This window comes from Salvelinus namaycush, chromosome 35 (assembly GCF_016432855.1).
Source record: "Salvelinus namaycush isolate Seneca chromosome 35, SaNama_1.0, whole genome shotgun sequence".
Taxonomy (NCBI): domain Eukaryota; kingdom Metazoa; phylum Chordata; class Actinopteri; order Salmoniformes; family Salmonidae; genus Salvelinus; species Salvelinus namaycush.
The window spans coordinates 30,779,092-30,923,270 of NC_052341.1; the positions used below are offsets into that span (position 1 = coordinate 30,779,092).

At 43.2% G+C, this 144,179-nt stretch overlaps 5 protein-coding genes and 1 long non-coding RNA gene across 7 annotated transcripts; 4 read left to right on the forward strand and 2 right to left on the reverse strand.

Moving 5' to 3' along the window:
* The first annotated feature begins 4,734 nt into the window (after positions 1 to 4,734).
* Positions 4,735 to 7,603, forward strand: LOC120030016 (somatostatin receptor type 2-like). The gene has a single exon (XM_038975332.1). It carries the CDS (start codon positions 5,387 to 5,389, stop codon positions 6,437 to 6,439), a length of 1,053 nt encoding a protein of 350 aa, XP_038831260.1. The 5' UTR covers positions 4,735 to 5,386; the 3' UTR covers positions 6,440 to 7,603.
* Positions 7,604 to 15,355: 7,752 nt separating this feature from the next.
* LOC120029602 (somatostatin receptor type 2-like) lies at positions 15,356 to 19,403 on the forward strand. The gene is made up of 3 exons (XM_038974888.1): positions 15,356 to 15,889; positions 17,415 to 18,211; positions 18,536 to 19,403. Exons 2-3 carry the CDS (start codon positions 17,486 to 17,488, stop codon positions 18,950 to 18,952), a joined length of 1,143 nt encoding a protein of 380 aa, XP_038830816.1. The 5' UTR covers positions 15,356 to 15,889; positions 17,415 to 17,485; the 3' UTR covers positions 18,953 to 19,403.
* Positions 19,404 to 34,949: 15,546 nt separating this feature from the next.
* On the forward strand, positions 34,950 to 47,845 carry LOC120029855 (tumor necrosis factor receptor superfamily member 13B-like). The gene is made up of 4 exons (XM_038975161.1): positions 34,950 to 37,531; positions 37,866 to 37,982; positions 46,446 to 46,742; positions 46,970 to 47,845. The coding sequence occupies exons 1-4, from the start codon at positions 37,417 to 37,419 to the stop codon at positions 47,203 to 47,205; spliced, it is 765 nt and encodes a 254-aa protein (XP_038831089.1). The 5' UTR covers positions 34,950 to 37,416; the 3' UTR covers positions 47,206 to 47,845.
* Positions 47,846 to 48,739: 894 nt separating this feature from the next.
* LOC120029979 (ubiquitin carboxyl-terminal hydrolase 22-like) lies at positions 48,740 to 94,079 on the reverse strand. 2 transcript variants are annotated; one of them, XM_038975293.1, is made up of 13 exons: positions 93,639 to 94,079; positions 69,676 to 69,808; positions 66,414 to 66,527; positions 63,665 to 63,766; positions 59,303 to 59,469; positions 58,740 to 58,887; positions 55,562 to 55,664; positions 54,243 to 54,401; positions 53,922 to 54,048; positions 53,682 to 53,773; positions 52,632 to 52,691; positions 51,791 to 51,940; positions 48,740 to 50,225 (listed from the first exon to the last, which is right to left on the reverse strand). In XM_038975293.1, exons 1-13 carry the CDS (start codon positions 93,756 to 93,758, stop codon positions 50,183 to 50,185), a joined length of 1,518 nt encoding a protein of 505 aa, XP_038831221.1. In that variant the 5' UTR covers positions 93,759 to 94,079; the 3' UTR covers positions 48,740 to 50,182. The 2 variants fall into 2 exon arrangements, with proteins under 2 accessions (XP_038831221.1, XP_038831220.1); XM_038975292.1 differs by having other exon boundaries at positions 55,562 to 55,667.
* Positions 94,080 to 120,511: 26,432 nt separating this feature from the next.
* LOC120029953 (COP9 signalosome complex subunit 3-like) lies at positions 120,512 to 128,007 on the reverse strand. The gene is made up of 12 exons (XM_038975262.1): positions 127,848 to 128,007; positions 126,742 to 126,871; positions 126,337 to 126,449; positions 126,067 to 126,116; positions 123,006 to 123,098; positions 122,703 to 122,882; positions 122,177 to 122,317; positions 121,876 to 122,049; positions 121,483 to 121,569; positions 121,215 to 121,328; positions 121,017 to 121,097; positions 120,512 to 120,838 (listed from the first exon to the last, which is right to left on the reverse strand). Exons 1-12 carry the CDS (start codon positions 127,900 to 127,902, stop codon positions 120,785 to 120,787), a joined length of 1,272 nt encoding a protein of 423 aa, XP_038831190.1. The 5' UTR covers positions 127,903 to 128,007; the 3' UTR covers positions 120,512 to 120,784.
* A 5,573-nt stretch (positions 128,008 to 133,580) lies between these two features.
* LOC120030045 lies at positions 133,581 to 135,797 on the forward strand. Its single transcript, XR_005473617.1, has 3 exons — positions 133,581 to 133,671; positions 133,784 to 133,898; positions 134,101 to 135,797. It is a non-coding gene; the product is annotated as an uncharacterized LOC120030045 (long non-coding RNA).
* Positions 135,798 to 144,179: the final 8,382 nt, after the last annotated feature.

Consider the following 144,179-nt stretch of genomic DNA (forward strand, 5'->3'; position numbering starts at 1 on the left):
GACGTCAGTCCTATAGAACATTTGTGGGCTGACTGAAAAAGCGTGTGCGAGCAAGGAGGCCTACAAACCTGACTCAGTTACACCAGCTCTGTCAGGCGGAATGGGCCAAAATTCACCCAACTTATTGTGTGAAACTTGTGGAAGGCTATCCAAAATGTTTGACCCAAGTTAAACAAGTTAAAGGCAATGCTTCCGAATACTAATTGAGTGTATGAAACCGTCGAACCCACTGGGAATGTGATGAAAGAAATAAAAGCTGAAATAAATCATTCTCTCTACTAGTATTCTGACATTTCACATTCTTAAAATAAAGTGTCAATCCTAATTGACCTAAAACAGGGAATTTTTACTTGGATTAAATGTCAGGAATTGTGAAAAACTGAGTTTAAATGTATTTGGCAAAGGTGTATGTAAACTTTCAACTTCAACTGTAGGTAACAGTGACAAAAGGCAACACAAGCATTTTTTGGTTATTTAATATAGTAAAAATATTCAAATACATTAAGCTGTCATTTATGGTGATTTATATTGTTAAGAGGTTAATGATTATCTGACTAATATACACTGCTCAAAAAAATAAAGGGAACACTTAAACAACACAATGTAACTCCAAATCAAACTGTCCACTTAGGAAGCAACACTGATTGACAATACATTTCACATGCTGTTGTGCAAATGGAATAGACAACAGGTGGAAATTATAGGCAATTAGCAAGACACCCCCAATAAAGGAGTGGTTCTGCAGGTGGTGACCACAGACCACTTCTCAGTTCCTATGCTTCCTGGCTGATGTTTTGGTCACTTTTGAATGCTGGCGGTGCTTTCACTCTAGTGGTAGCATGAGACGGAGTCTACAACCCACACAAGTGGCTCAGGTAGTGCAGCTCATCCAGGATGGCACATCAATGCGAGCTGTGGCAAGAAGGTTTGCTGTGTCTGTCAGCGTAGTGTCCAGAGCATGGAGGCACTACCAGGAGACAGGCCAGTACATCAGGAGACGTGGAGGAGGCCATAGGAGGGCAACAACCCAGCAGCAGGACCGCTACCTCCGCCTTTGTGCAAGGAGGAGCAGGAGGAGCACTGCCAGAGCCATGCAAAATGACCTCCAGCAGGCCACAAATGTGCATGTGTCTGCTCAAACGGTCAGAAACAGACTCCATGAGGGTGGTATGAGGGCCCGACGTCCACAGGTGGGGGTTGTGCTTACAGCCCAACACCGTGCAGGACGTTTGGCATTTGCCAGAGAACACCAAGATTGGCAAATTCGCCACTGGCGCCCTGTGCTCTTCACAGATGAAAGCAGGTTCACACTGAGCACATGTGACAGACGTGACAGAGTCTGGAGACGCCGTGGAGAACGTTCTGCTGCCTGCAACATCCTCCAGCATGACCGGTTTGGCGGTGGGTCAGTCATGGTGTGGGGTGGCATTTCTTTGGGGGGCCGCACAGCCCTCCATGTGCTCGCCAGAGGTAGCCTGACTGCCATTAGGTACCGAGATGAGATCCTCAGACCCCTTGTGAGACCATATGCTGGTGCGGTTGGCCCTGGGTTCCTCCTAATGCAAGACAATGCTAGACCTCATGTGGCTGGAGTGTGTCAGCAGTTCCTGCAAGAGGAAGGCATTGATGCTATGGACTGGCCCGCCCGTTCCCCAGACCTGAATCCAATTGAGCACATCTGGGACATCATGTCTCGCTCCATCCACCAACGCCACGTTGCACCACAGACTGTCCAGGAGTTGGCGGATGCTTTAGTACAGGTCTGGGAGGAGATCCCTCAGGAGACCATCCGCCACCTCATCAGGAGCATGCCCAGGCGTTGTAGGGAGGTCATACAGGCACGTGGAGGCCACACACACTACTGAGCCTCATTTTGACTTGTTTTAAGGACATTACATCAAAGTTGGATCAGCCTGTAGTGTGGTTTTCCACTTTAATTTTGAGTGTGACTCCAAATCCAGACCTCCATGGGTTGATAAATTTGATTTCCATTGATAATTTTTGTGTGATTTTGTTGTCAGCACATTCAACTATGTAAAGAAAAAAGTATTTAATAAGAATATTTCATTCATTCAGATCTAGGATGTGTTATTTTAGTGTTCCCTTTATTTTTTTGATCAGTGTATATTAAATGACAATATAAAGGCAACATGCAACAATTTCAAAGATTTTACTGAGTTACAGTTCATATAAGGGAATCAGTCAACTAAAATAAATTCATTAGGCCCTAATCTATGGATTTCACATGACTGGGAATACAGATATGCATCTGTTGGTCACAGACTCCTTTTTTTTTTTTAAGTTAGGGGTGTGGATCAGAAAACCAGTCAGTATTAGGTGTGACCACCATTTGCCTCATGCAGTGTGACACATATCCTCCGCATAGAGTTGATCAGGCTGTTGATTGTGGCCTGTGGAATGTCCCACTCCTTTTCAATGGCTCTGCGAAGTTGCTGGATATTGGCGGGAACTGGAACACACTGTTGTACACGTCAATCCAGAGCATCCCAAACATGCTCAATGGGTGGCATGTCTGGTGAGTATGCAGGCCATGGAAGAACTGGGACATTTTCAACTTCCAGGAATTGTGTACAGATCCTTGCGACATATAGCCGTGCATTATCATGCTTAAACATGAGGTGATGGAGGGAGAATCACACGACAATGGGCCTCAGGATCTCATTACGGTATCTCTGTGCATTCAAATTGCCATCGATAAAATGCAATTGTGTTTGTTGTCCATAGCTTATGCCTGCCCCTACCATAACCCCACCGCCACCATGGGGCACTCTGTTCACAACGTAGACTTCATCAAACCGCTTGCCCACAGGATGCCAATTGAAACCGGGATTCATCTGTGAAGAGCTCACTTCTCCAGAGTGCCAGTGGCCGTGGAAGGTGAGCATTTGCCCACTGAAGTCGGTTACGACACCGAACTACAGTCAGGCCAAGACCCTGTTGAGGACGACGAGCATGCAGATGAGCTTCCCTGAGAATGGTTTCTTACAGTTTGTGCAGAAATTATTTGGTTGTGCAAACCCCACTCATCAGCTGTCCAGGTGGCTGGTCTCAGACGATCCCGCAGGTGAAGAAGCCGGATGTGGAGGTCCTGGGTTGGCGTGGTTACACGTGGTCTACGGTTGTGAGGCCAGTTGGACATACTGCAAAATTCTCAAAAACGACGTTGGAGGCGGCTTATGGTAGAGAAATGAACATTCCTGCAGTCAGCATGACAATTGCACGCTCCCTCAAAACTGTGACATTGTGTTGTGTGACAAAACTGCACATGTTAGAGTGGCCTTTTATTGTCCCCATCACAAAGTGCACCTGTGTGATGATCATGCTGTTTAATCAGCTTCTTGATATGCCACACCTGTCAGGTGGATGGATTATCTTGGCAAAGGAGTAATGCTCACTAACAGAGATGTGCACAAAATCTGAAAGAAATACGTTTGTTGTGTGTATGGAAAATTTCTGGGATCTTTTATTTCAGCTCATGAAACATGGAACCAACATTTTACATGTTGCGTTTATATTTTTGTTCAATATATATTTTTTAATTGTCTGGTCAAAAAACACAATTTTCGTAGAACGACCCATGTAACAGATGTAACGACCCATGTAACAAGGCACAGGTGATGTCCCTGGTGTTTTATCTTAAAGGCCACTTATTGTCATCTGGAAGAATCAAGGTGGCCTGTGGGTTCTGTGTTTGTGAACTTGACTGTATTTGATCACAAACAAACACCTCTGCACTTTAGTAAGGACATCTCACATACACTATGTGTCTTGTCCATCATAATAGAATGACAAAGTTATCTGTGAAATCCAATGCCTCTGAGAAATTCAGAACATTTAGCTTCATGAAACTGAGTGTCTCTAGAGTGGTTACTTCTTTGAAGTAGGCTACTCCTCCTCTGGGGAGGTACCTGATTAGGTATCTTGTACCAAGACTACAAAGGCATTTCTCACTTTACAGGGCCCTGTAAAATGCCAGTCACTAGGAGTTAATGGTTGTGGGGAATGGAAAGTGAGCATTTAGGAAAAGTCGAGAATTTTTATTATTCTCATATACAGGGGATAGTGGATCAGACCGGTAACTATGATGGTACTGAATGTTCCACTCGCCTGAACCACTTTGACACCTGGATGTGTTGATGATGTGCGGGACGTGTTGATGTGCTTGTTCTGTGCTATGCGGCTCCTGGGTCGGTGGGCTGACGGGGTATTCCAGCTATGCGTGTCTGAGGGGAAACAGGACAGAGGTAATCATTCATCCTGCCTTCTATCTACCCGCCTGCCATCCCCCCACCCACAATGGGCTACATCCTCTCTCTTTCTGTCTCTGTCACTCCTCTCTCTCTCCTCTCTCTCTCCTCTCTCTCGCTCTCTCTCTCGCTGTCTCCGTGATGAATGAACTGCCATGGAACAAAGCCAATCAGAGAGAAAAGTACAAGACCAAGACCAAAAAACAACAACCCTGAAAAACCGAGAGGGGCTTCATTCCTGTCAACAGTTCATCCATTAGAGCCAATCTTGAAGGTGGGTGGCCCTAGCTGGGAAGTGGTGGGGTATGTGTGTGGAAGTGCGGGGGTAGTTCAGCTCAGAGTGACCCCACACTGAACTGTAAGGGAAGTATAGGAGAGCAGAGGGGTGGTGTGGGTGAGAGAGAAGGATTGGGTGTGTGTGGGGGGGGGGGGGGGGGGGGGGGGGTGAAGAGAGGAGAGGAAGAAAAAAAGCTGGAGAGCACTTTCTGGAGAAGGTTCAGTTATGAAAACAAAAGTATTGTAACAGATGGGGCCAGCTGCACCTTGGAAACAGCATAAAAGCGGGGCCGGGAGAGCCAAGGGAGCTTATCAGCCTCACAGGAGAGCCAGAGGGACGCTGACTGACGGGGCTCGCGGCGGCAGACACACACTTTTGCACTGCGGGGGGAGATATAAAAGCACTCTCACACACAGCGTCCAGCCGTCTGGCACACTCCACACTTCACTGAAGGGCTCCATTTGACTTGGGTGTGAGTTTCTCATCACAGAGAATGCTTCCTCCAAAACACCACGGGACTCAACTTGAAAGGTTTTAAAGGAAAAAGAGACAGTTGATTTGGATAGCATATGACCACAAAAATTCCCTCTCTTTAAAGATTGGATGTTTTTTGGGCTAAGTAGCAGCCAGGTTTTGGGGGTACTTTTGTGATGTGGATATTAATGGTGGACGGGCACTGTCAAGCTGTTTGCAGAGGAAAAGATAGAAAGACAGGAACGTTTTTGAATTCTAACCCACTGTTATTGTGACTATTTTACCACTTTTTATCGTCTTTCATTTTTTTCACATTCTCCACAACTTATCCAAACCAAGTATTGAAAAACTGAGGTATTGAGCGAAGATGGACTCCTCATTCACCTCGGAGATGTTTTACAACGCGGGGTCGATCGCAGCCCCCACCGCCAGTTACCTGGATGAGGACATCTATATGCAGGAGGATCTGGATGTGTTCAGTGTGACCATGGCGGTTCTCTACCTGGTTGTGTGCATCGTAGGGCTGGCCGGGAACACCCTGGTCATTGTGGCCATCTTAAAGCTGGACAAGATGGCTTCCGCCACCACGGTCTACATCTTTAACCTGGCCTTGGCCGACGCCCTCTTCATGGTGGGCCTCCCCTTTATCGCCATCCAGAACTTCCAGAACCACTGGGCCTTCGGGGACCTGGCCTGCAAGCTGGTCATGGTCCTGGACGGCATCAACCAGTTCACCAGCGTCTTCTGCCTGACCGTGATGAGTATTGACCGCTACATGGCGCTGGTCGACCCACTGCGGTTCGCCCGCTGGCGCACGCCCAAGCGGGCCAAGATTGTCAGCGGCTTCCTGTGGCTGTTCTCTCTGCTGCCTGTCCTCCCCATGGCCATTCACTTCTCGGCCAGGGACGGCCTGTGTACGGTGGACCCCCACGTGGCCTCTGACTCCTGGTGGCTGGCCTTCCTCAGCTACACCTTTGTCCTGGGCTTCGCTCTGCCCTCCCTGGTCATGACTGTCTCCTACACTGCCCTGGTGGTCACCCTGAGGACTCACCGTTGCCAGGCCCGCTCCCCAGGCCAGGAGAGCCATTGCCTAGAGACCCAGGTCACCAAGATGGTGGTGGCGGTGGTGCTGGTGTTCGGCGTGTGCTGGCTGCCTTTCTACACCTTCAACTTCTGCTCGCTCTACCGTATGGACCTGGTGCTGACCTTCGCCAGGGGCTTTGAGTTCGTGGTGCTGCTGTCTTACTCCTGGAGCTGTGCCAACCCCATACTGTACGCCTGCCTCTCCGAATCCTTTGGACGCCACTTCCTCACCCTCCTCTGCCCCACCAAAAGGTCTCCCAGCGTGCACTGCAACCCTGACACGGAGCGCTATGACCTCAATGACACGAGCGGGAGGGACATCAGTGTGGTGGCGTAGAGAAGCCAGGAAAACATTTCACATCAGCCCCAAGGTGCAATTTGGAAATGTGAAAACTTTTTTTGTACGTATGTACCGTATGCAAAACTTCCCCTATCAATTATTACCTTAATTCTTGTGTATATAAGGAGGTCGGTAAAGATTATATTGCCAAGTGTTTTTCCATACAAGTGTTTCTGTACAGCTGTTGTTTTTCTACTGGATAATAGACTTTATATTTCTTCTCTGCTCTGACTTTTTCTGAAATTTGACTTCAAATACAACTGTGGTGCGTTGGCCCCGTTGCTCTATCACACCTCTGTCATTTGATTTTCCATAACTCATGAAATGAAGCATAAACGATGTGACAACAGAGAGGCGGTGAACGGTGGCATGTAAACAAGATAGCAGCTATGTGTTGCTGGCCAAGACAATGAGCTCCCAGAAGACCCACGGATGTTGACTCAATGACTTTTGGGTGATGTCATGGAAGTCAGCTCAGAGTTGATTTCTTTCGGGGAAATTCTTACTACAGAACTATTTGGGGTGAGATACGAAGGACAAGACGAAAAGGTGTTTGGTTCATCCCAAGATTAGTCCTATTGGATGTTCATAGAGTAAGAATGTTCACACTGTAACTATGGATGTTTTATACTTATTAATATGCGTGTTGTATGTGGCTTAATATTTTGAAGTTATTCAGTCTTAACAGGGTACATTTTGTATTAGTTATAATTTAGTCGCTTTTGCCTAAATTAAATATAGTGTGTTTTCCTGATGGAGGCAGATGAATGAAAAATGTATTACTTTTTGCAAACTTTATGATCAAGCAACTGAGTCTTTATCAAGACAATGGACCAAGAAAATACAAGCGAGAGATTGATGGTATAATCATCATCACAATTCAGATCATAACCACCACCGCCATCGTCATCGACACATTTTTTTGTCGTGTCTTTCATGTTGCAATTAAGCTCAACCAATTGTTATGTCAAATTAGTTTCACAGTTTACAAATATTGTTTATGGATACGTATTACACATTGCTGCTTGAATCTCACTCGCTCACTTACTCACCACTGTAGCATCACCTTCCTGTTTTAAATATAAAATCCCACATGAGAGAAAGCTAACTGAAGGAATTTTGCATTAAAACATACAAATCACAATGTTGGTTTTTTCTACTTCTACTTTTTCTACTTCGTTACAAAAATAAATCATATGTGAGGCTCAAGTTAGTGAACTACTTAGTTATACAGTATGTGTGTGTGACTATAGCCTACCTGGTTTACACTGAGCGTACCAAACATTAGGAACACCTGCTCTTTCCATGACATAGACCAACCAGGTGAATCCAGGTAAAAGCGATGATCCCTTACTGATGTCACTTGTTATATCCACTTCAATCAGTGTAGATGAAGAGGAGGAGACAGGTTAAAGAATGGTTTTCAAGCCTTGAGACAATTGAGATATGGATTGTGTATGTGTACCATTCAGAGGGTGAGTGGGCAAGACAAAATATTGAAGTGCCTTTGAACAGGGTATGGTAGTAGGTGCAGTGTCTCAAGAACTGCAACGCTGCTGGGTTTTTTACACTCAAAAGTTTCCAAGAATGGTCCACCACCCAAAGGACATCCAGCCAATTTGACACAATTGTGGGAAGCATTGGAATCAACATGGGCCAGCATCCCTGTGGAACGCTTTCGACACCTTGTAGAGTCCATGTCCCGACAAATTGAGGCTGTTTTGAGGGCAAAAGGGGGTGCAACTCAAAATTAGGAAGTGCAACAATATGTTTCTAATGTTTTGTACATTCAGTGTATAAACAGTTTACTTGTGGTGGATTGTGTGGTGAGTTTGCCCTATGAGATGTTCTGACCAACTTTCTGTTACAATTTGTGGTTCTCTGTGAAGCCTAGTCTAGAGCTGCTCTGAGTCTAAATATTTACGACCTGAGCCCTATACTACGAATCAGGTTTGAAGAGTTCGTTTAGTAACTTTGGTCAGCTCTGAGTTCAACTCGAGATAACCGAGACCATGAAAGTGGCTTACCTTTTAGCCAGGTGAATTTCTATGTCAACGAATCCTTCCATGGCCGTGAGAAGATTGGAGGTGCTGAGCCACGAGTTGAGGACCAATAAAATCAAATACCCTCCCTCTCACAAAGATTGTCGCCATCACCTTCATTTGATGAAGACGACTGATTAAATATTTTATTAATCAAATGTGTCGTGTGTAATGTTAGAATACATGTCACATTACACATTTAGTGATGACATCATTTGCTTCCAAGTGTACGTTTTTTTGCACGTTTGTATTTAGAAATGTGCGGAAGGCAAACTGACAGCCGCAACCAACCATAGAAATATAATCCATTAGATGGCAGTTCCCATTCAAGGGACTCCCTAAAAACACAGCACTTCGATACATCTGTACTGAAGTGGCGTGTTTTTATGGAATATCTCCCGTTCAAGTCAAGACTGTCACCTATCGTTAGCGTACCCATGGGTTTAACAGTCAAATTCCCAGGTTTAGAGGTTCCAAAATCCTTCTAGTAATTATATGTCTATGGCCACAACTCCACAGATGCCACAGACTCCACAGATGGAAGAAGGAGCGACAGGAGTGGGAAAAGGGTACTTGTGCATTGAGAAGCACACCAAATCACACCAATGACGGCATTAAAAATAAGTCATAAATTAAAGATGGCACTTCTAAAAGCCTATTTCACACCATAGCCTGCTGAATGTGCAAGATAACTTTTCATTCCTTTTGATTTCAGCACAACTGAAAATGTGGCGCTGACTTGCCCGTGGATTGATGTTTCAGAATTGTCTCAATGAAGAGTTCGCCGTTCGACTAGCTATGTGCGACATGCACGCGGCGATACAAGCCTGCTAGAGTTAGCGGCAAGTGGACAAGCTATATCCACCCTCGTAGGATGAAGCCTGACCTGGAATGTGAAGCTAACTGAAGCTGGCTAGCTATATAAAAGCCTAAGTAGATCTAGCTTGCTTCGTAGTATCCCACTCTGCTAACTAGGGACTTGGACTGACTTGTGTCTGGCATGTGGACTATGTTTAAGAAGCAATAAAATATCAAATGTGCAGCGTTTTAAAGTACGTTTTAAGAGGAGTTGGCGTTCCACTGGTTAAAATGTGCCCCTCTTTAAGGGTTCACTGACCGATTTCAAACGAGTGTGCTTCTGGTACATTGTCGCTTATTTTTTGTTCTTTTTTACGAGTTCATATTGCAAAGGGAAGACATTCCAAAAGATTCTGAAGTTTTAGTTTTTCTGAAGCACGCTTGATCAATGTCACGGGTCAATAGGGGCATGTTTGCTCATTCTGGGTTTGAACAACATAAAAGGAAGAGAGACTGTGACTAAGGTTGTATATGTGCAGCTCTACGATGTGCCAATCTGTAGGGATTATGGGATTCTGGGAATGGATCCATGAGGGTCAGTGCAAATAAAACATCGGAACGGTCATCCTCCAATAAGGTTTTGCTTTGATGTTGCAGACGATTAGTTTCCCTTGTTATTGTTGCTAGATGCGATCCAACCTTCCCCCTTCTTCAGTAATTAGAAGCAGCTGCTAACTGCCGGTGAGAGACAGCGGTAAAGAATAACAATGGCCATCATGGGAGTGTGGGTGGGAAATGAATCAATAAAGTTCAATCACACAATCTATGTCTAATAGCTGTCAGCTGTCATCAATGGCTCTCTCTCTCAAACGCACGCACACGCACACGCACACGCACACAGCACCTCCTTTTTCATCCTCAGACAGATATACATTGCATTCTGAAATGATTCAGACCCGTTGACTTTTTCCACATTTTGTTATGTTAAAGCCTTATTCTAAAATGGATTAAATTGTTTTTACCCTTCATCAATCTACAAACAATACACCATAATGGCTAAGATTTTTTTGGTTTGTTGATATTTTGGCAAATGTACTAAAAATTTAAAACTGAAATATTACATTTACATAAGTATTCAGACCCTTTACTCAGTACTTTTTTGAAGCACCTTTGGCAGCGACTACAGCCTCGAGTCTTCTTGGGTATGACGCTACAAGTCCAGTCTGAGGTCCTGAGTGCTCTGGAGCAGGGTTTTATCAAGGATCTCTCTATACTTTGCTCCATTCATCGTTCCCTCGATCCTGACTAGTCTCCCGGTCCCTGCCACTGAAAAACATCCCCACAGCATGATGCTGCCAGCACAATTCTTCACCGTAGAGATTGTGCCAGGTTTCCTCCAGACGTGACGCTTGGTTTCCATCTTGGTTTCATCTTGGTTTCATCAGACAAGATAGTCTTGTTTCTCATGGTCTGAGAGTTCTTTAGGTGCCTTTAAGCAAAGTCCAAGCAGCTGTCATGTGACTTTTACTGAGGAGTGGCTTACGTCTGGCCACTCTACCATAAAGGCCTGATTGGTAGAATGCTGCAGAGATGGTTGTCCTTCTGGAAAGTTCTCCAAACTCCACAGAGGAACTCTGGAGCTCTGTCAGAGTGACCATCGGGTTCTTGGTCACCTCCCTGACCAAGACCCTTTTCCCCCGATTACTCAGTTTGGCCGGGCGGCCAGCTTTAGGAAGGGTCTTGGAGGTTCCAAACTTCTTTCATTTACAATTGATGGAGGCCACTGTGTTCTTGGGGACCTTCAATGCTGCAAAAAATTGTTGATACCCTTCCCCAAATCTGTGCCTTGACACAATCCTGTCTCGGAGCTCTGTCGGACAATTCCTTCGACCTCATGGCTTGGTTTTTGCTCTGACATGCACTGTCAACTTTGGGACCTTATATAGACAGATGTGTGCCTTTCCAAATCATGTCCAACCAATTTACCACAGGTGTACGCCAATCAAGTTGTAGAAACATCTCAAGCATGACCAATGGAAACAGGATGCTGTCACACCCTGATCTGTTTCACCTGTCCTTGTGATTGTCTCCACCCCCCTCCAGGTGTCACCCATCTTCCCTATTACCCTCAGTGTATTTATACCTGTGTTCTCTGTTTGTCTGTTGCCAGTCTGTCTTGTCTTGCCAAGTCAACCAGCGTTTTTCCAAGCTCCTGTTTTTCCTAGTCTCTTTTCTCTAGTCCTGACCTTTTGCCTGCCCTGACACTGAGCCCGCCTGTCTGACCATTCTTCCTGACCCTGACCTCGAGCCTGCCTGCCGCCTGGTACCGTTTTGACTCTGACCTAGTTATGAACTCTTGCCTGTCCTCGACCTGCCTCTTGCCTTCCCCTCATTGTTCAATAAATATCAGAGACTCGAACCATCTGCCTCCTGTGTCTGCATCTGGGTCTCGCCTTGTGTCGTTATAGATGCACCTGAGCTCAATTTCGAGACTTTTAGCAAAGGGTCTGAATACTTATGTAAATAAGGTATTTTTTGTTTTTGTTTTTTATAAATTTGCAAACATTTCTAAAAAACTGTTTTCGCTTTGTCTTTATGGGGTATTGTGTGTAGATTGAGGAAATGTTTTTATATAATGATTTTAGAATAAGGCTGTAACGTAACATAGTATGGAAAAAGGAAAGGTTTCTGAATACTTTCCGAATGCACTGTAAAATGAAATTTAGCGAACAGGCTAAATTCCACTAGATATCACAGCCACAAAGTCAGAACGGTTTGACAACAGATGCCGCACCGGCGGGATAAATTAATAGCCAAATATTACAGCCAATCACAGCACTGATGGGTAAGTAAGTAATACTGTGAAACACTATCATTCCACTATTAGTGGCAGATATATTATGGACATGTTCTGTAATTACAATGCAAAAACATTTTTTGTAAATGTTTTCTGCCATACTTAGTCCCTCTTCTATGCCAGGGTTTCCCAAACTCTGCCCTGGGGTCCCCCCTTGGTGCACATTTTGGTTTTTGCCATAGCACTACACAGCTGATTCAATAATCAAAGCTTGACGATGAATGGTTATTTGAATCAGCTGTGTAGTGCTGGGGCAAATAACAAAATGTGCACCAAAAGGGGCCCCCAGGGCAGAGTTTGGGAAACCCTGCTCTATGCTACCATTTGGGTTTAACCCAAGAATACAACTCGAATTGAATATGAAGATATGGCATTGCAATTGCTGCTTTCTGAACCAAGAGATTTGTTTAGCACATTCCTGGAAAATATTGATCATAGAATTGCCCTGACTCTGCAAAGGGGCTGTACTATTTGGAGAGTCAGTGCATACCATGGTCGTGACGATATCGGAATCCTTGTGTGTCCCGGTCCTGTGGTGTCAAAGAATCACAACGCGTCCCCTTAACGCGCCACACTCTCTGCAACGTTTTGCGAGGGAAGACATAGAGAGCAAAGAGAGATTCAATGTTATGGACGTGTGGGAAATAAAAAAGCAGATGACCCGAGATGTGAAGATGACATGCCTCCAACTCAGCCCAGAGCGGGGTGTCCTTCAGATGCAAAGTAGTTCCCCACAGACTCTGGCCCTCGATCCTGGCGCAAGCCCCCACGCATCCACTCCAGCATCCTTACAGACAACTGACAGTGGTTATGAGATAGTATTTTGAAACTGAAATGAGCTTTCATTTGTAAAGTTGCTAAGGCCACCAATGGAGGATGGGAAGCTTCAGGGTGCAAAATGATTCATCACAAAACCTTGATGTTGTTAAAGAGCATGGGTTTTTAAATACCCACATTTTGTGGAATAGCCATGATTTATGCATCAGAGATTTGAAATGGTGGTCAACTGTTGGGGGGGGGGGGTAAGAGTGTGAGGGTACTTGGGTAACTGTGGGATCTTTAAGCAGTTCGGCTCATTGGATTGGTCAGAGTGTACGTTTGAATTTGTTACGTGATATGGAGGTTTTGGGCATTACAGCAGGCGTAACATAATGATGAAAATCCAGGACACTCAAATTAGTATGATATGGTTACATAAGACTGGTGATTACTTAAGGCAAAAATGAAAGGAGGGAGAGAGGTAAGGAAGGTGGATGTATAACGCTAACTTCTAGCAACCAAACTTCTAGCAACCGAAAGGTTTGAATCTCATCATGGACAACTTTTGTATTTAAGCTAATTAGCAACTATGCAACTACTTTGCAACAGCTTATCATGTTAGCTAACTCTTCCCCTAAGCCTAACCTTAACCATTTAACCAAACTCCTAACCTTAAACCTAATCTTAACCCCTAACTCTTAGCCTAGCTAACATTAGCCACCTAGCTAACGTTAGCATTAGCCAACTAGCCACTTATCTAACGTTAGCATTAGCCAACTAGCCACTTAGCTAACGTTAGCCACAACAACTTGGAATCCGTAACATATCATATGTATTGCAAATTCGTAACATATTGTATGAATTGTCATTTGTAACATATCATACAAAATAGATGATGAACAACCACAAATTAATACATGCCATACCAAACATAACATATCATACTAATTTGAGTGTCCCAGATTTTAGTTTAGTATGTCTACCCCTGAGTCCAGGTTGGTTCCAGAGTAGAGACCAATAGTCACTACTGGAATTTAAAACTAGCAGTGTCTGCTGTGGCAGGAGGGAAGGTGCCAGTTACCTGAATGTCCTGTATTATATTTATATTGTTTTGGCTTAAGAATAGAATTGACGAGTAGAATCTTATAGTATTTTATTTCAACATTCTTATAAGATGTAATCCCTCAACGTTCATCTCAAAGTGCATTTCTGTCACGCCCTGGCCTTAGTTATCTTTGTTCTCTTTATTATTTTGGTTAGGTCAGGGTGTGACGAGGGTGGTTTGTGTGTTTTTGTCTTCTGTCTTTGTGTACTGCACCAGATAGGACTGTCTCGGTTTTCACGTTTGTTATTTTGTATTTTGTATAGTGTTCACGTTATCGTCTCTTTGTTTATTAAACATGTTGAACACTAGCCGCGCTGCATTTTGGTCCTCTCCTTCACCAACGGAAGAAAACCGTTACAATTTCTCTCTGGAATAAGAACCAGACAAACTTTGCCTTTTGATGAAGCCGAAGGGCCCCCGGCCACTAGGGCTCTCAATCTACTGTTGAGAGTTAGAATAGTAGAATACACAAGGTGCAATTTCAACATTTGACTGTGCTTCAGCAGTTTTCCTCTTGTTATGTCAGTCATTGACAGTCACTCAATTAGCCATGTCAGCTAACAATGTTTAGATTGGTAAGTTAGTCTAGCCAGCTATCTAAACATGGCCGAATACCGACACGGCACGCAGGGCAAGAACCCAGGGGCCCTGACCTCCAGGGGGCCCCCATTGATTTTGTTAGTCACTCTCACTCATATATCAGTAACATGGTATAAGTATTGGCAAAATGTGTAGAATTGCAGGAAATTAGCTTTAAAACTGCAAAAAATGTCTCTCCATCCCATGGCAAAATTGGCAGAACTGCAGGAAATTAGCTGTAGAAGTGCAGATTTTTTCTCTCTGCCCCATGGCAAAATTAGTAGGATTGCATGCCTTTAAAAAATATATACATGTATATACCAAGGTCTGTGTGGCTTTCTCCATTGCTAACATTTAACACTTACTTTGATATCAGCTCTACGTTATCTCAAAAACTGTTGTCTTGGTGGGTGAAAGCTTACTGGAGAGTTTGTTACTTTGTTCAAAGCTTTTAACAGTGTTTAGGTCCAGAACGCTTGTGGCTACCAAATCTTTTCAGAATAATTTCTCCTTTTGTGGTTCAATATAACGTCTGTTTGCACACAATCTGTCGTATTGTAGCTCTCGTATAAATACAGAAAATGCTCCGGTCTGGGTGACTGAGGCAACCGTTACAGTTAAGGTCATTAGTATGAGCACATATCCCCCTACAAAATATCAGAGCGAGGAACTCTATGGCAGTTTCCTTCACGCAGGTCGATGTCCAGACACTGACGCACAACCCTAACCCTGTTGGGGGAGTTTGGTGAGGAGGGGAGGGAGGAGGGGGCGAGAGTATAGCGGTTCCGCAGCTCCATCTGCATGCAGAGAGAAACCTGAAGAAAACGCGCACTCATCCATCAACCAATTCCACTGATCGCAGAAGTGAATGCACCGCTCATCTGGCCGCTGAACCGCCTGCGCTCTTCTTTGTGCATCAGTCCTCCTACTAGAACAGATTTCGCATTAGCTTTGGCCACGGATTCAGCGCCAGTAAGCTACTTTTGGATACATCAGTTACTCAAAACTATCTACAAATGATTTACACAATTTTGTATTGCTGAGGTATTTAAAAGAAAAATGTAATATATACTATATTGCCTATTTGACATATTAGACATACCTGTTATGTGGCAATGACCGTCACCACTTTGGCGCACAAGATACCACTGTGCGCAATGGGAGAACAGGTGTATTATATGTTAAGTGGAAGCCACAGGGCAGAATGCTGCCTTCCGTTGGATTTTCAGTGATGGTCAGAATACTCTTGGCTGAAATTAAACCATTCCAAAATGGATCTAATGTGACGTTAAAGTTTACAAATAAAGGTAAGTTTAAAGCTGTACATACATTTTGAAATTGTACATGTGCTATTAACAAATAATAAGCCAATTAACTGTGATCTTGGTTTTGGCAAAATGCATGCTCAATAATAGTAATAGTCTACCATATGAATAACTAATGTATATATTTTTTTATCGGAAACTTCTTTAGTTTAATTGACACCTTCTGTTCAATGTTCTACAAGCGCATCTGTAATTTTATAGTCTACTCAAGGTTATTTCTCGTGCGCGTTTGTGTGCCATTGTGCGTGCCTTTGAATTTTAATGCCTGCAATGTACCATCATTTTTACTTGACATATACAATTAATTGAATGTTAGTGTCCACCTTTGGTAGCCAAACAGATCAAACAATAAATGAATATAAAATAAACTCTCCAGCAATATTGAACAAAAAACATTACAATGTGAAGTCTGTTTTGGCGTGAGAAACATTTTAGAATGATAGAAGACAGACTAATCATAACCACCTTGCATTTATGAGACCAATATTTCGGCATAAAATAAATAGAATCAATACTGAACAAGTGTAATCTAATTTCTGCAACAAAAAAATAATCTAGTCATTGTTCTCACAATTGCCTAGTGGGTACGTTTTAAAACGATCTATAAATATAAAAACAAAACCTGAACTCTTAAGAAAATGACTGCCACTGTCTGTGATTAGAGCGCAAAGGTTTCCCATGTAGTGCACCCGGCTCTCCTCACCTCCAGAACAATCCAATAGAGGGCCTGCACTTGCGCAATAAACCCGGATCCACAGATGCCAAACAATAACAACATCCTGACCCGTGCCCTGCAAATATATTGTATCCCAAAATGAAACATTTCCAATGGTTTTGTTTTTCTAAGTAAATCATCTCTCAGCAACCACAAACACATGGGCGATGAAAAGGTTCAACATTAGTTTGCCATTGTCTGGTCCTTATCAATAAATAAACACAGTTTAGTGCAAAACAAATGGATCATTTGCATCAGAGAGTAGTTTCATTACAACACCCAGAGGAATCCCGTCCTCTGGGAGTAGCATTGGAAAATGCACCATAGCCTAAAACTATAGCATAGCGCTGATCCTATCCACCATTTATTTCTGCTGAGGAATCAATGGCTGTTTTTCCAAAGGGTCTAACATCAACTTGAGGTTGTTTGTCCAATCCAGATCAATGAAATCAACATTTGTCATCAGTATGTACAGTACACATAGCTGCTGCTAGACACAGTGGAAGAGACACAGGGGTATGAAGTCCCAACCGTTCAACACATTAAAGTTTTAAAAAACTAGCCTATAAGTGATGGGCAGGCTTTATTAAGTAACTTCATGTTGCTTGAAAGACAGTCATAAACCCTTATATAGTATTGGCTAACAGTTGCCATGGTGCTTGGAAGGAATGTATTCTCCTTCATCATGGTGTTGCTCGGTTGTCACCCGCTCTGTTGTTATCTCTCTCTCCATTCTCTCTCTCTCTCTCTCTCTCTCCATTCTCTCTATCTCTCTATGTACTGTGCACTCAGGTGGGATGTGACACTAGTGTCCCCTATCTCAACCCTGAGACAGACTCAACCCAGCCCTCCTCCCTGTCAGTATGGATCTCTGGCCTCTCCTCCCATCATCCCCCAATCTCTCCCTCCCCGAGCCCCTGTACTACGACAGCTACTTCCCAGGGAACGAGTCCGACCTGGGGTCCCGGAATGACACTCCTGACGAGACCCAACAGGTCTTCGACAAGACCAGCTCCGTGGTCATTACCTTCATCTACTTCATGGTCTGCGCCGTGGGCCTGACGGGCAACACCTTGGTGATCTATGTCATCCTGCGCTACGCCAAGATGAAAACAGTCACTAACATTTACATCCTGAACCTGGCCGTGGCTGACGTCCTCTGTATGCTGAGTCTACCCTTTATCGCCATGCAGCTGGCCCTGGTCCACTGGCCCTTCGGCGCCGTGCTCTGCCGCCTGGTCATGACCGTGGACTGCCTCAACCAGTTCACCAGCATCTTCTGCCTCACGGTCATGAGCATCGACCGCTACCTGGCCGTGGTCCACCCCATAAAGTCCACCAAGTGGCGGAAGCCACGCGTGGCTAAGATCATCAACCTGACCGTGTGGGGAGTGTCCCTGCTGGTCAACCTGCCAATCATGATCTTCAGCGGTCTGATGCCCAATAAGAACCAGGCGTGGGTGTGTACCATTGTGTGGCCAGAGCCTCAGGAGAACTATCAGACGGCCTTCATGTTCTACACCTTCTTCCTGGGCTTCTTCCTGCCGCTCACCGTCATCTGCCTCTGTTACCTGCTCATCATCGTCAAGGTGAGCTCCTCCTCCCTATTAATGGTGTTTTATTCTCAAGTTCATTCGTCTTTTACTTCTTTGGTGAAGTTCTCCCACCTATTCTGATATAGTATTTATTGACCTGTAATCTAGCATTATAGAGATACGGTGTCTTCAGAAAGTATTCACACCACCCTTGACTTATGACTTATTCACATTTTGAATTCCGTCTGTAACGCAACAAAATGTGCAAAAAGTCAAGGGGTGTGAATACTTTCTGAAGGCACTGTAGGTACAGTTGCGGCATCGATGAAGGTAGTACCAATAACAAAGGATGTGTCCCCTCTCTCCCCGGGCCACTAGGTGAAGTCGTCAGGCGTGCGCGTGGGCTCAACTAAGCGTAAGCGCTCGGAGAGGAAGGTGACCAGAATGGTGTCAATCGTAGTTGCCATGTTCGTGCTCTGCTGGCTGCCCTTCTACGTGTTCAACGTCACCTCGGTGACGGGCACCATCAACACCACGCCCGTCCTCAAGAGCACCTTTGAGTTTGTGGTGGTGCTGGGCTACGCCAACAGCTGTGCCAACCCCATCCTGTACGCCTTCCTGTCGGACAACTTCAAGAAGAGCTTTCAGAACGTTCTGTGCTTGAAGAAGGTGGCGGGCCTGGATGAGGCGGAGCGCAGCGACAGCCGAATGGAGCGGACGCGCATGGTCAAAGACGCCACGGCAGAAACGCACAACGCAGCGCCGCCCAACGGCGAGCTGCAGACCAGTATATGACCTGTTTGCCAGAGTGTGTAAAGGGAGTGTGTGAGATAGTGTGTGTGTGCGTGCTTGCTTGCATGTGTACGTGCGTGTGTGCAGGTATGAAATCCGCATAGTACTCGGTCGATCTGAGGTGGCCGTGAGGCTGCTTGTAAGTATCGTCACCCTGAACAGATGGATGGTCCTCTGCCCACTACCAGAGTGTATGTGGACGAGTTAGATGGACTAGTCATATTAACATCACTCTTCTATAAACAGCTGGGCAGTGGCCCAGGCACCAAGTGGGTCCATACTGTCTTTTACAACATAACTGTCAAGATCCGTCTTGGAAAACAGAGAAAAAGATTGATTTGAAGAAGACGAAAAAGATCTATCATGTTTCATTGACATGGATTGATTCCTACTGTCTTGAGGGCAGGATATAAGAGAAAGAACACCTTTGATAAAGCATTTTATTTATTGATAAGGAAGATGTTACTCACCAAGTCAGATCCCCTTTGACTGAAGCTAGAGACTAGAATTTTGCATCCAGGAAGGTTGGAAATCCTATCTGACTGCCTCCGTGAAGCTTCTCTGGCTTCAGAAAAGACAATCTCGTCTTGATGTATCTACAGTGCCTTCGGAAAGTATTCACACCCCTTTACTTATCCACATTTTGTTGTGTTCCCGCCTGAATTTAAAATGGGTTCAATTGAGTGTGTGTCACCGGCCTACACACAATACCCCATCATGTCAAAGTTAAACAAGTATTCAACCCCTTTGTTATGGCAAGCATAAAAATGTGCTTAACAAGTCACATACAGTAATACGTTGCGTGGACTCACTCGGTGTGCAATAATAGTGTTTAACATTATTTTTGAATGACTACCTCATCTCTGTTCCCCACGCATACAATTATCAGTAAGGTCCCTCAGTCGAGCAGTGAATTTCAAACATAGATTCAACCACATTGACCAGTGAGGTTTTCCAATGCCTCGCAAAGAAGGCCACCTATTGAATGGTTAAAATAAAAACAAAGCAGACATTTAATATCCCTTTGAGCATGTTGAAGTTATTAATTACACTTTGGACGGTGTATCAATAAACCAAGTCACTACAAAGATACAGGCGCCCTGCCTAACTCAGTTGCCAGAGAGGAAGGAAACCGCTCAGAGATTTCACCATAAGGCCAATGGTAACATTAAAATAGTTACGGAGTTTAATGCATGTGATAGGAGAAAACTGAGGATCAACAGTTACGGAGTTTAATGCATGTGATAGGAGAAAACTGAGGATCAACAACATTGTACTGTAGTTACTCCACAATACTAAACTAATTGACAGACTGAAAAGAAGGAAGCTTGTACAGAATAAAAATATTCCAAAACATGCATCCTGTTTGCAAAAAGGCACTAATGTAAAACTGCAAAAAAATGTGGCAAAGAAATTAACTTAATGTCTTGAATACATAGCGTTATGTTTGGGGCAAATCCAATACTACACATCACTGAGTACCACTCTTCATATTTTCATGCATGGTGGTGGCTGCATCATGTTATGGGTATGCTTGTCATCAGCAAGGACTAGGGAGTTTTTTAGGATAAAAAGAAACAAGCTAGAGCTAAGCACGTGGAAAATCCTAGAGGAACACTTGGTTCAGTCTGCTTTCCAACCGACACTGGGAGACAAATTCACCTTTCAGAAGGACAATAACCTAAAATACAAGACCAAATACACACTGGAGTTGCTTACCAAGATGACATTGAATGTTCCTGAGTGGCCTAGTTACGGTTTTGACTTAAATTGGCTTGAAAATCTATGGCAAGACTTGAAAATGGCTGTCTAGCAATGATCAAGAACCAACTTGACAGAGCTTGAATAATTTTTAAAAGAATAATGTACAATCCAGGTGTGCAAAGCTCATAGAGACTGACCCAGAAAGACTCAAAGCTGTAATCCCTGCCAAAGGTGATTCTAACATGTCTTGACTCAGGGGTGTGAATACTTATGTAAATTGGATATTTCTGTATTTAACTTTCAATCCATTTGCAAACATTTCTAAAAAAAAATATCACTTTGTTATTACTCCGTTTTGTGTGTAGATGGGTGAGAAAAACATATATTTAATACATTTTGAATTGTAGCACAGGTTGTAACACAACAAAATGTGGAATAAGTCAAAGGGTATGAATACTTTCTGAAGGCACTGTAGACATGGTTTTCTGTGATGTGTGTTTGTTCTCCTTGTAAAACCCAGTTTAGTTTTGATCACACACTATGTTTACTGCCCCTTGTTGAATGGTAGTAACCATTCATCTGTAGGAAGTCATTACTCTCTGATTTATATTTGGCTCAGACCTTAGATGCTAGCACAGCCAATAACGGGCAGAATAAGAGAGGATGCATGCGAATGAGAGAGAGGAGTGGTAGCAGCAATGGAAATAATTGCTTATTATCAGTTTATTGCTCTTTTTGTCCCTTTGCTTCTTCCTTTATTTATAGAATTTCAGAATACGAGAACAGAAAAACAGTACAACATCCCCAACCCCTATCCACCCATACACCCACCCACCCATCCCTACCTCCCATCCATCCCACCCACCAAGGTATCATACAAGGTTATCACAGAAAAGTAAATTAAACAGGACCAAAACGTTAACAGTAATAGAAACAAAAACAATGGAAAAAGTTACATAAAATTCATAATTTATAGTTGAATCTTATCAGCACAATATATGGCCACTAGAACAGACATGACTGCTTACTAAAATATACAAGTTACACTGTGTAAAAGACAGGCTCTCCACGTATTGTATGAATGGGGACCAGGTTAAGTCTAACTTTTGTTGGGACCCATGCACAGTGTACCTAACCTTTTCCAGAGGCAGAGATGACATTAACTCCTTAACCCACTGCGTAAGGAAGGCGGCTTTGCAGACTTCCAGTGAAAGAGGACAAGGCGGCGAGCTAGCAGCGACTGATGCTTGGTAACATTCTGATCTAGGAGAAGTACGCCAAAAATAGCATTGAATGGGTTGGGCCATTGGGGTCCCAAAAATGGGGTCCCAGAAGCCTACACAAAGATTGGCATGACCAAACCATGTGTCCCACAGTCGCTGGACTCTGGTGGCATCTCAAACACTTGGGGTCAACATTTGGATATATGTTTGCCAATCTGTCATTTGAGTAATGGAGACGGTGCAAAACTTTGAACTGAATGAACCCGTGCCTCATGCAAAATGATGAGGTGTTACGCTCAATACTATGTTGCCCAGGAAGGCGAACTAACATTCTGTAGTATGTCGTATAATCTGGAGATTGTGCCCTTCAGATAGGGGTTAAGATCTAAGCACTTCTCGACTGGACACTTAGCGTGGTCGACTGGAAATGAAGGGACATGTTTTTTAGCAAAGCTGTGAGTTTGCAGGTACCTAAAAAAGTGGGTGTTGGGAATATTATTGGTCAACCCTCAGAGTTTTGAATGAGCCGATGTGTCAATCTGCGATGCCGGGAAGACATGATTAGATGTTAAAGGGGAGAAAGAAGCACTTTGGTTGTTTAAGGCAATTTTCGGGAATTGGGACCAGATTTTTTAAGTTCTTGACAATGGGATTCAAAACATGGGTGCCAAGGTTCATGGGCAGTGGGGAGCACAGGAACGAGACAGGAGATGTTGGAAGGCTTGACTGTAGCTCCATGAAAGCCCAAATTGGACCATCCTTGTTTTCAAATGTTGAAACCAAATAAACACATTTGGATATATTTGCTGACCAGTGGTCGTGTAAAAAATTGGAAAGGCCCAGCCCGCCTGCAGGTTTAGGTCTATCTAGATATATCTCTCTCATTTGTGGATTTTACTTATCCCCAAACAGTGTCAGATTGCATTACAACCTATCATTGTCAATATGATAGTGTTGGAATAAGGCAGACGGGACTGATCCCTTCTGTTAGTGAACCTTTCACCTCACACATGCAAACGCACACACACACACACACACACACACACACACACACACACACACACACACACACACACACACACACACACACACACACACACACACACACACACACACACACACACACACACACACACACACACACACTGTCTCCGACATGGGCGGTTCATATAGCTACTGTATACAGTTCATAATCTGGTATAACATTTTCCCTTCTGCTGTCAGCACAAGGTGGCTTAAAGGCAATATATGCTCCTAGCATAACCAAACTGTCATGGGGCCAATCTTGTTGATACTCAGCAGAATGAGTTGTGTGTCAGCGTCAATTCAATGCTTTCAGAGTGACACTGATGTTTTCTGAATGGACAGCATTGCATCATGGAGTGATGATACCTAGCCAAAGGAGCGGGGGAGCTATAGCTGCCGTGTTTTGGTTGGTAGAGAGATGGGTGGGCTTCAATACCACAGTCCAAGGGCAACGTTGTTATCTCTCCAATGTGTACGGATGGGGAATCCATGGTTATGTGTTTGTGTGTGCCCGTGTACTTGCCTGCCTTCCTGTGTGTGTGTTTAAGTGTGTGTGTATGTGTGTTTAAGTGTGTATCTCATGTATTTTCTCTGGAAGGCCTTAACGTGTAAGCGTGTGTGTGAGCCACAAATTTCACAGCCCATTAAAGTGGTGAAATCAGGCGTTGTAATTAGCATCATTATGCCAGAGGAGCGAGAACGCTCTCGCTCATGTACAGTAGGTTATGTAGGCCTGTAGATAGATTTCACCCAAGAGGAGGAGGGTTTAGTATAGCGCACGGGAGGATGGAACCTAAGCCTTCTCTCTATGTGTTGTTCATTTGTGAAGGGCTAGAACGTGCTAACCTTTGGGTGCACCGTTCAAAATGAACTGTCTATATATCGCTGAATCCCTACCTTGTCCCTGTACACACACACACACACACACACACACACACACACACACACACACACACACACACACACACACACACACACACACACACACACACACACACACACACACACACACACACACACACACAGAGTTCCAGACACATTGAGGAGAACAAGTGATGAGTACACAACCATTAGGATTCTCCGTCACCAATGCTTGCTCCTGTTACAGAGCAGCAGGGGGTCTTAAATGAGAACAAGGAGAGCAGATATAAGATATGAGGTCATATATTCGTCTACAGTAAGCACTATTGTCCTCTATGTGGGAGCAATCTTTCTCTCTTGGTCGCTTGCTTTCCTTCAGCTTGCAAACAGTAAGCGCCGTGTAAAATGTTGTTAATGATGTGTCATAATGTGTTTATTGTCACGTGTGAGTTCTCAGAGTAATTATACTGCACTTTCGTAATACAGAGCAATTTGTGTGTGTGTGTGTGTGTGTGTGTTTATGTGTGTGTGTGTGTGTGTGTGTGTGTGTGTGTGTGTGTGTGTGTGGGGGGGGGGGGGGGGGGGACTGCCGCTTGATGTCACTCATCCTTTCTGTTGCCATAGCTCATGATTATGGTATGTACAAAACACTGTGTCAATGTGCACATATTTATCTATCTAGTCTATTCATTACTACGTATCAGTTGTGCTAGTGTTCCATTAAAATCGACTTAATTAGTGAACGAAGCGCCCAGTGAACGCTCCTGAACCTTAAACAATCCGTATATTATAGATGGTCATCTGGAGAGATGACATGTATACACTACATTTGTATATGTAATGATTACTAACTGAACAAACTAGCCACAGCGAGTTAGAGGAAGGGGTCGAACACGGTCATACACTGTACTCAAACACAGTCTTTCCATTAAGTAAACAGGATGTTAATGTTTAAAAGAAACCACAAAATGCAGAGGTCAAACCATGCCATCCCCTCCATCATGTCAAGTGTCTGTCTCTCAGGTTCAAGTGTCACAAGTGGTTGAACTCGAAACGATACAGGGGTAATATACTATTGAATGTCAGTGAAATGAAGGAGCACAGTACTCATCATCAGACCAACAGTATTTTTCTCACAGTGTTTTTCTCCATATCAGCTGCTCTTCTTGCGCTCCGAGGTGCAATGCAGTAGCCCGGTCCAAGATCTGTTTGTGCTCTTGCCAACCACCGCTGTCATTGTCAAACAAAACACGTCTGGCCTGGCAACGAGTGACAAGGAGTTGGCATGATAGCATAAACAGACTGGCACTCAGGCTAACATATGCAGTTTAATACAGAGCATATCCCTGCTCAGCAAGTGAAATGACTATATATAGGCATTGTGATTGTTGTGATAAAGTCTTTTTTTATGTAGTTATAATAAATAATAATAATACATTTAATTTATAATGCGCTTATTGAAAAACATCCTCAAAGTGCTAAAATGTTATATGAGGTAGTCTACTGGGGCTGGAAATAGTTGGGGTATGGGTCGTAATTTACTGGGATCGTAATTTACTGACCAAAGACAGTTATCAGGTATAATGTACAGAACACTACAATGTGCAGGTAACTGCCAAAATAAAGGAAACACTTGAGTAAATGAGGGATACAAATTATATTGACAGCAAGTGCTTCCACACGGGTGTGGTTCCTGAGTTCATTAAGCCATTCAAATCAATGCTTAGTGTCATGTATAAAAATGCCCAGTTGCATTTTAGAGATCTCAGTCACTGGTCTAGAAATCTCAGTGACTTTGAAAGAGGGGTCTCAAAGGAGAAAATCAAATCACATTTTATTTGTCACATGTACCGAACACAACAGGTGTAGATCTTACCGTGAAACGCTTACTTACAAGCCCTTAATCAAGTTAAGAAAATATTTACTAAATAAACTAAAGTAAAACATTTTTAAAAAATGAACACAATAAAATAACAATAACAAGGTTATATAAGGGGGTACCGGTACCGAGTCAATGTGCGAGGGTACAGGTTAGTCGAGGTAATTTTTACCCGTAGGGTAGGTGTAAAGAGGCTATGCATAGATAATAAACAGTGAGTAGCAGCAGTGTAATTAGTCCGGGTGGCCATTTGATTAATTGTTCAGCAGTGGCTTGGGGGTAGAAGCTGTTAAGGAACCTTTTGGACATAGACTTGGTGCTCCGGTACCACTTGCCTTGCGGTAGCAGACAGAACAGTTCATGACTTGGGTGACTGGAGTCTTTGACAATTTTTTGGGCCTTCCTCTGACACAGCCTAGTATATAGGTCCTGGATGGCAGGGAGCTTGGCCCCAGTGATGCACTGGGCCGTACGCACTACCCTCTGTAGCGCCTTACGGTTGGCTGCCGAGCAGTTGCCATACCACTTGGGTGATGCAACCCATCAGGATGCTCTCGATGTAGCAGATGTATAACTTTTTGAGGATCTGGTGACCCATGCCAAATCTTTGCAGTCTTCTGAGAGGGAAAAGGTGTTGTTATGCCCCCTTCACGACTGTCTTGGTGTGTTTGGACCATGATTGTTTGTTGGTGATGTGGACACCAAGGAACTTGAAACTCTCAACCCGCTCCACTACAGCCCCGTTGATGTTAATGGGGGCCTGTTCGGCCCATCTTTTCCTGTAGTCCACGATCAGCTCCTTTGTCTTGCTCATGTTGAGGAAGAGGTTGTTGTCCTGGCACCACACTGCCAGGTCTTTGACCTCCTCCCTATAGGCTGTCTCATTGTTGTCGGTGATCTGTTGTGTCTACAGCAAACTTAATGATGGTGTTGGAGTCGTGCTTAGCCACGCAGTCGTGGGTGAACAGTGAGTACAGGAGGGGAATAAACACCCACCCCTGAGGGGCCCCCGTGTTGAGGATCCGCGTGGCTTATGTGTTGTTGCCTACCCTTACCACCTGGGGGCGGCCCGTCAGGAAGTCCAGGATCCAGTTGCAGAGGGAGGTGTTTAGTGCCAGGGTCCTTAGCTTAGTGATGAGCTTTGTGGGAACTATAGTGTTGATCGCTGAGCTGTAGTCAATGAACAGCATTCCAGCCACATCAATGTGTCGGAGGAAACACCGTACACCTGGTGACTGTGTCAGCGTGCATGCGCCCGGCCCCACAGGAGTCGGTAGAGCGCGATGAGACAAGGAGATCCCTGCCGGCCAAACCCTCCCCTAACCCGGATGACGCTGGGCCAATTGTGCGCTGCCCCATTGGCTCGTGGTGGCCCAATGCCCTATTTACACATCTTATGTTGGTGTTTCCGTTATTTTGGCAGTTACCTGCATCTCCTCTGTCACTTTTACAGGTTGTTGTCTTTGAAACCCTGTACCTGTGAAATGGTTGGTTAGTTTTATTTGAGAGGTTGAGTTAGCAGCAGTGGCACACAGTTAGCCTATTATTAGAAAGATGTTTAGAGGTTCTGTTTTACTGACAATGGCCATAGAAATGGAGGAATATGTATCTGAATGTGTTGAGGTCATGTTGAATGGCTAATACTAACTAGCTTTTCATCCAATTAGCGACAGATTTTCATGTGAATATTCAAAAATCTTCATAAAAAAATTCCAACAGATATGTTTCCATCAAATTGACTTGTGCGTAAAAGGCTGCATGATGACGTAATGCACATAAAAATAACTTTTGCGGTTAAATTCCCATGTACCGAATAAAAAATACAAGTTAAATGGGTTTCCATGGTATTTACTGATGTTTTTGTTGTTGCGTTATATAACAAATGAGTCCACTCTGGCCTTGGCACATGAGCTCTAGCCAACACCTCGCACTCGTAGATACAGTGCGGGTAGGCTACCTACTATACATAATGAGATTATTATGAAACAAAAGAACAAGATTATTTTTATTTGTTAAACAGCAACCAAGCATTGTTCATCATCTCACCAGAATAAAACCCTCAATATTTATTGGAAATGAGCATTAAACTCATCACCGTGCACTTTCACCACTCTGTGAAGTTCATAATAATTGATTGAATTTGTAGCCTAATAAACTGCATACCTTCCCAAGTCGTAGTGGGAGGACCACACAATATCATTGCGTGACTCCAATTTAATTTGAAATATTTGTTATTATATCAATATTTGCTCATATAAGCATTTCCACCACCATTTCTCACACAATACATTTTACCGACAACAAAGATTCCACCTTGTCTAGCGTATTTTGTTTAGTCATTTTTTGGAAAGTTTACCGACAAATTAGCAGTTTCCATCAGGTCCCTCATGAAAAGTTTTATCCGACATGTACTTTACTTGCATAAAAAGTTTGGACGGAAACCTGTCCACTGGGCACAGATATCAGTTCAACACCTAGTTTTGATTTACATTTGGTTGAGTTGTCATCTAATGTGAATTCAACATGAAATGAACAAAAAATGTCTCCATTTCATTGGATTTAGATGAAAAGTTTGGTGGGAAAAAAAAACTTTTTGCAAATCCAATCAGATTTCCACGTCGATTCAACATAGATTTTTGGGGTTGAAATGATGTGGAAACAATGTTGATTCAACCAGTATTGCCCAGTGGGTGGTTAATGTAACGCGTCAAATCTGGTTGAGATATCACCAAAAATGTTACTAAATGTCTCCCTCACATGGTTAGTTTTTGAAATGATGTAATGTGATTGCCCCAAGGGTAAATATAGATATACAAACTATTTTGCGATGGTCAGACAAACCACTGTGGATACACTGGATATACAGTCAGGTCCATAATTATGGGAACCCTTGATAATACAATTCCTCAGAGAAAGTGGATTTTGTTTAGTAATAAAAAATTATTTCAAAAATATACGGTTCTACATTTTTAGCACCCATGTTTTTTTTTATAATACTCTTGCACCCTCCCCTTGCGAGGATAACAAGGCTGAGCCTTTTTTTATATTTTTTTTATATGAAAAATAGATTGGAGAACATGTTAGGAAGGATCTTACAGAATCTTTCCAGATCCATGATATCCCTCGCCTGCTCTTATCGACTGCCCTCTTCAATTCAAACCACAGGTTTTCAATTGGGTTCAAGTCCGGAGACTGAGATAGCCATTGCAAAATGTTAATTTTGTGGTAAATGAAACATTCCTTTGTGGATTTTGATTAGTGCTTGGGGTTATTGTGTTGCTGGAAGATCCACTTGAGGCTAAACGTCAGAATCTTGGCAGAGGCAACCAGGTTTTTGGCAAAAATGTCTTGGTACTTGGTAAAGTTAATGATGCTGTTGACCCCAGGACTAGCGTCATAACACCATATTTTACCGTAAGTATGAGTTACTTTTCTGCATATGCTTCTGTTATTCAATGCCAAACCCACCACTGGTGAGTGTGGCCAAAGAGCTACAGTGCCTTCGGAAAGTATTCAGACCCCTTGACTTTTTCCATATTTTGATTTGTCACAGCCTTACTCTAAAATGGATTTTAAAATCTACACACAATACCCCATAATGACAGTGAAAACGGGTTTTAATTTTTTTTGCTAATTTATGAACATTTATTCAGACCCTATGCTATGGCACTCGAAACTGAGCTCAGCCTCATCCTGTTTCCATTGATAATCCTTGAGATGTTTCTACAACTTGATTGGAGTCCACCTGTGGTAAATTCAATTGATTGGACATGATTTGGAAAGGCACCATGACCCTCAGGTCAAAGGAATTGTCCATAGAGTGCCGAGACCACCAAGAGTCTTCCTAGAGCTGGCCGCCTGGCCATACTGAGCAATCGGGGGAGAAGGGCCTTGGTCAGGGAGGTGACCAAGAACCCGATGGTCACTCTGACAGAGCTCTAGAGTTCCTCTGTGGAGATGGGAGAACCTTCCAGAAGGACAAACTTCTGAGCCACTCCTCAATAAAAGGTACATCACAACCTGCTTGGAGTTTGCCAAAAGGCACCTAAAGACTCTCAGAACCATGAGAGCCAAGATTCTCGTCTGATGAAACCAAGATTGAACTCTTTGGCCTGAATGCCAAGCGTCACGTCTGGAGGAAACCTGGTACCATCCCTACGGTGAAGAATGGTGGTGGCAAAGTCATGCTGTGTGGGGGGGGGGGGTGTTTCAGCGGCAGGGACTGGGAGACTAGTCAGGATCGAGGCAAAGATGAATGGAGCAAAATACAGAGAGATCCTTGATGAAAACCTGCTCCAGAGCTCTCAGGACCTCAGACTGGGGTCGAAGGTTCACCTTCCAACAGAACAACGACCCTAAGCACACAGCCAAGACAACGCAGGAGTTGCTTCAGGACAAGTCTCTGAATGTCCTTGAGTGGCCCAGTCAGAGTCTGGACTTATTATTTATTTTTATTTATTTTTTATTTAACCTTTATTTAACCAGGCAAACCTGATCGAACATCTCTGGAGAAACCTGAAAATAGCTGTGCAGCAACGCTCCCCATCCAACCTGACAGAGCTTGAGAGGATCTGCAGAGAAGGAATGGGAGAAACTCCCCAAATGCAGTTATGGCAAGCTTTTAGCGTCATACCCAAGAAGACTCGAGGCTGTGATCGCTGCCAATGGTGCTTCACAAAGTACTGCTGATTAAAGGGTCTGAATACTTTTGTAAATCTCATTTTTATTTGTAATAAATTAGCAAAAACATTTTTTTTTAAACATTTTCGCTTTGTCATTATGGGATATCGTGTGTAGATTGATGTGGGGGGAAAAACGATTAGAATAAATCTGTGACGTAACAAAATGTGGAAAAGTCGAGGGGTCTGAATACTTTCTGAAGGCACTGCATATTTCATGTTATCTGCCCATAGCACTGGCTAAAGTTTGATAAATGGCATTGGCACTTGGATTGGAACCAGTGCTATGTTCAGATGACATAAAAACAGAGCTCCTTGGCCACGCACACCAGTGGTGGCTCAGTGACGTTATCCCCGCAAGGGTAGAGTGCCAGACCATTGAATACAGGGGTGCCAATCATTTTGACCCTTATGTTTTTAGTTGATTTTTTGTTGTATTACTTGTTCAATAACATCTCTTTATCTGAACAACTGTAATAGCATAACATTATGTTGTTTCCCATTTTTTTGGAGCATACAAATATAGCTCAGTATTTGTATAATTGATTTTACACAGTATTTTTGGGCTCATCTTTATCAGGGGTGCCCATAATTATGGACCTGACTGTACTTACTCTGTTAGGCTTGAAGAAGGCTCTCTGTCCGTACAGCCAAACAAACAGACATTGTGAGATCCTAAATGATTTATCTAAGAATACCTGGGTGGAGATCATTTGTTCGATTTCTCATTGTGTTCAAAGTCCACCGTAACATTTATGTTGGTTTCATATCAAATGTCTGTTTTTTGTAAATATGTCATATTGTTGCTACTGTTATTGTTACTACTACTACAACTACTACTACTACTATTACTACTAATATTACTATTACTACTACTACTTGCAATTAAAACAGTTCTATTTAAAAATGGCTGGCTTCACTCGTTTGGGTTGACAAATTTGTTAGCATTTCCAGTGCCGTTGAGGATTGAGTGTTTTGACTTGGTTTTCCTTCTTCCTCCTATTTGACTGAACATCTGTTTGTAGGTCTATTCTGAGGGTTAGTAGGTTTCTGTAGGTGAACTGTTCAAAAACAGGTTGCCTGTTTCTACACGATGTCTACTAGTTCACAGAGAACTAGTACACCAGGTGCAGAGGAGGGTACAACTATGTGTCGCCGGTTATAGTTTCACAGTGACTCAACACACAGATCTGTATAGCTGTGAAGTCATTGCAAATTCCCTTCCTTTGCAGTTGTGTTGTTTTTAAAGTAAGTAGGGGAGACCAGGGTTGGTTCCCAGCAAAAGCATACTGTACATACACTGAGTATACAAAATATTAAGGACACCTGCTCTTTCCATGGCATAGACTGACCAGTGGAATCCAGATGACAGCTATGATCCCTTATTGATGTCACTTGTTAAACCCACTTCAGTGTAAATTAAGGATGAGGAGACAGGTTAAAGAAATATTTTTGGACAATTGAGACACGGAATGTGTGTGTGTGCCATTGTCACGTTTGTATAAAGGGATCAGGAGTGTCACGCCCTGACCATAGAGAGCTTTTATTCTCTATGTTGGTTAGGTCGGGGTGTGATTTAGGGTGGGTCATCTAGGCGTTTATATGTCGATGTTGGCCTGATATGGTTCCTAATCAGAGGCAGCTGTTTATCGTTGTCTCTGTTTGGGGATCAGATTTAGGCAGCCATTTCCCATTTGTGATTTGTGGGATCTTGTGTTTGTGTAGCTGCCTGTGAGTAGTCCAGAACGTCACGTTTTGTTCTGGTTTGTTTGTTTTGTTTGGTGAGTTGCTATTTATTAAAATATGTGGAACTCTACGCACGCTGCGCCTTGGTCCATTCCTTATGACGAACGTGACACTGAGACAGGCGCAGGAATGCGTAATAGGGTTTTTTATTTACACAAATTACAGTGTGCCATGTAAAGGCATGGGGATGAAGACCAAACAAACACGTATACAAAACACAGGGTTGAGACCCAAACAAAAGAGCGAGGAGTACCTCGAATAAATACACAAGCGCACAATGATACCACACGGGACGAGACCCGTAATCATCTGCGCAATACAAGCGGCACGAAAGCCAAAACAACACAGCACAGGTACTCACACGACCAACGGACAATTGAACAATAATCGACACCCCAATGGAAACCAAAGTGCACGTTTAAACAATTATAATCAGTGGGAATAGGGTCCAGGTGTGCGTAATGACACAGTTCCAGAGGGATCTGTGTAAGCCATTCACAGGGTGAATGGGCAAGACAAAATATTAAGTGCCTTTGAACAGGGTATGGTAGTAGGTTTTATTTACCCTTTATTTAACTAGGCAAGTCAGTTAAGAAGAAATTCTTATTTACAATGACGGCCTAAATCTGGACGACGCTGGGCCAATTGTGCGCCGCCTTATGGGACTCCCAATCACAGCCGGATGTGATGCAGCCTGGATTTGAACCAGGGACTGCAGGGACTGCACTGCCCCTGGTTCAAATCCAGGCTGCATCACATCCGGCTGTGATTGGGAGTCCCATAAGGCGGCGGCACTTGCACTGAGATGCAGTGCCTTAGACCGCTGCGCCACTCGGGAGCCACTGCCAGGTGCAACAGTTTAAGTGGGTCAAGAACTGCAGCGCTGCTGGGTTTTTCACGCTCAACAGTTTCCTGTGTCTATCAAGAACGGTCCACCACCCAAAGGTCATCCAGCCAACTTGACACAACTGTGGGTAGCATTGGAGTCAACATTGCCCAGCATCCCTGTCGAACGCTTTCGACATCTTGTAGAGTCTATGGGCAAAAAAGGGGGATGGGGGGGTGCGACTCAATATTAGGATGGTGTTCCTACTGTTGGTATGCTCAGTGTAAGTCATCTATGTATCATGGGCTAGGCTCTGACAATGGGAATTCCAAACCACCAGTTTGTATGACTCATTTAAAAATGTATAGAAAGACCAAAGTCTTGGGGTAAAATGGGGACCCTTTTTATCCTCATATCTAATTCCAACATGTAGTTATTAGCCAGTCAACTTGTCAGAATGTTTGCTAGGAGCTTATTCCTTTTGTAACAGGAAATAAAGCAATATGGCATACAGTCTTAAAAATAGCTTTTCATTGATCAAACGATAGTCCTGAGAAAATGTTGTGTTTTATGCCTTGAGAACAACATATTTGTGTGTGTGTGTGTATGCACATGCATGTGTGTGGGTATGTGACAGAAAGAAATATGTTTGTGAGAGAGAAGCAACAAAGGGAGCTCTTTATAGCACAAGTACAAAGGAGCTTGGGATTTACTGTATGCTGGCAGGGGCAATGTACCCTGAACAATATGGCTAAAATGAGTTAGATTGCGACAACCAATCCCCATTTTTTTTCATGATGGAGTTGATAGTAACAACCCCAGATTCCATGTGACAACAATCCCCAAACCTAGCAAAAATGCTAACTATAATGCTAGTTACCACATTGCTCACATCTGTAGCCATGAAATGCTTTGAAAGGCTGGCCATGGCTCACATTAACACCATCATCCCAGACACCCTGGACCCACTCCAATTCGCACACCGCCCCAACAGATCCACAGATGCCCTTTCCCACCTGGACAAAAGGAACACCTACATGAAAATGTTGTTCATTGACTACAGCTCATCATTCAACACCATAGTGCCCTCCAAGATCACCAGGACCTCTATACCAAGTGTTGTCAGAGGAAGGCCATAAGAATTGTCAGAGACTCCAGCCACCCAAGTCATTGACTGTTCTCTGTGATTCTGCACGGCAAGCAGTACTGGAGTGCCAAGACAGGGACTGAGCACTTAATCAAATAGCTACCTGGGCTGTTGCATTGACCCATTTTTTCTTGCACTGACTCTATGCACACTCACTGGACTCTAACCACACACTCACACATACTACTACACAGACACCCCAACACACACACACACACACACACACACACACACACACACACACACACACACACACACACACACACACACACACACACACACACACACACACACACACACACACACACAGTTGAAAAATATATGGCAAATAGAAATCCAAAATGGATGATGTTGAGCGATATATGGGAAGGGTTGAATGGAGCTGAAGGGTGGGACTAATAACAAGAGACCCAATGTAAAACATACGAGGTCTGTAAAATATATATAGGTTCAGAAATGTTGTGAAATATCACAGTTACAAAAAGAAATCAAACTGGATGGACATCAGAAATAGAGGAAGGACTAAAAACAAACAAAATATAACTATTTTAAAATAGATTGTGTCTGTAAAATGTGTGTAAGATGTATAAACTAAGTGTTTATTAGTTTACTCCAATTGGGGGATCGGTGGTAGGGTTTGCGGGGAATAATAAAGGTATATTCTTAAAAAAGTATGTATATCTATATAGGTATGTGTATGTATATATGTGCATATGTATGCATACGTGTATGTATATGGATATATATATTTAACAAAAAATATATGGGGGATTGGAAATGATGCAGACAATTACATTGATGGAAGCAACAATCTTTCCACAATATTAAGCTGATCCACCCCTTAAATAAAATACATGCTCACACACACAAAACATACACAAACAAAACATACACACACATGCATATTGACGACGCACACACACACTCACACATAGACACACTTTCACACTCTTAACACCCGCTGCTGCTACTCTGTTTGTTATCCGTTTATCTATCCTGATTTCCTAGTCACTTTTACCCCTACCTACCTGTACATTACATATTACCTCAATCACCTCAACTACTTCGTACCCCAGCACATTGACTCGGTACTGGTAGTCCTTGTATATGACCTCATTATTGTTATTTTATTGTGTTACCATTTCCTATTTATTTTTGATAATTGTCTTACTATTTAACTCTGCATTGTTGGGAAAGGGCTTGCAAGACCACACCTGTTGTATTCGGCCCAAGTGATGAATATAATTTGATACTTCCATAGTTCAAGAAAATAGCAACACATATAAAAACACATACAGTACATTCCCGTCACCTAAATGTTTTGTCATGCCGATATTAATTGACCAGGTGGATGAGTTCTTTCCAAAAATTCACACATTTTAAGTTTAGAATTATTACACAGTGCCCTCTGGATTGGTAGTAATAAGCACCGGGACAACCAACCCCATGATACAATCAACCCTGGTCTCCCCTAAGTAGCCTTGCATGAGCGAGCCGGAACAGCTCATAGGAGCAGGAGCCTATCTCCTGTGTCTGTAGCGTGAGGCAGCTTGATGTACAAGTATATCCCCTGGAAAGTATGTGGCTAGTCTATAGCAGAGCCTTACCCCCCAATCATATCTCCTTAATGCTACCTGCCTTTCAGAGACACATCAGGTCCCATTTTCACAGTCTTTGGTATGAATCTGCCTGGGATCAAACTCTCAACCTTCCGATCTCAGGGCGGACACTCTAACCACAAGGCCACTGAGTTGATGCTGTTATTACAGCTTAATCTACAAACTACTTGCATGCATGTGAAAACATAAACATTGATTTGAAGTGAATCTGCTGTGTGTAAGTCGAGCAATATTTATGAGCAGTAGCTTATGAAACAGATATGCATGCATACCGTATGTAACCTCTCTGTCAAAGGGTTATTAATAACAGACAATTGTTATTCTGCAAAACACCTGTGCAAATGAACAGAATATGGTTATGCTCATCAGATGAGTGCGTGCTCATTCAAACAGCATGGTAAGATGGTCATGGAAGTCTATTGCAATATAAGAACCTCTCCGGTATATTGCTCTCCAAGTCTGCATTCTCCATGAACTTGACATGAAACTGACATTGTACCAATTGTACCATGTGTAAATGACACACCACTGAAAATGACTTACGGTCTCATTCAACATTTGGGGAAGGTAGGCAAATTCATATTTCTTAGTAATAGTATATACATAGATATGACAAAACTCCACATTTTAGTCACAATTCACACCTATCAAGCCTGACTCATCATAACTGGAGAAGAGCTTACCTTCAGTGCAAGGGGGAAGTCCCAGACAATGCATTGTGGTTGCATCCAAATCAGCCCCTAACTCAAATACATGTAGCCCAAGGTCACTGCAAGAGGGGCACATTTCAAGCTGAGATCCTTAGATGTCTTTCTTCTCTCTGTAGGTAAGTCATACGATATTGTGTTTTATTACATTGGGCATTGTTATTACATTCCATTACGAGATGTATTTTTAGTTACAAGTGAGCTGGTTAATGAGTAAGCAGTTAATGGTTTATAACTTTTTCAAAGATGGATGGATGTTGTCTTTGATTATTCATAGACCACCTGGGAATGGTATTGAGGGAAAACATAAATAATGTTTACTTATCGGATATCCAGACTTAAAGATCAACATCATGCCTTGAATACAGTACATGACTTAAGCAATGAGCCATTGCTTATGCTATAGAGTGTTACACCAACAAAGACACCATTGATCCCATCATGTGTGGTAAAAGGAATGAATAATCAGTAAAGGCGTTAAATGGTATTGTTGGAGAATGATTTAGGCAAATTCACAGATAAGAACAAATGTATAAGTCAATTTTATGAAGTTGAAGACCAAGGCGAGGCGTAGCTTTATTAGTCGAGCGTGTCATTTCTCCAGCTCAGTGATTTTGTGCCCAGTAGAGCACAGCGCAGTATGCCTCTGTCAAGAAACGTGCATTTAAATCTTTGAAGTTGTGTATAGAGGCTTGTCCTCTCTTCTGATACCTTCTAGAGTTTCTTGGACAGAATAATATACTGTACATGAGTAAATCATTATTTTTTGTGTCCAGTTTGTTTGAGCCTGCTTGTCTGCCTGTAGACGAACCTACACCATCTAAAAGTAAAGAAGAAAAATAGAACACAAAATCTAAGGAAGTCCATCATAAAGTAATGTAAAATCTGGAAGCCTATCACCCCCAAAATCAACTTGATTAGTGTCAGGTTTGAAACAATCCCAACCAAATGATACAAAGCTGATTACGCAAGGATTCCATGAACTGACAGTGATTTCCCTCTGCCTGTCATTCAGTGAGTCAGAGTGTGAGTTGACACCCGAGCTGAGCCATGGGGTTAGGCTGTCCTGAGGGTCACTTCTGGGATGGCCTGGTCAGGAAGTGTATGACCTGTCAGATGGTCTGCCAGCAGCCTCACCACCACCTCAGATGCATCGAGTTCTGTGGTAAGTTCACACACACAAGCGCTCACCGAAGGAAATAACACATACACTTAAGAAGTCAATGAGAGGCCATTGCACCACACGATTGTCCATATGACTCAGTCCTCAAAGTTATACACAGAGATACATACATGTTATATTTCATTCTATGGTGTTATATCAGTAGGAAAAGGCTCATACAAATATCAATGAATCTCAAGATCCTTTTTGTGGGGTTAAGTAACAAGTATAGTCTAGTGCAATTGTGATTGACACATAGTAGCCATTTTGTGTCAAAACACAGGCATGTTATAATACGTATACCATCCCTGTGCCATTGTGTGTATGTTTATGCAAGTGTCTCTAGGGTGTAAGGCAGTCCCAGGGCAGTACTACGACAGGCTGTTGAAGAAGTGTCTGACTTGTGCTGTGGTGTGTGGCAACCATCCCTCAGAGTGTTCCCACCAATGTCAGAGTGAGTGTGAACAGTATTATTTTTGTATCACATATGTTCTCTCTCTCTCTCTCTCTCTCTCTCTCTCTCTCTCTCTCTTTCTCTGTAAAACACTCACACACACACACACAGGCAGGTACACACATACACACACACAGCTCTCACAAACAGTCATAAGAGTTGTACACTACTAAATAATTAATTGAGCCAACAGCCATCTCCAAAATAGTTTCTGGCTGATGATCCAATATTTAGACATTTTTTATTTTGAAAATTGGTCCAGAAATCCATGACCCAGAAGTACTTTCTTAGTGTTGCTGATGACACGCTGATCATGTGATGAGTTCGCAAATCAAATGCCCCACCTGTGGTGCCACCGGACAGTGAAAAACAACAAAGTTAACCTTTATTTATTGTAATTTAAATTAGTTTGTAGTAGTTAAGTGTTGAGTTAGATTAATTAGTTAGTTAGTTAGATTAAAATAACCTTAATCGTTAATTTAAGTTATTTCAACGACTTCACAGCAATTTCTCGCTAACCGAAATGTAACTAGCTAGCAGGCTCAGCTAAATACAAATCCCTCTAGATACAGTGTGCAAAGCTGTCATCAAGGCAAAGGCTGGCTATTTGAAGAATCTCAAATATAAAATATATTTTTATTTGTTTAACACTTCTTTGGTTACTACATGATTCCGTATGTATTATTTCATCGTTTTGATGTCTTCACTATTATTCTACAATGTGGAAAATAGTAAAAAATTAAGAAAAACCTTTGAATGAGTAGGTGTCCTAAAACTTTCGACCGGTAGTGTACATACCCCATCAGACACGCCACTATGGGTTTCTTCACGGAACACAAACCAAAACAGATTGAATGAGTCGCTCAGTTATGTGTAGAGTCACGTCATCATGGAATGATCTCCCACTAGAGGTTTCTCAAGCAAAAAGCAAGTTTAGCTTTAAAAAACAGACAAAAAAAGAACCTGCACCTCTCCTCTTTCTAAAGATCTAATTTAACTCTACTGTATATATGAATATGTACTGTATATATGAATAGTGCAAATAGCATTTTGTGTTGTCTTCCCAATATACAGTGCCTTCAGAAAGTATTCACGCCCTTTGACTTTTTCCACATTTTGTTGTGTTACAGCCTGAATTTAAAATTGATGCAATTGAGATGTTTTTGTCACTGGCCTACACACAATCCACACATTGTCAAAGTGTAATTATATATATATTTTTTTTACTAATTAATAAAAAATGAAAAGCTTAAATGTTATGAGTCAATAAGTATTCAACCCCTTTGTTATGGCAAGACTAAATAAGTTCAGGAGTAAAAATTTGCTTAACAAGTCACACAATCAGTTGCATGGACTCATTCTGTGTGCAATAATAGTGTTTACCTTGACTTTTGAATGACTACCTCATCTTTGTACCCCACACATACAATTATCTGTAAGGTCCTTCAGTTGAGCAGTGTTCAAACACAGATTCAACCACAAAGACCGGGGACGTTTTCCAATGCCTTGCAAACAAATGCACCTATTGGTAGATGGGGGGAGGGGGCATACATTGAATATCCCTTTGAGCATGGTGACGTTATTAATGACACTTTGAATGCTGTATCAATACACCCAGTCACTACAAAGATACAGGCCTCTCTCCTAACTCAGTTGCCGGAGAGGAAGGAAACCACACAGTGATTTCACCATAAGGCCAATGTTGACTTTAAAACAGTTACAGAGTTTAACGGCTGTGATAATAGAACACTTTGAATGCTGTATCAATACACCCAGTCACTCCAAAGATACAATGTTTATCAACATTGTAGTTACTCCACAAAACTAACCTAATTGAAGGGTGAAACGAAGGAAGCCTGTACAGAATTTAAAAAAAATCCAAAACATGCATCATGTTTGAAACAAGGCACAAAAGTAATATTGCAAAACATTTGGCAAAGCAATTCACCTTTTGTCCTGAATACAAAGTGTTATGTTTGAAGTAAATCCAACACATTACTGAGTACCACTCTCCATATTTTCAATCTTAGTGATGGCTACATCATGTTATGGGTATGCTTGTAATCATTAAGGACGGGAGTTTTTCAGGGTAAAAATAAACAGAATGGAGCTAAGCACAGGCAAAATCCTTGAGTAAAACCTGGTTTAGTCTGCTTTCCACCAGACACTGGGAGATGAATCTTTCAGCAGGACAATAACCTAAAACACAAGGCCAAATCTACAGTACACTGGAGTTCCTTACCAAGAAGACAGTGAATGTTTCTGAGTGGCCGAGTTACAGTGTTGACTTAAATCTACTTGAAAACCTATAATCAAGATAAGACAAAACTAGAGCCTGCAGGACTTACTTAGTGGAGTGTGGTGTCAAAAAAGTAGAGCATCTCTTTATTACGGACAGACGTCTCCCCATCTTTACAACCATTGAATATATATGTATTGACCATGACGGTTTACAATCAATCAAATTTATGCCCTTTTTACATCAGCCGACGTCACAAAGTGCTATACAGAAACCCAGCCTAAAACCCCAAACAGCAAGAAATGCAGATGTAGAATCACAGTGGCTAAGAAAAACTCCCTAGAAAGGTAGGAACCTAGGAAGAAACCTAGAGAGGAACCAGGCTCTGAGGGGTGGCCAGTCCTCTTCTGGCTGTGCCGGGTGGAGATTATAACAGAACATGGCCAAGATGTTCAAACGTTCATAGATGACCAGCAGGGTCAAATAATAATAATCACAGTGATTGTAGAGGGTGCAACAGGTCAGGAGTAAATGTCAGTTGGATTTTCATAGCCGAGCATTCAGAGTTAGAGACAGCAGGTACGGTAGAGAGAGAGTCAAAAACAGTAGATCCGGGACAAGGTAGCAGGTCCGGTGAACAGGTCAGGGTTCCATAGCCACAAGCAGAACAGTTGAAACTGGAGCAGCAGCACGACCAGGTGGACTGGGGACAGCAAGGAGTCACCAGGCCAGGTAGTCTTGAGGCATGGTCCCAGGGCTCAGGTCCTCCGGGAGGGGAGGGAGAGGGGGAGAATTAGAGGGAGCATACTTAAATTCACACAGAACACCGGATAAGACAGGAGAAATACTCCAGATATAACAGACTGACCCTAGCCCCCCGACACATAAACTATTGCAGCATAAATACTGGAGGCTGAGACAGGAGGGGTCGGGAGACACTGTTTCCCCGTCCGACGATACCCCTGGACAGGGCCAACCCGGCAGGATATAACACCACCCACTTTGCCAAAGCACAACCTCCACACCACTAGAGGGATATCTTCAACCACCAACTTACTACCCTGGGACAAGGCTGAGTATAGCCCACGAAGATCTCCCCCTCGGGCACCAACCCGGACAGGAAGATCACGTCAGTGACTCAACCCCCTCCTAGGGATGGCATGGAAGCCAGTGACTCAGCCCCTGTAATAGAGTTAGAGGCAGAGAATACCACACTGTAAAAAATATTGTGCCCCTTTAACTTAAACTTTTTTGGTAACTATTTGCATCAGCTTTTTAAGTAAATCCAACAAGGGATCTTTAAAGTGTAATATACATTGCTTTTAGTGTATAACAAATATATTAAGTGCAAACAACTAACTGGATCTCAAAAATGAATTTCATTCAACTTCATTTTATCAGGTTCAGAACAGTTTTTTGTTGTTGTTGACCTGTTTAAGTCCTTCAAATCCCAGAACTAATGTTACAAGTTTGATATACATGTACATTTGATACATTTGATATACATGAAATCAGCTACAGAACTAATATTGTAAGTTTAATTTGCTGAATCTACTCAGTATCGTAATTGATATTCTATGTTTTATCTACAAATGTTTTTTGCTCAGTTACTTATGGTACTCAGGTTAGTAAAATGTATTTAAATTGGGTTCCTACTACTCAAATATATACTCACAACTATACTTAAAAAGCTGATGCAAATAGTTACCTCAATATACTTGGGATAATTTACTAAAATGATTATTTCTATACAAGTGAATATGCAAAAAGAAACAACAGTGTGCAACTTCAGACACCTTTGTTTTGAATAAATGTTATCATTTTATAATTTCTTAAAACTTCAATCTCAAATTGCCCCTTAAAGTTTCTCGAAAATCTACCAAGTTTCAATAATTCATATTTGTCCCGGGAAATACCTCAAAAATCAGAAGTGCGAATTTAAAGCTTTTAAAACCAAGATATCTTTACTCGGGTTTCTTCCAAAATAAGATTGTTGCTGTGCCACTTTGTAAATATTTTACAGCAAGTGAAACTGATATTAAAGAAACTATAGAGTAACTTTGATCAACAATGGCATTGTTGTGAATTGCTAAACAGGCCGGTTTTGAGGTTTATCATGTTCCACAATTAATTCAACGCACATCAGCTGTAGGCTACCTCAACACAGAGCAGTCCCCGAGTTGGCCATAGCGTGTGTCAAATCATACAAAATTTGTAACGGCAGTCAAACAAAAGAAAAATGACCAAAGTTGCTAAGCTTGCTAGATAACCTCCAACGAATGACATAATATGTCCTATTTGGTCAAATCGAATTGATGATTATACAGGTAGCAGATCAGCTTGAATAATGGGGAGATGAAGAGAGGAACATGCTTAAATATCAAGGTATAACGGGGACCAACTCTGTTTAAAAAAAATCCATATCTACTCTCAAACAATTGAATGATCCCATATTCTCTACCAACGCTCTCATATGGACAGCAATACGAGACAGTGCAGAGAAGCAGGGGAAATGTTCTAACAATGTTATAGCAATATTTTGACATGCATAGGCGAGACGTGCTTTGATAATGCCACCTATGGATTACAGAATAAAGTTAGGAATTTCCATGTGAGACAAGAGTCTGAATTCTGGGTTTCAGTGGGATTGGGACGATAGGAAAATATCATGGAATCTATTTAAGTCTATATAAGGCTTCTACGTTGGTCATTCTAATGATAAATAATACACTTGATGTAGGCTACATGATTTCATGAGCTACAACTTCCAGTTTTCCAGACAGAGATCAACTAACCGACTACTGTGTACAGACAGAGATTCAGTGAAAACAAATCACCTTGATTGATTATCAGACAAATCACAGGCTTTTGGTCGGGAGTATGACAGGCTACTACGCAAGTGAAGAGCAAATCCACTTGTATAAAATGCTAGCAAAATGTTCTGATCAGCTAATATATGAGAAAACTAGAATGAAGATGATCATTAGCACTCACCTCAATTTAGCTAACATTTTCCCCAGCCTAATTGTTTCTAAATATCCAAACGGAGATTCAGCGAAAACAAAGATCTGACATTGATTCATTTATCTAGACGAGTCCCCTACACTCCTTTCAAAAATGCGCGATAGCGCTGTCCCAATCAAAACAAGTAGGGGTGCTGAGGGTGCTGTCCCAATCAAAACAAGTAGGGGTGCTGAGGGTGCTGTCCCAATCAAAACAAGTAGGGGTGCTGTAGCATCCCATGAAAAATCTGAATACAAAAAAATATATATTTTTTTAAATATATATATTTTTTCACAAAGTATTAAGCTGGAGCTTTAATAGTCCTGTATTAGCGGAATGATATAGACGTCGGCAGCGCCAGCGTTTCAACCTACTTGTAGAGAAATGTCAATGCCATCCTCCTCTCTTTCATGTTGACTAAACGGTCTGTGACTCTGTCATACAATACACACTTTTATTTTTTGTTGTCCTAGGCTAACTCTCTAGCCTAACTTCCTTTCATGGGCAACGTTAGTTAGTTAACATTAGCCTTGTACATCTACTGTAGCTACATATTGAACTTCCATCCACTCAAGCCAGGGGCACAATGTATGCATTTATAATCACTGGCCAGTATGGATAATTAAGTAAAACCATGAGTCCAAATCCCTATCTCCATCCATGGCTAATTTAGGAAAGGGACAATTTTTGCTAGCTGGCCACCGAGGGACAACAACACAACAAGATGCAACATTTCAAGTTGTTTCTGTCAATGACATATTGCTCTCGATGTGATTGGAGTGAAGGCAAATCCAAATATTTTTTTGGGTGCGCCAGGACCATTCACAGTTGAGCTCACTCGGTGTAGTTTAATGCCAGTCGGCTGTGATTTTATTTTTAAAAATTCAAGGGAGGCCAAATGCTCGCTGGCTTCCCTTACATTCAATGCTACGGGTGGCAACAATGTCAAACTCTTTTTAACCACACAGCATCAGATAGATGGCCTACACATACAGAGACAAAGGAACGCTGTTTCACTTGCTCGGATGATTTCTCCGGTCGGATACATCCAGCCTCTTGCGAATTGAAGGAAAATAATGAATCATAGAGACAACATCAAAATAATTGTATATGTTTTTTTCTGAATACACGCCACTGAGTGTCAATTATGCCTGTGCTTTGAATTTATGGCAACTTTTTGTGAAATAAATACACTAGGCTAAAGGCTTCCACGTAACAACCTGTTAGGATAATGTGATATTTCATTTTTTGCTTATCTGTTGCTGTGTATTTTGTCGAATTGCGACATTGGTAGAAAATATTGAAATTTCCTGGGTCTTGTCATAACCTTTTTTGGGGGAAATGTGAAGAGTGGTCCCAGGACAGTCCCAGGTTCTCGGTTACCCATGTTAATCCCTAGAGGGGACTAAGCACGCTCCTCTGAGGGGCCCCCGTGTTGAGGGTCAGCGTGGGGGATGTTTTCTTGCCTGCCCTCACCACCTGGGGAAGTCAGGAAGTCCAGGATTCAGTTGTAGAAGGTGTTCAGTCCCAGGGGCCTTAGCTTGGGATGAGCTTTGAGGGCATTATGGTGTTGAACGCTGAGCTGTAGTCAATGAACAGCATTCTCACGTAGGTGTTCCTTTTGTACAAGTGGGAAAGGGGGGTGTGGAGTGCAATAGAGATTGCGTCATCTGTGGATCTGTTGGAGATGCATGCAAATTGGAGTGGGTCCAGAGTGTCTGGGATGATGGTGTTGCTTTGAGCCATGACCAGCTAGCCTTTCAAAGCATTTCATGGCTACAGGTGTGAGTGCTACGGGGCGATAGTCAGTTTACCTTGGCGTTCTTGGACACAGAGACTATGGTGGTCTGCTTGAAACATGTAGGTATTACAGACTCGGTCAGGGAGAGGTTGAAAATGTAAGTGAAAACACTTACCAACTTGTTAGCGCATAGAAGGCATTTAGCTCATCTGGTAGGCTTGTGTCACTGGGCAGTACATGGCTGGGTTTCCCTTTGTAATCCGTGTAGAGCCGGTGTAGTAGAATTTGATCTGTCCTGTATTGACGCTTTGACTGTTTGATGGTTCATCTGATTATTTACAAGAGTCCGGGTTTGTGTCCCGCTCCATGAAAGCGGGAGCTCTAGCCTTTAACTCAGTGTGGATGTTGCCTGTAATCCATGGCTTTGGGTTGGGATATGTATGCACTGTCACTTTGGGGACAACGTCATCGATGCACTTTTTCATGAAGCTGGTGACTGATGTGGTAAACTCCTCAATGGCATCTGATGAATCCCGGGAACATATTCCAGTCTGTGCTAGCGAAACAGTCCTGTAGCTTAGTTTTCGATTGAGCTTGTCACTGGTACTTCCTGTTTGAGTTTTTGCTTGTAAGCAGGAATCAGGAGGATAGAGTTATGGTCAGATTTGCAGAATTGAGGGCGAGGGACAGCTTTGTATGCAGCTCTGCTTCTGGAGTAAAGGTAATCTAGAGTATTTGTTCCCTTTAGCTGCAGAGGTGAATTGCTAGTGGAAATGAGGTCAAAACGGATTTCAGTTTTCCTGCATTGAAATCAGTGATTGTACATTCGCCAATAGAACAGAGGGTAGAGGCGGTTTATTTACTCACTGACGTAGTTTCATCAGGGTGCCCCCACGTCGGACTGTATATCGCCGTCTGTTGGGGATTAGGGCCTGGTCCCATGTAAGCATTATGTCCTGCCGGAGTCAGGGAAGTAGGGTTCTTCATCCAAATCGAGGTTAGTGATCACTGTTCTGATGTCCAGAAGCTCTTTTCGGGTCATAAGAAACAATGGTGCAAACATTATGTACAAAAATATTTAAGATCAGGGCAACAACAAAAAAAAAAAACACAAAATAGCATAATTGGTGAGGAGCCCGTAAAACTGCTGCCATACATCCCAGCGCCATTCAGCTGAAATGTATTGTCTACGTCCCAAACGGCGCCCTGTCAAAAGGCACTGGCCAAAGGTAGTGCACTATTTAGGGAATAGGGTGCCATTTCATGTCTTCTCTAATCCAGTCACATTTAAATAGGATAACCTCGGGATTAAATGCATTTGGTTTTGATCTTTTGAACTGAGAACCTCCTAGAAGTAGAGCTTTGACATTTGGAAATGGTGCATCATTATGTTTTAGACTCGCTTTGCATTACATGGATGTTATTGCAAGGTAAATAAGGATTTAAATTAAGTCATTTAAGTCATTTAATTCACCTTAAGCCCAACAGCCTGACTTGAACGCAACCTTAAGGCCTGTGGACGGGACAGTCTTCCAGAACCCTACCACCAAGGGGGGGTCCCTACTCAGTGGTCTGCCTAACTCAGTCATCCTGGTGTACTCTCTGCTGGGCTTGTGTCTGGCTCTGCTGCTGTTGACCGTGTCTTTGGCCCTGCTTGTGCTGCTGAGGAGGGCCAGCGCCAGAGGTCCCCGACCAGGGGCCACACAGAGCAGTCCCACCCAGGGCCGTGGAAGCCAGGAGGCCCAAGAGCCTAACCAGCACAGCAAGTCCTCCAAAGGTCAGTTTGGGCACAAATCTAGTCTAAAACATAGCTCAGGGCATGTCTTCATAAAGCCACTCAGAGTAGGAGTGTTGATCGGGGATCAGGTCCCCCCGTCCATTTATTCCTATTCATTAAGATCTAAAAGGCAAAAATGATCCTAGAACACAATCGAATAACTCAGCATGGCTTCTTTTAGCTTGTTTATCTCTCTCTGTGTGTGTATGCATTCGTATCATCTTTAGACAACCTGATGGATCCATCCCTGCCCAAGCTGAACAGTGTGACAGCGGGCCGTTCATCCAGCCCCATAGAGACCTGTGTGTGTGTCCACTGCTTCCCTGACCTCAGAGTGCCTGGCAGAGGAGAGAAGCAGCAGAGACCCCCTCTGACTCTCTACCAGCAGGCTGTCCCCCAGGACGTTCACACTTGTGGATCATCAGAGAAAATCATCTGCTCCCCCTCTCAGCCTAGCTTCTGACAGGAGCAGAACTGAAACCGACTGGACACTACGGCAATCATAGAGATCCTATTGAATTACTAGAGGGGCTATGTCATAAACCCTCAAAGTTCCATAATGGGGTGAAAATGGCAGCAATCTTGGTCAGGGAGAAATCCAAAACCAGTGTAATTGGAATGAATGGCAGAGGCATAGGTGACACATTTCCTGCTTTTACCTATGCAGGAAAATAAAAGTAAGGCAGGTGATGTATTAAAAATTGTGTAATGTAATTATAGTCAACCTAAAATAGTATTGTAATTATAAAAACTTTTGATACTGGTTTTATACCAATTTTCTGTACAAATACATGTAAACAGAATATGTCTGACTTCGTTTTCTAGGAAAACGGTGTGCTATTCTATGATACAATATCAGTACTTGTTGCATTTAGGTCTCGAAGTCATATCATCAACTGATTTGCGCCAGTGTATGGCTGTGTATTGACTGCCTTGTTTGAACGGAATGTTTGCTTGTTGGCAGTTAATTAGAAACATTTATGGTGTCATTCCTCAAAAACTGGTTGGCCAGCTAGCTAGCAAACACCCATACTGTCATGCCCTGATCTGTTTCACCTGTCCTTGTGATTGTTTCCACCCCCTCCAGGTGTCGCTTATTTTCCCCAGTGTATTTATCCCTGTGTTTCCTGTCTCTCTGTGCCAGTTCGCCTTGTATGTTTCCAAGTCAACCAGCGGTTTCCCCGTTCTCCTGCTTTTTGCATTCCCCTTTTTCTAGTCCTCCCGGTTTTGACCCTTGCCTGTTTCTACTCTTTGTACCCGCCTGTCTGACCACGAGCCTGTCTGCCACTCTGTACCTCCTGGACTTTGACCTTTTTGCCTGTCCCTTTGGATTAATTAACATTGTTAGACTCCAACCATCTGCCTCCTGTGTCTGCATTTGGGTCTCACCTTGTGCCTTGATACACACAGAGCAGATCGATTCTTCACATTCATTGTTTTACACAATATCTTATCACAGCACTGGCAAACCAAGGTTGACCAACTCCCTGACCATCATGAGGTTCATGGCCATTCTAGTATTATAATTCCTAATTATCGCAATGAACAACCCTAGACAGATTTGACACCGCCCACTCCAGGGTAGTTTCCCCTAGGTACAGATCTAGGATCAGCTTACCCTCCACAATCCTAACCTGAACCATTACGAGGGGAGGGGGGGTGGGGAGGACTCTAAACTGTCCCAAGATCAGCCACATCTATGGGTAACTTCACCTGGCCTACACCACGCAGACCAGAAACAACCCTCACTGTGACGTGAGAAGTCTGGAGAGCAGAAATTAATAGGTGGTGAAGGAAAAAGGATACACAAGAAACGGTATTGCGGGAGTGACACATAACAGAGAACATGATTTATGCCTGTATGTACTCACCCCAAATGACACCCGCTGCATCTCTCAGGAGACATTCACATGTGGGTGACACTCCCTGTGCCATGATTCAGCAAAGACCTCCAGTAAATCTTGTACAAGTTAATAAAACCCTGAAGCACACGAGAGTATAGATATAGATGTTTATTGTGTGTGTCTCACCATCAGTGTCCAGTTCTTGCAGCAGATAAAGTGTGGGGGATGTATTTTGACTAGCATAATAACCCTTGACCTTTTCCAGCAACATGGATAAAGGAACTCAGTTTCTACCTTGGTTTCCTTTTTTAAACATACATACATACTTTAACATACATAATTATCATGTGAAAAAGAAGTACTGATTCAGTACACAAACATGCGCACAACACATGTGCACACACACACACACACACACAATTAGAGAAACATGTGGCCAAAGTTTAACACTGTTGGATCGAGCCGCGGCAGGACACACACCGTGTCAGAATAATGCTCGTCTTTTTCTTATTCACAACAACGCATCACCTGAAACATCTTCACAACCATGTCAGCAACAAAATAATTATCCCATCACAAGAAACAGACAAACCAACCAACAAATGTGAAAAAGGGCTCCACAACAGCAGTCTCATGAGAAGAAGCATACATTTTTCAAAAATACACGATTGACTGCACAACATAACAAGCACAGGGGTTCGAGGGAGGGGGGGAAACATTGGACACCGTGAACAAGGACTCAAATGACTTATAAAAATATACTTCTATATTTTCCCTGCCCTCAAAGAAAAAAAAAAAAAGGACAAAAAAGAGGGGGGGGGCTTTTCACAGAACAACAACCTCCCTTTCTCTACCTCCATCTTTTTTGCAGTAAAAAAAAGAAGAAAAAAATGTGCGCTAGATTCATCATACAGTATTTTCAAAACTAAAAAGTTCAACCAACGATTATAGTCATCTCTTCTGGTGTTTGCAATGTTCTTAAATATAATTTGTCAGCTTGTTTTGCATTCAGAGCAATAACAATGCATATAATGAACTTAGACAACCAAATGTCTTCCCTCAGAAATGTTTGGTCACTTGGGAGATGGGTGTGTGTGTGTGTGTGTGTGTGTGTGTGTGTGTGTGTGTGTGTGTGTGTGTGTGTGTGTGTGTGTGTGTGTGTGTGTGTGTGTGTGGGGGGGGAGTGGAATTATGGATTTCAGAAAAATAATACAACGTGAAGTTGACTGTTTTTTATGAGATGTGGCCACTGTCGGACTGTTCCTTCATCTGCCCGAAACGATAGGAGAGGAGAGCGAGAGAGTGAAGCACCTCATCTTCCAACAAAGGCTTCTCGTTTCTCTCTCCATTCTGCAATCTTCCCCCTCCTCTTCCTCCTTTCCGTCCTATCAAGTAGATCCTACGTAGTAGCTTCCATGCAGATTGGTTTTGGAGTGTCCTTTAGTTAGAAAGGATGCGGGATTTGTTTTCCTTTGCCTCCATTCCCACGGCTTCAATCTTCACTGATGTAGAGTTTCAGGTGGGCTTGTGTCACGTTGCCATTTTGTTGTGGCGCAACTCTTGGCGGCTGTTGACATCAGTGCTGAAGGAAGCTGACTATTCATACTCCAGAAACTGTTTATGGTAGAACAAAAGGTACCTGACAACAGAAAAAAGAATCACTGATAAGATTTCACACTCAAAGATATTTTTCTCATTATCATGAGGAATTACTTATGAAAAACACGAGGGAGAGGCTACTGCATAATGATAAAATCGAAAGAATAGGGGAGATGGAGTTCTGGATGAAATAATATACACCGAATGTACAAAACATTAAACACACCTTCCTAAGAGCAGGGGTTCATAATGTGGCTTTGAAGTTCGTTAAAAATGTAAAATAATGTAGCTTTGAAGTCTACTGATTGACCATAAAATATAAACTGGACTACAAGCAAGTTCAATGGAGAATCTCCAAGTGCTTTTTAGTCCTGGACTAGGCTTAAATCGACGTCTGGGAAACCTCCCCCAAAAGACAGAGGAGGTAGAAGTTGCCCCTAACCCCTGACACCAGATCTGCTATATGTTTAACCCCGTAAAGGTAAGGATTGTATGAGCTTTTAACCCATAAGAGTCTAAGCCCTCTCTAAGCCGGGGGGTTCTACATTTGAGTCATTTAGCAGATGTTGTGATCCAGAGCGGAGCAATTAGGGTTAAGTGCCTTGCTCATGGGCACAGACAAGACTTTTCAACTAGTCGGCTCAGGGATTCAAACCAGCAACCTTTCGGTTACTGATCCAACGCTCTTAACCGCTAGGCTACCTGCAGCACAGTTCTACTAAGCTATATGGAATTGTTTTAAGAAGGTCATACCGAGGATCATTTAGCTATTTGATTTTGAATGTTAGGACCCCTTGAAGTACACCCCCAAAAAATATAATTTGATGAAAAAAATTATTAGCCCATAGAAAACGCATTGACTAACAGATTCACTACATGGACCAACAGATCGTCCCCCTAAAACAATCAAAAGGAAGTTTGTTCTGAAGTGGCTGACATATGAGAGATAAGAAAGATCAGGACACATTTGTATTATTTTTTATGTATCTAACCCCTTATTTTTTGGCACTAAACAGTGCCCATATATACTTGCATTCATGTTTTCTCCTGGTACCAGGGAACCTTCAGACGAGTCTTGTGAGGCCTGTGGGCATCCTAGAGCAATACAACATTACGTGTTCATGAGTGTCTCGCCTTTCTACAGAGGGGTCATATTAGTGTGTAGCCAGAACTGTTTGGACGCTACAGACAGAAGTTGGCAGATCAGCTGTACCGACTTCAGACCAGTCCCATGACGCGTGTGGGGTTCAAAGAGCAAAGCAGAGAACACCACCGTGTTCGTTAGACTCATCTTTCCATAGAGGGGTCAAAATACTTTGCAACCCATTCGGACGCTACAGACGATTTTGTGAGAAGACCCAATTTTCACCACGTCTCGTGGTCTGACAAACACCGCTCTAGCGCTGCCACCGCAGACGCGGAAGTGCGACATTGCCGGATACGGTGGATTGAGACGCATTCAATGCGACAAAACAAAAAAAATAAGACATATCTGTAGCGTAACCTGACAGATTTCTGTGGGGATTTTTTTATTATTACGCTCATTGAATTCTCCGCAGGGGGTTAGCACAGTAAAAGGTCGAGGTTGCAGCGGTCTGAGCTCACCCTTCACTGTCCAACACGTCCTTGTTGCTGGCCTTGGTGATGATGGCGTCGTCACACTTGAACCACTGGTCCATGTGCTGTCGGATGAACGTGGTGTAGTGACCGCTCTCCAGAGTACCTTGGTGGTTGACCACCGCAAACAGAGAATACCTAGAGGGAGGGATGAGAGGGGAAGGCATGGAGAGAGAGTGGAGGGAGGGAAAGAGAGAAGGGGAAGAGAGAGAGAGCGAGGGAGGCAGAAAATGGGTGAGAATTGGTTCAAATCAAAGCAAAAGAGAACAGAGAAAATTCACTGTCATTATATATTGTTCTTTACATGCAACATACACTGAGTACACCAAACATTAGGAACACTTCCTCAAATGTAGTTGCAACCCTTCATTTCGCCCTCAAAACAGCCTCAATTCGTCAAGGCAAGGACTCCACAAGGACGCTGGCCCATGTTGACTCCAATGCTTCCCACTGTTGTGTCAAGTTGGCTGGATGTCATTTGAGTGGTGGACCATTCTTGATACACACGGGAAACTGTTGAACGTGAAAAGAACTGCAACGCTGCTGGGTTTTGACGGAAACCAGTACGCCTGGCACCTACTAACATAGCCCGTTTTAAAGGGCACTTAAAAATGTTGTCTTGCCCATTCACCCACTTAATGGCACACATACACAATCCATGTCTCAATTGTCTCAAGACTGATTGAAGTGGATTTAACAAGTGCCATCAATAAGGGATCATAGCTTTAACCTGGAATCACCTGGTTAGTCTATGTCATGGAAAGAGCATGTTTTCGTAACGTTTTGTATACTCAGTGTAGTACCAGTGTTAGAGGGACAGTCCACTTACTTATTGTCATTGAAAACGTCTACTGACTGCTGGTACTGTCCGTTCATCCTGTTCTCTTTACTGAAAGACACACGATCAGACAATATGTCAGCAACGATGAACAAAGACCATCACACTAAGCCATCCTCTAGCGTAATACCACACGTATACATTACAATCATTCCTCAGAGCAGGCCTCCTGAGTGGCGCAGCGGTCTGAGGCACTGCATCTCAGTGCTAGAGGAGTCCCCACAGACCCTGGTTTGATCCCGGGCCGTATCACAACCGGCCGTGATCGGGGGACCCATAAGGCGACGCACAATTGGCCCAGCGTCGGCCAGGTTAGTGGAGGGTTTGGTCATTGTAAATAAGAATTTGCTTTTAACTGACTTGCCTAGTTAAATAAAGGTTAAATGAAGGTTAAATAAAAAATAACACCTTAACACCTCACGCTGTCTGGCACTGTTTCTAATGAGGCCCCTGACTGACTGCTTCGTCTGACACTAATCCTAGATCACAATTCCCACCTCCGCACCAATACGGCGCATCCCTTTCATACGTACACTCGTTCGTTCAACTCATGCAGTTCCAGTCATCCCTCTCTTTCTCTCTGGAGGAGAGAGATCTGAGTCCATTTGAGTCCCCTTCAGCAGCAGGTGCTGTGTTGACATGCTGCACATCAGGGGATACGCATGGGGAGTCACGGGTGTATGTGTGTGTGTGTGAGCGCACACCTGTGTTTGGCTAATTAAGTTAAAAACACCAATTACACACACACACGGCAAATGAACGTGGCTGGTCGGACAGCACATACACGCGCACACCTGTAGAAGTCTATGCCTCTCAATTGACTCAAGGGGCTTCCTTTCCCGGGCTCCTTCACTTCACTAGCACTGGTTTAAGAATCAGCAGGTGACGGCTACATAGCAAAGAGACCATCAGTGGACTGACTTTCACTTCTCTCGGATCAGCGCAGAGGAAGAGTAATATGAATAAAGGAAGAGTCTTCAGAGTATTGAGATGCAGCCCTGGTCTCCGCCACTGTGCGACTGGCTCATTGTTCAGACTGACCTGGAGGCCATGAAGGGAGTCATGTCCAGCTCTAAGGGGAACGAGACGTACGTAATGATCTTCCTCCGCAGCTTCGCAGAGTGTTCAAACCTCTGGGGGGGGGGGGGGGGGAGCGAGAGAGAGAACATGACAAAAAGAGAGGTTAGAGATATTACAGTGCGAAGGACGAACTAAAGTTGAGCTCTCACACTTGAATTTCTTTTACGCAAATACAGACAAAAAAAAAATGCGCGCGCTCACTTTGAGGTGGAAACACGCCACAATGGGGAGCTTCTTCATAGTCAGCTGTTTGGTGGACTCCTGGTAACTATGGCAACCGCTACACTTAATCTTGGCGCCGCTCCCTAAGTGCTCTGGTCGGGTAAACCTGCAGAAGACGGACCAGGGTCAGGACCCACACAGTGTGTGCGAGTGTGTGTGTCTGCGAGTGTGTGTGTGCGCGCACGTACACATGATAGAAAGATGGACAGCAGAAAAGAGAGATACAGAGAAGGTTAAAGCGATGCGTAGACAGTCAGTGAGTGTGGTGGCCCCTGAGAGAGGGGGAGAGTGATGAGATACCTGCGTAGACAGTCTGTGAGTGTGGTGGCCCCTGAGAGGTGGCTCTCTCCGTTGAGTGTGCTGCCGTCTCCCCCGGGGCTGAGGGGCCAGAAGGGCGTGGACGACCCCGGCAGGTCCAGACTGATGTCCCAGAACGGGTCTATCGTCGTGGAAACACCACTACAGGACGAGAGGGGAGGGGTCTGTTAGGGAATGGCTTTTGGGCTTTGACTGACCCAAAGCCTATGAATCCATCTTATGACCCCTACATTTGAGTCATTTAGCAGATGCTCTTATCCAGAGCGACTTACAGTAGCAATTAGGGTTAAATGCCTTGGCCAAGGGCACATGAGAGTTTTCACCTAGTTGGTTCAGGGATTCGAACCAGCAACCTTTCAGTTACTGGCCCCACGCTTTTAACCGCTAGAATACCTAAGTAGCCAGTTACAACACTTAAACAATGTTAGTTTGCATGCGAGTGTATATATAGACGAGTTAGCTGACAAAGTCACGAAAACGAAACGCACGCTTCAATGGGGTAGAAGTCGGAGTAGTTGTGATTCGGAATGGCTACCAACAATGACAAGAAACTGTGACGTGGGGAATCGTAAGTGGCTCGTTTCAGCTAGTTTCATCTTGTTCTTGATATGAGGTCTTGTTTTGAGGTATTTCGACTTCATGTCAATCCTAATATGGCTCAAGTTCGCTAGCTAGCTAACCAACCAACAAACATCTGTAACGATGAATTTGAGAGACAACAAGTGCTCATTGTGCAAACTAACTTATGTTTTCATTAAACATTGGAGACAAAAAAAATGTTTATTACATGTTGTCAAAAATCTAAGCCAACCCCGTCTGTTTTGCCCCATAGTTGCGCCCACGACGGTTTTGTTGCTAAACAACCAACACGTCCATACACATTTACAAAATGTTGCACAAATGCTTCTCAATCAGTCTTGCAAACTCAACACGAAATCACTGATTCTTTGTGAATGACTAAATATTGTGCAATACTCTATGTGTCCACCAGATGTAGGTAGAACACTATGTCAGAGTCTACACTGCCCAGTAGGGTGCCTGGCTGCTAAAACAGTGGGAGTGGAGCAACGGGTGATGCGTGTGTTAAAAAAAAAAATCTGTCCCACTCTCCTTGACTCACTGCAGAGAGGGGGTCTGACCAGGGCTGAGAGTGAGTGAGTGCTGGTTTGAAACCTGGTCAACATAATGCATCAATAGTACACACGCCCACACAAACAAACAGTAAGGGTGAAGCACAAAGACGCAGAGGAAATAACTTTCACACTGCTGACACACACACAGAGAAAGATGGAGGAGCATACTGGCAGACTTGACAGGTGACGTCAGACTGCAGACCCCCGGTGAAGATTTGGTCGATGATGCAGTTGCAGTTATTGGGGTTGTTGGCCTTCTTCCCGTTATCATCTCCTTGGTGAACATCGAGAGGACAGGGACAAAACACACACACGATTGAGAATTAAAGCTTGTCGACTGCTGCTGCCCCCCCTCAGTATCAGAGAAAGACAAATCGAGAGAGAAAGAGTGAGAGAATGAGGGATGTTGAAGGAGGACACAGAGCTAAGCAAACACAATCAGCACTTATGTAAAGAGGCTCTTAGTCTGTGTCAATTAGCAGCCCCTCAGCTCAGCTCATCCAGGCAGTCAGATAGCAGACCAGCCATTTTCTTCACTCTCCTCCTCTAGTTCATTCTCCCCCAATCGCTGCTCCCTTCCTTTCCCGTATTCCTGCTTTTCCTCCCACCATTTGACTGTGGCAGAAGTAGAGAGTGTGGGTGCCATTTGAGTAGAGCAGTCTGCTTTCTACAATCTGATTGTCTGTACAAGTTTGTATGTGTACATGTACAGTGCCTTCGGAAAGTATTCAGACCCTTTGAGTTTTTCCGATAGAGCCTAATTCTAAAATGTATTTTTTTTTTTAAATCTCAGCAATCTACACACAATACCCCATAATGACAAAGCGAAAACAGGTTTTTAGAAATTTTACAAAATGTATTAAAACGAGAAATACCTTATTTACATAAGTATTTAGACCCTTTGCTATGAGACTCGAAATTGAGTCCTGGTGCATCCTGTTTCCATTGATCATCCTTGAGATGTTTCTACAACCTGGAGTCCCCCTTCAGTAAATTAAATTGATTGGACATGATCTGGACAGGCACACTGTCTATAAGGTCACACAGTTGACAGTGCACGTCACAGCAAAATCCAAGCCATGAGGTCGAAGGAATTGTCCGTAGAGCTCCGAGACAGGATTGTGTCGAGGCACAGATCTGGGGAAGGGTACCCAAAAAAACTCTGCAGCATTGAAGGTCCCCAAGAACACAGTGCCCTCCAATATTCTTAAATGGAAGTTTGGAACCACAAAGAGCTGGCCGCCCAGCTCTCGGAGAAGAAAGGCCTTGCTCAGGGAGGTAACCAAGAACCCGATGGTCACTCTGACAGAGTTCCTCTGTGGAGATGGGAGAACCTTCCAGAAGGACAACCATCTCTGAAGCACTCCACCAAATCAGGACTTTATGGTAGAGTGGCCAGACGGAAGCCACTCTTCAGTAAAAGGCACATGACAGCCCACTTCGAGTTTGAAACAAAGATTGAATGCCAAGCATCACGTCTGGAGGAAACTTGACAACATCCCTACGGTGAAGCATGGTGGTGGCAGCATCATGCTGTGGGGATGTTTTTCAGCAGCATTGACTGTGAGACTAGTCAGGATTGAGCGAAAGATGAACGGAGAAAAGAACAGAGATCCTTGATGAAGTCCTGAACACTCTGGGCCAGGTTTTCAGACTGGGGCTTAGGTTCACCTTCCAACAAGACAACGACCCTAAGCACACTACCAAGACAACACAGGAGTGGCTTCAGGACACGTCTCTGAATGTCCTTGTGTGGCCCAGCCAGAACCTGGACTTGAACCTGATCTAACATTTCTGGAGAGACCTGACAATAGCTGTGCAGCAACGCTCCCCATCCAACCTGACAGAGCTTGAGAGGATCTGCAGAAAAGAATGGGAGAAACTCCCCAAATAGAGGTGTGCCAAGGTTATAGCGTCATACCCAAGAAGACTTGAGGCTGTAGTCACGACCAATGGTGCTTAAACAAAGTAACGAGTAACGGGTCTGAATACTTATGTAAATATGATATTTCAGTGTTTTGTTTTATTATAAATTAGCAACATTCCTAAAATCCTGTTTTTGCTTTGTCATTATGGGGTATTGTGTGTAGATTGAGGGGAAAAAATTTAATACATTTTAGAATAAGACTTAATAACCTCTTTGGGCTAGGGGGCAGTATTTTGACGTCCGGATGAAAAGCTTGCCCAAAGTAAACTGCCTGTTACTAAGGCCCAGAAGCTAGGATATGCATATAATTGGTAGAATTGGATAGAAAACACTCTAAAGTTTCTAAAACTGTTAAAATTATGTCTGTGAGTAAAACAGAACTGATATGGCAGGCAAAACCCTGAGGACAAACCATTCAAAAAATAAACATTTTCAGCCTACCACTGTTTCCAATGGCTGACATATTTATTATGAGGCGAAATCCTCCCAGATTGCAGTTCCTAGGGCTTCCACTAGATGTCAACAGTCTTTAGAAAGAGTTTCAGGCTTGTTTTTGGAAAAATTAGCTAATTTGGCTCCCATTTTGGCTTTAGTGTTTTCATGCGCGTGGATGAGAGTGCGTTCTTTGTTCTTTATCTCCGGTAAAGACAATAACGTTTCTCCGTCTTAAATTTTAGCGTTTATTTACGTATTAGGGTACCTGAGGTTTGATTATAAACGTTGTTTGACTTGTTTGGAGAAGTTTATTGGTAACGTTTGGGATTCATTTTGTATGCATTTTGAAGGAGGGAAACCGGTGGATTATTGAATGAAGCGTGCCAGCTAAACTGAGTTTTTGGGGTTAAAAAGGACTTTATCGAACAAAAGGACAATTTGTGATGTAGCTGGGACCTTTTGGAGTGCCAACAGAAGAAGATCTTCAAAGGCAAGGCATTTATTATATCGCTATTTCTGACTTTCGTGGCGCACCCGCCTGGCTGAATTTTTTTTTTCATGCTTTTGTATGCGGGGCGCTGTCCTCAGATAATCGCATGGTGCGCTTCGCCGTAAAGCCTTTTTGAAATCTGACACAGCGGCTGGATTAACAAGAAGTTAAGCTTTATTTTGATGTATGACACTTGTATTGTCATGAATGTTAAATATTTCTATTTCTGTCATTTGAATTTCGCGCTCTGCAATTTCACCGGATGTTGTCGAGGTGGGTCGCTAGCGGAACGCCTGCGCCAGAAAGGTGAAACGTAACAATGTGGAATAAGTCAAGGGGTCTGAATACTTTCCGAAGGCACTGTATGTGGGTGTAAGGCTGTGTAATGCATTCGTGTTTGCCACTGTATATATAAAAAGGTAGGTCTTATAATGTAGTGTGTGTGTGTGTTCCTGCGCGATTCTATGCGTACGCCCCTGTACTATGATGCAAACCTTTGCAGTGGCGGTGCAACACGTCCAGGGCAGCGATGAGGAACTCGTGGGCATCCTGCTGCTCGTAACCCGCTAGGTGGCGCGCGTGAGTCCACACCAGGTGCAGCAGTCGGAAGGGAATGTGGGGCGAACGGTGGCCTGAGTAGAACTGACAGAGAGAGCGAGAGGGAGGGATGAGAAAAAGAGGAGGAAGAAAGAACCAAAACGTTAAATGTGAGGGGAGAAGGAGAGGGGGAATGGAGAGAAAGTGAGGCGAGGGAAAATAAAAAGAGGTATAAGAGAGAATAAGGGTTGGAGAAGGGGCGGGATGAAACAGGAACTTAAACCATGCAAATCCCACCACGTACTGACTCAATGTGACAACGACTTCGCTAGCTAAGTACTTCCACTACAATGGTTTTAGAGGGGGGAGAGAAAATTAAAAAGAGAAGATAGTTTTGGGTTGAGAGAGATTTAGAACAAGAGCATTAGACAGCAGTAGAGGTGGGCTGGGAAAGAAAGAGGGAGGAGACTGGAGGAGGTGTGCGAGCCTGAAAGAGAGAGATATTTTGAACCCCCTTTACCTCCTGAAAGAGCTGGGACATCTCACACACCAGACAGGAGTTGGACTGCATTTCACACTTGTGTCTGTCGGACAGGAAGAAGTCCCGCAGCAGGGGTGTATGGGTGAGGGCCTGGACGATACAGTTCATAAAACACGTGTTGCCCAGGTTGATCAGACCTCGAAGACCTGAGGGAGAGAGGGGAGGGTTAGAGGTCGAGCAAGAGAGAGAGAGAAGCAGGAGGCAGAGGAAGATGGAGAGAGAAAGGAACAGACAGGTAAATGGGGGGGGGAAGAGCGCTTGAGAGAGAGAGAGAGAGAGAGAGACATGCAGAAACAGACATAATACCAATCTTGGAATATCAATTCCAGTGCCAAAACCACTACAGTAAATGAGAACCAGTGGAGACATGGCTGTAACAGATGGCCACAGTGGTCCCTAGACGGAGGCTGGAGTGAACACAGCAGCCTCACACTGGCAGGAGGACAACAGGGTAAGACCCACTGAGCTGGGATACCCTGATAGGAAGGGTTGCATGCAAAGCTACCGGTAATTTACCGAAGTTACTGGCATTTTCAGTCATTTGGGTAATAACAGGTCATCTACAGCAATCTATGGTAACTTTGGTAATGTATACTTGAATAATAGTCCCCAGTGCCCAAGAAAGCCAAGGTAACCTGCCTAAAGAACTATCGCCCCGTAGCGCTCACATCTATAGCCATGAAAAGCTTTGAAAGACTGCGTCATGGTTTTGATGTGAGCCATGACCAATCTCCATTGCACTCTACACTGCCCACCTGGACAAAAGCAATACCCAAGGTAAGAATGCTGTTCATTGACTACAGCTTATCATTCAACGCCATAGTCCACTCCAAGCTCAAGACAGTGACTGAACACCTCCCTCTGCAGCTGGATTCTGGACGTCCTGACAGGCCGCCCCCAGGCGGTGAGGGTAGGCAACAACACATCCGCCACGCAGACCATCAACACGGGAGCCCCTCAGGGGTGTGTGCTCAGTCCCCTCCTGTACACCCTGTTCACACGCGACTGCATGTAAGACGCCAACACCGTCAAGTTTGCTGACGACACGACGGTGGTAGGACTGATCACATACACGACAATGATGCAGTCTATAGGGATGTTGTCAGAGACCTAGCAGTGTGGTGCCAGGACAACCACACCCTCAACATCAGCAAGACAAAGGAGCTGATCGTGGACTACAGGAAACTACAGGAAACAGAGGGGCGAGAATGTGCAAAGCTGTCATCAAGGCAATGGGTGGCTACTTTGAAGAATCTCAAATACAGCATATATTTTGATTTGTTTAACCTGTTTGGGCTGCAGCCCGACACCGGTACACTTATGACAACATCCAGCTCAAGTGCAGGGCGCGAAATTCAAAAGATATTTTTTTTTAAATATTTAACTTTCACACATTAACAAGTCCAAGACACCAGATGAAAGGTACACATCTTGTGAATCAAGCCAACATGTCCGATTTTTAAAATGTTTTACAGGGAAGACACAATATGTAAATCTATTAGCTAACCACGTTAGCAAAAGACACCACTATTCTTACTCCATCAGTTTATTACTCCATCAGTAGCTATCACAAATTCGACCAAATAAAGATATAAATAGCCACTAACCAAGAAACAACTTCATCAGATGACAGTCTGATAACATATTTATTGTATAGCATATGTTTTGTTCGAAAAAGTTGCATATTTCAGGTATAAATCATAGTTTACATTTCAGCTACAATCAGAAATTGCACCGAAAGCAGCCATAATATTTACAGACACCAACGTCAAATACCTAATTACTCATCATAAAACATTTCTGAAAAATACATAGTGTAGAGCAATTGAAAGACAGGCATCTTGTGATTCCAGACAATATTTCCGATTTATTAAATGTTTTACAGCGAAAACAAAATGTAGCGCTATATTAGCGTAGCCACAATAGCCAGAAACACTTGGGCGCCCACGACCAGTTCACATGCACGACAGATATTAGAAATAGCATCATAAAATGTTTCTTACTTTTGGTGATCTTCCGTCAGAATGTTGGACAAGGTGTCCTTTGTCCAGAACAGTTGTTGTTTTGATCTGGAACGGCAAATATCCCTCTTCATTTAGCATGGGCACTTGCCAAGTGGTACGGATCTCTCCAACGTAAACAAAGTCAGAGAACGGAACACGGCAAAACTCCCGAAAAAATTTCAATAATCTGATTAAACTATATTGAAAAAACATACGTTACGATGATATGGTGACATGTATCAAATAAAATCTAAGACGGAGATGTTAGTCGTTCATAACGACAGCTAAACAGAAGGCATATCCATGTCCTCTTTCGCGCGCTCCAGAAACAGGAAGTGGACGGTCACGTCAAAGAAAGAGCTTTTATTCCACCTTAGACCAAGATAAACACAAAAAAAATTCTCTCACAACCTCTTGACCAACCAGGGGAAGGTGTATGAAGTGTACGTAGCCTCTTATGTCTTATGCCCATGTATAGGCAAGAAGTTGAACAGAGCATAGATTTCTGACATTCCACTTCCTGGTCAGGAAAAGTGCTGCAGAATGACTTCTGTTTCACTCAGAGAAATAATTCAAACGGTTTTAGAAACTAGAGAGTGTTTTCTATCCAATAGTAATAATAATATGCATATTGTACGAGCAAGAATTGAGTACGAGGCCGTTTGAAATGGGCATCTTTTATCTGGCTACTCAATACTTTCCCTTGCAGCCATAACAGGTTAATACTTTTTTGGTTACTACATGATTCCATATGTGTTATTTCATAGTTTTGATGTCTTCACGATTATGCAGAAAATAGTAAACAATGAAAAACCCTGGAATGAGTAGGTGTTTCCAAACTTTGGACTGGTACTGTAGCTACCTCAATTACCTGGTACCGCTGCACATCGACTTGGTACTGGTACTTCCTGTATATAGCCATGTTATTTTTAGACTCATTATTGTTATTCTTTATTCACTGTGCGTTTATTCCTCGTGTCTCTACGTCATTGAATGTTTTATCTTTAACGCTGCATTGTTGGAAAGGACCTGTAAGTAAGCATTTCACTAATAGCCTACACCTGTTGTTTACAAAGCATGTGACAAATAGAATTTTAATTTTAATCACTTTTTATAAAATTAATCATATATACAGTATAGATGTGTTATATCTCTGTCCATATTGTCCATGAGTTTCTAGTCGATAGACCATATGGTTCAAGAGAAAAATAGTCTAATTAATGAAAAAAAGCATCTAAATCAACAATGGCATTATTTTCAATTAGCCCTTCCAAAGTTTTTAAACAAATGCCACGAAAACATTTACGACAAAGACATAATGACATACACTACCGTTCAAAAGTTTGGGGCCAGTCAGAAATGTCCCGGTTTTTGAAAGAAAACACCTATGTAGATCATTTCATAAAAATAAAAAAAATGTATTTCAAAAACAAGGACATTTCTAAGTGACCCCAAACGTTTGTGTGTTAAAAAACATGTTGCCCCTGACCAGCTGCTCACCCTAGACCCCTGGGGTGAGTAGCATGTCCCCCCCCCCCTACAGGGCACCATTACACACAGTACAGGGCATCTTGACAAAAAGACTTGAGATTAGCAAGCGCCGAGAGGGAGAGTGCGAGCGAGCGTGAACGTTTAGCACCTAGCAGTAGCACTATGCCATGCTGTTTAACGCCACTCATCTCCAACTCTGTCTGAGCTGCTCCATAGCTGTGTGGAGGATCAGGGGTGAGAATTAAAGAGGGATGAGAGAGAGAGAGAAGGAGAGGAACGTCTTATTTCTCCACTGGACAGCACTTCCTAAATCCCTGATCAATAACATACTACTAGTGTGTGTATTTCTCTCTCTCTCTCTCGCACACACACTTTCCCAGATAAACACATTTTTCAGACACAGCCAAACAGAAGTCTCTGCAATGAGATTAAGGAGAGACTGGGGGTTCTATCCGCCCACAGACATCACAGTCTGTACTGCAGATGCTGTCATCACACTGAACCTCATAGGAAATGAACTACGCCCATATAGACAGAAGCAGACTAGAGCTGTTTGCACTAGTCCCTTCCACTAACCCTCCTGTGTTGGCAGGTCCGAATGGACCAATATGACGGGTTCAATATGGCAATGGCTCCACCAAGCCTTATAATTTCCTTCGGTCATATTGCTTATCCCATTATTGGGATTCTTCAGATTCGGGAAACACAGAAAGGGGAGAGGGTGTGGGCTAGGCAGGGGTAAGAAGCTAGGATAAGGGGACCAAGGAGTATGGTTTGTTTTCAGAGCAGGCACAAGACAACTCTTGCTGTAGCCAGACAGTGCAGCACTGGGAGGAGGAGCCCTTACCGATGGTGCAGTTTGTCGTCATCTTCCGACGCTTTGGATTGTGCCGCAGCAGCTCCAGCTCTCGTTTGGTGGGCTCCCACGTCGAATACTTCTCCCCTACACCTGACACACACACACACAAACAACAGGAAAGAAAATCGGTTAAAAAAAACAAGTGCAAGGCGGAGAGCTAGAGAGAGGATGTGAGGACTTAGATTTAACTAGATGGGTAGCTTTACCTTAAACCTAAAGGGAGGGGAATAGGAAATAGGGAAACCTACATGGCCAATGCAGTGGAATCTCTAGAGAAAATGCATTTTACATATACCAGAGGTGCAGTAATATACTGCACTAGGGCTGCACAATAAGGGCAACATTTATTTTTTGGTCCCAAATATTGTGATTTTACTTGCGATAGTCAAGTTCTTCCACACCGACCATTTCTGTATGGACCTCGCTTTATACACTGGGGCATTGTCATGCTGAAACAGGAAAGGGCCTTCCCAAACTGTTGCCACAAAGTTGGAAGCAGATAAATTGTCTACAATGTCATTGTACGCTGTAGCGGGCTATGTGCCTTTTACTGAGGAGTGGCTTCCGTCTGGCCACTCTACCATAAAGTCCTGATTGGTGGAGTGCTGCAGAAATGGTGGTCTTTCTGGAAGGTTCTCCCAACTCCACAGAGGAACTCTGGCGCTCTGTCAGAGTGACCATCGGGTGCTTGAGACCAAGGCCCTTCTCCCCCGATTGCTTAGTTTGGCCGGTAGGACAGCTCTAGGAAGAGTCTTGGTGGTTCCAAACTTCTTCCATTTATAATGATGGAGGCCACTGTGTTCTTGGGGACCTTCAATGCTGCAATCATTTTTTGGTTCCTTTCCCCAGATCTGTGCCTTGACACAATCCTGTCGTCTCGATGTATTTGAAAAATAGTTCCAGCTCTCTCCCTTTCGATAACCACTCAGCATGAAAGAGAAAAAGTTAATGAAATAGGCCTATTGATTACTTATTTTTCCTTGCCAAACTAGCCTATAAATCTGTGTCTTTCCTGAGTTTACTGGCTTAGGAAACTGAAGGCCCAGAATATCTTATACAATGTTGCAATTTTGCTAGCATGAGCTTCAGGCCAGACCCAAGTTAATAGTTGAACCAATGTTTCAAGTTAGTTGCAGACAGGCCATGCATAGCCAATGTGATTTTTTGGATATACATTTTCTTTAAGGATATTTTCTACTTGCAGGCTGCAATGTTTTTATTTGTTGTCTTTATAGGCAATTTTTTACATAATTGGCAATGACAATAGAAGTTACCTTTTAGGTTTGTTTCATTTTCATTTAGATAGAATTCTGATTAACCACATGACAATAATTTTGATATACGAAGACATTATTATAAATGAAATTAAACTGTTGCACAAAAATGTGCATATGAAAACCATAACTGCCACGGAGATCAGGTAGAAGTGGTCAGATAAATTGAAATTCCACATCAGAAAAGGTTGCCGACTCCTCGTGTAGCCAATTACCGGCAACTTCAGGAGAGTAACAGCAGCATCTGCCAAAGCCAGTAGAAGCGGTATGGGGATGGTCGGGTCAATTTTTCTTCTTCTAGTTATCTTGATATCTGGCTCCCCTCTTGTTTGTGTCTTATTTCAAACAGTACGCTTAAAGCATCAGACAAGCTCGATGCATATAGGGTGTGTCTATATGGAAAAATACACCTTTAAAAAAAAGCTGAGACACTTCACACCACTTAGAGAAAAAGGGATTTTCGTAGCAGATTAGGAGTGCATTTTCGCTAACCCTTTTCCTAACCTTAACGTCAATCTCCTAACCTGCTATCGAAGGTGTGAAAAGAGTGTTTCCCAGATTTAGCTAGCAAGCGCTTAGCATTAGGGGCAATTTTGTAGCTTGCTAAAAACCAACTTACTAGCAAATTACACAAAAGAATAGTATACTACAGAAAGCATGTGGATATATATTAAGAAGCTAAATGAAAAGGTGTGTCGTTGTTTTTAGGAAAAACCTGTTGACTGCATGCTGTTGTTTGGTCAATGCATGCATTGCAGAGTGAATCTTGAGCATGACAAACTGCCTGCTTGAGTAATGGGGCAGGGCTTGGTGAATGGGATTGGGAACAAGAGAGAGAGCGAGGGGCCTCCCGGGTGGCGCAGTGGTCTAGGGCACTGCATCGCAGTGCTAACTGCGCCACCAGAGTCTCTGGGTTCGCGCCCAGGCTCTGTCGCAGCCGGCCGCGACCGGGAGGTCCGTGGGGCGACGCACAATTGGGCTAGCGTCGTCCGGGTTAGGGAGGGTTTGGCCGGTAGGGATATCCTTGTCTCATCGCGCTCCAGCGACTCCTGTGGCGGGCCGGGCGCAGTGCGCGCTAACCAAGGGGGCCAGGTGCACGGTGTTTCCTCCGACACATTGGTGCGGCTGGCTTCTGGGTTGGAGGCGCGCTATGTTAAAGAAGCAGTGCGGCTTGGTTGGGTTGTGCTTCGGAGGACGCATGGCTTTCGACCTTCGTCTCTCCCGAGCCCGTACGGGAGTTGTAGCGATGAGACAAGATAGTAATTACTAGCGATTGGATACCACGAAAATTGGGGAGAAAAGGGGATAAAATTTAAAATTAAAAGAGAGAGAGCGAGAGAGAACGCTAAACTCGAGCAATAAATCAAAAATTTAAAAAACAAAAAGCTGTGATTATAACCGAGGTGTCACTGTATAAGTCAGAGGGCAATACTGGGGGGGATTGAATCGGGGAAAGAACTTACCTTGCAATTTCCACGCTTTCCTTTGTTCCTCTTTGGCAATCTGTTCCATATCTTTGTCGTATATGTAGTCTTGGCACACAAAGCAATATATACCTCCGTACAATAGATCTATAGCTGGAAGAAAAACAGAGACAGAAAGAGAATGATGAAGTGACAAATGATAAATGGGGAGGAGGAGGAGGTATGAAACAGCTCAAGGCTATGTCGGAACATTCCGTTCAGTTGTAGCTCTAGGGTGCATCCTAAATGGCACTCCACTCCCTATATAGTGCACTACTTCTGACCAGGGCCCAGTGCACTATAGAGGGAAAAGGGTGCCATTTGGGTCACATATCCAAGATTAGTCCTGGAGAAAGGAGTAAGCAGCTAGCTAGCTCTCTACCGCCGCAAGGCCAGCTTAAGCGCTGACAACTTGACTTTCTGATAACATCCTTGGCGTAGGAAAAGATCCGGGGTGAGCGGGAGGGATTATAGTCAATGTGAACACATCCGCACTTGATAATGTTTTGATAAATGTCTATTTATGAATGTAGTGTAAAGTGCCCGTTTTCTAATACCATTCGTCAGCCATAGTTGATATCTTTAACACCACTTCATCTGAAAATCCGACTTTTCACAGTCAACTAGTCAGCTACCGTGCATGCAGGTACCCACACAGACAGAGGGATAGAAAGAGGATAGAGCCAGGTAAAAGCTTCACCTCTCCCCATCCCTCTCTCCCTCCCTCTCCCATATCCTCCTCACCTTCTCAGCAACTGCAGCTCCAATACCTGTTTGCAGTTCCCATGACAACCTGCCTATGCAATTGGCTGCTCGAGGCAGACATAACAATCATTAGGTGTACGTGGAGAAAGCACGGGACATGCAGGTTGTGTGTGTCTAAATGATCGCCCCGAATGATTCATTACGGTATTAAAATGTGGATAGATGTGGTGTTGACTGGTGTCCCAGCTGTGACTGAAAGTATTGAAATGTCAGACTGGGCCCTGCAGGTGTTGAGGAGTACCAAGCTGCAGCTAAGAGCAAAGAGTGGAACAACTTTGTCTGCCTGTGGATTCAATTCACACGCCAAACCAAATACAACCAGTTTTACAGCTGTAATGTGTATATTATATATATATATATATATATATATATATATATATATATATATATATATATATATATATATATACATATATATATATATATATTATACACAATATATTATATTATATTGGACATAAGTTTATAATGCTGTCATTGCAGTGGAAATATAACTTTCCTTGCAGATTGCCACATCGAAGAGGGAGGCAATTTACCGAAGAATCGGGCACAAAAATTAGGATAGAGAGACTGAAAAAGTAAAACACTAGCCTTAGGACTCAGATTGAATAACAGCCACACTGTTAATGGCACAATAAGAGCTGGAGAGAGAGAGAGAGAGAGAGTGAGAACAAAGTTGCGTAACAAGGTGAGACTTGCTGAGAGAAGACAAAATGAAAATAAACCCACAGACCTTCATGTAACCATGGGAACCGAGAAAAAGCAGGGAGAGAAAGAGAAATAACCCGTTACAGGGAGAAACGTAACATGAAGAGCCAAAATAGAGGAAGAACAGACCAAATATCTGAAAGGAAGAAAGAAACCAAAAAAATATATACTGCAAAATGAAGGAAGTGGTTTAATTGAATTGTGTTGGGTTTTATTAAGACATGTTAATTACTCTGCGCACTCATCTAGTGAGATCGGCCGTTCCTTTCTTCTCCTCCCGCTGTAGCGTAAATCTATCTATGGCCTATAGGCTAACAGACCCGGGCTGCGATGCACTGAGCTGCTCAGGCACATTTGTGCAACAGAGAATCAGCAGCCCCACTGGTACCTAGTGCCTATGTGGCCAACTACACAGGCGACGTACAATAGCCCCTGGGGCATCAGTCCTGGCGTGTTGCATTGTGTTGCAATTATGTTGCGTGAGGTTGCATAACGAGTTGGTGATTTACGTCGCCGTCAGCTCCATCTCTGATGTGGTAGAGCGGCCGATAACCCAACAAGGTTTGTTGACGCGTTCATCTCGACATCATAAAAACCCTAGAGCAGAACAAAAGGACACACATTTTTATTTACTGGGTGCTTATTACCCTCCTCAACAGTATAATTAGCTACTTAGCAGCCTTTGTTTGGGCCCCGTGTGCGATTGGTGGCTGAATGGGGGCAGAGAGGTGGCCGAGGCCTGCCTAGTTAAGGGAAGGGGGTAATTAGGTGTCTTTAATGTTTCAGGGGTGTGGGTGAGGGACCTGGCAGGGTGGCAGAGTGTTGTGGTGGTGCTGTACAGGTCTGACGTGTCAAATACGAATGAAGTAAGACAGAGGAGCAGAGCACATGTTCTATGTTTGAGGTGTGTCCCGAGTAGTCGGACAAAACGAGTATCGCAACAATTTTGTGGATACAATTATGATCCGAGAATATTTTGTAATTATCCGTGATAATTTTTTATATATATATATTATTTTTTTAATCGGGTGCTAGCACACTTCTTTCTCATGTCAAGCAGTCATGTGCGAGGTTCTACGTGGTCTAAATAACTCAACTGGCTGTCTGTAAAGAGAAGGGTGGGCTTTATATGTTGATCCTGCAGCTCTGATTGGAACCTGATTGGAAACTGTATTTCTCCGTCCACTCGGGTCATAATTTCACCCAATCACTTTTCCTCGCAAGCTTTTCGGTTTAGATCGCTGTTGCCTGCTACTATGATAATTTACACGGCGAGGACGTTTGCTATGAAGCTGTCAATGTGAATAATATCAAACAAGCGGGGAAAGGGGGGGGAAAAAGACAAAACACTGATCCGCATTCTAACTGGTTGACAGCAAACTTGGCTTCCCGCTGCAAGTTCAGACACCCCTCTGTGCGCTGCTTCTAATCTGCAGCTTTTTTACAGTGAGAATGTGCAGTGAGGTATCTTGCCAATATCTACTTAGTCATATTAAAAAAAAAAACGTTTTTTCTCCAATCACGAGTATCATCCGATCCGACTATCAACTGTCGATTTGAGTATAGGATGACCAGTACGGCCATGTCGGCACAACACTATCCCGATGGCTTCCCCTCTCTGAGGGCAGTGTAGAGCTGGTGTGGACTCAAGCTGTGGTCCATATGAGAGGAGGAGAGCTATACTACAGCACCACCCAACCTGATAGGACAGTGAGCAGTTTGCTGTGATGTTCTCAAGCGTTTGTTGCGCTCGTGTGTGTGTGTGTGTGTGCGCGCGCGCCTGTCTTACCTAGATTGTGTCGTTTGTTTTTGGCGTGCTCGTGGATGTGTTTCTTGGTGAAGCAGCCGAAGAAGACGCAGTAGAGGCAGGAGTGGAGCCGGTTCAGGTGGGCGCCGCACATGTGACAGACACACGACTTGGCCTGCGGGGGACGAGAGAGGGCCACAGGTTGAGGATCACCATAGAAACCAACAGCGTCCTCATCACCATCCTAAACTCACAAAGACTCAGGTCGGTCAATCAGACCGGATTTATCCGGTTTATAGTGAAAGTCGGCAGCCGTGTTCCAGCTTAATGGAGAGAAAGTCTGCAACGAAAAGAGGAGCAAATTTACATGGTTGTTTCTTTTCACAAAAGACAAACAGGCTGAAGAGAACACCTGGCATCTCTGGGAAACAAAGGGATGGAAGGCAGATGATAAAACACCACATCCATTTTGTCATGGAGAGAGAAAGCCAGTGTGTCATTTTCAGCTGGCGTGTGGGTGTTTGCTTACACTGTCCTTGCCTCATCTCTGCACTTTTGGCAAGGTGAAAAAGATCGCTAGCTTCCACACCTGCCAAACCCCTCCCCTGACATCATCAGCCTGGCGATCACAAGTCCACTACACACAATGTATTCTCAATAAAGAGAACCCATTTGGCATCATATCGATAATACAACCAAATCTTGAAATAGACCTAGATTTTTGGTTCCCTTTTCTTTAGGCTGCCTTTGGGGTAGCCATCCTGTTACAGTTTCTTTGCTGTAACATTTTGCACCGAGCCCATTTCGGCGTGGCAAGCTGTCCTGCCACAGTGTCCCTGGTGACATGCCACCGGAGTGAGCTGAGAGATCATAGTGACACATGTTCACACCATGACTATTGCCTCGGCCAAAATCCGTTGTTGAGGTGGAAGCACAAATCACACACACAGAGACAGAAATGGAGAGGAGAGAGAGAGAGTGCACGCATGACAAAGAAAACACCGACAAGACAAAAACTCCATAAAACCCTGGGGCCATACTTGCGAATATTAGAAAAAGTTAAAAGCATCAGCCAATTAAAATCATTGACGTAGTAGTACGTGATCAAAGGCTACATGTTAGCCTTTCCCATTACATAACCTGGCCCATTTAGCCCCATGCCATCCTCACCAGGTGGCCGTGATTACATCCGGTTCTAATTCCGTATCAGCCAATTAAAACTGTCGACGTAGTTGGACGCGATAGAACACTTCTCCGTGACAGCCTCTTTAACAGCAATCAAACGGCACGGTCTGCTAATCAAAGTTAGCGAAAATACGCACCAATTTTCAAAATTGGACGATTAGGCTAGCTCGCAGTGTTGCGAGCCTGGCACCTGGTTATTTTATCAATTTGCGGGCAGGTTCAAATCCCAGCTGAGTTTTTTTTAAATTTTTAAATGTAGAATTACATTTATTGTGCTAGCATGTTGTGAAGAGAAGGCCAGCCAAAACCTTTCAAATGAAGATTGAATACATTTAAAGAAGAGCTTCTTGGAGTCCCTCTTGCAGACTGACACATATGCTACTGGAAATGATACATAAATAATTGCTGTTACTATAAGCGATATCATAAAGATGTTCAGGCCTACACTTACATGTACTTGGGATGCAAATTTCAGTCCATTTTGCTGCCAACTAACCGACCCTGATTAACTGGTCAACAAACAGTAAGTTTTTCCCTAAACAGTAAAATGTGACTAACAGAAAATGCATACAAGGAACGGACATTTTTCGTTAAGAGCTAAATAAAAACATCCAACAATAGCAAGCCTATCGTCTTGCAGTCAAAAGTATAGCCCATTATCGAACATGCAACATCAAAGTAGCCACCCTTTGCCTTGATGACAGCTTTGCACACTCTTGGCATTCTCTCAACCAGCTTCATGAGGTAGTCACCTGGAATGCATTTCAATGAACAGGTGTGCCTTGTTCAAAGTTAATTTGTGGAATTTCTTTCCTTCTAATTGCGTTCAAGCCAATCAGTCGTGTTGTGACAAGGTAGGGTGGTATACAGAAGATAGCTCTATTTGGTAAAACACCAAGTCCATATTATGACAAGTGCAGCTCAAATAAGCAAAGAGAAACGACAGTCCTTTACTTTAAGACATGAAGGTCAGTCAATCTGGAAAATTTCAAGAACGTTTCTTGAAGTGCAGTCGCAAAAACCATCAAGCGCTATGATGAAACTAGCTCTCACGAGGACCGCCACAGGAAAGGAAGACCCAGAGTTACCTCTGCTGCAGAGGATAAGTTTATTAGAGTTACCAGCCTCAGATTGCATCCCAAATAAATGCTTCACAGAGTTCAAGTAACAGACACATCTCAACATCAACTGTTCAGAGGAGACTGCATGAAATCAGGCCTTTTTGGTTGAATTTCTGCAAAGAAATCCCAACTGAAGGACACCAATAAGAAGAACAGACTTGCTTGGGCCAAGAAACATGAGCAATGGACATTAGACCAGTGGAAATCTGTTCTTTCGTCAGAGGAGTCCAAATGTGAGATTTTTGGTTCCATCCGCCATGTCTTTGTGAGACGCAGAGTAAGTGAACGGATGATCTCTGTCATTGTGCTTTGCTGGTGACACTGTTGGTGATTTATTTATAATTCAAGGCACACTTATCCAGCATGGCTACCACAACATTCTGCAGCGAAACGCCATCCCATCTGGTTTGCACTTAGTGGGACTATCATTTGTTTTTCAACAGGACAATGACTCAACACACCTCCAGGCTGTTTAAGGGCTATTTTACCAAGAAGGAGAGTGATGGGAGTGCTGCATCAGATGACCTGGCCTCCAGAATCACCCAACCTCAACCAAATTGAGATGGTTTGGTATGAGTCGGACCGCAAAGTGAAGGAACAGCAGTATGTGGGAACTCCTTCAAGACTGTTGGAGAAGCATTCCAGATTAAGCTGGTTGAGAATTTAACACTTTTTTGGTTACTACATGATTGCATGTGTGTTATTTCATACTGTTGATGTCTTCACTATTATTCTACAATGTAGAAAATAGTAAAGATAAAGAAAAACCCTTAAAATGGAGTAGGTGTCCAAACTTGACTGGTGCTGTAGATTCAACGGTTGTAAAGATGGGGCTGACGTCTGTCCGTAATAAAGAGATGCTCTACTTTTTTGACACCACATTCCAAAAACCAAATCCCGCAGGCTCTAGTTTTGTCTAATCTCGATTATTGTCCAGTCGTGTGGTCGAGTGCTGCAAGGAAAGACCTAGTTAAGCTGCAGCTGAACAAGAACAGAGGCACGTCTTGCTCTTCATTGTAATCAGAGGGTTGATATAAATACTATGGCATGCCAGTCTCGCTTGGCTAAGAGTTGAGGAGAGACTGACTGCATCACATTCTTTTTATAAGTGACATCAATGTGTTGAAAATCCCAAATTGGTTGCAGTCAACTTACACAGCTGACACACATTTACCCCACCAGACATGCCACCAGGGGTCTTTTCACAGTACCCAAATCCAGAACAAATTCAAGCGTACAGTATTATAGAGAGACATTATTGCATGGAACTCCGTTCCATCTCATATTCCTCAAGTGAACAGAAAACCTTTTTTTTTTTTTTTTAAACAGATAAAGCAACACCTCACGGCACAACACCTTTCCCCAATTTGACCTAGATAGTTTGTGTGTATGTACAGTTGTGGACAAAAATATTGGCACCCTTGCACTTTTTTCAAATAATGCACCATTTCTTCCAGAAAACTGTTGAAATTCAAAAATAGTTTGGTATCCACATATGTATGGTCTTCGGTGTGCAGTTGAACGAAACAAAACCCCAAAACATTTAGGGAATTATTTACTAAAATAATAAAATTTACTAAGGCACATTTGTGGCCTGCTGGAGGTCATTTTGCAGGGCTCTGGCAGTGCTACTCCTTGCACAAAGGCGGAGGTAGCGGTCTTGCTGCTGGGTTGTTGCCCTCCTACGGCCTCCTCCACATCTCCTGATGTACTGGCCTGTCTCCTGGTAGCGCCTCCATGCTCTGGACACTACGCTGACAGACACAGCAAACCTTCTTGCCACAGCTCGCATTGATGTGCCATCCTGGATGAGCTGCACTACCTGAGCCACTTGTGTGGGTTGTAGACTCCGTCTCATGCTACCACTAGAGTGAAAGCACCGCCAGCATTCAAAAGTGACCAAAACATCAGCCAGGAAGCATAGGAACTGAGAAGTGGTCTGTGGTCACCACCTGCAGAATCACTCCTTTATTGGGGGTGTCTTGCTAATTGCCTATAATTTCCACCTTTTGTCTATTCCATTTGCAAAACAGCATGTGAAATTTATTGTCAATCAGTGTTGCTTCCTAAGTGGACAGTTTGATTTCACAGAAGTGTGATTGACTTGGAGTTACATTGTGTTGTTTAAGTGTTCCCTTTATTTTTTTGAGCAGTGTATTTTGGAGTGCAATGTTGGACCCAGTGTCAGAAAGCTGGGTCTCTGTCGAAGGTCATGGGTCTTCCAGCAGGACAATGACCCCAAACACACTTCAAAAAGAACCCAGGAATGGTTCAAGACAAAACACTGGACTGTTCTGAAGTGGCCAGCATTGAGTCCAGATCTAAATCCCATTGAAAACTTGTGGAGAGATCTGAAAACAGCAGTTAAGAGAAGGCACCCTTCTAATCTGGGAGAACTAGGGCAGTTTGCACAAGAGGAGTGGGACAAAACTGCCAGTACAGAGGTGCAGGAAGCTTATTGATGGTTATAAGAAGCGCTTAATTGCAGTTATTTTGACCGAAGGCTGTGCTACCAAATATTAAGTCTAGGGTGTCAATTTTGTCAATGCCATTTCTGTTTATTTTCTGATTTAAATGGATATATTAAGTTCTGAATCAAAAACAAAGGTTCTGTAATATTAAAAGTGAAATAAAGAATTGTGGGGACCAAATATTGAATTTCAACTTATTTGGGGGAAAATTGTGAGTTACTTGAAAAAACTGCAAGGGTGCCAATATGTTTGGCTACGTGTGCCTTTTTTAATTGATGTAGTTCTGTCCTTGAGCTGTTCTTGTCTAATGATGTTTTGTATTATGTTTCATGTTTTGTGTGGACCCCAGGAAGAGTAGCTGCTGCTTTTGCAACAGCTAAATACCAACTGCTTAAAATGTCATTTTCAAACATTTGCCAAAATGCAATTTGGGTCCATATGTGACAGATGAAAATCTTAGTTAAAAACTTAGAGGGGGAATCTAATAGCAACAACTAGGATGTGTTGCTAATATGACTAGGATTGTGCCTTTGGCTTCTGGACAACGAAATAAAGTTTATATGAAAACCAATAGAACAGGAAAGAAATTCTGGTTAATGGCATGAGGAAAGGCTTTATAAAAGAATTTCCTCCACATTTCTATGGTTAGGTTTTGGCTAGGCTACTTTGAAGCAAGGTAAGACGTGCCTCATTATTTGAAGTAAAATAAAACATTCAGGTTTCAAAGAATTATACTGCCTCAAGTTCAGATTGTAAAGTGGTGGGTGACGCGCTGATACCTGCCTACCGTTGTCTATAGCGAATGGGAGGCGCACTTTAATTATGAGTTGAGAAATAAAAAGCGAAGGGGGCTTGAACCGAAGATAAATAAGCATTGTCGTTTTCGAGTCAACCGTTTTAGCAGTGTGTGCCACCAGGAAAGCAATGATGGTTACTGTCCATGACCGCTATTTGACAAGTCCATACGGCTCTTCGACAAAGAAAATAAACAGTACAATAAACTTTAATGTTGTATAGACCTCCTTTATGTACAGTGGTTCTTCCTTTAAAAGTTTTGAGCTTTGCCGCGACCGTTAGTGGTAGATTGTGGCATTCTGTCATTGCACCACACTATCACAAGGGGGAGTTAGAACGCTGATCTATCGGTGGCACAAATTGACTATCTTTTGTAAATTAAGGGAGGTGTGCTCAGTCCGAGAGTCTCCTCTGGCACTAGAGTCCTGCATCAGGCAACAACAAAAATAACTGTCGGTGGCCTGGAGTTAACCTTTTCTCAATAGGGGGTGCTGTTTTCACTTTGTAAAAATTTTGTTCCCAAATTAAACTGCCTCGTACTCAATTCTTGCTCGTACAATATGCATATTATTATTACTATTGGATAGAAAACACTCTCTAGTTTCTAAAACCGTTTGAATTATATCTGTGAGTAAAACAGAACTCGAGTTGGAGCAAACTTCCTGTGAGGAAGTGAGAAATCTGAAATAAGGCAGGCTGTTCTAGGGTCAGTTTATTAATTTGCATGTCTTCTATTGGTCGAGATGCACTGCATACGCCTTCCCCTAGATGTCAGCAAATAGTGAGAATTGGAATGGAGTTGCTAGGCAGATCTGAGGCCATATAAGGGCTCTTGGAACCGGGGGTGCACTCTTTTCAACATTCGCCATGACGCAAGACAGACCTCAGGATGGCGTTCTGGAAAGCTCCCGTTATAGGCCTTAGATATATCCGGCTCTGATTTTATTCGATATAGGTGTTAAGAACGTCATAATGTAGTTATTTTAAACCGAGTTATCATTTTATATCAGTATATTGGGATTTTCGGAATTTTCTTTGTGCTGCGTTATAGTGAGTTGGGCACGTCTTCGCCACATGGCTAATGTTTACTGCTAATTCCAAAGTTGAAGGCGACAATCTACAACCGAGCAACGATTCTTCTGGACAAAGGACAACTTGCCCAAGATTCTGATGAAAGCTCATCAAAAAGTAAGAACTATTTATGATGTTAATTCGTTGTTCTGTTGAAAAATGTAAAACTCCTATTCCGCCATTAATTTCGGTGCGGTCTCGCTTTAACGCACGCTGTATGTCGTAGTAACGTTAATTTTACAAATCTAACACAGCGGTTGCATTAAGAACTAATGTATCTTTCATTTGCTGTCCAACCTGTATTTTTTTGTCAAGTTTATGATTAGTTACTGATTAGATTAGGTGCCTCTCCCAAGATTTCTCCCGACATTTTGTTTGCATTTTGGCTACTATTCATATTGTATAACCACGATTTGTGCCGCTAAATATGCACATTTTCGAACAAACTCTATATGTATTGTGTAATATGATGTTATAGGACTGTCATCTGAAGAAGTTTGAGAAGGTTAGTGAAAAAATTAATATCTTTTGCTGGTTTATTCGTTATCGCTATTGTTGGCTTGAATCAATGCTGTTGTGTGGTTGGCTATTGTAGTAAGCTAATATAATGCTATATTGTGTTTTCGCTGTAAAACACTTAAAAAATCTGAAATATTGGCTGGATTCACAAGATCTTTGTCTTTCATTTGCTGTACGCTGTGTATTTTTCATAAATGTTTTATGATGAGTATTTAGGTAATTCACGTTGGTCTCTGTAGTTATTCTAGTTGCTTTGGTGAGAGTTGTGATGGTGGCTGCAATGTAAAACTATGATTTATACCTGAAATATGCACATTTTTCTAACAAAACATATGCTATACAATAAATATGTTATCAGACTGTCATCTGATGAAGTTGTTTCTTGGTTAGTGACTATTTATATCTTTATTTGGTCGAAATTGTGATAGCTACCTATGAAGGAAAAAAATGGTGGGGAAAAAAAGTTGTGCATTTTGCTATCGTGGTTAGCTAATAGAAATACATAGTGTCTTCCCTGTAAAACATTTTAAAATGTGAGCTAACTGTGAGCTTTGGAACGCCACCTCCTGTTTGTGAACTCTGCAAACAACGTGTCCTTGATGGGCTAGAAGCCATCCACGGTGGGCTATCAGCAGGACAATAGACTCTTGCCCGAGTTTAGGGACTTTAAATATACAGTATTAATGGATGCTTGCGAGACATGTCACTTCTCCCATACATCTTTTGCATAGCCCACCAAATGCACTGTTTTCTAGCCACATCTGGATGGATCCATAACGAATTACTATGGGAATAAATATCACTGAACGATAGAGCATGGGGACTGGTCTCTATAAATCAATCAGATTTTTATGTGGAAATGTAAGGATTATTTTTCTCTTCACTCGCAATCACTAGGCCTACTCCCGACTGGTCATGTTGTACAGCGCCATATTTTCCTAACTGAAACCCTTAACTAAAATCGCTTTAACCATGATTGTGATGACATGTACAAATGAATGAGTGATTGATTGATGTACTGTATATTTAAGTAGGCATTTATGCCAATAAGTAAGTTAGGCATAAACAGCTACAGTAACAAATTCATTTGTTTTCTTGGAATAGAAACACGTTGTACCGTGCCATATTACCCCAAAGGAAACCCTTAGGCATACAGTACATTGGCTACAATAAGAAATGCATTTTCGTTTTTCTTGTAATAGAAAAACCATAATATTCATCAAATTAATTAAGCTACATTTCTAAAAATCAATCCCATATAGTCTGTTCTATTCAAGGCTCCCTTAGACTTTTAGGCCTACAGCTCCATGTCATTTCAAAAGCGTAGCTTCTCAAAAATGCCCTCTGGTGGGAAAACTAGCACTAACTACCAATAATAGCAACAATGGCTGACACTTAAATAACGTGCCATAGAATTTTGCGGAAGCCCGCAAGCTGTTCTGCAGTACGACGCAAATTTTAAAGGAAGAACCACTGTATAGACCTCCATCATTTCTCCGTAAAAGCACATGGTGTATGTGAACTGGATAAGCCAAAACGTGGGATTTAGTCATATGCGAAATAACCCTCATGAACTTTGTCTAAGGTAATGTTAGCGTAGTCAAGGATGCGATGATCATGCAATATTGGCACTCTACACTTGACAGACCAAGTGAAGGGGAACAAAAGTAAACCTTGAATTTGGAGGTTTAAATATATCCCTCTTGTGGCCAAGTTGACCTATTTTTAGAAATACTATTGGTTTGTGGAGAAAAAGTTTGAGATCTTTGATAGGCTGATGCAGAATTTGTTACAGGACATAATTACGTCCACCTGGTGAGGTTAGAATAGCGCTGAATGTGCCATGTTATATAATGGGAACAGCCAACATGTAGCCTTTGATCATGTGCAACTACGTCTACGATTTTAATTGGCTGATGCTTAAAAACCTCTTAACGTTCACAAGTATGGCCACCCTGAGTCTGACACACACTCTAGGTGTGTGAACGTTTAAACCTTAAAACAAAGTTGGGACCCTTAATGTTAAGAAAAATCCTGTTTAAACGTTAAGAAAACATTTCCATTTGTCACATCCCTAACACAACACTGCTGAATGTTCTGCACTCATGTTGCCGAAACTTCTGTACTTTTTCGATACTAGAATTTGTGTTACTTCTATCAAATGTGTCTCCCGTAGTAGTTTACTGATTGAAAGAGGATGAAATTGGCCAATCAGCACAGCCAATGTCCCCTTATAGCACGAGCGCACCGTGCCTGCTCCACTTACTCAATGCCAGCTGTAGCCTGTCCTGAACCACTGCACTCACTGAGTCTGGGCTGCATCATGTTAGCTCCCCCACTCATGCTGCACAGAAGTTAACACACTTGAATAATGCAACACGGAATGTAGAACTGCTGCAAATTGTTAAAAGGGAAACAATTTTTTACAACTTCATATTCAGAATCTCCACCCCAACATCAACATGTGAAATGCACCATTTTCACGTTGGGGTGGTGGTACTGGAGATTATGAATTTGAAGTTGAAAAAAATTGTGAAATATCCCTTTAATTGCTGTTTGCAAAACAACGTCCATTACATTCTTGAACACTTTACAATGCAAGATGCCGGTAGCTTCCCACTTTATAGGCGAACCTTCCTTGCTAGCTTACAGCGAGAGATAACAATCAGTTCACTACCCTAGTACTTCGTTTGTGATAATATGCAAACCGTAACGAAAAAAACAGATTGTCACCAAACATCAGTCATTGACAAAAACTTTACTCATTCACCTTGTCTCCCTCGCCTCAGTCTGTCACAACTCTCCAGTCTTTCTCACTGTGTGTGAATGACGTCATTCGGTCTTGAGACAGTGCACACTTTTATAAAAGATATCCCTTGTTCTATGCAAATGTTGTTGATCAGTACAATATGTCCCAAATGGAAAGGAAACATTGTTTTTCATCTGCAGCCCCAATAAATCAGACAAAACAAGCACACACTCCTATTGAATATTAATTTACCTCACAGGAGGCTGGTGAGGGGAGGACGGTTCCATAACAATGGCTGGAATGGAATCAAACACATGCAAACCATGTGTGTGGTGTTTGATTTCATTCCATTCCAGCCATAAGTATAAACCCGTCCTCCCCAATTAAGTTGCCACCAGACACCTGTGATTCACCTGTATTGTGAATAGACCTAGGCTATATCTTGATTAAACCAGTTTATTAATAGAGATTTATCATTCAAATCAATTATTACTATTATGTTGTTTTGGAGGTAGATTGGTAAAAACTAAGTCAAATCGATTGTATCACTATATAATTGATTCTTTAATACATGGCTATCTCTTGAACTCAATAGAGCTGTCTGGATCAAGTGCCATTCTGTGACTGGCAAATACGGCAGAAAATGTGGGTATCGTGACAACAGGATTCTGCACTGCAGTACAGCTGCTCTCAGCCTCCCTCTCTCCTTGGTCTGTCCCAGACTCACAGCCTGCCCTCTCACACCCCCGTCGTCATACATCTCTCCTCCACTGCTCACTCTCCCTCTTCCTTTCCATCTATTCCTCTCATCGTTCTCTTCACTTTCTCCATCTGTATTTTAACCAGGATGGATGCATTCTCTATCCTCTCTCCCATTCTCTTTTTTCCACAGTCCCCCATCCTTTCCCGCTATCCCTCCTTCCCTCCTCTGTAGCAGGCAGGCAAGGCAATATTATCAGCAGTCTTTCCAGTTGGTGTTGATGTGCTATTAGGGGGTGCATAAATCACAGCCTCGCCCGTGACCAGACCATCTGATAAAGACCAAGGCCCATCTTAAGGCTAAGTTCATCTTTACAACCTTTGTAGGACCTAGGCTTGGGCGGTATCCAGATTTTCATTATTGTCATACCATCCTACTTTCATACTGGGATTTACGGCATAGCACACAAGGGGGTGCTAAAATGCAAGAAAAGCCCATTGGGCCTCTAACCAGACTACAAAATTAGCACAAACGAATAGCGAAATCGCGTAGCTAAATGTTAACGCTAAAACTAACCTAAACGAATTGCAAAAACAGGCAAATTCATCTTATAAAAAGTTAGACAAGCATAGTTAGCAGCTACCAAATGTTTTTATTTTTCAACTGGTAATTAAAGTGTGCCTCCCATTCACCATTCAAGTGCAGGCAACAGGCTATATAAGCACGTCATCCACCACTTTACAACGTGAGCTGGAGGCAGTATGTATTTTGAAAACCTACCAATTTTTTTGAATCCTGATTGTTTTAATTCATATTATTAGGCATGTCTTACCTTATTTCAAAGTAGCTTACAGGCAAAATCCGACCATGGAAATGTGGAGACAATTATTTTATTTAGGTTTCATAGGCGGCGCGTGAGTTTCAAGTTTAGGGAAGCTTGAAACATTTCTACTGTTCTGCGTGCGAGTTATGATTTCCATATGTGCATTTTTGTGGAACCCGTTTCATTTCAATAATAATGTTGTTTTCGTTTCATGTGGTTAATCATAAAAATCTGAATGAAAAAAATCAAAAAGTTTAAAGTGAACTAATGCAAGATCACCAGCCATGTGGACACATTGATACACTGATCCATTCTGCCCTACCAGGCAAAAAGGCAGTAACTGCTAATTTGGTTGAAAATTAGTTAGCCATTTTTGCTAGATTAAATACATGCTTAATCATGTTGACAAGTATCCTGCCTCTATTGTATTGTGTTTTGTAGGGGTCATGTTAGCAGTAACTGCATAAATTTACTGTGAAACCAAGGTAAATAAAAACAATTTCTCAGTTCCACACTATGAGCAGTTACTGAATTTTTGTTTGGTAGGGCAGCATTCCACACGCTAAAGAAATTAGCGCGTGGAACTCATAGCCTATAGGCCAATGTAGCAGTAGGACAATAACTTCCATTGGGCTTTCACACTGAGGATTGGTGATTATCGAATGGGAGATTGAGACATCACAAATATTTTGGGGGGGTATTCTCACTTAACTTCTTATGGATGAAGGGCAGTATTGAGTAGCTTGGATGAATAAGGTGCCCAGAGTAAACTGCCTGCTACTTAGGCCCAGAAGCTAAGATATGCATATTATTAGTAGATTTGGATAGAAAACACTCTGAAGTTTCTAAAACTGTTTGAATGATGTCTGTGAGTTAAGATCAAATTCATGTTTTCAATGACAGCCTAGGAACAGTGGGTTAATAACTGCCTTGTTCGGGGGCAAAACGACAGATTTTTACCTTGTCAGCTCGGCGATTCAATCTTGCAACCTTTTGGTTACTAGTCCAACGCTCTAACCACTAGGCTATCTGCCGCCCCATTAATAATGGCATATCCAGAAACTATCATTTCGAAAACAAAAACCGTTCCGTATTTTATCGAACAGGTGGCAATCCTAAGTCTAAATATTGCTCTTACATTGCACTACCTTCAATGTTATTCTAGAAAATTAATTACGGTCTTTGTTAGGAAGAAATGGTCTTCACAACAGTTCGCAATGAGCCAGGTGGCCCAAACTGCTGCATATACCCTGACTCTGCTTGCACTGAACGCAAGAGAAGTTACACAATTCCGCTAGTTAATATTGCCTACTAACATGCATTTATTTGAACTAAATGTGCAGGTTTAAAAAAATATATTTCTGTATTGATTTTAAGAAAGGCATTGATGTTCATGGTTAGGTACATTTGTGCAGCGATTGTGCTTTTTTCACGAATATGCTTTTCAAAGTTGAAGTAGGCTGTGATTTGATGGTAAATTAACAGGCACCGCTTTGATTATATGCAACGCAGGACAAGCTAGTTAACCTAGTAATATCATCAGCCATTACTAACCGTGCTTCTACACCTGCATTGCTTGCTGGTTGGGGTTTTAGGCTGGGTTTCTGTACAGCACTTTGAGATATCAGCTGATGTAAGAAGGGCTATATAAATAAATTTGATTTGAACCATGTGTAGTTAACTAGTGCTTATGTGAAGATTGATTGTTTTTTATAAGCAAAGTTTAATGCTAGCTAGCAACTTACCGTGGCTCCTTGCAGCCACAAGGTCCTTTAGATTGCTGCACTCGCGTAACAGGTGGTCAGCCTGCCACGCAGTCTCCTTGTGGATTGCAATGTAATCGGTGCCCACCGATTGATATGAAAACTTGAAATCGGCTATAATTAAAATCGGTCAACCTCTAATACATAGGCATGGATTCACTGGTCACTTTAATAAATGGAACACTAGCCACTTTAAATAATGTTTACATACTGCTTTACTCATCTCATGTATATACTGTATTCTATTCTACTGTATTTTAGTCAATGCCACTCGGACATTGCTCGTCCTAATATTTATATTTCTTAATTTCATTCTTTTACTTTTAGATGTGTATTGTTGTGAATTCGTAGATACTACTGCACTGTTGGAGCTAGGAACACAAGCATTTCGCTACACGCGCAATAACATCTGCTAAATATATGTGTATGTGACCAATAAAATGTGATGTGATTTGATTAGATTATACTCTGATGCGCTCTGCAGAGACTGGCAGGACAGTGTGCAAAACATTGCATCCGGAGGACACTGATCAATTCTGATCGGAGTAGCCTAATTTTTTTAAGTGATTTTTGTTTACTTGTCTATTCGGACAACTTAAATCTGTATTTTTTTTTTACTTGCAAGCGGACAAGCATTAATGTCGAGCCCTGAAGCAATTCTAGCTGTTATATCTTTAGATTCCCCCTTTAAGATTCTAACAAAGATTTTCATCTCTGTCACATATGGAACTGCTATCAGGATCGCTGTTTAGAATGGTGTTGTCCCGCAAATTGTACTTTGTCAAATGTTTCAAAATGACGTTTTATTGGCTGCTTCATTACATGTGTTGCATGTTCTATTAAAGACGCATTAGCACAATCTAAATGTGATTTATTACCCTAATCTAAAATGTGATTTCTGTCATTGTGAGCACCGTGGGTGGACAACCTAATGGGTTATGCACCAAATGCATATGGGTACGATAAATTTCACAAATGACCGGTAAATTAAAATCTTCCCGTCACGTTGTCTGGCTCCATTTTCTTAACGGAAACCCTGACACACACGCACAAATGACAAGCACAAACCCATTCATGCTGATGCGTTTTAGCTCACACACTAGAGTTCAATGTGGAAGTGGAATTGGACAAGAGTGAGCGAGGCCTAAGCATGTTGATTGGTCTTCTTCCGGGATGACATCAGTGCTTGGCTGGGCCAGAGTGAGAGAAGGGCTGCTCTGTGTTGGCGAGGGGGCATGGTGCAGTGAGGGTGAAAGGGGGCTAGGCAGCAGAAGTGCAACAGTGGCGACTAAATCAGACAAACGTCAAAAGGAGTGGCGAGCAGCAGGCTGATGGAAAGATCCCCTGTGAACTGACCAACAAGACTCACTGTAATGCTCGGACTGAAAAACAGAGAGACGGAGGGCGTGACTGTGAAATGCAAGACATGATGGGATAGAAAGCAAAAGAGCTCAGAAGTGCCAGATAGATCAAATGTCATATGCTTCATAAACATGTGTAGACTAAGAGTGAAATGCTTACTTTACAGGCCCTTCACGACAATGCAGAGAAAAAAGGAGATATAATAGAAAAACAACTCAAAGAATAAATACACAATGAGAAACTTGGCTATATACACACACACACACACGAGGTACCAGTACCTACCTAGTCATGTGCAGGGGTACAAGGTAATTTAGATAGATATATACATAGGCAGGGATAAAGTGACTAGGCAACAGGATAGATAATAAACAGTAACAGGAGCGCATGTGATGAGTCAAAAGAGTGAGTGCAAAAGCTGGTCAGTGTCCTGTTGGTTCCAAACTTCTTGCATCGGTACCGCTTGCCGTGCGGTAGCAGAGAGAACAGTCTGACTTGGTGGCTTGAGTATGTTACAATTTTTAGGGCCTTCCTCTGACACTACCTGGTATAGAGGTGCTGGATGGTAGCGAGCATAGCCCCAGTTATGTACTGGGCCGTACGCACTACCTTCTGTAGCGTCTTGCTGGTCGGAAGCCAAGCAGTTACCATACCAAGAGGTGATGCAGCCAGCCAAGATGCTCTCAATGGTGACGCTGTGGAACCTTTTGCGAATCTGAGGGCCCAATCTTTTCAGCCTCCTGAGTGGGAAGAGGCTTTGTCATGCCCTCTTCATGACTGTGTTTGTGTGTGGACCATGATAATTCCTTAGTGATGTGGACACCGAGGAACTTGAAGCTCTCGACCTGCTCCACTACAGCCTCGTCGATGTGGATGGGGGTGTGCTCGGCCCTGTTTCCTGTAGTCCACGATCAGCTCCTTTCTCCTACTTACATTGAGAGAGGTTGTTGTCCTGGCACCACACTGCCAGGTCTCTGACCTCCTCCCTGTAGGCTGTCTCATCGTTGTTGGTGATCAGCCCTACCACCTTTGTGTCATAGGCAAACTTAACGATGGTATTGGAATCGTGCACGGCCACGCAGTCATGGGTGAACAGGAAGTAAGGGTGGGGAGTAAGCATGCACCCCAGAGGGGCCCTGTGTTGAGGGTCAGCATGGCGGATGGGTTGTTGCCTACCATCACCACCTGGGGGTGGCCCGCCAGGAAGTGCAGAAGCCAGTTGCAGAGAGCAATGCTTAATTCCAGAGTCCTTAGCTTAGTGATGAGCTTGGAGGGCACTATGGTTTTGAATGCTGAGCTGTAGAAAATATTATGGATATACTGACAAGATACAGGTGTCTCTCCCCTAACAATGGGAGTCATTGTCCACAAAAAGACAACTTGCTCTCGCCTATCCTTTCTTCGGATTGGTGTATACAACTCATTATTATAATCCTTTTTGTAATCCTTTTTGAATATTCGATGAGGATTGTTGACGTCAACCGTCAATATTCAATGGAAAGAGATGCTATGCTACTAATCTCATGCCACGAATATGCATAACCAGCGAGACAACTCCAATATAGAGTTTTTTTCTCAAAGTTGACAGATTTTCCGCCAAGTTGGGCCTTGCTCTTCCTCGTCAGCTATAGTCAATGAACAGCATTCTCACCTAGATGTTCCTTTTGTCCAGATGGGAAAGGGCAGTGTGGAGTGCAATAGAGATTGCGTCATCTGTAGATCTGTTGAGGTGGTATGCGAATTGGAGTGGTTCTAGGGTGTCTGGGATGATGGTGTTGATATGAGCCATGACCAGCATTTCAAAGCATTTCATGGCTACATGTGTGAGTGCTACGGGACGATAGTCTGGTTACCTGGGCGTTCTTGAACACAGGGACTATGGTGGTCTGCTTGAAACATGTAGGTATTACAGACGGTCAGGGAGAGGTTGAATATGTCAGTGAAGACACTTTCCAGCTGGTCAGCACATTTCTGTGTACCCGTCCTGGTAATCTGTGTATATTAATCTGTTTAAAAGGTTTTACTAACATCGGCTACGAAGAGTGTGATCACAGTCGTCCAGAACAGCTGATGCTCTCATGCATGGTACAGTGTTGATAGACTCGAAGCGAGCATAGAAGGTATTTAGCTCATCTGATAGGCTTGCTTCACTGGACAGCTCGCAGCTGGGTTTCCCTTTATAAATCGGAGATAGTATGCAAGCCCTCCCACATGCGACGAGAGTCAGAGCTGGTGTAGTAGGATTGGATCTTGGTCCTGTATTGACGCTTTGCCTGTTTGATGGTTCGTCTGAGGGCGTAGCGTGATTTCTTATAAGAGTCCGGATGTGTGTCCAGCTCCTTGAAAGCGGCAGCTCTAGCCTTTAACTCAGTGTGGCTGTTGCCTGTAATCTATGGCTTCTGGTTGGGAAATGGAGCCATTAACAAAAACGTTATCCTTAGGCTATATTTCAGAGCTAGTATATCAAATGACAGACGCCCTTTGATATAAACATTACATTTTTATTCCAGTCAGAACGCTGCAGCATGTTTAAAAGGGATACTGTGATATTTTGAGATTCAGGAAGTTTAATTACCCAGAGTCAGAGAAACTCATGGATACAATTTTTATGTCTCTGGGTGCAATTTTGAGATTATTTAAGTTAGCATATCGTGAGCTTAGCACAATTGCTGAAAGTCTCCCAGTACAGTAGCCAGCAGCCTTTCAAAAGTAAGGAAATAGACCTAACTACTCCAAAGCTGGGTGGTTGGTCATTTATAGTCTTAAAAAGCTAGTAATCCATTTTATAAATGTTAATTTTACTGATAATCATGAGAAACGAGATCTATCCACTTCCTCATTGTGTCCATGAATTATGAAGAAGCATAAATATGCAACAGTGTGTGTGTGAGGCTGTGTGTGCAAGCCACTCCTCCTACCATTGCGCTAGGACACACACACTAAAACCCAGCAGGGACTGGGCATGTGGAAAATGACCTGCAGTCTCCAGAACTAGTCTCTCTCAAGAGGTAACATAAATTAGAAAATAACCTTGAGCCCCTCATCTCAACCAGCAGCCTGGAGATCATATGTATTCTGAACACACTCGCTGTAGCCTATATATGAGCATGAAAAATGGCTGCTGGTTACAATGTGCATGAATTATTGATGTACTGCTGCTATACAGCTTGTTAGGCGCTACGATTTCCTCAACAATCAGATAACTCAGACCCATCTGCAAAGAGGAGTGGCTTGTCCAAGGTGGTGAGGGGACTTCACACGGTGTGCTCGAAACAACTGCTTCTTCTTCAAATGGAGTTTAAGAGGTAGGCACAGTATCAAAGGAGAAAACAGACTAGGTTGAGACATGGAACAGGTTTGAAATAGAACGATACGGGGAGGTAATACCTGCATTTTCATGATTAGAAACTCTCCTTTTTATTTTGTGTTTCAAAACGATTTGCTACAGTGTGCTATACTGTACAGCACAACCTGGATGGTTGCCAACGGTATGTCACCTCATCTCTCTGGGTCTGTTCATCTTAGGGCAGAAACGAGGTGTTTATAAAGCAGACCGATGAGCAATTCAACTGCTCATTAGGAGGTCCTCCCCAGATGATTGACCTGTTAGTTCTCCTCCTCCATCCATGCAACATTCACTCCATTTATCCTAATTGAGGTATCCAGGGAGCAGGGGCAACTGCATGTGGGGGGGTGAGAAAGGAGTCAGAGTAAGAAAGGAAGGCATAAAGAGAAAGAGGGCGAGAAAGAAATTGACAGAAAGAGGGGGCGAAGAAAGGAGCAAAAGACGCTAGTGTTTGAACTGCTGATAAATCTTTGTGTAGTCCCCCCCCAGACAGTCCGCCAGCCCTGATTAAATACAAGCCTGGTCTGTGACAGCTCTGAACACTGGTGTCACCGTCCCTCCCCATAACTCACCACTAGCCAGTTGAATAGGTAGGTTTACATTACCAATCCATGCAATACATCTAAGATTGCCGGGCCTAACGCACGATGACAGTACTTTCAACGTCTTATATGATTGGGTGGCGTGGAGTCAAACAAATATAGAGGCTCCAGCAGAAATGGAGAGCTGGTGGGTGGGGGTGGGGTTATGAATTGTCTTATGAACTGTCTGTTTCATGCAGCGTCAATGACTTTATGATCCATGGGCCCCTTTTCAAGAGCCATGGCAGATTTCTATGTGGCCTTACTGATACAAACCAGCAGTCTTATGGGGACTCAGTCAGTACTGCTCATAATGTTTTTAGATAGTGAGGTGGTTACCTTTTACCTTACCATTACTGGATACACTGTGTGTGTGTTGCTGTTAAGAAAGCTGAGCCCCCCCCCGAGAAGAAACTGTTACATTTCTTCAATGTTGAAACCATTAAGAAGGAAGCTAAACTGTACATTGAAACCTTCACTGCAGCCTCTCAGTGTAACTTGACAGATGAACTCAGAAAAAACGCAAGGGTGGGATAAGTTGGTTTAAGTCGGCCTAACCTTTGAAAATATATGCGAATGGAAATTTCACTGCCCACCCACACTAACTCCAACAGGCATAGTCTCTAATCGAGCTAAATTTACAGCAGTTACACAATATATTTTTAAAAGTATGTGGACTCCCATTCAAATTAGTGGATTCGGGTAATTTAGCCACACCCGTTGCTGACAGGTGTATAAAAATCGAGCACACAGCCACGCAATCTCCATAGACAAACATTGGCAGTAGAATTGCCTTACTAAGAGCTCAGTGACGTTCAACCTGCCACCGTCATAGGATGCCACCTTTCCAACAAGTCAGTTCGTCAAATTTCTGCCATGCTAGAGCTGTCCCCGTCAACTGTAAGTGCTGTTATTGTGAAGCGGAAACATCTAGAACAGACATGGGCAAACTACGGCCCGCGGGCCACATACGGCCCGTTAGGCTTTTTAATCCGGCCCGCCGAACTTGTCCAAATTATAGTAAAAACCTCCTTTTTTTCCCCTTTCCCTGCAATGCCCACGTTTCCCCAATAGATGGCGCACTCAAAACACATTGACCGTTGTTGGAGTGGCGCGTATTTCTCTTTATTTCACTTTAATTTTCACTTCGTTTCACGTCACCATTAAGCCCTTCTGTGAAAATGAGCGGACCAAAGAGAAGGAAAGTGGACAGCGAATGCCGAGTGTTTAATAAGGAGTGGACAACAAAATACTTCTTCACTGAAGTCCGATCAACGGCTGTATGTCTGATATGCCAAGAAGCTGTTGCGGTTTTCAAAGAGTACAATATCAGCCGTCACTTTGCCACGAAGCATGCAAACTATGCTAGCAAGCAGTCAACACAAGAACGGGCGGCGAAATAGTATGTAAATGCCATATCTTGCATATTCCTTGAGACAAATTTATTAACTGATAAGGGCTATTTTTCACATTTGAAAGACAGTTAATAAATTGGGTTGTAGTGTTCTTACTGTGCTATGAGGTTTGCACACACTACATTTAATGCTTTAGTATATCCGGCCCAAACACTCCCTCCAAATGCTCCTGGCCCGGCCCCTCTGTCAAATTTTAGAACCCATTGTGGCCCGCGAGTCAAAAAGTTTGCCCACCCCTGATCTAGAAGCAACAATGGCTCAGCTGCGAAGTGGAAGGCCACACAAGCTCACAGAACGGGACCGCAGAGTGCTGAAGCGTGTAAAAAAAATAATCTATCCTCGGTTGCAACACTCACTACCGAGTTCAAAACTGCCTCTGGAAGCAACGTCAGCACAAGAACTGTTTGTCAGGAGCTTCATGAAATGGGTTCCCATGGCCGAGCAGCCGCACACAAGCCTAATATCACCATGCACAATGCCAAGCATTGGCTGGAGTGTACAGCTCGCCGCCATTGGACTCTGGAGCAGTGGAAATGCCTTCTCTGGAGTGATGAATCACGCTTCACCATCTGACAGTCCGACGGACTAATCTGGGATTGGCAGGTGCCAGGAAAACGCTACTTGCCCCAACGCATAGTGCCAACTGTAAAGTTTAGAAGAGGAATAATGATCAAGGGCTGTTTTTCATGGTTCAGGCTAGTCCCCTTAGTTCCAGTGAAGGGAAATCTTAATGTTACAGCATACAATGACATTCTAGACGATTCTGTGCTTCCAACTTTGTGGCAACAGTTTGGGGATGGCCCTTTCCTGTTTCGACATGACAATGCCCCCGTGCACAAAGCGAGGTCCATACAGAAATGGTTTGTTGAGATTGGTGTGGAAGAACTTGACTGACCTGCATAGAGCGCTGACCCCAACAAACACTTTTGGGATGAATTAATACGTTAATGAGCACTACCTGTATCCAATGGGAGCATGGGTTACATTAACATGCTATGGAAATACATGTAATGTTGATTTTACAACAGCTAGTTAGTAATATCCCCAGACTGTACTCGGGTCAAAACGGACATAAGATTATCAGTCGTATGTGGTGTCTGTCTATACCATTGCGGTACTTATGCACCAACAGGACCCTACCCACAAGCCATAAGACTGCTAAATAATTAACCAAATAGCTACCCGGACTATCTACATTGATCCCTTTTGCACCAACTCTTTTGACTCATCACATACGCTGCTGCTACTGCTTATTATCTATCCTATTGCCTTGTCACTTTACCCTTACCTATATGTTCATATCTACCCAAATGAATTTGTACCCCTGCACATTAACTCGGTACTGGTACCCCGTGTACAAAACATTTCCTACACCTGCTCTTTCCATGACAAACCGACTAGGCGAATCAAGGTGAAAGCTATGATCCCTTATTGGATGTCCCTTGTTAAATCCACTTAAATATCAGTGTAGATGAAAAGGAGGAGACACGTTAAAGAAGGATGTTTAAGCCTTGAGACATGGATTGTGTATGTGTGCCATTCAGATGGTGAATGGGGAAGACAAAAGTGCCTTTGAACAGGGTATGGTAGTAGTTGCCAGGCACGCAGGTTTGAGTGTGCACTGCAACGTGGAACTGCAATGCAGCTGGGTTTTTAACGCTCAATAGTTTCCTGTGTGTATCAACAATAGTCTAACACCCAAAGGACATCCAGCCAACTTGACAACTGTGGGAAGCATTGGAGTCAACATGGGCCAGCATCCATGGGGATCGCTTTCGACACCTTGTAGAGTTTATGCACCAATGAATTGAGGCTGTTCTAAGGGCAAAATGGAGTGCAACTCAATATTAGGATCATTACTCATATATTTATTCCTCGTGTTACAATTTTTCTATGTTTCTCGGCATTTGTCAAAAAAAGCCCAGTAAGTAAGCATTTCATAGTTAGTTTACACCTGTTTACAAAACATGTGACAAATACAATTTTATTTGATGAGCGCTGACGGCGTACCACAAAAGTAGATATAGAGGTATTGCACATTTTGTTGAGACAACCAAAGTACTGTGTTCATGTTCTTCAGGAAGCATGGCATGATTTACTTATTTTCAATGTAACCACAAGATACTTTCCAGAGAGACCAGCAATGTAGCTAGCTGGGAATGCAATGACGTTACTCTTAAAAATGTAAACCCCATTTTTAAATTCAATTCAGTCTGGTATTAGAACGGTAGCCCCTATGTGCAAAAGCGGTGAGTCTGCGGAAAGCTGAGTATCTTGGCTATTGATCGGTGCCTTCAAATCTTTGGTGTGACTTACTACCATATATGGGCATACAAATTTATAAGGGAAGGCCAAGCCGATGACCTCATTTCAAGGTGGCTGCTACCTTCATTCCGGTGAGCGTTGCGAAGCATAAACAAAATAAACACGCAATACGTTGATACACAACGATTGCAGGGACTCCACAGACCATGAGAATATCTTATGTGTCTGCCTGTGATCTACCGTTATTGATCACCAGCCCGGAGAGTTAAAATATTTATTTTACACAACATTTTCACCAAACATCTTACAAGGTACGCTTAGATTTGGTCTGTGTTTGAGCTATAGATACATGGTGGGTATGAAGTTAATCTTTAAGTTGGTAGGAACAAATCTAGCCTATTTCCATGATGTATGACTTAATGGCAAAATCAAAATGTCCAATGAGTGACTAGGTTGGGAGAAAAAAACACAAAAAAAAATATATATATATATATATCCCCTGTATGTTCCCTGACACCACCACAATGTTTGTGAGAGGTTGATGTGGTAGAAATGTTGTTTTTATAGTGAACAATAACTTTTAGGCACATCCTGTGCAATTAGCACATTTGGACCCTTTGGAGCGTTTAAAAGGACACTTGAATGTACCCTGGATACCCCATTTGGGGCGGCAGCGTAGCCTAGTGGTTAGAGCGTTGGACTAGTAAATGAAAGGTTGCAAGATCGAATCCCCGAGCTGACAAGGTACAAAATCTGTCATTCTACCCCTGAACAAGGCAGTTAACCCACTGATCCTAGGCCGTCATTGAAAATAAGAATTTGTTCTTAACTGACTTGCCTAGTTAAATAAAGCTAAAAAAAAAAATTACATTTCTAGTTGTTGGCTCTATCAATCCCATCAATCCCATGTAGATTTCCGTCTAAATAGACATACCCAAAAGTAACTGATATTCATGTGTAACTACATGATTCTGACATGTAATAACTTGGTATATTTGGAAAGAGAACATCTGGGAGATAGGAGTTACATAGTTCAGAATACACAAAATCAAGCACACAAGTTTTTATTTTGAGTCATTGACAAGCTATACGTGAGCTATTGTTCACATGCTGTGGAAGCCATCCGATGAATTTCCAGCTCTAGTCATCAATAACTCACGTATAGCTTGTCAATGACTCAAAATAAAAACTTGTGTGCTTGATTTTGTGTATTCTGAACTATGTAACTCCTATCTCCCAGATGTTCTCTTTCCAAATATACCAAGTTATTACATGTCAGAATCATGTAGTTACACATGAATAACAGTTACTTTTGGGTATGTCTAGTTAGACGGAAATCTACATTTTGCCATTACATTTAAGTTTTGAGCTGGGACTGCTTAAACAGGATTGCGCACACATGGGCAGAGTTGACACTCTTTTTTGTGACGCAAGAGACGCAGCGGGTTTAGGTAGTGAGCTGAGCTAACTAACAGTCTCTCACACACACCCCTCAGTCAGTGTCAATTCTGTCTGCTTACGCGGACTGCTGCAGTTTTAAACTTACAAGTGCCGAGAAAAAGACATGCATGAAAATGTGTGCCTAGCTAACGTTGAACAAGGTCTATCCGTGCAAGGGAAACAGTAGCATATATCACCAGTTAATCGGAAGAAACAAAACAGGGTCTTTCACACACTGTACGAGTTGCCTCTTCGTGTGTGGCTTGGTAACAATGACGATGTACGACAGCTAGCCAGAGAGACGTTGTAGGCACTGTTCTCTCGAGAAGCGGTCTGCATACATGTTCTGAGCTAGTTAGTAGTAGCTAACGTTAGCTAACTAACGTTTAAAATGTTTACCTTGCGTTTCCTGGTTTCGGCAGACCCACTCCACACAAAGCATTGGTAAATGACCCGTAGATTCTGTTTCCAGTTATCCACTTTGAACCCGTTCACATGGGGGCACCCGGCTGGACTCATGACAGTAACAACATTCGTTTTGTGTATTTTTAGCGATGAAACGTGCTCCGTCCTAGTACTGACGTTAAAGAATTAGCTAGCTAGTTACGTTTAACGTTAGTTAGCCAGTTATCCGCCGATTGTTCCGATTCGGCTAGCTTGAGAGGTAGCCACAGCTAAATCGGAGGTAAATGCAGTACACATCAAAGAAATCCTTGAGTAATCCCATTCCAGAATTTTGACATTTTTCACCAATTAAATCCACATTTGGGTGGTATTGGTCGTTGGCCACACTTCGGAAGCTATATCCTTAGTTCCAGTTATTTTAGCTAGCTAATGTTCGGCAATGGAATTTCAACAGAACACCGCGAGCGTTGCTGCAAGCCCCACCTCATTCATTTCTCGATCGGCCAATGGAAAGGAGTGCCTGGTTTTGATTGGCGTGTATCGTTTCCGTATTATGTCCCACCCCTATTTGTAACCTGATATTGTGATTGGCTCAATTATTTTTACGAGCCTTATCCGCTCGTAAAACGAATCCCATTGGCTACATGAAGCGCTGGTACTGTACATTAGACTCAAATATTGTTATAACTAACCACATTTTTCTATCTGTGTCACACTGTTCGAAACATATACAGAGGTTTTGTCGTTTGGGCGAAAGACCACCATGCTTCCTCTCAAGTGGTCCGCTTTCCTTGGTGGACACACTCTTTTCACGACATTTCGCACAGTGGGCGGCGCTATACATCAAGGTGGGCGTACAGTTCTGCACGCATATGGGTGGACACAGGGCGAGAACTGAACCAAGCACTTGCTTAAATCCGGATCTAATCCGGATCGTGGAATCTATTTAACCCACTGCCTAACTACAGTATGGATGTTACTGTTTTATCAGGGAGTAACAAAGATAAAGTAATGTCATTGTTGAATTCACATTATGTTTGCTATTTCATGCAGCCACAGAATAGAAAGAAGCTAAACAAAGATTTTGTATTAGAATTTGTTTAAAGTTCAGAGATATCATTCACACAAAGTAATGAGACAGGATGTGTAAGTATGCCCCCAGGATAATATGGTAAAGTTGGCCTCATCTATTCACCTTATTTAAGAACCTGGAAAACAAAACAATGTCTGAACTGTCTGTTTTGTGGAGGACACCCGTTGTGGTATTCTTGCCGTTTTTGCGAAAATTAGCTAGCTCAAAATGTCGTAAGATCTTTGTGTGGGAGCATCTCTTCTCCATGTCCCATGGGAACTCGGCAACCACATTTGGCAAGGAGAACGAGCAGGTGGCTTACACACTTCTAGAAATCAAATGTCCTGTTCTGAGTAAGAAGTGTGAGTCTCTGACTGAACTGTTCTCTGGCAAACTCACTGATGTGAAACTGGTGGATGGGGTTCCTCAGCTGCAACCTACTGGAGCCCATGGGTACTACTTGCAGTTGCAAATGGGCATGTTCTACACAGGACTGGAGCGATGCAAACTACTTTTCTGGGCTCCATCCAAACAAGTTGTTATTGATGTGCCATTTGATGTGAAGTCCTGTGCTGATGTTATTCCTAAACTGAAGGCATTCTATTTCACACATATGCTGCCTGTCACGGACGTGTGGAGAGACGGACCAAGGCGCAGCGTGCTCTGAGTTCCACATATTTTATTAAGTGAAACTTTAAACAAAACAAATAAAGAAACAACGAAACGTAACATAAGTGGTGCAACTAGCACACACACACACAATATCCCACAAAACACAGGTGGGAAAAAGGCTACCTAAATATGATCCCCAATTAGAGGCAACGATTACCAGCTGCCTCTAATTGGGAACCATACCAGGCACACCAACATAGAAATATGAAAACTAGAACACCCCCCTAGTCACACTCTGACCTCAACACCATAGAGAACCAAGGGCTCTCTATGGTCAGGGTGTGACAGTACCCCCCCCCTCCAAAGGTGCGGACTCCGGCCGCAAAACCTGAAACCAGATGGGGAGGGTAGGGGGGGTGACTAGTGTCGGTGGCGGCTCCGGTGTGGGTCGTAGCCAAGGCTCCCGCCATGGAGCGGGACTGGACGCCGTGCCTGGACTGGGCACCGTCGCAGAAGAAGGCTCCGGCCATGGAGCAGGACTGGACGCCGTGCCTGGACTGGGAATTGGCGCAGAGAAAGGCTCCGGCCCTGGAGCTGGATTGGACGCCGTGCCTGGACTGGACGCCGTGCCTGGACTGGCCACCAGTGCAGAGGAAGGCTCCTGCCCTGGAGCAGAACTGGACGCCTTGCCTGGAAGCTCCGGACCGTTGACCGTCGCTGGAGGTTCTGGACCGTTGACTGTTGCTCGAAGTTCCTGACCGTTTAATGTCTCAGGATGTTCCGGACCGTGGACTGTCTCAGGAGGTTCCGGACCGTGGACCGTCTCAGGAGGTTCCGGACCGGGAACCGTCGCCGGAAGCTCCGGACCGGGGACCGTCGCCGGAAGCTCCGGACTGGGAACCGTCCCCGGAAGCTCTGGACTGTGAATGCACACTGGAGGCCTAGTGCGTGGGGCCGGTACAGGTGGCACCAGACTAGTGACACGCACTTCAGGGCGAGTGCGGGGAGAAGGCACAGGACGTACCGGACTGGGGAGGCGCACTGGAGGCCAGATGCGTGGGGCTGGTACAGGTGGCACCAGCCTGCTAACCGGATCCTCTGGTCGGATGTTGAGCAGAACACACTTGCACAACATCTCTCTCATCTCTTTCTCTCCCAACTTCTCCATTGCCTCCTTAACAGTCTCTGGCTCTTCCCGCGGCTCAGCCGCCAGCTTCATCTGCCCCCCCCCCAAAAAAAATCTTGGGGTTTCTGTGGCCGTGGTCTGACAACACGCTCCTCCAGAGTTTGGCATTCGGGCTCTGGCACTCTCCTCGGCTCGACCGGTCCCCCCCAAAAAAAAATCTTGGGGTTGTCCTTGGGCTTTCTGTGGCCGCGAACCCCGGCGTCGTCGCTGTCCTTCCTTAATTTCCGTCTGCCGCCAAGGAAGGGTTTCGCATCCTCCCATGACTTCTTCCCATGTCCACAACTCCACCTGTTGAACACGCTGCTTGGTCCTGGTTTGGTGGGATATTCTGTCACGGACGTGTGGAGAGACGGACCAAGGCGCAGCGTGCTCTGAGTTCCACATATTTTATTAAGTGAAACTTTGAACAAAACAAATAAAGAAACAACGATTACCAGCTGCCTCTAATTGGGAACCATACCAGGCACACCAACATAGAAATATGAAAACTAGAACACCCCCCTAGTCACACTGCCAAGGATAGTAGATGAGTTCCAGTCATTCAGACTAACTCTGTGGTCCAAATATGTTAATCTATGTGGTATCTAGGCTCGGGGCCTAATACTTTGTGTTTTTAAATAGGTCTTATATTTTGTGCCTTGTAAAGCTCTCTCTGTCAGCTCTACCTTATTATCTAAGCAAAACTCTTGATTTGTGTTTTTTTTTTTTTTTTGTCTTGTACAGCTCTCTTCATACATGTTTATCTAATGGCTAAAGATAACTCCTTGTGATTTATTATTATTTGAATTGTACCTTGTATAGCTCTTTATTTTCATATGGCACTTAATGAACTCATCTAAGCATACCATAACACATCTTGTACTTAGCAAATAATGGTGTTAAATAAAACACTATGAAATTCCACTTTGTTGACATTTTCTTTGATACTTAACATTCTGAAAGGAAGGACGAGGAGGCACGTCTAAGGGTTTCAAATGTCTTTTCAGTTTGATTCTGGGTTTGGTTTTCAAGGGCAAAAATGTAAAAAACAGTGTGGCACTTGATAAACAGTTGTCTTCCCTTTTGGTCTGTTAGAGACATTTTGGTGTTGAAGAAAATGTATTTTAAATAGATGTAAGAATGCATGATAGAAGCACCTAGTGGATGCCTGTAATTATCAGGAACAGGCAAAGTTACAGTACATTTAAAATGTCGGAACATTAAAATAATTCAGATTAAATAGTAAACTATAAATACAGTGCATTCGGAAAGTATTCAGACCCCTCGACTTTTTCCACATTTTGTTACTTCACAGCCTTATTCTAAAATTAATTAAATCGTTTTTTTCCCCTCTCATCAATCTGCACACAAAACCCAATAATGACAAAGCAAAAACTTGTTTTTGAAAATGTTAGCAAATTTTTAAAATAGAAAAAAAGAATATCAAGTTTCCGTAAGTTTTCAGACCCGTTACTCAGTACTTTGTTGAAGCAGCTTTGGTAGCGATTACAGCCTTGAGTCTTCTTGGGTATGGCGCTACAAGCTTGGCACACCTGTATCTCTGCAGATCCTCTCAAGCACTGTCAGGTTGGATGGGGAGCGTTGCTGCACAGCTATTTTCAGGGCTCTCCAGAGATGTTAGATGGGGTTCATGTCAGAGATCTGGCTGGGCCATTCAAGGACATTCAGAGACTTGTCCCGAAGCCACTCCTGCGTTGTTTTGGCTGTGTGCTTAGGGTTGTTGACCTTTTCCTCGATCCTGACTAGTCTCCCAGTTCCTGCCGCTGAAAAACATCCCCACAGGATGATGCTGCCACCATCATGCTTCACCGTAGGGATGGTGCCATGTTTCCTCCAGATTCAGATTGGCATTCAGGCCAAAGAGTTAAATCTTTGTTTCCTCAGACCAGAGAATGTTGTTTCTCATGGTCTGAGAGTCCTTTAGGCAAACTTCAAGTGGGCTGTCATGTGCCTTTTACTGAGGAGTGGCTGCCATCTGGCCACTCTACCAGAAAGGCCTGATTGGTGCAGTGCTGCAAAGATGGTTGTCCTTCTGAAAGGTTCTCCCATCTCCACAGAGGAACTATGGAGCTCTGTCAGAGTGACCATCGGGTTCTTGGTCACCTCCCTTACGAAGGCCCTTCTCCCCCAATTGCTCAATTTGGCCGGGCGGCCAGCTCTAGGAAGAGTCTTGGTGGTTCCAAACTTATTCCAGTTAAGAATGATGGAGGCCACGGTGTTCTTGGGGACATTCAATGCTGCAGAATTTGTTTGGTACCCTTCTCCAGATCTGTTTCTCGACACAATCCTGTCTCTGTGCTCTACGGACAATTCCTTCGACCTCATGGCTTGGTTTTTACTCTGACATGCACTGTCAACTGTGGAACCTTATATAGACAGGTGTGTACATTTCCAAATCATGTCCAGTCAATTGAATTTACCACATGTGGTAAATCAAGTTGTAGAAACATCTCAAGGATGATCAATGGAAACAGGATGCACCTGATCTCAATTTCGAGTCTCATAGCAAAGGGTCTGAATACTTACAGTATGTAAATAAGGTATCAGTTTTTTATATTTTATAAGTTTGCTAAAATGTCTAAAGACCTGTTTTCATTTTGTCATTATGGGGTATAGTTTGTAGATTTAATCAATTTCAGAATAAGGCTGTAACGTAACAAAATGTGGAAAAGGGGAAGGGGTCTGTATACTTTCCGAATGCACTGGTATATGTACTGTATGTATGTACACTACTGTTCAAAAGTCACTTAGAAATGTTCTTGTTTTTGAAAGAACAGCCATATTTTTGTCCTTTAAAATAACATAAAATTGATCAGAAATACAGTGTAGATATTGTTAATGTTGTAAATTACTATTGTACTATTACTAAATGGCTGATTTTTAATGGAATATCTACATAGGTGTAGAGGCCCATTATCAGCAACCATCACTCTTGTGTTCCAATGGCACATTGTGTAAGCTAATCCAAGTTCATAATTTTAAAAGGCTAATTGATCATTAGAAAACCCTTTTGCAATTATGTTAGCACAGCTGAAAACTGTCGTCCTGAATAAAGAAGCAATAAAACTGGCCTTCTTTAGACTAGTTGACTATCTGGAGCATCAGCATTTGTGGGTTCGATTACAGGCTCAAAATGGCTAGAAACAAATAACTTTCTTCTGAAACTTGTCAGTCTATTCTTGTTCTGAGAAATGAAGGCTATTCCATGCGAGAAATTGCCAAGAAACTGAAGATCTCGTACAAGGCTGTGTACTACTCCCTTCACAGAACAGCGCAAACTGCCTCTAACCAGAATAGAAAGTGGAGTGGGAGGCCCCGGTGCACAACTGAGCAAGAGGACAAGAACATTAGAGTGTCTAGTTTGAGAAACAGATGCCTCACAAGTCCTCAACTGGCAGCTTCATTAAATAGTACCTGCAAAACATCAGTCTCAAGGTCAACAGTGAAGAGGCAACTCCGGGATGCTGGCCTTTTAGGCAGAGTTCCTTTGTCCAGTGTCTGTGTTCTTTTGCCCATTTTTATTGGTCAGTCTGAAATATGTATTTTTCTTTGCAACTCTGCCTAGAAGGCCAGCATCCCGGAGTCGCCTCTTCACTGTTGACTGTAGTAAACCGTGGGGTGTTGGGTTGAGCGTGCAGAGATTAACACAGAGACAGGGAAGTTTTAGTCCGCAAACAACTTTACTAGGGCATAAAATAAACATAACAAAGAAAATCACGTAGATTTGGCTCGGTCCTTCTTCTCAGCTTTGGCTCTGTGTTGGTCCCTCCCCGTCCTGCCTGGCGGTGTGCCACAGTGCTCCTTTTATTTGACCTCCACGGCTGGCTGGCACTTTCCCCTAATTACCTCAAATTGGAGCTATCCGTGTTGGGGTGCCCAGCTCATGTACTCCCAGCAGAGAGAGCCAACGTCGCATCACGTACCTCCCTTCTAAATCAAATCAAATCAAATGTATTTATATAGCCCTTCTTACATCAGCTGATATATCAGTGCTGTACAGAAACCCAGCTTATAACCCCAAACAGCAAGCAATGCAGGTGTAGAAGCACGGTGATAGGGAAAAACTCTAGAAAGGCCAAAACCTAGGAAGAAACCTAGAGAGGAACCAGGCTATGAGGGGTGGCCATTCCTCTTCTGGCTGTGCCAGGTGGAAATTATAACAGAACATGGCCAAGATGTTCAAATGTTCATAAATGACCAGCATGGTCAAATAATAATAATCACAGTAGTTGTCGAGGGTGCAACAAGTCAGCACCTCAGGAGTAAATGTCAGTTGGCTTTTCATAGCCGATCATTGAGAGTATCTCTACCGCTCCTGCTGTCTCTGTTATGCAGATGAATGAGGACCCAAAAGCGACTTAACAAAAACAGAGTCTTTATTCCAAACTTAAACAAAACGGTACTCCTGGATATATCTTAGATGACACCTGCTCACACGCAGCATCTGATGAAGGCAAAAACACGACAGGGCGGAACCAGGACACGGAACAGCAAACATCAAACAAAGATCCGACAAGGACAGAAGCGGAAAACAGAGGGAGAAATAGGAACTCTAATCAGAGGGCAAAATAGGGGACAGGTGTGAAAGATTAAATGAGGTAGTTAGGAGAATGAGGAACAGCTGGGAGCAGGAACGGAACGATAGAGAGAGAGCGAGAGAGGAAGAGAGGGAGGGGAAGAGAGAGGGAAAGAACCTACTAAGACCAGCAGAGGGAGACAAATGGAAGGGAAGCACAGGGACAAGACATGATAATCAAAAGACAAAACATGACAGTACCCCCCCACTCACCGAGCGCCTCCTGGCGCACTCGAGGAGGAACCCTGGCGGCAACGGAGGAAATCATTAATCAACGAACGGTCCAGCACGTCCCGAGATGGAACCCAACTCCTCTCCTCAGGACCGTAACCCTCCCAATCCACTAAGTACTGGTGACCACGTCCCCGAGAACGCATGTCCATGATCTTCCGTACCTTGTAAATAGGTGCGCCCTCGACAAGGACGGGAGGGGGGGAGGGAAGACGAACGGGAGCGCGAAGAAAAGGCTTGACACAAGAGACATGGAAGACAGGGTGGACGCGACGAAGATGTCGCGGAAGAAGCAGTCGCACAGCGACAGGATTGACGACCTGAGAGACACGGAACGGACCAATGAACCGCGGAGTCAACTTGCGAGAAGCTGTCGTAAGGGGAAGGTTACGAGTGGAAAGCCACACTCTCTGACCGCGACAATACCTAGGACTCTTAATCCTACGTTTATTGGCGGCTCTCACAGTCTGCGCCCTGTAACGGCAAAGTGCAGACCTGACCCTCCTCCAAGTGCGCTCACAACGTTGAACAAAAGCCTGAGCGGAGGGAACGCTGGACTCGGCGAGCTGGGACGAGAACAGAGGAGGCTGGTAACCAAGACTACTCTGAAACGGAGATAGCCCTGTAGCAGACGAAGGAAGCGAGTTGTGAGCGTACTCAGCCCAGGGGAGCTGTTCTGCCCAAGACGCAGGGTTTCGAAACGAAAGGCTGCGTAAAATGCGACCAATCGACTGATTGGCCCTTTCTGCTTGACCGTTAGACTGGGGATGAAACCCGGAAGAGAGACTGACGGAAGCACCGATCAAACGACAGAACTCCCTCCAAAACTGTGACGTGAATTGCGGACCTCTGTCTGAAACGGCGTCTAACGGGAGGCCATGAATTCTGAACACATTCTCAATGATGATTTGTGCCGTCTCCTTAGCGGAAGGAAGCTTAGCGAGGGGAATGAAATGTGCCGCCTTAGAGAACCTATCGATAACCGTAAGAATCACAGTCTTCCCCGCAGACGAAGGCAGACCGGTAATAAAGTCTAAGGCGATGTGAGACCATGGTCGAGAAGGAATGGGAAGCGGTCTGAGACGACCGGCAGGAGGAGAGTTACCTGACTTAGTCTGCGCGCAGTCCGAACAAGCAGCCACGAAACGGCGCGTGTCCCGCTCCTGAGTAGGCCACCAAAACCGCTGGCGAATAGAAGCAAGCGTACCCCGAACACCGGGGTGGCCAGCTAACTTGGCAGAATGAGCCCACTGAAGAACAGCCAGACGAGTAGGGACAGGAACAAACAGAAGGTTACTAGGACAAGCGCGCGGCGACGCAGTGTGAGTGAGCGCTTGCTTTACCTGTCTCTCAATTCCCCAGACAGTCAACCCGACAACACGCCCTTCAGGGAGAATCCCCTCGGGGTCGGTAGAAACCACAGAAGAACTAAAGAGACGGGATAAGGCATCAGGCTTGGTGTTCTTATTCCCCGGGCGATAGGAAATCACGAACTCGAAACGAGCGAAAAACAACGCCCAACGAGCTTGACGTGCATTAAGTCGTTTGGCAGAACGGATGTACTCAAGGTTCTTATGGTCAGTCCAAACGACAAAAGGAACGGTCGCCCCCTCCAACCACTGTCGCCATTCGCCTATGGCTAAGCGGATAGCGAGCAGTTCGCGGTTACCCACATCATAGTTGCGTTCCGATGGCGACAGGCGATGAGAAAAGTAAGCGCAAGGATGAACCTTATCGTCAGACTGGAAGCGCTGGGACAGAATGGCTCCCACGCCCACCTCTGAAGCGTCAACCTCGACAATAAATTGTTTAGTGACGTCAGGAGTAACAAGGATAGGAGCGGATGTAAAACGCTTCTTGAGGAGATCAAAAGCTCCCTGGGCGGAACCGGACCACTTAAAGCAAGTCTTGACAGAAGTCAGAGCTGTGAGAGGGGCAGCCACTTGACCGAAATTACGAATGAAACGCCGATAGAAATTAGCGAAACCGAGAAAGCGCTGCAACTCGACACGTGACTTAGGGACGGGCCAATCGCTGACAGCCTGGACCTTAGCGGGATCCATCTGAATGCCTTCAGCGGAAATAACAGAACCAAGAAAAGTGACAGAGGAGACATGAAAGGCGCACTTCTCAGCCTTCACGTAGAGACAATTCTCTAAAAGGCGCTGGAGTACACGTCGAACGTGCTGAACATGAATCTCGAGTGACGGTGAAAAAATCAGGATATCGTCAAGGTAAACGAAAACAAAGATGTTCAGCATGTCTCTCAGTACATCATTGACTAATGCCTGAAAGACCGCTGGAGCATTAGAGAGACCGAACGGCAGAACCCGGTATTCAAAATGCCCTAACGGAGTGTTAAACGCCGTTTTCCACTCGTCCCCCTCTCTGATGCGTACGAGATGGTAAGCGTTACGAAGTTCCAACTTAGTAAAGAACCTGGCTCCCTGCAGCATCTCGAAGGCTGACGACATAAGGGGAAGCGGATAACGATTCTTAACCGTTATGTCATTCAGCCCTCGATAATCCACACAGGGGCGCAGAGTACCGTCCTTCTTCTTAACAAAGAAAAACCCCGCTCCGGCGGGAGAGGAAGAAGGCACCACGGTACCGGCGTTGAGAGAAACAGACAGATAATCCTCGAGAGCCTTACGTTCGGGAGCCGACAGAGAGTAAAGTCTACCCCGAGGGGGAGTGGTCCCCGGAAGGAGATCAATACAACAATCATACGACCGGTGAGGAGGAAGGGAGCTGGCTCTGGACCGACTGAAGACCGTGCGCAGATCATGATATTCCTCCGGCACTCCTGTCAAGTCACCAGGTTCCTCCTGAGTAGAGGGGACAGAAGACACAGGAGGGATAGCAGACATTAAACACTTCACATGACAAGAAACGTTCCAGGATAGGATAGAATTACTAGACCAATTAATAGAAGGATTATGACATACTAGCCAGGGATGACCCAAAACAACAGGTGTAAAAGGTGAACGAAAAATCAAAAAGGAAATGGTCTCACTGTGGTTACCAGATACTGTGAGGGTTAAAGGTAGTGTCTCACATCTGATACTGGGGAGAAGACTACCATCTAAGGCGAACATGGGCGTGGGCTTCCCTAACTGTCTGAGAGGAATGTCATGTTTCCGAGCCCATGCTTCGTCCATAAAACAACCCTCAGCCCCAGAGTCTATCAAGGCACTGCAGGAAGCAGCCGAACCGGTCCAGCGTAGATGGACCGACAAGGTAGTACAGGATCTTGATGGAGAGACCTGAGTAGTAGCGCTCACCAGTAGCCCTCCGCTTACTGATGAGCTCTGGCCTTTTACTGGACATGACATGACAAAATGTCCAGCAGAACCGCAATAGAGACAAAGGCGGTTGGTGATTCTCCGTTCCCTCTCCTTAGTCGAGATGCGAATACCTCCCAGCTGCATGGGCTCAGTCTCTGAGCTGATGGGAGAAGATGGTTGAGATGCGGAGAGGGGAAACACCGTTAACGCGAGCTCTCTTCCACGAGCTCGGTGACGAAGATCTACCCGTCGTTCTATGCGGATGGCGAGTGCAATCAAAGAGTCCACGCTGGAAGGAACCTCCCGGGAGAGAATCTCATCCTTAACCTCAGCGTGAAGTCCCTCCAGAAAACGAGCGAGCAACGCCGGCTCGTTCCAGTCACTGGATGCAGCAAGAGTGCGAAACTCTATAGAGTAATCCGTTATGGATCGATCACCTTGACATAGGGAAGCCAGGACCCTGGAAGCCTCCTTCCCAAAAACTGAACGATCAAAAACCCGTATCATCTCCTCTTTAAAGCTCTGATAATCGTTAGTACACTCAGCCCTTGCCTCCCAGATAGCTGTGCCCCACTCCCGAGCCCGACCAGTAAGGAGTGATATGACGTAGGCGATCCGAGCTCTCTCTCGTGAGTATGTGTTGGGCTGGAGAGAAAACACAATATCACACTGGGTCAGAAAGGAGCGGCACTCAGTGGGTTGCCCAGAGTAACATGGTGGGTTATTAACCCTAGGTTCCGAAGACTCGGAAGACCAGGAAGTAACAGGTGGCACGAGACGAAGACTCTGAAACTGTCCTGAGAGGTTGGAAACCTGAGCGGCCAGGGTCTCAACGGCATGACGAGCAGCAGACAATTCCTGCTCGTGTCTGCCGAGCATTGCTCCCTGGATCTCGATGGCAGTGTTGCGAGAATCCGTAGTCGCTGGGTCCATACTGGTCGGATCTTTCTGTTATGCAGATGAATGAGGACCCAAAAGCGACTTAACAAAAACAGAGTCTTTATTCCAAACTTAAACAAAACGGTACTCCTGGATATATCTTAGATGACACCTGCTCACACGCAGCATCTGATGAAGGCAAAAACACGACAGGGCGGAACCAGGACACGGAACAGCAAACATCAAACAAAGATCCGACAAGGACAGAAGCGGAAAACAGAGGGAGAAATAGGAACTCTAATCAGAGGGCAAAATAGGGGACAGGTGTGAAAGATTAAATGAGGTAGTTAGGAGAATGAGGAACAGCTGGGAGCAGGAACGGAACGATAGAGAGAGAGCGAGAGAGGAAGAGAGGGAGGGGAAGAGAGAGGGAAAGAACCTACTAAGACCAGCAGAGGGAGACAAATGGAAGGGAAGCACAGGGACAAGACATGATAATCAAAAGACAAAACATGACAGTCTCTTCTAGAGAGTTCCATAGCCGCAGGCAGAACAGTTGAAACTGGGGCAGCAGCACGGCCAGGTGGACTGGGGACAGCAAGAAGTCATCATGCCAGGTAGTCCTGAGGCATGGTCCTAGGGCTCAGGTCCTCCGAGAGAGAGAAAGAAAGAAAGAGAGAATTAGAGAGAGCATACTTTAATTCACACAGGACACCGGATAAGACAGGAGAAGTACTCCAGATATGACAGACTGACACTAGCCCCCCGACACATAAACTACTGCAGCATAAATACTGGAGGCTGAGACAGGAGGGGTCAGGAGACACTGTGGCCCCATCCGATGATACCCCCGGACAGGGCCAAACAGACAGGATATAACCCCACCCACTTTGCCAAAGCACAGCCCCCACACCACTAGAGGGATATCTTCAACCACCAACTTACCATCCTGAGACAAGGCCGAGTATAGCCCACGAAGATCTCCGCCACGGCACAACCCAGACACGAAGACCACGTCAGGGACTCAACGTACTCAAGTGACGCACCCCTCCTAGGGACGGCATGGAAGAGCACCAGTAAGCCAGTGACTCAGCCCCTGTAATATGGTTAGAGGCAGAGAATCCCAGTGGAGAGAGGGGAACCAGCCAGGCAGAGACAGCAAGGGCGGTTCGGTGATCCAGAGAATTTCCGTTCACCTTCACACTCCTGGACCAGACTACACTCAATCATATGACCTACTGAAGAGATGAGTCTTCAGTAAAGACTTAAAGGTTGAGACCGAGTATGCGTCTCTCACATGGGTAGGCAGACAAATTCCATAAAAATGGAGCTCTATAGGAGAAAGCCCTGCCTCCAGCTGTTTGCTTAGAAATTCTAGGGACAATTAGGAGGCCTGCGTCTTGTGACCGTAGCGTACGTGTGGGTATGTACGGCAGGACCAAATCGGAAAGATAGGTAGGAGCAAGCCCATGTAATGCTTTGTAGGTTAGCAGTAAAACCTTGAAATCAGCCCTTGCCTTAACAGGAAGCCAGTGTAGGGAGGCTAGCACTGGAGTAATATGATACACTTTTTTGGTTCTAGTCAGGATTCTAGCAGCCGTATTTAGCACTAACTGAAGTTTATTTAGTGCTTTATCCGGGTAGCCGGAAAGTAGAGCATTGCAGTAGTCTAACCTAGAAGTAACAAAAGCATGGATTCATTTTTCTGCATCATTTTTGGACAGAAAGTTTCTGATTTTTGCAATGTTACGTAGATGGAAAAAAGCTGTCTGTGAAACAGTCTTGATATGTTCGTCAAACGAGAGATCAGGGTCCAGAGTAACGCCGAGGTCCTTCACAGTTTTATTTGAGACGACTGTGCAACCATTAAGATTAATTGTCAGATTCAACAGAAGATCTCTTTGTTTCTTGGGACCTAGAACAAGCATCTCTGTTTTGTCCGAGTTTAAAAGTAAAAAGTTTGCAGCCATCCACTTCCTTATGTCTGAAACACAGGCTTCTAGCGAGGGCAATTTTGGGGCTTCACCATGTTTCATTGAAATGTACAGCTGTGTGTCATCCGCATAGCAATGAAAGTTAACATTATGTTTTCGAATGACATCCCCAAGAGGAATTGTTTGTCTTCAGGAAGGCAGTGAGTTGCTGCGCAACAGCTTTTTTTAAATTTTTGAGAGGAATGGAAGATTCGATATAGGCCGATAGTTTTTTATATTTTCTGGGTCAAGGTTTGGCTTTTTCAAGAGAGGCTTTATTACTGCCACTTTTAGTGAGTTTGGTACACATCCGGTGGATAGAGAGCCGTTTATTATGTTCAACATAGGAGGGCCAAGCACAGGAAGCAGCTCTTTCAGTAGTTTAGTTGGAATAGGATCCAGTATGCAGCTTGAAGGTTTAGAGGCCATGATTATTTTCATCATTGTGTCAAGAGATATAGTACTAAAACACTTGAGTGTCTCTCTTGATCCTAGGTCCTGGCAGAGTTGTGCAGACTCAGGACAACTGAGCTTTGGAGGAATACGCCGATTTAAAGAGGAGTCCGTAATTTGCTTTCTAATGATCATGATCTTTTCCTCAACGAAGTTCATGAATTTATTACTGCTGAAGTGAAAGCCATCCTCTCTTGGAGAATGCTGCTTTTTAGTTAGCTTTGCGACAGTATCAAAAATTTATTTCGGATTGTTCTTATTTTCCTCAATTAAGTTGGAAAAATAGGATGATCAAGCAGGAGTGAGGGCTCTTCGATACTGCACGGTACTGTCTTTCCAAGCTAGTCGGAAGACTTCCAGGTTGGTGTGGCGCCATTTCCGTTCCAATTTTCTGGAAGTTTGCTTCAGAGCTCAGGTATTTTCTGTATACCAGGGAGCTAGTTTCTCATGACAAATGTTTTTAGGGGTGCAACTGCATCTAGGGTATTGCGCAAGGTTAAATTGAGTTCCTCAGTTAGGCGGTTAACTGATTTTTGTCCTCTGACGTCCTTGGGTAGGCAGAGGGAGTCTGGAAGGGCATCAAGGAATCATTGGGTTGTCTGAGAATTAATAGCACGACTTTTGATGCTCCTTGGTTGGGGTCTGAGCAGATTATTTGTTGCGATTACAAACATAATAAAATGGTGGTCCGATAGTCCAGGATTATGAGGAAAAACAACATTTATTCCACAGGACAAAACTAGGTCCAGAGTATGACTGTGACAGTAAGTAGGTCCAGAGACATGTTGGACAAAACCCACTGAGTCGATGATGGCTCCGAAAGCCTTTTGGAGTGGGTCTGTGGACTTTTCCATGTGAATATTAAAATCACCAAAGATTTGAATATTATCTACTATGACTACAAGGTCCGATAGGAATTCAGGGAACTCAGTGAGGAACACTGTATATGGCCCAGGAGGCCTGTAAACAGTAGCTATAAAAAGTGATTGAGTAGGCTGCATAGATTTCATGACTAGAAGCTTAAAAGACGAACACGTAAGTTTTTTTTTGTAAATTGAAATTTGCTATCGTAAATGTTAGCAACACCTCCGCCTTTGCGGGATGCATGGGGGATATGGTCACTAGTGTAACCAGGAGGTGAGGCCTCATTTAACACAGTAAATTCATCAGGCTTAAGCCATGTTTCAGTCAGGCCAATCACATTTAGATTATGATCAGTGATTAGTTCATTGACTATAACTGCCTTTGAAGTGAGGGATCTAACATTAAGTAGCCCTATTTTGAGATGTGAGGTATCACGATCTCTTTCAATAATGGCAGGAATGGAGGAGGTCTTTGTTCTAGTGAGATTGCTAAGGCGAACACCGCCATGTTTAGTTTTGCCCAACCTAGGTTGAGGCACAGACACGGTCTCAATGGGGATAGCTGAGCTGACTACACTGACTATGCTAGTGGCAGACTCCACTAAGCTGGCAGGCTGGCTAACAGCCTGCTGCCTGGCCTGCACCCTATTTCATTGTGGAGCCAGGGGAGTTAGAGCCCTGTCTATGTTGGTAGATAAGATGAGAGCACCCTGTTGGGGATGAATCAGAATGAGTTGGGTAACATAGATAAGCATATTTATTTTCATCATATGCTTGTGAGATACTTGTCATTAAAATCTTTCCCTTTGTCTATAGGGTTGGTAGTTGCAGTTATCACTTCTCAGCTAGGGCTTAGTCACTCGGGGCCCAGAGAGGGGAGAGGTCAGGCTTGTCTTCATATGTCAATGTATCTGTTAAACCATGTGGTGCTATGTAGAATATCAGAAGGGGAGGAGGACAGAATGGAACCATTGTATGTCCCCTCTGAGGTTGCCCTTATCTTGACCTAGTATTTGACCTAAGAGGCTCACTGTCTGATTTTGAGTTTGTCCAGGTTTGGGAGTATCTAGGATTGACAATTGATATATGCCATTGGATGAGGTAATGTTTTGGTAGACAGTGAAGTACCAAGGATGAGATTAGAACCTTGTTTAGGAGACCAAACTGAACGATAATTTATAGCGAATGCTGTCTAGCTATGGGATACTCCTCTCTCAAGTAAAAGTCTTTCTTTGTGAAGCAGTTCCTATTATCTGTGGTTTGTCATGTCGACTAGGGGGTGGATCTTTGCTATAAAAGATCTCAGTTGCCATTATGTTGGGGACTCTCAACTATTTCATTAGAGATACTGAAATGTTGAAAGTCAAATGCTATTGCAAAAGCTTAATGATTATTAAAGGTGAAGTTTAAGTATAACTCTGACTGGTGTGTGGTTTGCTCTCTCATCATTTGGTAATACAGGAAATTGCCACGACAACCCCTCCAGCTAGGATGGAGTCCGTCACTCCTCAACAGGCCAGGCTTGGTCCTGTTTGTGGGTGAGTCCCAGAAAGAGGGCCAATTATCTACAAATTCTATCTTTTGGGAGGGGCAGAAAACAGTTTTCAACCAGCGATTGAGTTGTGAGACTCTGCTGTCGAGCTCATCACTCCCCGTAACTGGGAGGGGGCCAGAGACAATTACTCGATGCCGACATCTTTCTAGCTGATTTACACGCTGAAGCTATGTCGCGCTTGGTGACCTCTGACTGTTTCATCCTAACATCGTTGGTGCCGACGTGGATAACAATATCTCTATACGCGCCAGTTTTAGCCTTAGCCAGCACCATCTTCAGGTGAGCCTTTACATCAGTAGCCCTGCCCCCTGGTAAACAGTGTATGATCGCTGGATGATTAGTTTTAAGTCTAATACTGCGGGTAATGGAGTCGCCAATGACTAGGGTTTTCAATTTGTCAGAGCTAATGGTGGGAAGCTTCGGCTTCTCAGACCCCGTAACGGGAGGAGTAGAGACCAGAGAAGGCTCGGCCTCTGACTCCGACTCGCTGCTTAATGGGGAGAACCGGTTGAAAGTTTCTGTCGGCTGAATGAGCGACACCGGTTGAGCATTCCTACAGCATTTCCCTCCAGAAGCCATGAGAAAGTTGTCCGGCTGCGGGGACCGTGCGAGGGGATTTATACTAACGTTACTATCTGTATTTACTGGTGGCACAGACGCTGTTTCATCCTTTCCTACACTGAAAATACCCTTGCCTAACGATTGCGTCTGAAGCTGGGCTTGCAGCACAGCTATCCTCGCCGTAAGGCGATCGTTCTCCTGTATATTATGAGTACAGCGACTGCAATTAGAAGGCATCATGTTAATGTTACTACTTAGCTTCGGCTGTTGGAAGTCCTGACGAACCATGTCCAGATAAAACGTCCGGAGGGAAAAAGTTGAATGAAAAAAAGTTGAGTGAGGGAAAAACTAAAAATATAAACGGTAATTAAAAAGTAAAAACCGTAAAGTTGTCAGGTAGCAAAGTAAGGTTGGCAACAAAATGCACAGCAGCACGTAAACAAGTCTGCAGAAAGTTGCAGTTGACTGCAGTCAAAACTTCATCACCTTTGATGAAGTTTTAACTGCAGTCAACTGCCATCCCCCGGGGTAGACCTCCTGGGATACCACATGACGTTGAGACTGGTGTTGAGACTTGTGACGTTGAGAAAACCGATTGGGTGGAAGCTGAATTTAGTGTTTCTTGCCAAGACAGAAATTGCCTGCTCTGGCTCCAATTATCTGGGCTTCTCTGCGCTATGCCGACCGTGCTTACTGCACTGAAACATGGACTGACTTTTAGGGCGCCCACAGCTACACGAGAGAACCCACTTTCCACTTTGACAAACGTTTTCAGTCAGCACAGAAGCATGCTACACCCAATGAAAATTCAACTAATCAAACTGGTATTTGAGGGGGAAATCTTGAAAGAAGATTTCGGGGAGAATGGAATGATCGATTACTCAGGAAGTTCCACAGAGCATCAAGGAAGCTGCAACTTTTGAAAAGTTAAGATTGAAACAATCCAGTTGGTTGGTTTTTATAAAGAATCTTGCTTTAGTGTGTAGGGCACTGTCCATGGTGCTGATAGAGCGCAGCGAGATTCAATATAATGACAATGCAAGAACCCAAATAACACCCCTGGGTATAGCTACATATTGGTGTGATCCATCATAGAAATAGATAAACTACATTTTCTTGAGGAATGTCCTTTTCTAGTTTTCTTTTAAATCTCAAATTGATCAAGTTGTAATGCGTTGATTCTCTTCATTGCAGATCTGTCCAATCACACTACTCATATTAATCATTAATAAAATAAAACAATCTGCAATTATATACTCTGTGTCCCAGGCTTTATATGTATGTAATGTCTGTTGGTGAATTATGAAACAATTACTGTATGCAGATGTGCAAAATTCTTTGATTTGTTTTTGCACTTGCTGTCTATTTTAAATGTAACAATGTGCTGCAGATTTCAACTTTTATTGGTGACTATGGAAACACATAGAAATGTAATGAACCATGTTTTCAATATCCAACTTTATCTTCTGTAATACTTTTTACAGTAATAAGCTGTAGTCAGGTGGTCATTACCAGGTTTTGTTGAGGTCTTAACTACAGTATATAACACATAATATAACACATCATATAGTGGTCAGAATTATGACCAGCTGGTCAGATATTATGACCAACTGGTCATATGGTGGTCAGAAAAATATGTCATATTTTGGTCAGTAAAAATACAGTTTGTGGCCAGAATAAGTCGTCATACTGGCGTCTTTTCAACCAGGTTTTGCCCAATGGGTTGGGACGTTCCTACCCTAACCCCTACCCTACATTTTAAATGTCAACTTCAATGGGGTAGGGACGTCCCAATAAGGATCCCGGAGAGCACAGACCTTTCAAGCAACACATTCCCATCCATGTTCACTCTCCTTGCTGACTGTCCTCGATTACAGTTGACCTTTTTTAAAAGGAGGCGAGAGAAGACTGAGAAGAGAGGACGCAGGAGGTGAGGCAATCGAATTGATAAATGGCCAGTCATTGGTTCCAAAGATTAACCACCAAGTTTCTAAACCCAGAGGTGCAACATTGCGAGACTTCCGGGAACGCTTATACTCTTATACGAATGGAAGTTAGCATTTAGCAGTCACTTCTTCTAAACCTGAAAAGGGACTACTTCTACATGATATGCAGCGAAAACAGCCAAATATGGATATTTTTAACTGCTTTTTTAAGAGGAGCGAAAGTGAACCCTGGAACCCCAAAGAACTTCTGGTGAACTTGTAAACAACAGCTGTTCCGTCGCTGCTGTAACCAGCTAGCTAGCTAAGTTAACTTAGTCTAGTTGTTTTCTCAAGGTCAAAATTATCATTTTTGACCATAGTATTCGCGGATGGGCTGGTCCTGGGAAAATGTACGTTTATTGCTAGATTTTCCAAAGAAGCATCGTAGCGGGCTGCATCGCCTGCATGGATAGTAACGTTAGCAGCAGCAGGAGGTGGCGGCGTCAGGATGATGTGTAGCACACAAGTAAGTTGTTTATCAAGTGTGTCCATCTATTCTAGGTAATGTATATAAATAGGCTAGACAGCCATCCAATATATAAAAGTTATGACACAAACGTTAGCTTAATCTGCCAAAAGCGACAAGTTAGCTACCTAGCTAGTAGCTAAGCTAACTAGCTCATGAACAGAAAACCAGTTCCAAAGAGAACTATGACAGTATAAAAAATAAATTACAATGAAATATCAAATGTTACATAACTTGAGAATAATGAAGCAAGTCCTGGTCTAATTTCTATGTTTCGTAAACTCAGATACAGAGACCTGTGGATGAAGGTCCCAAAGAAAGTCCTAAATCCTGGAGACACTGAACGGTATATTGCCAATGGGTTATATATATGCAACTGGTTTACTGTTAGAATTGTTTGTATGACTACATAGACCTATAACATGCATGGTGAACCTTGCTCCTAGAGATCTAGCTAATGGGTGTGCAGGTTTCTGTTCCAGCCCAGCCCTTATTTTTTGTATTATACACTATTCATTTAACTATTCAATCTCTTGTTTTGGAGTAAGGTGAATGTCTAAACCCACTAACCATTTACACAGGTGTTCTTTGTATGATATGAAATAAAGTGTTGATTCTTTGAATTAAACCTCTTAAGGATCCATTTTCACCTAAAATTACATACCCAAATCTAAATTACTGTAGTTTTTTGTCATTGAACATTCCCCGTTTGTCTGTTTTATTTTGTTGTCACTCACTCTCATTTTGTCTGATGATATTGCACATTGGTGTGGGTGTAACACTCCCTGTATGCCTGACCTAGGATGCAACCCCTGTCCACAACAGCATTTCATACCCACAATGCAGCATCCATTATCATGCCAAAACCAAGGTTGGGCTAGGATAACAGTACTTTTGGTCGCAGGGTGGGTGACATCACCACATGATGGCTACTAGGGCTTTCTCACTTTTGTCTTTCCTTGATTACTCGCATCCTATCTCCCCACCTGTACTGTACGGCATCTGTATTGGAAGAGAAGGTACAAGGTCTCTCCCCTCGGACCTTCTTCTTAGAAGGAGACGAGGAGAGGAATCGAGGAAGGATGAATTGAGAAAGAGCCTAGCATTCACCTGTAAACTAGTTCACATGTGCTACACACTCACCCCTCTGCTACACTCACTGACCTCCTCCTTCTCCTCATCAACCTCAGTACACTCACCCCTCTGCTACACTCACTGACCTCCTCCTTCTCCTCATGAACCTCAGCAGCCAGCAGAGAAGACTGTGTGAACTGGGTCAATCTAGCACCCCCAGATTTAATTTTGTGGCTATTTAATTGTGCTACATTGACTCAGATCACAGTCGGTGGCTGAGTTATACTGTCGGTGGGGTAGGAGGTGAAAGGGGTGTGTGTGTAATAGAGGAGACTTGAAGTCGTGTCTCCTCCTGTCTATCATGAATGTATCATATTTTAATACTGTAAGCATCTCGGCTGGGGGTGAATCTCCTCCCGTCATTTTGCGCCGATTTGCTTCTGTAACGGCAGATTTCCTCCTCTTCGTCTGAAGAGGAGGTGTAGCAGGGATCGGACCAAGACGCAGCGTAGTTAGTGTTCATCATGTTTAATAACGACAAAACCGTGAACACTACAAAATACAAAATAACAAATGTGTCAAAACCGAAACAGTCCTATCTGGTGCATAGACACAAAGACAGAAGACAACCACCCACAAAACCCAACACAAAACAGGCTACCTAAATGTGGTTCCCAATCAGAGACAATGACAAACACCTGCCTCTGATTGAGAACCATATCAGGCCAAACAACAAACCCAACATAGAAACACAACACATAGATAACCCACCCAAATCACGCCCTGACCACACTAAAACACAGAAAATACAAAAGAACTATGGTCAGAACGTGACAGCTTCACTCTGCGACACTCACTGTCCTCCTTCTCCAGTGGTTGGCATGTTAAGCACTCACACGTCTTTGAACTTGTGTGTGTGGGAATAATTTGATTGAAACTGGCAAGATCAGTGTGTGGGTTTCTCTTTTTCATTCGACATTGAGGCTAACCATGTTGAAGGATACCAGATTTGACTTCTACACCTACTGTACATGCCACCATGATATTGATTATTGCAACGAAGATAGGCCTTAAGGATGACATGCTCAGAAGAGACATTATTAGCAAATATCACTTTCAAAAGGGGGTGCAGAAATGAATATTTCAAGGTTAATTTGATTTAATTTCAAAATATATGTTGCTTGAAATAAAGTTGCAATTTGAACTTCATGTAATGTATCATCCTGGTGTAATTCATATGCAGTTCAACATTATAACCACAAGGTGTCAGCGTTAGCAATTGTTTTACTACATGTAAACAAACCACTGGCTTGGTCTCGTAACGTGAGGTCAATAATACTACAGTATGTTTCTTAATTGAAACTAAGTGGGCAATACACCCGGGTAAAATATAGTTGTGTTTTGGAGGAACCAGACGAAGAGCTAGGAGAGACAGATTGGTGAGGGGGGAGAGAGAGGTGATAGTGTTAATTACTGCTGCTAGCTAACTTAGATGTAAACAATGTGGCCATCGCACGTTGGACTCGTATGCTAGCCACATTTAGTTGAGTTATATTGTTGGCTGTCATGAGATAAATTAATCTAACGTAAACTCACTCACTTTTGTACATTGCCTTGGTCCGTACAATTTACCTTATTTTAGCGCCCCAAAAACGTAATACTTCCAGATCAACTGTAATGTCAATACCATTGTAAGGCACAATTTCTCCCCTTTCCAACAGAATCAATTACATGACCCCCACGCTGCCCGTTTCTGCATGATTCAAGAAGGCAATGAGCCCCGTCGGGCCATTTTAAAAATGGCGGGTGGGGAAGCAAAACTAATGCGTAATAGTGAGAAGGAGAGATGTTGTGTGGGAAAATTGCTTTTTTTCACTCGATCTGTCCAATTTATCACCTTATCGCCTCTACAATTTAAGTAAAACACTATAAAGAGTTTATATAATGTGTCATTACATACCTATTTGAAGGTTTGTGTCGAATTTGACTCGGGTTTTTAGGGCGGTGCTAAAGTGATCTTAGAAGTAAACAGCGGCTTTGAGAATGATGATCGCATGCAAAAAATGACTTACCCCCGTCACTGTCCATTTCTTGTTTTTAAAGGATGAGAGAAGTGGTACACCTGGTGGAGAGAGATTGTAAGACAGAAATAGTTGCTTTATGCGTGCTGTACGTTACGGCATGACACGTCACGATGTAACGGAGGGTCAGTTTTTCAACTTTTCTCCAATACTATAGAGCCATTACCATGTCGATCAACGCTTGAATAGAAACCTAGAACACACCCCCGATTTTGAAGTCAACACAGTCGCTACAGTCCCATTAGTTTTCTTTGTAGCCCCGTTTGAATGTCGCGGTTGCGCACATTTGTACGGAATGGGGTGAGTTTACGTTAGCTGCTAACAAGGTAAACTGATCTTTCTCTACCTTTACATCACGCTGGCTCTGTGGTTATTGCTAGCCAAATGTAACACCACCAGAACAAATGGATAATTAACGGGAAATAAACATTGCCCAATGATTTTTTGTGGATCTGGTGGCAACAATTCAATGTGTATATATAATTAATTTGTTGGTTGGATCAATTAATACGAACTTAACATTTTGTGCTAGCTAAGTAACGTTAGCCAAGTACTAGTAATTTCCTAGTTTGCAATTATGGCGCGCTGCAGCGCCAGATGTTTACACCTAGATCACATCTACTGTGTCATTGCGCAAAATGATACACAACATCAGTGGCAACCCCTCATTCAGGGCTGTTTTGAGCCCCCGCCTGTTGAGCTTTTTTTGTGTGTGCCTGTTTTGCATGTTATTTTGGCATTAGTACGAGTCACATATCAGTTTGCAAACAATATTTTAAAAAATATATATATATAATAATTGAGTTAATAAAGTCGCATACAAACATGTCTCTTTTTAGCTTCCTTGAGTAAGGCAGCTCCAAAACGCAGGTGTTTCCGCCAACTCAGTGCTTTATCTGGTGGTGGGGCAGCCAGCGGAACATATGTAGCGTAGGGGTTGGTAATGTTCTCTAATTGCGCCGTGATTGGCTCACTGTTCTGTCACTCATGGGGACACTACATCGCAGCAAAATCTACAGGGAGAGCTCGAAAATTCAAGCCCCTTGGGGGCTGCCATAGAGTTGCATTAGAAGTGCCCATCCAAGAAGGCTCAAGATCATTGGCCACAGATAAAATTACATCAAATCACGTTATATCTACCATAGTTTGATTGGACTGATCATGTCAACATCATACTTTGAAAATCTTAGCTAGCAAGCAAGCAGTCATTATCATGAATCAAGTCAACAGTCGACTGGCAAATCCTTTTCAATCCTTGTCATATGAAGACAAATTATAGATAAATCATATCGGTGCTCATTGGCCATTGGACATAAACATTACACAAGTTGGTAATTGCAAATTCAACAATGAGTGGTTTGGAAGGAACTGCAAGCATTGCAAAGCAATCACTAGCCTGATATTCAGTGGAGTGGGTGTGTGATCCAAGTCTGGGTTTAAGGGTCTGTTTTCCAAGCTTAAAAGAATAAACATTCAACATTGGCCATGCTGTCAATCCAGCATGACTTCTGCCGTGTTCAAACAACTGGAAATTCAGAACTGGGAAATCTCAGACTTCAGTGAGTTCAAGACAACTGGGAACTCCGACTGGGAAAATACATTTTGAACGGTCATCCAACTCGGAATTCCAAGTCGGGAACTCGGGCCTCTTTCTAGAGCTCTGACCTGAAGATCACTGATGTCGTGATTCAACCTTTTTTTCAGAGTTCCCAGTTGTCTTGAAAGCACCATAAATCCAGATAATTACAGACTTTGACAACATTTACCCACGAAGGACCGCCTCACCACCTTCCTGTTCAAGTGAGCACAGGACAACAAGGTGAGTCCAATAATGTCTTGTATGCTGCTGCAAAAATGATGTAATATGCCAGGGAGATATGTATATTGTAGCTAAGAAAGTAATACTAAGTGGATGTTGTGTAGCAAGCTGTTAGTAGCCCATGTGCCTCATCCTAATAATTTGGTCCCTTTTCCCCTCATAATTTAGCCTACTGTTCTGACTTGGTGGTGCACATGTAGCATATAGCCTGTTTTTATAAAATGTCATAGAATATTGTAAGTGCTTTCATTGTCTGCTTATATGTCCCCTTTAATTATCCTAAAGGTTCTGACTTGGTGTACAGCAAGAATACTGTAAGAACGGCCCATGTTCGGAATTCTGTTGCTTTATATTTCAAAAGTGCTGAACAAATAGTTATATCGACTATGTCCGTCCTAGCTCACTCACTAATGTCCTAATCTAAATTACAGATTGAGTCTTAAAAATCTGTTGTTCTGCCCCTGAACAAGGCAGTTAACCCACTGTTCCTAGGCCATCATTGTAAATAAGAATTTGTTCTTAAGTGACTTGCCTAGTTAAATAAAATAAATATCTGCTTCTCGTCCCCTTAACTTATGCCAAAGTTTGCACATCTCAATTGTCAGTAGAAACCACATTTGTTTAAACAAGTCAGCCATAGCAGAAAAAAAAAAAATGAAAGGCAGTAAATGAGGCTGAATGAACTGTTTCACTGCCAGAAAAGGTTCCGTTGATAGCCAGGGCTAGCAGTAGTAAGTTGTTGGGACTGCTGTTAGGACACTGCAGTTGGGACAGCTTTATGTCGGACCTAACAGTTTGTGAGCACTGTTTGTCACCGTTATAGTGCAGTTCATGTATTTTTTAGTGTTGTGGATTTGCTGGCATGCATTAAAAAAAAAAATGGGGGGGGGGGGGGGGGGGGGTTTGCCCCACCAAGATCTACATGCCAAACTCACAACTGCACAGCATCATCTAGATAGGTGTGCAACAAAAGTTCAACATTCACCTTCTGCTACCATTTCTGTCAAGCAGTCTACGCATGTAGTTTGACGCATACGTTTAATAAATCCTACATATGCACCACACAGAGCGCAGTACATTCATTTCCAATGGAACGCTGCGTTTGCCTTGCGGCGTTCCAACACGTTCTGTGTGGTGCATACGTTGGATTTATTGAAAGTATGCGTCAAACCGTATGCATAGACGGCTTGATAGAAAATGGTAGCAGAAGGTGAATGTTTGCAAACATACAGATGATGCTGCGTACCATTTTGCGCAATGACGCTGTAGGTGTGATTGAGGCGTTACTGGGGAACCTACTGGTTGTGCGTGCATATAGAACGTGTTGTTTTACTGGGGAACCTATTGGTTGTGCGTGCATATAGAACGTGTTGTTGTTTTGACAGTTGAAAAGGTCTGTATCCAAATCAGACTTTAGTAACCACATTGTGAGCCTGTTACAAGACATACATTATTACGGATTTGAAGAATATCCACTTTGTTAGATCAGATTCATTAAATGTGCCCATTCCAGCGTCCCATTGACCTCTTTACCACATCTATTGGCTACAAAAACAACGCTTTTTGGTCTTCATTTAAGGTTAAGCATAAGGTTAGCAGTGTGGTTAAGGTTAGGTATTAAATCAGATTTTAAGAAGAACATTTTTAGAAATAGACAGGGTTTAGCCATAATTATGACTTGATGGCTGTGTTAACTACATAACACACTGCACAAATACCTGAGCTATAAGTAGCACACAATGTCAGAAAACTAGGGTAAACAATGCTGACAAAATAGTAATGTGACGTGATCCATTTAATGCAAAAGTGTGTCAATTTACTGAATCAATTTATTCCAACATTCAAAATCGCTAATCTTGAGTCCTTCCACATAACAGATTAATATTTATTCAGCTCAGTGCTCACCCCACCTGCAGTAAATGCAAACTACAGTACAAAAGTACACGAGAGACCTCTAGGGGATGAAAAAAAACAGTGCATTTTTTTTTTTTAAGCTGTACTCTCCTCTGTACATTTGGTCAAGGGCAGAAGTACAGTCTTGCTTTTGTTGTCAAATCTACATTTGATTTGACCCCCCAAAAAATATGCTAGCTCGTCGAGGGAAATTACTGATCTTGGAAACCGCAGACTTAAGCATTCCTCAAATTTCAAGTTTGCCTAGAAGGAAATACCAAAGAAATGAACATGCAACAGATTATTTTTTGAACAAATAAGTCCAGTTTTTATTATTATGGTTGTTAATGCAGCAGTGGCTCTTCCACCTGAACATTGATAAATAAAACACCGACAAAAAATGTTTTTGTTAAGGTTTCCTCAAGACACTGTGAAAGAAATAACCAAATTATCATTCCACACATTTATATTTTCCTTGACCAATGTCCATACTCAATAGAATGTTTTTCCTCTTTAAAAAAAGTAATCCAACAAGAACCTGAAGGGTGGCAGCCTTCTCCCCTGTCCATGCCCCTCAAGAGTAACTTGATGTTTTGCTGCCGACATCGTCCTCCTGCGTTCCCATACTCTGAAACATACAGTGTGATACAAACCATTAGCAATCACTTTAATACTAACTAAAAGACCAGGGGTTTCGGTTAAATAAATAAAAAAACACCAACAAATATTCAACCAACTAAACTGTGAAAATACTCCTCTTGGAAAACCACTAGAGGAGCCTAAAGAATTTAATTGTTGCTTCCTACCTTCTGAACAAACTGCGGGTTTACTGTGATTTCTTGATCCATGGACTTTAGTTTCTCATCCAGCTCTATACACTTCAGCATCTGTGAAGGACAAAGCAAGGCATTTACTTCACTAAAACAGTACCAAATAATTGTTGTCACTTTATTGCATCTCAATAGTAATTTCCATATAAGGGTAGATAATCAATACTGCCATACCTCTTGGTCAATTTTGTGAAGCATTGCGGGGTTGTTGTATTTCTCCGGGTTGTCATGGAAACAGACCATGCCATCCTTTTGGTTGATACTGGCATATATCTCACCATCTTCAATCTGTAAGGAACAGAAAGGTCATTAATGGACGAATCAATGTTAGATCTAGTCTTCTTTGAAGTGAATGCCATTTTCTTTGATACATTCAAAATTGAGTGTTCTTAAGAGTACTGAGATAAAGCGTGTCTATCGTCCTGCGGTCACGTTGGCTTACCATGTGCAAGACATACTTCTCCGCCTCCTGGGGCCCTGACAGCTGCACTCGACTCGCCATGTCTTGCAAGGACAGCGTCAGGAAAGTCTGCAAAGAAAGAAGGGTGGTCAGATACATTGCTTTTCTGACCATTTGCTTTAAATACTTTGTTTACACCCTGGTAACAGGGTGAAGATAGGGACGAAGAAGTTAAGATTTGAGGTGAAGGACAGGAGGTATATTTTGAATATAGTTGAGGTAAGTGCAGATGGAGATATATTAAGAATGAGAATGTTGTATTGGGGGTCAACGAGGTGAGCGAGGACTATTGATAGACATATTAGGAGGTATATGTGAGGTGAGGGGTTGTATTTGAGGTGAAGAAGACATGAACTGAAGGGGAAGGAAGTATACCTTTGTTAGCCTCTGGATGTTTTTCTTGTAGAGGGAGGACAGGCACTGCTTGACCAGCCCTGTGTTGTTGTCGCGTGTGAAGGTCTCACTGTGTTTATTCACCTGGGAGCGCAGTTCTGCTGGGTTATTGGTGGCGTACACCTGAGCAAGCTCATGGTACGCGTTGCTGAGAGGCTGCAGAAACAAAAAGCAGGAGAATGTCATATGTATAGAATGTAGCACAACAGACAATTCAAAATATAATGGCACGTTTAAGCCTTAAGGATGTGAAATATGGCCCTTTTTGGATCTTCATTCTCACCTTTATGAACCTGCCAACTATCTGTGACGTGTACTTGGGGAGCTGCTGCACTTTGCCGTGGAGAATCAGGGAGACCAGGATGTACTTCTTATAGGCCTCCAACATGATGTGACTGACAGCCATGGCTGGAGTGGTTATTGCCTGGGGGAGAAGAGATCACCAGAATATCACAGAAGGGAACTAGAGATGTAAACAAAATACTGCATTATTGGGAAAGAGTTTGCAAGTAAACATTTCACTGTACTGATTACACCCGTTGTATCCTGTTCATTTGACAAAAAAAAAAAAAAAAAAAAAAACTCTGATTTGTCATTGCCGTTACAGATTAAATGTCAACTCAGTGTGTAGTGTACTTGACTACTGTATGCATCAAAATAGTAATTTGAAGGTCATTTCAAATGGTATTACAATGAGCAAAAGTTTTACTAGTAGTATGCTAAGTCAATTCACTTTGATAACAGGAACACTAGGTCACATCTACAACAGCTTTAGCACACACATTTTAGGTTCTCAAATAAGCCAGTACCTGTTCATAAAAATACAGTGCTCTTTCAAAGTTCTTCAGACCCGTGTAGATCATGCCTCCGTAATAGTAGTAACATAGAAAGTGCTTTGCGTCGTAGGCGCCATTCTCCTTACAGATGTCCATCATGTCAAGCTCAAGAAATGGGAGGACAGGCTTGAAGCACTTTGCTAACAAGCACAGCTGTGGATGTACACACAAAAATTGTTGAGGGGTCATTCATTCTTAGTCTCGCAGCCAAGCGTCAATACATTCCAATAATCATATAAAGTCAAAGATCCTGTTGATACGAATCAGTTTACTCACCTGACACAGGTCTGCATGCACTGAGGTAAGTTGGTTTGTGTTGATTTGCATTTTGTCTATTGCCTGTTTTAGAATGCCGACACCCCTCAATGGCTGTGAAAGAAAAAGAAATTAAAACCATACGTAACAGAGATAAGGATGTGTCGTAAGCCCACTCCACACAGCTAGCTTGAAATGTCGCCAATAATGCCATCGAAAGCGCTCCTTTTCAGTGGCACAACTGGATAGTACAACGTTGTCAATCAGGGCGATCACCTGATTTGGCAAGGCAGAGGGCCCCAGGTTTGAGGCGTGGTACGGTCAGTTTGCCCTGAGTTGTAGTCAGAGAGGAAGGAAGCTAATCCTGCTAAGCTAGCACATTGGGCTGGGCGATATGGCCAAAATATATCACTGTATTTTAAAAAATTTGACAGTATGGCGGTATTTTATGCTTCTGAATAACACAAGTTTTAAATATGTTTAATGATATATGATTTTATTAGTCACATGCACAGGGTTGCAGATGTACTTGCAGGGTACAGTTAAATTCTAAATTGTTTATCATTATATCAAAATATCATTATTGACAGTATTGTAAAAACCCATACTGGTATGTGGATTCACGATATATCGCCCAGCCCTAGTTTCACATATCCTTCTTTGAAAAACACCTGCATTACACTTACATCATGTAGAATGAACCGATATTAGTGATGGGGGATCGATAGTTACATATCACAATATTATTTTGGACGATATTATAGTGCCCTCCACTAATATTGGCACCATTTGGTAAATATGAGCAAAACGGGCCGTGAAAAGAATGTCTTGTTTATCCTCTTGGTCTTTCATTCAAAATATTCACAAAAATCTACCCTTTAATTGAAGTAAAATAATTTGCAAGAAAAATACATTCTTATCATAAAACAAATATTTTTCACAAATATGTGTGCCACAATTATTGGCACCTCTTCATTCAATACTTCGTGCAACCTCCCTTTGCCAAGAAAACAACTCTGAGTCTTCTCCTATAATGCGTAATGAGGTTGGAGAACACATGGCAAGGGACCTGAGACCATTCCTCCATACAGAATCTCTCCAGATTCTTCAGATTCCGAGGTCCTCTTCAGATCATCCCACAGGTTTTCTATTGGGTTTATGTCAGGGGACTGGGATGGCAAAACCTTGATTCTGTAGTCAGTGAAACATTTTTGTGTTGATTTTGAGGTGTGCTTTGGATCATTGTCCTGCTGGAAGATCCAACCATGGCCCAGTTTAAGCTTCCTAGCAGAGGCAGTCTGGTATTGATATAATATCTATAGAGTCCATGATACCATGTATCCTAACAAGTTGTCCAGGGCATTTGGAAGAAAAACAGCCCCACAACATCAAAGATCCACCAATGTGGCAGGGCTTGAAAACAATTACAGACTACAAAGGGAAACCCAGATGCGAGCTGCCCAGTGACGCGAGCCTACCAGACGAGCTAAATGCCTTTTATGCTAGCTTCGAGGCAAGCAACACTGAAGCATGCACGAGAGCACCAGCTGTTCTGGATGACTGTGTGATAACGCTCTCGGTAGCTGATGTGAACAAAACCTTTAAAACAGGTCAACATTTACAAAGCCGCTAGGCAAGACGGATTACCAGGACGTGTACTCAAAGCATGCGCAGACCAACTATCAAGTGTCTTCACTGACATTTTCAACCTCTCCCTGACCGAGTCTGTAATACGTACATGTTTCAAGCAGACCACCATAGTCCCTGTGCCCAAGGAAGCGAAGGTAACCTGCCTAAATGATTACCGCCTCGTGGCACTCACATCTGTAGCCATGAAGTGCTTTGAAAGGCTGGTCATGGCTCACAACAGCATCCTCCCGGACAACCTAGACCCACTCCAATTCACATACCGCCCCAACAGATCCACAGATGATGCAATCGCTATTGCACTCCGCACTGCCCTTTCCCACCTGGACAAAAGGAACACCTATGTGAGAATGCTGTTCAATCGACTACAGCTCAGCGTTCAACAACATAGTGCCCACGAAGCTCATCACTAAGCTAAGGACTCTGGGACTAAACACCTACCTCTGAAACTGGATCCTGGACTTCCTGACGGGCCGCCCCCAGGTGGTAAGAGCTGATCCTTAACACTGGGGCCCCTCAGGGTTGTGTACTTAGTCCCCTCCTGTATTCCCTGTTCACCCACGACTGCGTGGCCAAACACAACTCCAACACCATCATTAAGATTGCTGACGACACAACAGTCGTAGGTAGGCCTGATCACCAACAACAATGAGACGGCCTATAGGGAGGAGGTCAGAGAACTGGCAGTGTGGTGCCAGGATAACAACCTCTCCCTCAATGTGAGCAAGACAAAGGAGCTGATCGTAGACTACAGGAAAAGGCGGGCCGAACAGGCCCCCATTAACATCGACGGGGCTGTAGTGGAGCAGGTCTAGAGTATCAAATTCCCAGGTGTCCACATTACCAACCAAATGTTTTCCACAGCCCGTTTTGCTCATATTTACCAAGGGTGCCACAAAATTAGCAGAGGGCACTGTATATTGATACTTTGACTCCAAGTATCGATTTGTAAAAATAAAATAAAAATACAAAACAGGTTTGGTAGCGTGCACTAGTCGACTGTACCTATGCCAAAACTCCGGTATTTTTCATCCTATGGCATGTTCGCCATCTTTTTAAATAGTGAACCAACATGTTTTTAGCACTGTTATTTCCATGACTGATCAAAACTAACTTTCTCATACCTCTCTGCAGCAGACATATAAGTGAGCAATATGTTTGGAACATCAAATCAGAATACATATTGCACTGTCACCTAAGTATTGTGATAATATCGTATCGTGAGGAAATTCCCAGCCCTAATCAATATGCATTCTCATGGGTTGGCTTTTTGTTTTTGAAATGGTGTAGAATAGTAATACCATAATCTGGGTCTGATCTTGTAAAAACATGAGTCATTTCTTTAAATAGAGCATGTAAATGTGTTAATAGACAAGTAAGTTCATGCATTAGCTCTTCTGGTTTAAATGTTTTGCCCCCGTTTGGCAAGTCTTACCTGTTTCCGTTCTACAAGGGCATTTGTCAACTGATGGCAGAGGCCGGCAACTGTGAAGAGAAATAATAAAAGTAGTAAGTAGGTTTAACAGGTCCAATCAAGCGAAATTAATTTTGCCCTGAACATTTGACCTTGAACATTCTCCACATTCCTTAGGATTTGACTCTAACAATTACAAGATGTTAGCACCTCATGGAGTAAACCATTCCTCTGAAACTCAGTTGAATCCAAGGCTTCTAAAAACCAAAAGTTATTTAAGTTAAGACTTACAAGTGTCTGTTGCATATCGGATGTGCTCCCCATTGCAGGTACTGATGAAGAGCTGGACTTGGGAAAAGAGCGTCTCAAAGTCAGGGATGTTTGGCATGGAGAACTTCACAAACCTGTATGAAGGGAAAGTGAAAACTGGCAGTGAGTACACAAGGAAAAAAATTGACACGGTACATGAAAACAAAAAAAATTGTAGGCTGTATAACACAGTTTCAACGGGCACAAAATGTAATTTGAACACCAGGGGTAGAAACCTTGATCTGTGTGATATACTTCTGAGTCATGAGCCCTGAATGCACAGGTACACTAAGCAGAAAATGACTCGAAGTCATAGCCTAGATCAGTGATTTACTTATAATCATTGATCAGTGATTAAAGGACTGCAGAGGAGAGCAGGCTACTCACAGCACAGCCAGGACACCCAGGGAGTGCTCCTGGATGTCCAAGGCTCCCAGTACGGTGTCCAGGTGGGACAGGTTCTTGGCCAACAGCTCCCCACTCTTGTTGATCAGTTCACACAGCTGTGTCATCTGACCTGAGATGCAACCGTAAAGATAATTGGTAAACAAACAATGCAGCCCTTGATAGTCAAGCTATTAGAGCTGGTTGAAGAGAAGTACAGGTCCAAATCAAGAAACAGTTCATGTGTTATGTTGTTGAGTATATAACCTAAATAGTTTAATTTACACAAGTGTTTATCTCATTTTTAGATGAGACCTCCCTAACCCTAACCCAAACATTAATGTCCAGACCCAGTTCACAACCATCTAACCCAGAGATGAAAGCGTATGTCAGTCATAACTAAATATTTAATTATGTTTATTTAATGTTTATTTCTAACGATATTGTAATGCAGGCTATAAAAACTCTGTACCAACAAACTAACCAGAATGTCAACTGAATACACTTGCATATGTAAATAATAATTAAGTAATAAAACATATTTTTCAAATATTGGGTGCCATGAATAACATTGCGCATGTTTTTATAATGAAACGCGGTCCAGCTGCATAGTTCACATTCTTTGCAGTTACTGTAAAATATATCGGCCGGTCAAGTGTCCTGTCAAGGCCTGCACTGGGTACATTAGCTATGGAAGTAACATATTGCGTTACAGATGGGACTGTCGACCAATAACATTTGACAATGGCGCTCTAAAACCAATCGCGCCTACTTAGGGCGGAACTACCGGTAAGCATTCCACTGAAATATTTTTCTCGAACAAAAACAAAGTTAGATTTTAAAACACGTATTCGTTTACTGTGTTGTTATTTGTACGCTTTAGTGTCCAGGGGTAAAAACACATCTTTCTGAACTACTTTTTTGATGCCTCATTCCCAAAAACAATAAATTTAGGGCTGTGTTTACATGATAAAGCAAAAAGGAGGATCTAGGAGGAGGATCTATCCATTTTGGCTAGCTAGCTATGCTATCAGCACAGCAAAGCATTGCTTAGCATTGGCTAATAGTTCCAGCTCGTCTGAGAACTAAAACATGTTTAATGTCCATACCTTGAGCGGAGAGCTGCCGCACATTGTTCACGAACTGCTCCAAGGCTGAAGCCATTATTATATATGTCCAAAGTGGTAGCAATTCAGACTGTTTTTCATTCAGATGTCAGAAACAACTCCGTCCGGACTGATACAGGGGGCCACACAGCCGCCACTGAGAGAAAGGTATCGCGAGACCTTCGTAAGAACAGACGGGATCCAACGAGATTTACGGTTGGAACTTTAGGCTCTTAAAGGGACAGGCACAGAGTTTTGCTAAAAGCTAAAGATTAATTTCAGAAACCTTGTTATTGCGGTTTGCTACCATTTATTTGCCACTTTTCTCTAAACATAAAATCCTCTGAAAACATAATGTGATTGTTGTTCTTTGCTATCAATAATTGTTATAATTGGGAATTTGGCTTCCTTAAAAAAGGTGTCTCACTTTTTTTTCCCTCACAGCCAAGTAAACACAGGAAGGGCAGTGCAGATGCTACCTGGTTGCAGGCAAAGGTATTATAAAGTTGGAGATTTCCCACTCAACTACAGCCATGGAGGGCCAGAGTGCAGTACTATTTGTCATTGTTTCCTTCTAATTGGACTGATTCAGATCTGGATGGGGACACCTGTAACACAAGGTGAATTGAATAGCTCTGCACCTGCATTTTAAAATGTGCGTGTGTGCAAGGAGTCAAGTCAAATTAAGTTTATTTGTCATATGGATACACATGGTACACAGTACAATGAAATGCGTACATGCAAGATCCACGCTCAACAATGCGACATAAGAATAGGAGAAAGTTAAAAGTCAGAATAAATAATAAATGGATTATAATGTACAGACCTTTATCCTTTTTCCAGGTGTGATTTGGCAAAACAAGATTATTGGGGGCCCCTACAAGTGGACACTCAACACCTCCCTGAAGCTTACCAATGAACCAGAGGCCACCCCTGCTTCCTACCCAGTACCACAGACAGTTATCAAACCATACAGTAGGCCAGCACACTCCACTCTCCTACCTGTAGCTGCCTGATACTGCTTCTTAGGACGTCTTCATTGTTCTGGTGCCTCATTGGATCGGTCTTGCGATTGACTACAGCTGCTTAGTCTTGCTTGCCAGACTCATGGTTGGCACTAATAGACTCATGGTTTGCCATTAATAGATGCTAACTGCTTTAGCGCCTATTAACGATAGTATCTTCTGGTTGGGGGCGTTTTGTTAAGATCCCCGACACTCTTTCTGAACGTTAAAATGCATCGCTTGTCAAATCAAATCAAATCGAAGTTTATTTGTCACGTGCGCCGAATACAACAGGTGTAGTACAGTGAAATGCTTACTTAGAGGCTCTAACCAATGGTGCGGGAAAAAGGGTATGTGTGTGTGTGTGTAGGTAAGTAAAGAAATAAAACAACAGTAAAAATACATTTGAAAAAAAGAGTAGCAAGGCTATATACAGACACCTGTTAGTCAGGCTTATTGAGGTAGTATGTACATATAGGTATCTTTAAAGTGACTATGCATATATGATGAACAGAGTAGCAGAAGCGTAAAAAGAGGGGTTGGCGGGTGGTGGGACACAATTTAGATAGCCCGGTTAGCCAATGTGCGGGAGCACTGGTTGGTCGGGCCATTTAGGTAGTATGTACATGAATGTATAGTTAAAGTGACTATGCATATAAGATAAACAGAGAGTAGCAGCAGCGTAAAAGAGGGGTGGGGGGGGGGTACACAATGCAAATAGTCTGGGTAACCATTTGGTTACCTGTTCAGGAGTCTTATGGCTTGGGGGTAAAAACTGTTGAGAAGCCTTTTTGTGCTAGACTTGGCACTCCGGTACCGCTTGCCATGCGGTAGTAGAGAGAACAGTCGATGACTGGGGTGGCTGGGGTCTTTGACAATTTTTAGGGCCTTCCTCTGACACCGCCTGGTGTAGAGGTCCTGGATGGCAGGCAGCTTTGCCCCAGTGATGTACTGGGCCGTACGCACTACCCTCTGAAGTGCCTTGCGGTCGGAGGCTGAGCAATTGCCGTACCAGGCAGTGATGCACCCGGTCAGGATGCTCTCGATGTTGCAGCTGTAGAACCTTTTGAGGATCTCAGGACCCATGCCAAATCTTTTCAGTCTCCTGAGGGGGAATAGGCTTTGTCGTGCCCTCTTCACGACTGTCTTGGTGTGTTTGGACCATGATAGTTCGTTGTTGATGTGGACACCAAGGAATTTGACGCTCTCAACCTGCTCCACTACAGCCCCGTCGATGAGAATGGGGACGTGCTCGGTGCTCCATTTTCCTGTAGTCCACAATCATCTCCTTAGTCTTGGTTACGTTGAGGGATAGGTTGTTATTCTGGCACCACCCGGCCAGGTCTCTGACCTCCTCCCTATAGGCTGTATCGTCGTTGTCGGTGATCAGGCCTACCACTGTTGTGTCGTCAGCAAACTTAATGATGGTGTTGGAGTCATGCCTGGCCATGCAGTCGTGGGTGAACAGGGAGTACAGGAGGGGACTGAGCACCCACCCCTGGGGAGCTCCAGTGTTGAGGATTAGCGTGGCAGATGTGTTGCTACCTACCCTCACCACCTGGGGGCGGACTGTCAGGAAGTCTAGGATCCAGTTGCAGAGGGAGATGTTTAGTCCCAGGATCCTTAGCTTGGTGATGAGCTTTGAGGGTACTATGGTGTTGAACGCTGAGCTGTAGTCAATGAACAGCATTCTCACATAGGTGTTCCTTTTGTCCATGTGGGAAAGGGCAGTGTGGAGTGCAATAGAGATTGCATCATCTGTGGATCTGTTTGGGCGGTATGCAAATTGGAGTGGGTCTAGGGTTTCTGGGATAATGGTGTTGATGTGAGCCATTACCAGCTTTTCAAAGCACTTCATGGCTACGGACGTGAGTGCTACGGGTCTGTAGTCATTTAGGTAGGTTGCCTTTGTGTTCTTGGGCACAGGGACTATGGTGGTCTGCTTGAAGCATGTTGGTATTACAGACTCAATCAGCGACATGTTGAAAATGTCAGTGAAGACACCTGCCAGTTGGTCAGCACATGCCCGGAGCACACGTCCTGGTAATCCGTCTGGCCCCGCAGCCTTGTGTATGTTGACCTGTTTAAAGGTCTTACTCACGTTGGCTACGGAGAGCGTGATCACACAGTTGTCCGGAACAGCTGATGCTCTCATGCATGCCTCAGTGTTGCTTGCCTCGAAGCGAGCATAGAAGTGATTTAGCTCGTCTGGTAGGCTCGTGTCACTGGACAGCTCGCGGCTGTGCTTCCCTTTGTAGTCTGTAATAGTTTGCAAGCCCTGCCACATCCGACGAGCGTCGGAGCCAGTGTAGTATGATTCAATCTTAGCCCTGTATTGACGCTTGCCTGTTTGATGGTTCGTCGCAGGGCATAGCGGGATTTCTTGTAAGCTTCCGGGTTAGAGTCCCGCACCTTGAAAGGGGCAGCTCTACCCTTTAGCTCAGTGTGAATGTTGCCTGTAATCCATGGCTTCTGGTTGGGGTATGTACGTACAGTCACTGTGGGGACGACGTCCTCAATGAACTTATTGATAAAGCCAGTGACTGATGTGGTGTATTCCTCAATGTCATCGGAAGAATCCCGGAACATGTTCCAGTCTGTGATAGCAAAACAGTCCTGTAGTTTAGCATCTGCTTCATCTGACCACTTTTTTATAGACCGAGTCACTGGTGCTTCCTGCTTTTATTTTTTCTTGTAAGCAAGAATCGGGAGGATAGAGTTGTGGTAGGATTTACCAAAGAGCTTTGTACGTGTCTCTGTGTGTGGAGTACAGGTGATCTAGAATTATTTTCCCTCTGGTTGCACATTTAACATGTTGATAGAGATTTGGTAGAACTGATTTAAGTTTCCCTGCATTAAAGTCTCCGGCCACTAGGAGCGCCGCCTCTGGGTGAAGTGTTTCCTGTTTGCTTATTTCCTTATACAGCTGACTGAGTGCGGTCTTAGTGCCAGCATCTGTCTGTGGTGGTAAATAAACAGCCACGAAAAGTATAGCTGAGAACTCTCTAGGCAAGTAGTGTTGCCTGCAGTTTATCACAGTTTATTGTGGCATGGTTTTGGAAACATAAGGAATATATCTTTCATATCAGCAACAAATAATAATTTAAAAAAAGGTTAAATTACTACACACCTTTATAGGGTTAGCTGTAGGCACATACTGAGGACATGTGCGTCATCTTGTTTCAGGACATTGTCTTTGACTGGAAGATGTAGGCAGGCTTTACATCTTGGGGGATTTTGTACAGTAGGCAACATTTCTGGGAGCATTTGCACCGAATTTTACAGCTGCTGTGTGGCTGACGGGTTGCGGCACTAATAGCCGAGGGTTGCGACACCAGTCCATACTGATAGTCGTAAACACGTCCAAATACAGTGCTGAAAGGCATAATCAACATAGTGCTTAGTTTAGCTAGCTTGCTGGCTAATGCTATGCAGCACAAATGCCAAAGTCTGACCAATTGCAATAAAGGTTAAAACCAGAAAAGTATATTTGACAGTGTCAATTAGTTAGTTGCATTAGTAACGAATCAACATTCCAAAATAGTTTTTATTTAAATGGCACCCTATTAAGAATAACACATTGACGTTCTGGACTTTCGAACATGTCTCACGCTTCGTGAAGCCATTGTTCGATCACGGACAGAAATTAGGGAGGCAAGTAAATAATGTCATTACTGCCTAAGATAACTTTACGCCTATTTGGCAGAGAGATAACTTTTCTTCATGACCAGTTCAAGTGTATATCCGCGAAGATGTCTTCTTCCTCTTTTGGACATGGATGGGGTCATTGCAGACTTGGAAAGGGGATTCCTGAAAAAATATTGGGCCAGGTACCCCAACGAACTGTACATCACCCTGGAGGACAGACAAGGATTCTGGGTGTCATCTCAGTATGGTAACTTAAGGCGTGATCTGTGTGTAACTAATTCTGAACTGTCCATTTTGCCTGTATTTGGCTCCATTCATTGTTCCCTCTATCCTTACCAGTCTCCCAGTCCCTGAAAAGCACCCCCAGTCTCCCAGACGCTGAAAAGCATCCCCATAGCATGATCTTGCCACCACCATGCTTCACCATGTGTTAGACAGGTGATGAGTTGTGCTTGGTTTTCTCCAAACATAGCACTTTGCATTACATTTTTGTCTCATCAGACCACAGAATCTTTTTTTAATTATTTGTATTTTCTTTTATTTATTGAACCTTTATTTAACTAGGCAAGTCAGTTAAGAACAAATTCTTATTTACAATGACGGCCTGGCCAAACCCGGACGACGCTGGGCCAATTGTGCGCTGACCTATGGGACTCCCAATCACGGCCAGATGTGGCACAGCCTGGAATCGAACCAGGGACTGTAGTGACACCTCTTGCACTGAGATGCAGTGCCTTAGACCGCTGCGCCACTCGGGAGCACTCATGACATAGTGTGCTCTGCTGTATGTCTTTGCTATGCGTTGTTTGCATAGCTAAAATGTCACCATGCTTAGTTTTCCCAGAAATACTGTAGGCACGATCTTTATAGCTGGAACCTTTGCTTTACCCTTCGTTAGTGTTTCACTTTGGCCTAGCTGATGTGAACAACCATATAGCAGTTAACTTCAAGGGCAATTGTCCTCATTTAACAAATGCACAGGTCTCCCTGTTCCAACATTAGCCTACACTCTCATGTTAGGACATCTTCTTTGCTCACCTTTCAAAAACTGTATGTTGTTGAAAATTTACATTGAAAACAAAGTAACCCAGTTGTTTTCTTCTCTGTTTTCCAGCACAGGTGTTTTTATTTGCACCAGCCCTATAAAACATTATATACACTGCCCTGATTAGAAGGTAAGCTCGGAGTCAAGACAGAAATCCTGTAGGCTGGAGGCAGAGTGGCGATTGTGTTACCTCTTTCTAACAATAATGGTCTTTGTGCTCTCCCTTGCGCATGCGTGTTCAGCGTGCCTGGATAGAGAAACACCTGAGCTATGACTTCTTGGAGCAGATCATCCTGACCTGAGACAAGACTATGGTGACTGGGGACATCCTCATAGATGACACGCCGGACATCCTAGGTGAGTCGAGTGTTTGTAGCAAAGCTGGAGAACTGGGTGTGTCTAAATGTATGTGTTTTGCATTTATGTGACGGTGCCATATGCATGCTACTTTGTCATACATTTAGGTATATTACAGTTTAGTTTGTTGGTAGTTAGTATTCCAGACCGTTAGATTAATCGACAAGCATTACGTGACCTTTGTGATGTGCCTCTGTTGCAGGTGTAGAGCCCAACCTGGGAGCACATCCTGTTCACTGCCTGCCACAACAAAAACGTAACCCCCAGATCCAGCCAGCGCCTGCTCTCCTGGGCCGATGATTGGAGTGCCATCCTGGAGAGCAAGAGGCACTGCACCCTTAAGCACACACCAACCTCCCCTTCTCCACCCTGATGACCTACACTACATTGGGGTTCAACTGCTAGAGTGAATACCTCCACTAACTTGTCCAACTTGAAGTTAAGTGAGTATTAATCTGTTTGACCACTAGGGGGCACACATAGACTGAAGCGTGAGGTAGAAATTTGTGGTGTGCCGATCTCATCCTACTCGTATTCGTAATCGTATCCGTTTTATCACACAGCATACTCGTAATCGGATTTACTCGTGATCGGAAAACACAGAAGTGCGCTTTAAATGCTGGTAAAGCCTATACCTTCAGGGCGCATTACTGCGCTATCACTCAAATGTGCATCGTTATGCCCCTTCACTCATTCATGCACACATTGTTAAATGACCCAGACAGATGCAAATGCACATGATTTACTTACTTAGTCCTATTCAATTATCAACGAAACAGGCTAATAAATAGCCTAATGCATGACTGGCTACTATTGCCTGCATTTATTCCAGACACAGGTTTAGATGAAGGTAACGCTAGGCTAATTCGCTTCCCCATATATTGTTTCACTTTCGAGAGGAGCAAAACTTTTCCCTCCCGACACTTATGCCACAACATTTGTGCAATCAAAATAAACAATCTACATTTGTCATTTTATTTTCGACTGATCTGTTGCTCGGTAAACTTGTCTGGGCTAGAGTAAATAATAATAGCAAGCAAGCGTGGGTTTGGATCACGATTTAATGACAGACGTCGTCAGCGATGGAATATATGGACAGACAAAGTAGGCCTACTAAACAACCGTATGGCCTCAGCAAAGTCGACAGGACATAACTAGCTATGGATTCTGATTCATACGCAATGTTTGGAGGAGGGGAGTTTTCGATCACAAATAATTACAAAAAAATACTTATTTTTTTCATAATCGTATTTGGAAAATGTATCTCTATTACGGTACTCGTTTTGTCCGAGTACTCGGCACATCACTAGTAAAAATAATGAAAATGATTTTACTGTTTTGACTGTTTTCAGAGTTTACTGTTTTTACACACTCGTTATAGTTGTTCGGGTATCTATTATCAGTTGTCTGTCTGTATGGTTTTGGAAAGTTTTTCAGCCTGTATTTTGACAATTTGGGAGAATAGAGTATAATTTCAAAGGGATAAAATTATCCATTTTAAAAGTGGTCTAGAGTTGTTTAGTGTGGTGTGCACTTTAACCATCGATTAAGCACCATTCCTTATCAACTGACAGAGAGACTTACTATCACTCCACCCAAAGGCACACATCATTGCAACATGTTTAAATAGTCACCACTGTCAATCACCTGGAATATAAACCACACGCATAAACATTTTGTATGTTGACAAGGACATTGGCCCGAGGACCATAGGGCTCTGTTTTACATGTACTGTATGGGAATGACTCCATATTGTAAATGTTGTTTTCCACCATTGTGCCAACATACTGTAGATCAAATGGTAGCATATATATATTTTTTCAACCTAGTTTAGGTCGATTTTATAGAGGGTTACATAAATTAATATGTTTTCAAGCTGCACCCATAGCTTATGTAATTATATGCGTCCTTACCAATCCACATGCAGGTATAAGGAATGACAGATATAACTAGGTGGCATGATTTAAAATGCATGTTAAATATATAACAATTATTAAAGTTCAAGAAAGTGAATATACCACATTTTTTTGAATATACATTATACATCACAAATGTTTTATTTCTACAAGTCATTCATCTGAGCGTAACTTAGTTGCATTAGTCTTTAACGTGTCTTATTGTTAGTGAGACCAAAAAAAACTTAACGTCAAAATATCCTATACCCTCTGCTGTGAACAAATATGGTCAAGCTCTTCCATCAAAAAGCATGTATATCTCTTTGCAGGCCTTGCAGTATATTCACAACGTGTTCTAGTGAAGAGCTTATGATCAAGTTGCCTATATTAACAAAGAACAACACTGATTGCGGGGCAACAACTAAACGGGTAACCATTTTGCGCTATTTGTTGCAATGGTGTCAGCTGCTTCCTAAAATGTGGTCGCAGGCAACATTGTCAATGGCCTATCAAGCTTCTTAAATGTTTCATCCATCACTCATACTGAGAGGATTTACTGTACAGTACTTACACCTAGCTGAATGTCTCTAGCTTCTAATTCAGTTTTACAAAATCATTTGAAATTGGTGCTAAAATGTTGTTCATTGCTAGTTCACCTATTGTGAGTGTCCTTTCCCCCAGTGATTCACAGAACGGGCATAGCAAGCTCTGGCCTGACCTCTATACGGCTCTGGTTCTAACTGTTTTCAGTCTAACCGTATCAGCATGATGTTGTAGCTAACTCATGTGAATCTTGTTTCACACAATACCTTTGTACCAATGCCCCCTCCTTTCCTCTCCTCCTATCTCTGATGTTAATCAGATTGTAAAAGCACTGGTAGGCTTTTCTTGTATTGATTTTTAACCTTCCAAGTGTCTTTACAGTTGTCATGAAGGGAAGGAGATTAGGAAAATAATGTTGTCAAGACTGTTGGACAACAAGTGTTGTTGTTCACACATGATTGCCCTGATGATGACTGTCTATGGGGCGAGTTAGGGTTAAGCGATGTGTGTGTCCACTGTCCAGTCAACCCCTGCATCTCACAAAGCCTCTTCACATGTCACTGCATCTTGTCAATGATTGTCTCGTGTCTTTGGTGTTGAATAATATGCCAATGTGTTTTGTTGGAGAACAGAAAATATACCAAATGTTGCCATTAACAACAGATTGAATAAAGAATGCAACGTATTGAAAATATAGGGTATTCAATGATTTATTGAAAGTTTTACATGATACATGATCCTGCTAAAGGTCAAGTAGGAAACATGTCTTGAGTTTAGGGGGGGGGGGGGGGGGGGATATCCAGATTCAGCAGTAGGGGCCACTCTTACCATGCACTTCAGACCCAGGCACAGTAAAGCTCAACATATGCTTTTGCTGTTTGTTTTGGTGTTTCAGATTTTTTTGTGCCCAATAGAAATGAATGTGAAATAATGTACTGTGTCATTTTGGAGTCACTTTTATTGTAAATAAGAATATAATATGTTTCTAAACACTTCTACATTAATGTGGATGCTACCATGATTACAGATAGTCCTGAATTAATCATGAATAATGAGTGAGAAAGTTACAGAGGCACAAATATCATACCCCCAAGACATGCTAACCTCTCACCATTACAATAACAGGGAGGTTAGCATTTTATATCATACCCCCAAGACATGCTAACCTCTCACCATTACAATAACAGGGAGGTTAGCATTTTATATCATACCCCCAAGACATGCTAACCTCTCACCATTACAATAACAGGGAGGTTAGCATTTTTTGGGGGGGCGGGGTATGTTTTTTTTGGTGAAGCCAGTCTTATTGGGGTAGGGTTATTTTCCGTTGCCGCCCACCAGAACAGTGCACAACTCAGGGAGTCCAACCAGTACACAGAATCACAATGTTGTGTCCCAAAACGAAGTGTAAAAACCTACAGAGTACTCAGAAATGTTATTGAACGAGGGAGGTCTACAACCAAACATAAAACATATATAAATAAGGGAAGTTTGTGTGGGCAACAAACTTTTGAGAAACAATATTTGTGCAGTCTTCATCTAGCATGTAGGCATTGTTATTGCACTTTTACGTTTATTTACTAAACGGTTCTCTTTTAGATATCCAGGAAGATGGACCATGGAAAAACTCACATAAAAAGAAACAGTATCACCAAATGAAATATTTGTCTTAATTGGGATCCAAATGAAGAATGAAGTACTGTGTAGTCATGGAAAATGTTGAACTGTTATGTAAACATACTTGGTAATACATATATAGAATAGTGCAGTGGTGGAATGCCAGCAGTTGTGTGTTGTAAGGTGTGTGAGTCTTTGGATTTAGCGGTAACCCTTCATTTTACAGCCTGGTAATTACTAGATATTAACAAGGTAAATACCTAGTAACAAAAAGTAAATACATGGTAACAATTTAGTACCAAACGTACTTCCTAGGAACCAAGCATGTAGGAACTACATATTTAATTAGAAAATACAAAATAATAAAATGTAATGATATAGTATTCCCCTTTAGCCCAAAGGTAAGTATTGAAGACCATATAAGTAAGTACAACGTCTATTTGCGCACCTACTGGATGGAAACTACAAATGTAATGGCTGTGCTCAATGCAATGGCACTTATAAATGTAGATCCTTCAAACACCCCCAAACAGGGAAACAGATCCCAATCAAAGGTGTTATCACGTGCTCCACTAAGGCAGTTACTTATCTTATAACTTGTCCTTGTGGTAAAAATGCTGCGGGTAAAACAAAGCGTGAATTAAAAGTACGTATCTCGGAGCATCGTAGCATCATTTGGTGCAAAAACTCAACTTACCCAGTTGCGGCCCACTTTTTGGAAGAAAACCACTCGATTTCGTCTCTACGTTATATTGGCATCGAACATGTCACCCTCCCTAGGAGAGGGGGTGACCTCGACAATTTATTGTTGAAACGAGAGGCTGCCTGGATCTTTAATTTAAAGACCCTTGCTCTGTGCAGCTCTCCTTTATTTTTTTAAGTGTTCCACTCCGCTAGCCAGCCCCTCGCCTAAATAGGTGTGCGTTTCTTTCGCCTCTAGATCATTGCTAGACAACCATTTTCAGGTCTTGCCATAGATTATCAAGTAGATTTAAGTCAAAACTGTAACTCTGCCTGTCAATGGTGTATTGGAGGTGAAGTCAGGTGCAGGAGAGCAGAGTATAATGAACAGGCACACTTTTATTATAGTTACAAAAACGAGAGCATTACATAAATCAAACGCACTTAAAAAATGGAACATAAAAGTAAAGCGGGTAAATTAACACGACTTATCAATGAAACAATTACATTAAAAAAAGTTGGGAAACAGAGGGTTAAATACAAGTAGATTGATTGGGGAAATGAAAACCAGGTGTGTGTGGAAACAAGACAAGACAAATGGATATATGAAATGGAGTGGTGATGGCTAGAAAGCCGGTGGACTTCGATCGCCGCCCGATCAAGGAGAGGAGCCGACATATGCATGTCCTTCATTTCATATACGCAGCAACAATATTCTCCGTAATGGGACAGTTTCTACGTGCATCCAATCCGGACCTCAAAAATCTCACTGCTACTGTATGAGTCCAGGTAGATATCTGAGGTGAGATAAGTTGAAGACACGAACCTGATGCGTGTGCACCTACTTACATATATATATATATATTATATCTGGTGCATGAAAGAAAAATATGGATTTGATATTTGTCAAATGATTGAGCATGTGCTGAAAACTCAGAAATGCATCAGAAATCCTCCTTATTTTCAGCATATCGAAAAGCATATAAAAAAAAAGATCCGCATATGCACCTCAGCCAAGAGAAGCATTTGTGGAATCAATATAGCTTCATATCTTGAATGTGCTGAGAAAACACAGATATGCGATGTACAGTGCCTTGGGAAAATATTCAGACCCCTTGACTTTTTCCACATTTTGTTACGTTACAGCCTTATTCTAAAATTAATTAAATATTCCTGCTGAGTTAGACAGCGGGCTGCCATTTCACACGAGACCTCCCACCAATAAATCTAGCACTGTCTACACAGCAGAAATATGGTGTTTTGGACAAAAGTAGGATTCAGATGTTTATTTGATAGCGAGGGACACATTTCACTTTATGTCTGGTAAGTAGAGTGCCTAGAGTTTATACATATATCTTTGTTGACGGGAAACATTTTGTTTTGTGAAGCCGCCATATCGGGCTAAGGTTATTTTCCGTTGCCACCCACCAGATCCATGCACAACTCAGGGAGTCCAACCATTACACAGACTCCCAGTGTTGTGTCCCAAAGCTTTCCCTATTGACAGACTTGTGAAAACCTACAGAGTACACAGAAATGTTGTTGAAAGAGGGGGGTGTCACGCCCTGACTGTAGATTGCTTTGTATGTTTCTATTTTTAGTTTGGTCAGGGTGTGATGTGGTGGGTATTCTATGTTGTAGGTCTAGGTTTTCCTTTTTTATGTGTTTGGCCTGGTATGGTTCTCAATCAGAGGCAGCTGTCTATCGTTGTCTCTGAGAGCCATACTTAGGTAGCCTGTTTTCCCATTTTCCCATTCCCATTATTTTCTGTTTAGTGTTTTTCGTCACCTTACAGGACTGTTCGTTTGTCGTTTTTGTTGTTTTGTTGTTTCGTTCAGTGTTCTGTTGTTTTATTAAAATAATGAACACTTACCACGCTGCACCTTGGTCCTCCTCTCCTTCTCCAGACGACAATCGTTACAGGGGGCCTACAACCAAACATATAAATTATATGTAAATAAGGGAAGTTTGTGTGGGCAATATGTGTGCAGTCTTTATCTAGCATACAGTATAAGCATCATTATTGTACTTTTTCCATTTATTTACTGAACTGTTCTCTTTTCCTGGATATCTATGCTCCTTACGGTTTTCACTTCAAATTAGCAGACCTAAACAGGAGGGTAGATATCTAGGAAGACGGACCATGGAAAAAATCACATAAAAACAAAGTAGAAAGATCTAGAATATTTTTCCATTTGGTGATACTGTGAAGTCAGTCTGAAAGGAGAGGACATTTCCTCTACGGTGGATGACACACCCGTAATTCCTATTTGAATCTAGCAAGAGTGAGGATATCTAAAAATGTGAACTTTTAATCACTTCCAACCAGCATTGAGAATGATTGCCGGATAGGGAAGGTTTATTATTGAGACTACCTAAATCATATAAACTGGAACAACCTTCTCAGTAACGGGTGCAAAAAGTCCAAACACTAACAGATTGGATTAGTTTAGAAAGGGTATGTTATTTATATTGGTGTAGCATAAGATTAATCAACTGATCAATGTACATGCAAAAACACAGGTATTGAAACCAACAATTCTGAAAATCAACCTGCAGTAGAGCAAGCTAGGAAATATGATCGTGATGGGCGTGGTTTTGAGGAAACATACATTTGTAATTTTACTCAATAAGCATGTTCAAATTCAACTCACTTTGAGCAGAGTTTGTTGATTCAACGTACAATTGTAGAGGCCAATTCAAATGAAAATCGCTTTTTTTGTGTGTACATGCTGGCATTAAAATGCACAGGAGTGAATGAGAGAAAACAACTGTTTAGGGCAGGCAGGGACGGTGGCTCCTGTAGGACATATACAGTGAGTTAAAATGAACACACAACAATAAGGGCTACATAGCGAATATAACATATACAACTGTTTATTATGGATTCTCAGGTGTACACCTTACAGTGAAATGCTTACTTACGAGCCCCTAACCAACAATGCAGTTTACATTTTGGGGGATAAGAATAAGATATAAAAGTAACAAGTAATTAAAGAGCAGCAGTAAAATAACAATAGCGAGACTATATACAGGGGGGTACCGATACAGAGTCAATGTGCAGGGGCACCGGTTAGTTGAGGTAGTATGTACATGTAGGTAGAGTTATTAAAGTGACTATGCGTAGATGACAACAGAGAGTAGCAGTGGTGTAAAGAGGGGTGGGGGGGGGGGGCACTGCTAATAGTCTGGGTAGCCATTTGACTAGATCTTCAGGAGTCTTATGGCTTGGGGGTAGAAGTTGTTTAGAAGCCTCTTGGACCTAGACTTGGCGCTCTGGAATCGCTTGCTGTGCTGTAGCAGAGAGAACAGTATATGACTAGGGTGGCTGGAGTTTTTGAAAATGTTTAGGGCCTTCCTCTGACACCGCCTGGTATAGAGGTCCTGGATGGCAGGAAGCTTGGCCCCGTATGATGTACTGGGCTGTTCGCACTACCTTCTGTGGTGCCTTGTGGTCGGAGGCCGAGCAGTTGCCATGCCAGGCAGTGATGCAACCAATCATGATGCTCTCGATGGTGCAGCTGTAGAACCTTTTGAGGATCTGAGGACCCATACCAAATCTTTTCAGTCTCCTGAGGGGGAATAGGTTTTATCGTGCCCTCTTCACGACTGTCTTGGTGTGCTTGGACCATGTTAGTTTGTTGGTGATGTGGACCCCAAGGAACTTGAAGCTCTCAAGCTGATCCACTACAGCCCCGTCGATGAGAATGGGTGCATGTTCGGTACTCTTTTTCCTGTAGTCCACAATCATCACCTTTGTCTTGATCACGTTGAGAGAGAGGTTGTTGTCCTGGCACCACACGGCCAGGTCTCTGACCTCCTCCCTGTAGACTGTCTCATCGTTGTTGTGTCATCGGGAATTTTAATGACGGTGTTGGAGTCGTGCCTGGCCGTGCAGTCATGAGTGAACAGGGAGTACAGGAGGGGACTGAGCATGCACCCCTGAGGGGCCCTTGTGTTGAGGATCAGTGTGGCGGATGTGTTGTTACCTACCCTTACCACCTGGGGGCAGCCCATCAGGAAGTCCAGGATCCAGTTGCAGAGGGAGGGGTTTAGTCCCAGGGTCCTTAGCTTATTGATGAGCTTTGAGGGCAGTATGGTGTTGAACGCTGAGCTGTAGTCAATGAATACCATTCTCACATAGGTGTTCCTTTTGTCCAGGTGGGACAGGGCAGTATGGAGTGCAATAGAGATTGCATCATCTGTGGATCTGTTGGGGCGGTATGAAAATTGGAGTGGGTCTAGGGTTTCTGGGATGATGGTGTTGATGTGAGCCATGACCAGCCTTTCAAAGCACTTCATGGCTACAGAGGTGAGTGCTACGGGTCGGTAGTCATTTAGGCAGGTTACCTTAGTGTTCTTGGGCACAGGGACTATGGTGGTCTGCTTGAAACATGTTGGTATTACAGACTCAGACAGGGAAAGGTTGAAAATGTCAGTGAAGACACTTGCCAGTAGGTCAGCGCATGCTCACAGTACAAGTCCTGGTAATCCGTCTGGCCCTACGGCCTTGTGAATGTTGACCAGTTTAGAGGTCTTACTCGCATCGGCTGCGGAAAGCATGATCAGTCTTCTGGAATAGCTGATGCTCTCATGCATGTTTCAGTGTTATTTGCCTCGAAGCGAGCATAGAAGTAGTTTTGCTTGTCTGGTAGGCTCATGTCACTGGGCAGCTCTCGGTTGTGCTTCTCTTTGTAGCCTGTAATGATTTGCAAGCCCTGCCACATCTGACGAGTGTCAGGGCCAATGTAGTACGATTCGATCTTAGTCCTGTATTGATGCTTTGCCTGTTTGATGGTTCGTCGGAGGGCATAGCGGGATTTCTTATAAGCTTCCAGGTTAGAGTCCCGCTCCTTCAAAGGGGCAGCTCTAGCCTTTAGCTCAGTGCGGATGCTGCCTGTAATCCATGGCTTCTGGTTGGGGTATGTACGTACGGTTACTGTGGGGACGACATCATCGCTGCACTTATTGATGAAGCCAGGGACTGATGTGGTGTACTCCTCAATGCCATCAGAGAAATCCCGGAACATATCCCAGTCTGTGCTAGCAAAACAGTCCTGTAGCTTAGCATCTGCTTCCTGCTTTCATTTAAATTTATGCTTGTCAGCAGGAATCAGGAGGATAGAATTATGGTCAGATTTTCCAAATGGAGGGCGAGGGAGAGCTTTGTATGCGTCTCTGTGTGTGAAGTATAGGTGGTCCAGAGTTCCCTTTCCTCTGGTTGCACATTTAACATGCTGATGGAAATTTGGTAAAACGTATTTAAGTTTCCCTGCATTAAAGTCCCCGGCTACTAGGAGCACCGGCTCTGGGTGAGCCTTTTCTTGTTTTGCTTATGGTGGAATACAGCTCATTCATTTCAAGTCTTAGTGCCAGCCTCTGACTGTGGTGGTATGTTAACAACTACAAAGAATACAAATAGGATGGTGAGTTTGCTCAACATTTGGGCATTTAGCTGAACCAACATATAGTGCCGCTTTCCAAAAGCAAACATGAATTTGTAATTTTACTCAACAAGCTTTTTAAAATTCAGCTCACTTCGAGC

Excerpts from the sequence above, each read along its gene's own strand:
- LOC120030016 (XM_038975332.1), top strand. The coding sequence starts at position 5,387 with ATGGACTCCTCATTCACCTCGGAGATGTTTTACAACGCGGGGTCGATC.
- LOC120029602 (XM_038974888.1), top strand. The coding sequence starts at position 17,486 with ATGGATCTCTGGCCTCTCCTCCCATCATCCCCCAATCTCTCCCTCCCC. Across the intron at positions 18,212-18,535 it reads ACCTGCTCATCATCGTCAAG|GTGAAGTCGTCAGGCGTGCG; the intron begins GTGAGCTCCTCC and ends CCGGGCCACTAG.
- LOC120029855 (XM_038975161.1), top strand. The coding sequence starts at position 37,417 with ATGGGGTTAGGCTGTCCTGAGGGTCACTTCTGGGATGGCCTGGTCAGG. Across the intron at positions 37,532-37,865 it reads CAGATGCATCGAGTTCTGTG|TGTCTCTAGGGTGTAAGGCA; the intron begins GTAAGTTCACAC and ends TGTTTATGCAAG. Across the intron at positions 46,743-46,969 it reads GCACAGCAAGTCCTCCAAAG|ACAACCTGATGGATCCATCC; the intron begins GTCAGTTTGGGC and ends TATCATCTTTAG.
- LOC120029979 (XM_038975292.1), bottom strand. The coding sequence starts at position 93,758 with ATGAGTCCAGCCGGGTGCCCCCATGTGAACGGGTTCAAAGTGGATAAC. Across the intron at positions 54,402-55,561 it reads GTCACCTGTCAAGTCTGCCA|TGGTGTTTCCACGACGATAG; the intron begins GTATGCTCCTCC and ends CTCGTCCTGTAG. Across the intron at positions 54,049-54,242 it reads CTCACAGACTGTCTACGCAG|GTTTACCCGACCAGAGCACT; the intron begins GTATCTCATCAC and ends CGTCTTCTGCAG.
- LOC120029953 (XM_038975262.1), bottom strand. The coding sequence starts at position 127,902 with ATGGCTTCAGCCTTGGAGCAGTTCGTGAACAATGTGCGGCAGCTCTCC. Across the intron at positions 126,872-127,847 it reads GCGGCAGCTCTCCGCTCAAG|GTCAGATGACACAGCTGTGT; the intron begins GTATGGACATTA and ends GTTGCATCTCAG. Across the intron at positions 120,839-121,016 it reads ACCCGCAGTTTGTTCAGAAG|AGTATGGGAACGCAGGAGGA; the intron begins GTAGGAAGCAAC and ends TGTATGTTTCAG.